Below are 144179 nucleotides of genomic sequence, written 5' to 3'. Positions count from 1 at the left end.
GTCCGAACTGACAGTTCGCACTGCGATATGCAAATTGATCTGGGGGTGTCGTTAACTTTGTATTGACACCCCCAGCAAATCGCATAGGGCAGTGTGAACTGCCTGCGAGTTGAATGCGATGCGGGAACCCACTGTGGATTTGCATATATGTGAACTGGGACTAAGCCCCGGTTCACACTTCTGCGTGCGAGTTTAGCCATACAGTTTGTATGGCTAAATTCGCATCGCACCCGCAGCAAACACGCACAGGAGGCATTTTTGCTGCCGCATCAGGATCGGATCGCACAGTGGTTCACACTTGTGCGATCCGATCCTGTGCGAACTGCACGATCGCACTGCGATATGCGATCAAACTGGGGGTGTCGTTAAGATTACAGTGACACCCCCAGCGTATCGCATATGGCAGTGTGAACTGCCGGGGGTGCGTGTGCGATGCGGGAACAGGCTGCGAATTCGCAGCCTTCCCGCATCGCATAAGTGTGAACCGGCACTAAAGCCTGGTACACACAGGGCTGAAAATTGGCCAGTTCAGCAGGAACCATGTGTGTACAGGCGTCTGTTTAAAGCAGTTGTATACTCAGTAAAAAAAAAAAAAACCTGCAGGACAAAGGCATAATGAGCTAGTATGCATCACATACTAGCTCATTATGAAATACCTTAGAACGAAGCCCCGACGCGGTCGCCTGGAAAACGCTAAGGGCGCTGTCATGTTGCCTCGTCGTCTCTTTCTGGTTCTGCGGCTCCGGCGCTGTGAGTGGCCGGAGCCGTGATGATGTCATGCACGGGAGTTTCACTTTCAGGCAAGGAGCTGAAGTCAGTGGCTGCTTGCAGGGCAAATATCTCCTAAACCATGCAGGTTTAGGAGATATTAATTGTACCTACCGGTAAGTCTTATTATAGTCTTACCTGTAGGTAAAAGTCAAATAGCGAAGTATACTACCGCTTTAACAGAAGCCAGTCTAACCAATTGCATGCTGGGAATCCAGCACTTACAGCCAATGGCTGTGAGCACTGATCAATGTATTCTGGGGGGGTGCAAGAGTGCAACAAGGGAGATCCCAACATTACATGTGTTAAAGGAGTTGTAAAGTCAGAAGGTTTTTGTATCCTAATGCATAGAATGCATTAGAATAAAAAGCCTCCCCAGCACCCCCTAATACTTACCAGAGCCCCCTCTTTATCCAGCAATGTCCACAAGTTCCTCAGCCGTCCCTCCTGATTGGCTGAGACACAGCAGTGGCTCTATTGGCTCCCGTTGCTGTCAGTTAGTCTGTTAGCCAATCAGCAAGGGGGGTGAACAGCTGCTCTGGGCCTGAATGGACACACAGAGATGCAGCTCGGCTCAGTTGACCCCATAGCAAGCTGCTTGCTGTGGGGGCACTCGTTAAGAGGGAGGAGCCAGGAGCAGCAAAGAGGGACCCAAGAAGAGGAGAACCTGGGCGGCTCTGTGCAAAAAAACACAAGACTTTACAATCACTTTAATATGGGGATCTATCTGTTTTAAGTGTTGCCAGTCAGTTTTTCAAAAGAACAAGCTCTCTTACAGATGTAGCAGTTGGAGGGATGAGACAAACCATTTACCACTGACAGGTGCTTACAATGATCAGCTTTGAAAAGTCCTTTATCTCATAAGGAAAAAAAAAAAAAGCTGCTTGCTGTAACTGCTTATAAAATATTTTCTGGAGTTTGTACTCCTGCACCGAAATTTCGGCTGCCAAAAATAGGATTTTCAGCGTTGGGCCAAAAGAAAAAAAAAGTGTAGATAATGGCTGCCAAAAACGCCAGCGATTTTTGCCTTGCTTGTGATGTTTTTAATAGGTCATGTGACTCAAATATTGCACCCGTGTTGTTGCTTTGTTTTCAATGGGGAGGTGCTTTTTTTTGGTGCGGGTTGCCTAGTATGCACCAGAAATGCAGCAAGCAGGATTTTTACTCTGCTTCAAAAGGTGCCAACAAATTCATAGTTATTTAAATTCTTTATATTAATTAAAAATATTAGAACAATTTTTTTTTTAACCGTTAATTGCAGTTTCAGCCAAGTGCATCCTGAATTTTCGGTTTCAGCACCAACATTTTCATTTCGGTGCACCACTTGGAGTTTGGCATCAGTTGAAGTGTGAATTGAAATCTGCTAGCACTCCCCACCCCCCTAGACTGACAACAGCTGTCCAAAGGTGTCCCCTGTGCTCCGTTATCCACTCTATTACAGAAGGTGTGTTACTGGCAGGATTTTTAGGGGAAATGAGGGAAAAAGCCTTAAAAGAATGCAGCCACCACATCTAATTATTGGCAAGCTGCAATATAATACATTTTTGGTTTGGGGTTTAATGCTGCTTTAGCCCCTGGTCACACAGGTGCGACTTGTCAGGTCAAATCGCATGACAAGTCGCACCCTATTGTCGGCAATAGAACTGTGGTGCCGCACCATTTTGAAATGAACTACTTCTGGCGATTTTAGGTGCGACTTGCAAAGACGTGTACATGAAGCCGCACAGAGGTCAGCCAAGTTGCACCTGAAGTCGCACTGACATGTGGCTTTGGAATCGTTCAGTGTGAACCTAGATCAAAGAATTCCAAATCTTCTCACCTGAACGTTGGGATGATTATCACCCATTGCTGGAAAAAGTACCTGAGTTTTCTTGGGGGAGAATAGACTTTAGTGGGAGTGGCTGCAAAGACGTGTATGTGTGTTTATCAGGACACTCCTATTTAAAGATGAATTCCTGGAATTTTTTTTTTTCTCCCATGCAGGGGGGGGGGGGGGTGTTAGAGCTTGCACTGCATGGGCTAATTGCTAGTTTTTGTATAGCAGTGAGGGGAACAGAGGTATACTTACCTAATCCACCAATCCTCCCAGCGCAAGACCGGTCCTTTCAGGTCCTGCCCCCCAGTCTTGTGCAGTGGACTGTTCCTGACCTCATCACACTCATAGGCCGGCTCTGGACGTGAGGATGGCAGGAACAGTCCACCGCTGGACATGGGGGAGAGCTGTTTTCTGGAAGATGGTCTTTCTGTGTGCCCCCTGGACAAAACAAGCAGTTAACCCATGCAGTGTGGGCACAGCCTCACTGCATGGGGAAAAAAAAAAACATTTCCAGAGTTCTCCTCTTCTCCTCCGTCTTTGCAGCCGCTCCCACTAATGTATTTTCTGCCCCTAAAAAAACTCAGGTACTTTTTCAAGCAACAGGTGATAATCATCCCAACGTTCAGGTGAGAATATTTGGAATTCTTAAGTCTAGGTTCACACTGAATGATTTCAAAGGCCACATGTAAGGGCTCTTTCACACGGGCGATCAGTTTTTTGGTTCCGCTCCGGTCCTTTTTTTTTTGTTTCACGGAGCGGATGACACTTGTGTCATCCACTCCGTAGGTCCGCATATCATCCCATCCGTTTGCGGATGATATACGGACATAATGTATGTCTATGGCATTCCGCATCTCAGCGGATGACACCGCTGACATCCGATTTTTTTTTTTTTTTTTTGCTTCCGTTCCGTTTTTTGAACGGAGGAAAAATAGGGTTCTGTTCCGTTCCAAAAAACGGAACAGAACTGAAAGGACGCAAATCGGATGTCAGCGGATGGTATTCCGCTGACATCCGCAATGCCATTGACTTACATTATGTCCGCATATCATCCGCAAAAAAATAGGATGATTTGCGGACATACGGAGTGCCAGTGTGAAAGGGCCCTTAGTGTGACTTCAGGTGTGACTTGGCAGACAACTGTGTGACTTCATGCACAGATGTCTATGCAAGTTGCACCTGAAATTGCCTAAATTAGTGCAGGAACTACTTTTTAAAATCGGTGTGGCACTGCAAAGTCCATGGGGCCACCAAGGCAGAATTCTGCAGTTGTACTACAAGGCAAATGTGCAAATAAAATGCCCTTACTTTTTTGCTTATGTTCACACTATTCACACCAGCCCCTGTTCTACAACATCAGCTGGTACATGTGCGGTTCGGCAGGAGGATCACTGTATTCCGTACGCGCTGAGCTTGGAACATCACGTCGTTCACTTTTTTTTTTTTTTTTAACAAACTTTGCGATCTCACACAGACATTTCGATAAAGTGGTTACAGTCCCTACAATCTGCTCTGTTAGGTTACAGTATCTGACCCACTGCATGACTTTTATATTTAAAAAAACCATAACAAAACTATATCTACTGTATTTCAGACGTCTCCCAGCGCTCGCGTGACCAGCCGCCTCTCTCGCCTTCCCGTCTGACAGCTGCAGTGGCATGGGCTAAAACCCCTGCTGACGTTAGCTGGGAAGAGAGAGGCAGCCGGTCATGTGAGCGCTGGGAGATGCTCTGAAATACGGTAGATATAGGCTTTATATATATATATATGGACATACAGTGGGGCAGATATTGTTTCCTTCAGAGCAGAGTGTAGGGACATTAAACTGTTATAAAAGCATTAGGAGGGAGGATAGGGGAAAGGGGGACAGAGGAGGGCTGCGGATGAAGGAGGCAAGTACACTGACCGTGGTGTCAGGGCTCAACAGCCGTGATAAACCGTGGTCAGATTAGAGGGGAGTGCGAAACCAGGCAGGATCAGCCATATTTTTCAGGTGATGGAAGGGACCAAATGACACAGCATATGCACTGGGCTGTATAACATGCTTTAAGGGGACAGGATCCATTTTTTATTTTTTGGGTTACAAATCTTTTAGGTTCAAATAGTTGTCAAGTGGTGCAAGGCAGACAATTGCCTCTCAGCTGCACTGAGAAAAAAAAAGTAGGGCATGCAGTACTTTTTTCAGCACACACCACTGCAACAATATGATTGTACAATCTCCTTTGGATCTAACAGAAACTATGTAGTACAAAGGCCTGCCTGATTGATTGGATAGTTTAAGCAGTTCCTTAAGGCCCCTTTTACCCCAACTTTCTTATCTGGTCCGCCCTTCCTTTTTTTTCAGGCGCACCTGATCGGATGCTCCATGCATTACTATGGAGCAGCGAGTGTCAGCAGAGACATCTCTGCTGACACCCGCTGCTATCCGATATGATCCTGTCTGTGAAATCCGGACGGATGGAAACCCTATTTTCCATCCATATCTGGAGGATCAGATTGGTTAAAAACGGACAGGCGGACTGTTTTCATCCGATCTCCCATAGAGGAGAGTGGGGCTCTGACAGCTCTGTCTCTGCACAGTGAGCGGAGACAGACCTGTTATCCGCCTGCTTAGCGGGGATTGGCGGATCGATCCCCGCTGAGCAAAACGGAATCCGCTGGGCACACTGCCCATGTGAAAGGGGCCTAAGCCTAGTACACACTATTTTTTATTTATTTTTTTAAATTCAACCCAGCAGGGCTAAACAAATAAAAATCTGACCGCTCACGAGGAGCCGCTGTACTAACTACTAGGGCTGCAACTAACGTTTATTTTCATAACCGATTAGTTGGCCGATTTATTGTTTAGATTGTTCAACTAATAAAAAAAAAGGTTGGTATATAATTTAGTTAACCACTTGCCGACCGCCGCAAGTACATATACTGCGGCGGTTAGCCCCTCACAGGCAAAGTGACGTATGGGTACGTCACTAGCCTGTGAGGCTCTAGGGAGCGAGCGATCGCCACCGGAGGCACGATCCCGCGCGGTCACGGACCCCCCCCCCCGCGCTTGTGACTGGCGGACCCGATGTCCGCCAGTCACTTGGCGATCGTCGGTGGAGAGGGAGAAAGGCAGGCGGCTGATGTAAACAAGCCGCCTGTCATTCTCCCTGTGTAGAAACAGTGATCATATGGTTCTACTATGTAGGACCGTTGATCACTGTTCCTACAGCTCAAGCCACAGCCAATCACAGTTAGAATCACGCCCCTAGAAACACACACCACCCCTCCCTCTCAAAAAAAGTTAACCCCTTCACTACCAGTGTCATTTTACAGTAACAGTGCATATGTATAGCACTGATTACTGTAGAAATGTCGCTGGTAACCTCAAAAATGTCAGTCAAGGGTCCGATCTGTCCGCCCCAATGTCGCAGTCCCGCAAAAAAAAATCGCAGAACGCCGCCATTACGCGTTAAAAAAAAAAACAACAAAAATGACAAAAATCTTTCCCTTTGTTAGTAAACGTGATAACTTTTGCGCAAACCAATCAAAATACGCTTTTTGCGATTTTACCAAACAAATGTAGCATAAAACAAATTGGCCGAAAATGTTAAAAAATTCTGATTTTTACATTTTTTTTGGGGGGGAATTTCATATAAAAAAAAAATGTGAAAAGTATTGTTATTTTTGCAAAATAGTCGCTCTTTTTTTGTTTATAGCGCATGATCAAAAATTCGTTTAGGTGCAATTGTCCGTTAAAGTCACGCAGTGCCGAATCGCAAAATACCCCCTGGTCAGGAAGGGGGTAAAGATCTTCCGAGGCTTAAGTAGTTAATCTTAAATATCTATATGCAGTGTTAATTATAAATATCCAGCTATATAGTTGGATCAGAGGTTTAAATGTGGTATATATCAGACTCCGAGATCAAAATTTTTAAAATTAGAAAAAAACCTAAAACACTGTTTTGCAAATTTTCAGACCGGATTGTTCTATAATATTCATGACAGACTCCCTTGTAATAGGCAGGTAGCTTAATACAAGCTCGCTGCGCCTGCTGTCACTTATGCTGGACATACACAAACTAACTTTTCTTTAGAAAATATTAGAAAACATTCATCTGATTTTCCAACCATTAGTTGGGTCCATTTGGTGTTCATTTTCAACCACAGTGACAGGAAAATTCAAAGGCGCAGAATGGAAAACTTCTCAATCAAACAAATCTTCAAATAGTGAATGTGGTTTTTGCTCAGAAGTTATTCATTTTAAAATTGAGTGTTAAAACAACACTCGTCCATTCAAAAAATATACAAATAACATTTTTATATTACAGTAGTACTAAAAGCTGATACTTTTTTTTTTTTTTCCTGGATATAATAATTTTAAGTATAATTTACAATACTGGTAAACTTTTACTTTAGGTACCTTTCACACTTGTGCGACTTTTTCTGCGATTTGGAACTGCAAAGTCACAGAACAAGTCGTACTCCATGATTTGCAATGAGTACCGTTCATATCTGTACGACTTCAAAGTAGTCCCTGAACTATGTTGGGCTGATTTTAATGCGTTTTGTGGTTCAAAGACATAGGCATTGCTTCGAGACCAGTCAAAATTGCAGTAAAATCATGACTTTTAGGTCGCACAAGTGTGAAAGGGGCCTTAAATGTCATTGTAATGCCTTACATTACCTCCAGTCTATCAGCCTCCAGCTTCCCTGGGTTCAGATGCTAATCTTCCCTGCACAGAGCCTTTAAAGTGATTGTAAATGTTGGATTTTTTTGTTATTTTTTTAAACAATTGTGTCATACTTATCTGCTCTATGTAATGGTTTTGCACAGAGCAGCACTGATTCTCCAGAGCAGCAAAGTATATTACTGTATAGAGTGTCCCTAAAGAAAGGTAAAAAAAAACCTCTGCCTTTGGAATCACTTGGTTCCTTCTCTTGCCCAGGACTAAAGGCTCGTACACACTTGACGGAAATCGGACAAAATCTCTCTCATGCTCAGCGGTCATAACCGTTTTGTAGACAGTGCATAAATGTTCACGCAATTTCTCCTCCTATTTTTTTTTTTGGGGACATTTGTTCCTAGACTTCCAGGTCGTCGGCAACTTCAAATCATGGGCGGTCTTTCGTATCCGATTTTTCGCAGACAGACTGCATACACATTAACCACTTAAGCCCCGGAGGATTTGGCTGCTAAACGACCAGGGGGTATTTTGCGATTCGGCACTGCGTGACTTTAACGGACAATTGCGCGGTCGTGCGACGCTGTACCTAAACAAATTTGGCGTCCTTTTTTTCCCACAAACAGAGCTTTATTTTGGTGGTATTTGATCACCTGTGCGATTTTTTTTTTTTTTTTTTTTTTTTTTTTTTTTTTTATCATGCGCTATAAACAAAAAAAGAGCGTAAATTTTGCAAAAATAACAATATTTTTCACATTTTTTTATATGAAATTCCCCCCAAAAAAAATGTAAAAATCAAAATTTTTTAACATTTTCGGCCAATTTGTTTTATGCTACATATGTTTGGTAAAAAAAATCGCAAAAAGCGTATTTTGATTGGTTTGCGCAAAAGTTATTGCGTTTACTAACAAAGGGAAAGATTTTTGTCATTTTTGTTGTTTTTTTTTTTTAACGCGTAATGGCGGCGATCTGCGATTTTTTTTTTTTTTTTTTTTTTTTTTTTTTTTTTTTTTTTTTTTTTTTTTTTTTTTGCGGTACTGCGACATTGCGGCGGACAGATCGGACCCTTAGCTGACATTTTTGACACTTTTGGGGTTACCAGTGACATTTCTACAGTAATCAGTGCTATATATATGCACTGTTACTGTAAAAATACACTGGTAGTGAAGGGGTTAACTTTATTTGGAAGGGAGGGGCTATGTGTGTCCCTAGGGGCGTGCTTTCTACTGTGATTGGTTGTGGCTTCAGCTGTATGAACGGTGATCAACGGTTCTACATAGTAGAACCGTATGATCATCTCTCATACACAGGGGAGAATGACAGGCAGCTTGTTTACACAAGCCGCCTGACTTTCTCCCTTTCCCCCCGCCGATCGCAGAGTGAGCGGCGGACATCGGGTCCGCCGGTCACACGCGCGGGGGGGTCCGTGACCACGCGGGAGCTGGAGCGCGCCTCCGGGGGCGCGCGCTCGCTCCCTAGACCCTCACAAGCAAGCAACGTAGACCTATGTCAGTTTGCCTGTGAGGGGCTGACCGCCGACGTAGATAGTCATGCGGCGGTCGGCAAGTGGTTAAATGAAAATTGGTCATCTGGGGACGGACGATAAAAATTTTGGTGTTTGTCCCTCCGTTTTTTTTTTTTTTTTTTTTTTTGAAAATGTCGGCATTGGCTGGTGAAAGTTGTGTACACACCAGCCGAAGTGTGTACTCCACTTAAGGCCCTGTTCACACCTGAGAGGTTTTCAGCTTGTAAAATGCTCATCTCTGAAATCTCAAAATGCCCAACAAGGAAAATCCTATTAATTTCTATGGCCCCTGTTTACATCTGAGCATTTTGTCACCTGAAGCAAAACACCTGAAGCTCAAAAAAGTACATGAACTTCTTTTTTGGCAGATTACAAGCGTTTTTGTTAGATGTCAATGCCTGCCTCCAAACACCTGCAAAAAATGCCTGAAAACGATACGCTTAGGTGTGAATTGAGCCTAAATTTCCCATGAGGCATTGCTTCTCACACATTCACAAGTTCTCTGCAATCTATTGACTTCCATTGATGGTGTACTGAGCTGTATGTGCATATTTTCTGATGTATAAACAAATAATGCATTCTGTATGCAGGCCAACTAATCGGCTGACCAACTAATCGATTATGAAAATAGGTGACTATTAGTTGTTTCAGCCCTACTAATTACCTGATGTTAGTACAGCCATCTCCCCTGCTGTGCTATGGTGTTCTGACAGATGGGCGCCCCCTACTAGAACACTCTGGTCAGCACTCTAAGCCATTGGGAGCCGATCATAAGCTGGCCATGGGCCGGTTTATATTGAACCAGCCAATGGCTTCGGACATTTGGCCCGTGTGTACTAGGCTTTATGGTGGTCAAACAGACTTCAATTTTATTATCTGGATCAAAACAAACGTATCAGAACAGAAGCTAACTGAATAGCCATAACCTCCCTTCCAATCAATTTATACTATATTAGATCATTTATAATATATTTTTAGTTTAGATCAGATTTTTTTAGCCAGAACAGAAAATACCGATTGTTTTGCATCAATCAGCAGTACGGAGATTATTCCATCATAGATCTGATCGTATTTTGATCAATTGGATTATGAAGTGCCATGGTGTAAATGGAAATACGATGAATATTTTACACTCATATCTTCCTACTATCAATCAAATTTGCTTTCCAGTGTGTGCGACATTACTTGATCTTGTGACCGACGATTGATTATTCCTATTGGGAGAGATCAGTCAGAGTAAAAAAATCAATGACTAGCCAGTAGCCACTCCTGTATGACTACCGTTTTACATTTAGTTTTAGGAGATCTAAAGTTGATTGGACAAAGATAGTATGGTCAGATTGTATTGTATTGTATTGTATATGGTGAGGCTAAGATCAAAACTAGAAAACATGTGGACCAACATCAACAAAAGGTAGAAAATTCAGTGGACCATTTTGTTCTGTATTTGAGGATAGATCTGAAGGAGAATGTACAGTCTGATTGCATAGTGCTTGGTGAGCTTAAAGTGGTTGTAAACCCCAGTCATGAAATTTGAACTAAGCCCAAATATATGTAGTGTTTACTTATCTCTCTCCAAAGCTCCAAGTGGTGTTTCTCTCTGGTGCTTCGTTCCTCTGTTATCAGCATGAGTCACTTCTGAGCTAAATTTGTGTCGGGGGTGGGAGGCTCAGAACAGTCTATTTAAAACACAGCTTTGCATGATCCTTCATTCCTCTGCCTATGTGGGGAGGGGCAACAAACTTTTCTCCAATCAGTTCTCCACAGTGTCTCAGGGCTTTAAAGAGATTGTAAAGTCTTGTTTTTTTGTTTTTCAATAAAAATAACAAACGTTTTACTTAGCCTCCTCTGTGCAGTTGGTTTTGCACAGGGCAGCCCATATCCTCTTCCTTTCAGGTCCCTCTTCGGCTCTCTTGGCCCATCCCTTTGAGTGCCCCCACAGCAAGCAGCTTACTATGGAGGCACCTGAGCTGAGTCACAGCTCAGTGTGTCCATTCAGACACGGAACTGCGGCTTGGCCCCAGCTCCTTCTCTCTCCTCATTGGCTAGTTGACCTTGACAGCAGCGGGAGCCGCTGCTGTGTCTTAGCCAATGAGTAGGCGAGTCCTGGACGGCTGAGACAGTGGTAGACATCGCTGGATCGAGAGGAGGCTCAGCTAAGCATTAGGGGGGCTGCTGCACACAGAAGGTTTTTTTTTTTATCTTAATGCATAGAATTGTCCTCCAATGATCAAAGAAGTACACTGCAGAAGACATTCATGGTTCTCTGTAGTCCAGTTATCATGTTACATTTACCCTGAGATGTTGGAAAAGTCATTCTAGCAGCATAGCACTAATCAAGATCAAGGAATGGTTTGATCACGTAACAGACCACAATAGTCATAAAAGAAAGCTCAATAAGGCATCATAGTTATCTATGCTTGAGTAATAGAAAAGCAGACTGCTCAGCCACCTGCTGTACCCCATTACCAGGGTAAACAATGCTAGCAAATACAAGTTTGGCAATTGGGAGTATCCAATAATATCATCTACTATGTGATTGGGTAAGCAAAGGAGAGAGAAGAAAAAGGAAGTAGAAGAGATGAAAGTGGACTCGACCTTGCACCCCACGTCCCCAAGACCCAGACAACTGGAGATCGCCTAAGTGCTACCATTTAGGTAGCGCAGCCATGGTTCCCACACTTTATCAAACATTTTCATTTAACATAGCTGACATACGTTCATATATCATAATCCATGAGAGTTTATGTCTGAGCTGCTTGAATGGTAGGACAGGGGACCTCCAAGACCTAGCAATCATGATTTTTGCAGCCATGAATATGAAGGTAATAAGTCTTCTCTGGGCTCCCCGTGGCCGTCTCCACCTTGAGACCTAACGAGGCCTGCTGTGGGGATTCAGGTTAATTTGGGTGTAGATAAAATTATATAGCCGTATCCAATATCGTCGTACCTTTTGGCATTGCCACCCGATATGGAACATCGTTCCTTCTTGACCACAGCCACGAAAGCACAATGGAGACGCCCCAGGTACATAATTTGCTATTCTCACCGGCACCATATACCACCGCAGCAGTACTTTATAGTTTGCCTCTATAATGGAAGTATTGATTAACGAACTAGAGGCATCCTGAGCCATAAGGTGCCAGTCAGCCAGCTCAATGCATATCTGCTTCCCACTGTACCATGTAGGTCAATTTCTCGGAAGAGTCAGACAGTATATTATATAATTCAGATATATAGCTTTTCAACTTGTCATACCCTGGAAGCCCCTTTTAAGAAAAAAAACCTATCCCGCCGCCTTTTTCTTTTACATATGCAGTGCAATCCAATGGGTTAGTGTACACAGATAATTGGAGTTTGAATGTACACAATTCAATGAGATCTAATTTCAGAATTCAAACACATTGTCAAAATAGTTTCACAAACTGGCGTCAGAAGCTAACCAGAAATGTCCAAGTGCACTAGCTTTAAATAAGCTTTGAGCTGCAATGGAATCTGCTGATCTTGGGGTATGTATGTATGTATGTATATGCATGCGTGCGTGCGTCCTGTACTGGGTAGTCTTCTATTTGTTGGACAAAGTGATGTCGCTTTAACCCAGGCATAGGCATAGATACCCCTTCTTCAAAAGATGGTTGAGTCAGCAAAAAAGTAATACTAAAGCCGAAGTGAAAGTTGAAACGCAAGGTGTAGTAGTTAGTCATACATTCCTTCTACGAGCCTCAACCCATCCGGCCTCTAAACTTTCACAGTCACTACAGTTAAGATATTAACTAGTAATGACTTCACTTAATTAGGCATTTTAATTGAACCCCCCCCCCCCTTTTCTTTACACCCAAGGAAGCTGCCATCTTGGCCTCTGTTTGATCTGCAGTTGCCATGGTGTTGCACATAAGCTTAGTTATGACACCAGCCATTTGATGGTTTAACAATTCAATTGCGAGAAGAAGCAACTGAGTTATCATTCACAGCATGCCTTGAATGTAAGAAGTTAAATCGATGAACTTGGCTCCATTTTAAGTGTTAGAGGCTACCTAAAGTCTAACTTCCATGGGGAAGATGTGAGGTCCTGGCATACGTCACCAGTGCCTCAATGGACCAGGAAAGGACAATACATTAAGGGCTTTGAACAATCTGTGGTGGATTTTTTTTTCCAGAGGGCCTTCAACAGGCAGCCAGGAGGTGTTCTGTCACCTAGTCACTGCCTGTTTTACCTGTAAGGCCCACACCACTACCCTGCAGCCACTTGAATGTGCCATGAATGGCAGTAGTACTGCCAGTTGAATATAAATATATTTGACGCAAATGTGAGCATCCCTGTCCGGCTTCATTTGCAGTTTAAAGAGATACTAAAGTCTCGTTTGTTATTGTTAACTAAAAAAAAAAAAAATGTTAGACCGCATTCACACTGCAGCGGCACGACGTGTGCACGACTTCGGGGGCGACCTTTGAAATCCTGTGCACCGCGACTTCGGCGCGACTTGCACGGACTTCATATAATGAATGTCTATGCAAGTCGCTCCGAGGTTGCCCTCGAAGTAGTACAGGACCCTTTTTCTAAGTCAGAGCGACTTGTGTCGCTCCTATTAGAACGGGTCCTGTAGCACTGCATGGACCGCGACTTGTCAGGCTGACAAGTCGCGGTAGTGTGAATAGAGCTTTTATACTTACCTCCTGTGCAGTTGGTTCTACACAGAGCAGCCCCGATTCTCCTCTTCTCAGGTCCCTCTTTGGCTCTCCTGCCCCCTCCTGTTGAGTGCCCCCACAGCAAGCAGCTTGCTATTGGTACACTCATACGGATTCGGGTGGGGCCATTGCCGGCAATAGGCTCCGATTTGACATATCAAATCGGCTCAATGTGAACGTGGGCTTAAAGAAAGAAAAGCAGAATTCTTTAATCCGAACAAAATAATGTAACACTATGTTTTATCAGCCTGCAGAACTGCATGCTGATGTGATATTTAGTGAAGGGGGGACCTATAAGGTCTCATGTAGATGGGCACCGTTGTCGGCCTTTTCATTTGATTGGAGCACACAGCAAAGACTGTGCCTGACCTGCCTTGCCTGCAATGTAAACATTTCCATGGCACGTGCGTCCAATGAAATGCGATAAAAAGCAGGTCAAATGCAGCCTTCAAACTGCCATCCATCACTGGAGTAAATGGCAACCTGCCACCCTGCGTCTGATGGCTGATTTAACGCCTGTCTACACAAGCCTTATTAGTGCACTTCTCCACAGTGCTGGGAGACTGAAAAGCTAAGAAGACAAATTCTCAGCTAGAAAACAGAAAATAATCAACCACGTACCACTGCCAATAACCTCCGCTAATAGGCCTCTTTCACACAGGCGGACCGTTCAGATCCGCCTGTCAGTTTTTTTGGCGGATCTGAACGGTCACCCCATGCATCTCTATGGGGGAATCGGATGTCAGCGGAGACATGTCCGCTGACATCCGATCCGTCAAATCTAGACGGATGGAAACCCTATTTTCCATCTGTCCAGCGGATCGGATGAGAACGAACAGATGGTCCTGATACTCCCACAGAGATGCATGGGGTCCTGACAGCTGTGTCTCCGCACACAGCGCGGAGACACAGCTGTCATCCTCCTGCTCAGCGGGGCATCAGTGGATCGATCCCCCGCCGCTGAGAAAAACTCACCTGAGTCCACCTGACGGACTCCGTGTGTGAAAGGGCCCTTAGGCTGCCTTCATCCGGGGGCACAATAATGCATATGTAATGTCTGGGTACACGAATTCCACCTAATCACTAGAGTGGGCTGCCTAGCTCACCAGAACGCACAAAGTGCATGCATTTTTTTAGCAATGCAGCACAGCACGTCACTGCATTTTTGTGTGCTGCACTACAACCCTGCGGCACTTGGTTCCATTCAGAATCAATAGCACTGCAGACCACCAGATGCCGCACATTACCATCCTGCAATAATGTAAATCCACTTGTTTTGGGATCAGTTTACACTACTTTACTACATGGCAATGCACGTTGCTTGCGTAGTGGTGCTGTTCATTCTGAATGGCACCTCAACGCAGCTTGCAATCACGAGTGTGTCACAGCACTGTGCAACTTGTGACAATGCTCTAACTAGAGGTGCACCGAATGGAAACTGAAAATGCAGGATGCACTTGGCTGAAAACCGAAAATGACAGTTTTAAAAAAAATACTGTAAATATTGTCAGCATTTATTGGCACCTTTAACGTTCGAAAAGCTCAAGAAAAATGTATCCCTTTAATTTCCATGTATGTCCTTAAACTGGTCCGTTGCGCTTTCCGTTGTGGTGTTAAAAAGCCTGCTTGCTGCATTTTTGGTCAGTTACAAAATAAATGCACCTCCCCGAAATGCATTGAAAAACGCAGCATTAACACACCTGTGTTACGTTTTTGAGTCACATGACCTATGAAAAATACACCATGAACGTAGTAAAAATCGGTGCAAAATTGCTGTAAAATCTCCGCCTTTTCTGTGTCATCGCCACCTTTTCCTCTTCTACACCATTTTAGGCCGATCTGTTTCGGAGGGGCGAAATTTCAGTGCATCCCTAGACCTAACTGCGACCAGAAAGAATGTCTGTTTTCCCTAAAACGTCTTTCAGGACAGCACCTTAGAGAGATGGCTCCTCCCTCTCCTCATCAGGAAACACCCCATCCACCAGATTTTAAAAGGAGGCTTCTCCCACCATTCATCAGTTTTTGTGTTTCCTCCGGCCGAGGAACACCTCTGTGGGGAGCTGGGCTCTTAAGGTGCTATCCTGAGAGACCGGGCTTCCTACGTCCACCTACCCTTTTTTGGAGACGATTGCTTCTCCCATTCACGCGACCGACTGCAGTGCATGGGCTCCTTCTTCCTCTTCAGTGCTCTAGGCTGAGTCAAGACCCCGCAGAGCACAGCCCTGGGAAGGCATCTTGGAGGAGCGGAACGTTTTTTTCTTAGGTCCGCCGCCTTTTTTTCAAATTTGCCGCCATTTCTCCGGATCGAGTGACGCTCGTCCGGACCGGAAGTGAGGTTCCGGAAAGGGCAGCGTTCTGCAGGGGGCGAATGGCGTCATTTCCGCCGGACGCAGAGGAAGAAGGGAGGAGCAAGCTGGTGCCTTATTCCGGATCCGGTCCAGTGCAGGTGCGCTTTGGTCTCCGGAACCGGTACCGAAGCCACGGGTGATACCGCTGCCAAGCGATGGAAGCTTCTTCAGCGAGTGGGACAGGCACAGGCACCAGTAAGGCCCAGGTAAGGGGTATCTTTATATGGCCTATCTTACTGTGGGGTCTCTCTCCATCCCTTTTATCTTTCCCCCCGGTGGCTGGGGGCCTGTCAGGGCACATGGGACTTCCCTTTAAATGTCTTTCTGTGCACCTTTGGTGGCCCTGAGAATCAGGCTGACTTTTAAGAAGCATGTGTATGTTTTCCCATTCATGTCTTCCAGGCTAAAAGCTCTGAAACTGTTTTCAAGAGAAAGTGTCCTTCATGCAAAGCAAAGTTGTCGGAAAGTTGGAAAAAGACACTTTGCCAGGGATGTATTGATGCACTAGTAAAGGAAGAAGCATCTACAGTTTGTGGCGATTTAGTCGCATCTGTGAGGAAGGAATTGGATGCTACCATCCAATCTTTTCGGTCATCCCTACAGGACCCTGCCCTGAGTCAGCCATCAGCCTCACTGTCCTCTCAGGGTTCACAATTGCTTCCTTCGGTGGGGACAGAAGGGGTTCCTTCCACCCAAGGAGATAATTCCCCCTCACATTCCAAGGAGGATTCAGAGGAAGAAGAGGAGGGAGGGGCACAAAGCAGGCCCACTAAATACAAACTATCCTTAGAGCAAGTGGATGGTCTCCTGAGGGCAGTTTACATCACCCTGGGTCTAGAGGAGGAAAAGAAGGAACTGTCCCTACATGACAAAATGTATGCAGGCTTGGAAGAGCCTAAGGGCCGTATCTTCCCAGTGCATCAGACCATCTCAGATGCAATTAAACATGAGTGGACTGATCCGGAAAAGAAAACCTTCTTCCCTAAAGCCTTTAAAAGGCGATTTCCTTTTGATGAGGACCCAGGAGCTCCCTGGAATAAGATGCCAAAGATTGATGCAGCCTTCTCCCAGGTTTCTAGGTCAACAGACCTAGCATTTGAAGACATGGGAATACTGAGGGATCCCATGGATAAGAAGATGGACCAGCAACTTAAGAGATCCTGGCAATCCATCATGGGGAGTCTGAAACCTGCCATGGCAGTAACCTGTGTGTCCAGGAATTTGGAATACTGGCTTAGCCAGCTAAAAGCACACATCACAGCAGACTCACCTAAACAGGAAATTTTGGATTCCTTTTCCACGCTCTCCACGGCCATAGCCTTCATTGCTGATGCTTCAGCAGAGTCAGTGAAGATGACAGCAAGATCTGCAGCTTTATCCAACTCAGCCAGAAGGGCTCTTTGGTTAAAGACATGGCCTGGAGATACAGCTTCTAAAAATAAGCTGTGTGGACTTCCTTTTCAAGGGGATCTACTATTCGGGCCTGGGCTAGACTCTGTTCTAGATAGAACAGCAGACAAAAAGAAGTCTTTTCCTGTGAAGAAGAAACAGGCAGCAAAGAAGCTTTTTCGACCTCAAAAAGCTCAGCAAAATAGCAGACCCCAGGAGAAGAGAAGAAACTGGTCGACACAAAAACCCAAAGGGAAAGGAGGTGTTCTCTTCCATCCTCCTGTGTCAACCAACAAAACACAATGACAAGACATTGCCGGTGGGAGGAAGATTGAGGGAATTCCTCCCCTATTGGGCAGCCATAACAGAAAATCAATACATTCTGGGTATGCTGTCCCAAGGCTACAACATAGAGTTTTCAGAGACGCCACCCGAAAGGTTCTTTGTCACAAACCTCCCAAGAGATGCAGAAAAAGCCCTGGCTATGATGGACCTGTTAAAGGACCTGAGGCGACAGGGAGTTGTCTGTCCAGTTCCAGTGGAGGAACAACATCAGGGATTTTATTCCCACATATTTTTGATAAAGAAACCATCGGGGGATTTTCGTCTTATACTGAATCTGAAACCATTAAACAGGTCAGTTCTGTACAAAAAGTTTCGAATGGACTCAATTCTTACAGTCAGAACCCTGTTAACAAAAGGATGCTTCATGGCATCAATCGACTTAAGGGATGCTTACCTACATATCCCTATTGCCCCTCACTCACAGAGATTCCTAAGGTTGGCAGTAAATCTGGGAAAGGAAATGCTCCATATCCAATTCAAAGCACTCCCTTTCGGGCTATCATCCTCCCCTCGTATTTTTACGAAGGTAATGGCAGAGTGTCTAGCTCCCCTCCGCCTTCAGGGAATCTCTGTGGTGCCTTACCTGGACGACCTGCTTTTCTTTGCCCCGTCAAAGGAAAAACTTCAAGAGGACCTGCACAAGGCAAGAGGTCATCTAGAAGCTCTGGGATGGATAGTGAACATCAAGAAATCGAATCTCACACCGGCTCAGCGGGTTCAGTTCCTAGGGTTTCAGTTATGCTCTGTGGAACAAAGAATCTTCCTACCAGAAGACAAACAGGTCAAAATACAGAATTTGGTAGCAAGGCTACAAACAAATCAGTGGTGGTCGATCAGAGAGATCATGTCAGTCCTTGGAAACCTGACTGCGTCAATTCCAGCTGTCCAATGGGCAAGGCTGCATTTTCGACCACTCCAATATTTCCTCCTCAGAATCTGGGATCACAATCCAGAGACTTTGGACTTAAAGGTAAAAATCCCCACCAAGGTCAAGAGGTCCCTTTGGTGGTGGAGAAATCGGATAACCTTGTCTCAGGGTTTGGCCTGGTCCTTCCCGGCAGACCAGAGGTTAACAACGGATGCCAGCAGGTGGGGGTGGGGAGCCCACTGGAACCAAAACCTGGCACAGGGGGTTTGGTCTCAGACCGAGACAAGAAAATCCTCAAATTGGAAGGAATTAAAGGCAGTCGGCCTAGCCCTAACTGCCTTCTCTCAAAATCTTCAGGGGACTCATGTTCAAGTCCTTTCAGACAACGCCACTACAGTGGCATATCTAAACAAGCAAGGGGGCACAAGAAGCAAAACCCTACAGCTTTTGGCAACGGAAATTCTGCAATGGGCGGAAAGGCAGTTACTTTCCTTGTCAGCAATCCACCTAAAAGGTACACTAAACAGTGTGGCGGATTATTTAAGCAGGCAGAAGATCCGAGAAGCAGAATGGAGCTTGAACCCAGAAGTCTTCATGTTGATAACCAAGACTTGGGGAAAGCCAGAGGTGGATCTGTTTGCAACGAAAGAAAATGCAAAACTTCCACTTTACTTCTCACTCCACAGAAACGACAACTCTCTGGGAGTAGATTCCCTGGCACATCCCTGGAGGTTCAGGTTGGGGTATGCCTTCCCCCCCTTCCAGCTCATTCCGTTGGTATTGAGAAAAATCCAAATGGAAAGAGCCTCAGTGATCCTGATCACACCTTATTGGCCCAAAAGGGTTTGGTTTTCGACTGTCCTTCAACTATCAGTCAAACCTGCTTTTCAGCTCCCTCTTCGTCAAGACCTACTGCTTCAAGGTCCAGTCTATCATCCAGAAGTGGAAAAGCTAAAGCTCACCGCCTGGTATCTGAGGAGCAACTGCTGAAAAGGAAAGGATTTTCAGACGCATTAATTGCTACTCTACTTTCCAGTAGGAAAAAAGTCACAAGGAATATATATTCAAAAGTTTGGAAGACATATAATACCTGGTGTGAATCGAAAGATCAAAAATTGAACAGTATTACTTCAATTTTGGAGTTCCTACAGGAGGGCGCAGGAAAAGGTTTGGCAGTAAGTACCCTCAAGGTACAAGTTACAGCCCTGGGGGTATTCTTGGAAAGGCCCATTTCTTCAGAATCTTTAATCATCAGATTCTTCAGGGCCCTTACCCGCTCCAGACCAGTGCCTGTCAGAAGCTTCCCCAAATGGGACTTGTCGGTGGTCCTTCAGGCCTTCACAAAGGAACCTTTTGAACCACTAGAAACGGTTACACTAAAAAACCTTACCCTCAAGACGGTCTTCTTGGTGGCAATAACATCAGCAAGAAGAATCAGTGAATTACATGCTTTATCAGCTATCGAACCTTTCTTGTCCATATATCCAGACAGGATAATTCTCAAGACGGATCCAGGGTTTCTCCCAAAAGTAGCTTCAACGAGAAACCGCTCACAAGAAATTGTGTTACCTACCTTCTGCCCTAATCCATCAGGAGATAAGGAAGAAAGCTTTCACTACCTAGATGTAAGAAGGGTTCTTATACACTACTTGGAGGTTACTAAAGAGTTTAGATCATCAAACTCTCTTTTTGTTCTTTTCTCTGGCAACAAAAAAGGTCGCCAGGCATCAAAAGGATCAATAGCCAGATGGCTCAGATCCGCTATTTCAGAGGCTTACTCCCAAATGAAATTGTCTCCCCCACAGGGGATCAGAGCTCACTCTACTAGAGCGTTAGCCACTACATGGGCAGAGAAAGCTGGTGCCACTCCAGATCAGATCTGCAAAGCGGCTACGTGGTCAAGCTACTTTACATTTGCAAGACACTATAGGTTGGACCTTTTGGCAGCTGAAGATCAGGCTTTTGGCAGAAAGGTCCTGCAAGCTGTGGTCCCTCCCTAAATTGAGTAAGTCTCGATAATCCTCTCTAAGGTGCTGTCCTGAAAGACGTTTTAGGGAAAATTCAAGTTAGACTTACCGGTAACTTGTTTTCCAATAGTCTTTCAGGACAGCAGGAGGATCCCGCCCTATTGTATAAAATGTATTGCTGTGATTAACCATATCTGTTTATGTGTTCCAGCATGGGCCGGAGGTACTCTTCTACAAACTGATGAATGGTGGGAGAAGCCTCCTTTTAAAATCTGGTGGATGGGGTGTTTCCTGATGAGGAGAGGGAGGAGCCATCTCTCTAAGGTGCTGTCCTGAAAGACTATTGGAAAACAAGTTACCGGTAAGTCTAACTTGAATTTTCAGGGACTCTGAGGTGTTTCACCAGACTGTACATTTACAATTGGCTGCCTAACATTAACCACTTCAACTCCAGGGACATACCCGTATGTTGCTGGGCTTGCGTGATTATACCGGAACGATGCCTGCAGTTGCAGGCATTGTCCTGGTATTTTATTTTTTTTTTTTTTTTTTTTTTTTTTTTTTAGAGTCGACGGTCAGCTTTCCTGTTAAAGCAATCCTAGCAGCTTAAGTAGTGGGAGGGGACTCCCCCTGTTCGCCACGGCTTTCGTGGGCTCTCCCACCCCACCAGGAGGCACAAGCCGACAACCAGCAAACGATAGAGGTAATCGTAGACCGGAACGGCTCCGATCATCTCTATGGTAAAGGCAAGTGGAAGCGATGAGCATACATCACTTCCAGTTTCCCCAGATGTAAACTCTGCCATATAAAAATAGGGAAAACATGGAATCAAACCAATCTTGGTGTGGTCAAATGCGTTAAGGGAAGAAGAGCAATATGGGCTCTAATAGACCCCAGATCTCTCCATAAAAAGTATCGGACACTGACTATTGCCATTACAGTGGATATTTGTATTCCCTCTGAGAACAATAAAAACAATCAAAAAAATATAGCAACAGTTTTTTATTTGACAGTGTCAAAATAATAAAAAATAAATAAAATGCTAAAAAGAAAAAATGTAAAGTGCCCCCAAGCTATCGCACGCAAAGGTGAACACACACACACACAAGTCCCAGATGCACACAAACAGCGATTGTCACACACGTGAGGTATCACTGCGAATGTCAGATCATGGGCAGAAATTCTAGAAACATGAAAAGCCCCTTTCATTTTTTTTTTTAAAAGCACCTCTGCCTCATAAAAAACACCAACCCTTCATATTTTCCACCAAGTAGGTTGGGACCCCGATTTAGTCCTTGGAGAAGTCTTTTTTAATAAAATTTCCACACCCCTGAAAGATTCTGCCCTCTGCCGACTCCCAAAACTGAGAACTGTGACCCACAGGAAAAGTAGGGCCAAAAGAGGGTTTATTTTATTTATTTAATTTTTTTTTTTTATAAATTTTGGCTAGAGTAAGGGAGGGTTATAACAGCCCTGGCAGTTTTTTTCCGCCATCTGTCCCATTGTTGAGATTTCCCTTAATTTCCTTTCCTATATAGCCAAAAAGGAAGTGCAAGGAAATCTCTGCAAATTAGGAGAATTCCTTAGGGGTAACCCTTGGGTCACCATTGTAAGATTTCCTCTCTTAATTTTCTGGGGACAACCCAAAATTAGGGGTTTTCTTTTGCTTTCAGTGATAACGGTAAATGGGACAAAAAGAGGGGGTGAGTCTCCCTAACGGTGGCAGAGACGGCAATAAAAAATGACAAGCGTTCTAATTCATCTCTACTCTATCCAAAACTCCCCAAAGATTATGCCTTTAGGACCAGTTCACACTACATGCAGTCCAGTGCATTTTTTTTTCTACATTAAAAACGCATGGAAAGTAGGTTAAATGGTTTCCAATGGCATAGTTCACAGCAGTGCGGTGAGTTCCAGGGTGTTCCAGTTCCAGCAAAAAAAGTAGAACATATTGCATTTTTCCTGCACTGGACTGTACTAGAACATGGTAAAACGCATCAAAAAGGTACTGTAATGCATCAAAAACTGCACCGTACCCCAGGAGAGAGAAAAGTATTTGGAATGCATGTGGAAACATATCTGGAACGGATGTAGAGTGCGTTTTGTGGTGTGAACCAGCCCTTAGTTGTACTTTAAAGACTGTATGCAATATATACTGGAGTAGGAATCTTGTCTGTAGCATGCCTTTGCATTTCTGTGCAAGGATCTTCTAGTTGCAATGCAGCGCTGCGCCTACCTATGTTTTATACAATGAATGGAACTAGAATGTGGATTTAAGTGCTGTCTCGCATAAAACAAATTTTTCACTGAGGCTTCTGGTTCCAGTGTGTTCATTTCAAGCCTTACAGGTGCATCTCATAAAGTTAGAATATTATCAAAAAGTTAATTTAATTCAAAAAGTGAAACTCCTATATTTTTATGCAGATGTGGTACACACAGCATGATATATTTCAACCATTTCTTTTAATTTTGATGATTATGGCTTACAACTAGTGAATACTCAAAATTCAGTATCTCAGAAAATTAGAATATTACATAAGAGCTATAAAAAACAAAAAAAATCTGTTTTTAATACAGAAATGTTTGCCTACTGAAAAGTATGTCCATGTACAGTATAGTATGCATACAATACTTGGTCGAGGCTCCTTTTGCATGAATTACTGCATCAATGTGGCGTGGCATGGAGGCGATCAGCCTGTGGCACTGCTGAGGTGTTATGGAAGCCCAGCTTGCTTTGATAGTGGCCTTCAACTCATCTGCATTGTTGGTTTTGGTGACTCTCATCTTCCTCTTGACAATACCCCAGAGATTCTCTATGGGGTTTAGGTCAGGCGAGTTTGCTGGCCAATCAAGCACAGTGAAACCATGGTCATTAAACCAGGTATTGGTAGTTTTGGCAGTGTGGGCAGGTGCAAAGCCCTGCTGAAAAATGAAATTGGCATCTCCATAAAGCAGGTCAGCAGAGGGAAGCATAAAGTGCTCTAGAATTTCCTGGTAGAGGGCTGCGCTCACTTTGGATTTGATAAAACACAGTGGACCAACACCAGCAGATGACCAAGGAGCCCCGACCAAATTATTGAGTGCATACTACATGGACACGCTTTTCAGTAAGCCAACATTTCTATATTAAAATTCCTTTTCTTTTTCGTTCATTGACGGACACAGCTCCTCATCTTCTTGACTACATGGGTTATAACTTATGCTTCCCCCTACAGGAGTAAAACACTAGGCAGGAAAGAACTTGACTACGCCTATGGGGCAGTCCCAGGGGGTATACTCCCACCCTTTTGCTATAGGTCCTCAGTTTTTTTTCTGTCTAGTCAGGAGTAAGGGCCTAGTTCCTTGCTGGGATCTCTGGTCCTGGCAATTTTTTTTTTGTGAATTGGTTTCCTCCTTTTTTATTATTTTGTTCCTGTGAGATCTACAATCAAGTGCTGGACTGGGCAACGAAATGGATAATCTAGATCCAGAGGGTCCCCCGGTCTGGCACATGAGCACATGCAAACCGCAGCTCCACGCTAAGTTGGCCGCGACATAGCCCCCACTGGACAGGGGTTGGCCTGCGAGTTAAACGTCTCGCGAGGGTGCATACGAACTGGCTTCGGCCTGTGTGGCAGCGTTTCCTCCTGGCCGACGGCACCCACATTGCGATGGAGCGGTGGTCTGTCCGGAGTGGTACCCACCCTGGTGTGGCAAGTAGCTGTCCTCCCTCTACCCATGGAGGATTTTGGGGTAAATGTGGGCCCCTCCTTGGGATGGTGGGACCCCTGGGCTCCCCCCCCCCTTTCTGGCTGGTCTTTTGCAGGCCTTTGCCCCCCATCTGCCCAGGACATACTTTTTTTTAGGTCGGTCTGGGGTGTTGAGCTGGCGATTGGGGGTGGGGGGGAGCCCTTTATGCTAGAGATTGGCGGCCATGTTTGTGTAGCCTCAATGGCCATTTTCTTGTTTCCCATTAAATATAGCAGCAGCCATGTTTTTGGAGCCGGATGGGCGGTGGGGGCCCCTCCTCGGCCTCTACTGCTGATCCCTGGATATTCCTCTTCCCGATCACTGCATGTGTGCAGTTCAGTACTGAGAGTACCTGACCGGTGGTGGTGAGTCGGTTTGTGGGGTTCTCTCTCCCTCACTCTGCTGTTGCAGCGGTAGTGCTCTGTGCTGGGCCTTGTGGTGCCGCCGGCGCGGTGGGGTGTCCCTTGCAGTGTTATACACTTTTTTTGTGTGGGTTACCCTCTCCATTCATGGAGTCCTTGGAGCATATTTAACCACCTGATCCCCTCTCAGAGGCTGTTAGGCCCTCCGGGTCCCAACAACTGACTGCGCTGACGGCGGTCCTGGAGTCTTTGGTATCCAAGGTAGATTTGGCAATTCAACTTCTGCTGTCCAGCAGATGGGCATCTTTTCGGGTTCTAGTTCTTGCATTTGGGTTCTAGTTTGCAAAAACCCAAACTATAGAGTTTGGGTTTTTTCATCTGACACTGCTTGTAACAAAACGGAGTACCTAGAGCAGAGAGTGGGAGTATACCCCCTGGGACTGCCCCATTGGCGTAGTCCAGTTTTTTCCTTCCTAGTGTCCTACTCCTGTAGGGGGCACCATAACCCATGTAGTCAAGAAGATGAGGAGCTGTGTTCGTCAATGAACATCAGAGAAATGGATTTTACATTTTTTATTCGTCTTATGTAATATTTTTATTTTCTGAGATGGTGAATTTTGGGTTTTCATTAGCTGTAATCCATAATCATCGAAATTAACAGAAAGAAATACAGTGCTTTTCTACAGTAGAAAGTGTGAGGGCTCCTCCATCACGTAAGCAATGCCTGTGTGTGGCCTTAGGATCAGAGGGCTCCAGCTGGTCAGTGTCTTCTCTAGAAACCTCTGCAAGCAGCCATGTCCCAGAATGGTGGATACAGCCTTTAGGACTAATCATAGGAACATTTCCATAGCAGCGTCTTAGCCTTGGGACAGATCTGTTAAAATGCAATTCAGTTTATTTTCTCATGATGTCAGTTGGGTGCCTGCAGTAACTCATTATAAAATATTAATTATAGGACCTTGATATTACAGTATGCTTTTTTGTTTGGAGTGCCCCTCAGGTTTGACAAAGAAAGGGAAACCAACTGTGAAGACCTTTTGTTATTTTAAATGCAAGTTCATCGAGAATGTGATAGCTTTCAAGGAGCTATAGAAAAATTCTAAACTCTGGAATGGTGTGAAACTATGGGAAATTTGGAAGTCATCTAAATGTCACATAGACAGAGGAAAACTCTTAATTTCTTACCGTTTTGTTTTTGGATGAACTTGCTTTATCATCCTGGACCTGATGCACTCTTAAAGGGGAAGTACAGACAAAGCTTGTTTGGTTGTACTTCTGTGGATAACAGGAGTACAGTTCGTGCTGCACTCCTGTGACCTGTTTCAGCAGACAGCGGGCTAAAGTACGCTGTCGGCTGACTTCACAGAGTTGATCCAGGCTCAGGAAAGATCGTGACCTTATGGTCAGGATCCACCCACATGCCTGACCTGCACCCAGCTCAGCCTCTCAGCGAGTCGCAGTGCTCCAGTGAGTGAGGAGAAGGCAGAGCAGAAAGCCTGTGAGTGATGAATGCTGCATCCACCAAAAGAAAATCCCATACTTCTTTTAAGCCTTGTACACATGAGCTGAATTATTGGCTGAAATCAGCTGGTTCTTTCAGCCTGTGTACAGCTTTCTGTTCTACAAAAGCCAATCTCGCAACCAGTTTCTGTTGAACACAAATGCTAGGAAACCAGCATCCAATCAGCGCTGGCAGCCAATGGTCTGATTAGTGCGGTCAGGCCAATGGTCTGGCTCATCAGTGCGGTCAGGCCAATGGTCTGGCTCATCAGTGCGGTCAGGCCTATGGTCTGGCTCATCAGTGTGGTCAGGCCTATGGTCTGGCTCATCAGTGTGGTCAGGCCAATGGTCTGGCTCATCAGTGTGGTCAGGCCAATGGTCTGGCTCATCAGTGTGGTCAGGCCAATGGTCTGGCTCATCAGTGTGGTCAGGCCAATTGATCAGTGTGTTCTAGTGGTGTGGTAGTCTTCCTGTCAGAACACAAAGGCACAGCAGGGGAGCACTAACATCTCTTGTGTTAGTACGGGGATTTCAGTGTTTTCTTTCTTCAGCCCCCTGGAATAAACAAAAAAAAAAAAACTTCTAGTGTGTACCAAGCTTTAGACACTTGCGTGACTAACTTGCCTTTATATTCCCCCAAACTTAAAGTGGAAGTAAAGGCTACATATAAATGTTTAAAACCACTGCTTCCCCCATCCTCCTACCTAGGCTGTGTAGTGCCGGTAAAATGATCTGTGTAAATGCCTTATTTCAGTGCACTGGTCACGTGATGCAGAAGCTCTGGCTTCCCTGTCTTGTTGGGCAGCTGCTGCAGTGGAGAGGAGTGAGCAATTGAAATCGGTGGGTGATGCCACGGCCCCTAGATTTCAGCCCTATTGTCGAGCGCTCCATGACACAGGAGCTGGAGCTTCTACATCACAAGACCCGGCCAGAGCAGATTGAAATAAGGTATTTACACAGATCTTTTTTATCAGCACTATAAAGCATGGGTAGGGAGGAGTGGGGAAGCAGTGGTTTTAAATGATAGGTTCACCTTTGTTAAAAAAAAAAAAAATGCGCAAACATCGGACGTTCAAACGTCTCCTACTTGCAAACGGAGGGAGACAACAGGTGAAGGAGCGAGGAGAAAATCCAGTTGTCATAGGGACAGAAAGGTGAGGTGAAATCTTCTGAACAGGCATACAGACAGCCAAACAAATTGTACAGGGGTGTTACCCTTCCCTATGCTATCCAAAAGACTTAAAAATTATTCTTTTGGCTGGAGCTAAATCTAAAAAATGTACCTGTTCCGACTTAAGAGCAAACCTACAGTCCCTATCTTGTTTGTAACCCGGGGGCTGCCTGTACCTGGAACGCTCAACAGCACCCTGGTAGTTCAATGAGAATTACAGGCCATCGGCCACTAAGGCTGTTGGTACTTGTAGTTCTCCCATTCACAGAACTCGTTTTTTTTTAAGAAATTGTGACCGTGGGTGCAGGGAGGGTATTTTTAGGCCGCTGTCTCAACCGGAAATAGTAAAGGGGTGCGGGGGCTGATGCAACAGTCACATGTTACACCCTGAATATGGGTGTAAGGGTCCTTTCACATGAGCGATCCGGTCAGATCCGCCTGTCTGTTTTTTTAGGTGGATCTGATCGGATCCCCCATGCATCCCTATGGGGCAGCGGATGTCAGCGGAGACATGTCCGCTGCCATCCGCATCCGATCCGGTCTGTGAAATACGGACGGATGGAAACCCTGTTTTCCATCCGTCCAGGGGATGGGATCGGATGAGAGCGGACAGGTGGTCCGCTCTCATCCAATTCCCCATAGAGAGCAGTGGGGCTCTGACACCTCCCTCTCCTCACACAGAGCGGAGAGGGAGCTGTCACCTGTCTGCTCAGCGGGGGATCTGTGTATCGATCCCCCGCTGCGCAGCACGGATCCGTCTACAGAGGCAGACCATGTGAAAGAAGCCTAACATGTTACAAAAGGTGAATGTATCCTTTAGGCCAAGTTTACATACATGTATGTGCAAATTGGATGCGTGTTTCCATGACATGCAAGTGTGACCGGCTCTCAATGAAGCCAGTTCACACAGGTCCGGGACGGCCGCAGTCTGAATTCCAAAAGGGTCCTGTGCGTGCTTGGTTTCGGTTCCGGTGCAAATTCAGGCAAAAATTCAGACCTATATCAGTGAACAGGGACACACCAGACCCCATGCTGGGAACCGCAGCTGCACATATGTGAACCCGGCCTAAAAGTGTTACTAAACCCAGGACCCTGCATTCATTATATCTGGTCTCCCACAGTACACAGAAAATTGAAATGCTTTTTAAGTTAATTTTAAACTTCTAAATGCCTTTTCTCATCTGCAGTATATTGCAGTCTTGTTTCCAGCCAAGCACTTGTGGAAAGAAGAAGTAAACCCAGTGTGTTTTTTTCCCCTGAAAAGTAAAAATATACTGTGTTGTATGCATCGCATACTAGCACATTATGTGACACTTTCCTCCAAACGAAGCCCTCGTCGTCCCCGCTGGAGGCTGCATCCATCTTCAGCCATCTTCCTTCCAGGTCTGTGGACTCCAGCTATGCTACTGGCCGGGAGCCACGTGACGTCACTCCCGCGCATGCACGCAGGAGTAACCGGTCACGGCACAGGGCTCTGAAGGAACGGCACTGGCGGCCGTTCCTTCAGAGCACATGCGCCGATGACGCCCTCAGCGCACTATACAGTAAATATCTCCTAAACAGTGCACGTTTAGGAGATATTTACAGACCCAATAGGTAAGCATTATTATAGGCTTACCTATAGGTACAACTTACAGAGGGGGGTTTACAACCACATTAAAGCTTGTTGGAGGAGTTTTCTGACTGACCTGAGACTGTAAGACCCCTGACACTCTGTCTGGACAGGGGTAATCACATGCACTCTCCCAAGAAAAAACCTTTCTAGCAATACACACCAAACTGAGCATGTGCAGCCTGACTCCATAGAGTCTGTGTTATCAGGAAATGAATAGGAGTCAGTAGAAGAAGGGGTGGATCAGAGAAGCCAGGATCAAACCGCCTTTTTACACAATGCAGAGGATTACCCCCTTAGATTCCACAGCTGGTCCTCCTTCCTGGCTCTGAACATCCAGTATACAGTACATGTGGTAAATAGCTTCAGGCTCTGGGCTGAAGCTAAGACCTGCACCCTCCATTGAGAAACCTTCCATTTCTTTTACTGCCTGTAAGGTGATCTGTGAATAGGGAGAGAATTCTCTGACTCATCACTCTCTTCCCCCATTTACAGATGGTGTCACAGGCAGTGAAAGCAATGAAAGGATGTTTCTCAATGGAGGAGGAAAGGGAGAGGTCCTCACCGGGAACTTTTTCAATTGAATTCAGCCTGGAGCCCAAAGCTATTCACCCCCTGCACACCACAAGTTCAGAACCAGGAAGTGGACCGGCATCTCTACAGCAAATCCAGCAGGATCCAGCTGTTTTCATTATCCTTCAGTCAGTTATGGACCCAATGGCTGCGGAGCTAAAAATATTCCTTAGCTAACGACTTCAGCTTTAAGTGCAGCACCCCGTAACAACCATTCATATTTATTTCCGGGTGGATAAAAATTGATTTTTCTTTTTTTACCTCCCTGACGGTCTGATCATGTCCAGATTTCTGTGCTAAAAGCGGTACATTGTTTTACATTTTAAAACTCCCCTTCCCCTGCGATCCCCCGCCGTCCTCCCCCGCCATCCTCCCGCTGTGTGCTCGGCCGATGCCGGCACCTGTCTTCCAGTTCCCGTCCTTGCAAGCATTGCGACGCAGGGGGGTGGAATCGGCGGCAAATTCAAAAGTGTAAAAACGCTAAATGACATGATACAAAGCTGTGATCCTAACGGATTACACCACTGTATGATTTAATTTCAGCACAGGATTTCACCTGGTGACTTTTCCAGTACCTTGCCTGTGCTTTGTGCCTGGAAATAGAGAACGACCATGGCGTCCAAAAAGCATTCTTTTTGCGCAAATTTAGACGAACTGGAAAACAGCGACAGAGAAACTGAGTTACTTGAAGAACTGAGCGATAGCGATTCATGGGAAAATTCGTCATCAGGTACGGAAAGTGATGACAGCGATGATTCGGATGTCTCTTTCTGGCACATTGCTCCGTTAGAAATTCTGAAGAATCGTTTGATATACTTCATAAATTCCACAAACTATGTGCCAGAAAGAGACGTCGTCACTTTCCGTACCTGATGATGAATTTCCCACTAATCGCTATCGCTCAGTTCTTCAAGTAACTTAGTTTTGCTGTTGCCGTTTTCCAGTTCCTCTAAAAGTGCTTTTGCAAAAAAAAAAAAAAAAACGCTTTTTGGACGCCATGGTCGTTCAATATTTTCCAGGCACTAAGCACTGGAAAAGTCACCAGGTGCAATCCTGTGGTGAAATGGCGTGATACAGTGTGATCCGTTAGGATCACAGCTTTGTATCATGTCATTTGTGTTTTTACACTTTTGAATTTGCTAATTTGCCGCCGGTTCCACCCTCCTGCGTCGCAATGCTCACAGGGGAGGGAGCTGGAAGGCGAGTGCAATTGGCCGTGCACAGAGCGGGGAAAGAGTGTCCGGATGCCGGGGAGGACGTCGAGGGAGCTCAGGGAAGGTGAGTAACATTGCGGGGTAATCCCGAGTGTGGCTCAGGGTCACTGCTTTTGGTACTAAAAGTTAACCCTGAGCCACACTTGGGAATACTGCCAGCGAGGTTAAATATATAAATGTATTATAGATAGAGAGAGATTATATATCGAATTTATCTAATTTGAGATACAATAATCAAGTTTTTTTTTTTTTTTTTTTTTCAGCATGCAATGGAGCTTGGTTATGTAGCGTGAGGCTGTATATTCTGCAATATTTACATTTTTGGTAAACTCATTCAATGAGTCCAAGCTGTGAAAGCTGAGATAACAATGCACTGCATTGATGCATTAACACAATTTCACATGAACTACCAGCAGGAATGAGTCCTTACATTTAAAGAGCACCTGTCATTTCAGATCCATCATTGCAGTGACTGTTAGCGGGCATCCGCTCACCTGCTGCCACCATGTCCCTCACCTTGTGTCACTGCCACATCACCAGCTTTCCCATGAAAGTGAATGGGACTGTTGGTGAGTCAACAGCGGGTCAGAGAAGGAGCCGCTGCAGGATAGATGACAGTTTAATATGATTTAAATCAAGCCTTTTTACTAGTGATTTTAAATCGACTTGATTTAAATCAAATCCACCCTGTTTATTTCTCACTTCTGTGACTGCAGCATTCTTTTCTTGCTGTCACTTAATACTTCCCATCAGCATTGTTCCTTGTACTAGCTTATTAAATATGCCTTATTTCTGAAAAGCCTTTTATATAGTGTCATTCCATGAATCGTGTTCCAAACATACTTCTTGTTGATTGATGGGGATGGTTTAAGATGCTAATTGTCTTTTGTTTTTTAGCCTGTTTTGTAGTGATTGATAATTGCAGTTCACCCTCTATTTACAGGGAGAAAACGTCCGAGTCAGTCGGGTGGCCACGAATATGGCTAAGCAGATACGAGGACAGTATGAACCTGTAGCTGAAATTGGTGTTGGCGCTTACGGCACGGTGTACAAGGCAAGAGATCTGCAAAGCGGAAAGTTTGTGGCCCTCAAAAATGTGCGAGTACAGACAAACGAGAATGGACTTCCCCTCTCTACTGTCAGAGAGGTAGCGCTGCTGAAACGCCTTGAGCACTTTGACCATCCAAACATTGTAAAGTGAGTAAATGCAGTTGATCCGTTTTTTATGGAGGGTAGACTGTGTCTTATTCTTCTGTCTGGTGAGCAACACTGTTTGCTCAAGGGTGTGCATCTCCTGTGGCATTTCACCATGGCTGTAATGATTTACGTTTCAAAGTAAAAAGAAATCGCATGACATCTAGAATGCATTTAAGGTCAGCTTCATACGAGACTGATTAATTAGCTTTGTGTGTTTGCTAACATTTTGAATCATCTTATATTTCTCAACTTCAATGGCAAGAGGTTTCTGTTAGCGTTCCCAGTTCCAGAAAAATGATGTGACTGCAGTCACTGCTACTGAGCAAATTTGCCCCTTCTGCCCTCTCCATCACAGAGCTTGTATTACTACGCTCCCACAATGCATTGCATTCTGTGAATGGGTGTTGGAGCAGTTGAATGACCAGGATCTCCACAGCCCATTCACAAAATGTGATGCATTGTGGGAGTGTAGTAATACAGGTTCTGTGAATAGGGGGGGGGGGGGGGGCAAAGCAACGTTTATCAGTAGCAGTGGTTGCAGTTAACTTTCTCAGCTGTGGAAGACAGCTGCTCAAGGCAGGATCACACACTGCAGGTAATGGGATACACCCCGCTACACACGTATGTATGGTGCTGTATCCCAAATAAAACCCTTAAACTTCACCTTTTTAAGGCCTTGGTCACATGGGTGTACTTAAGCGTACAAGCGTGCAAGGGCTGAGTTTGCCTGCATCGGAATCCACAGGTGTTTCATGCGTCTGCCTGCAGACAGTCCTATTCCTGTTTGTTGGGAAGCAAGGGTTGCTCGGACACAGCTGCTGCCCCCAAATCGATGGGTCCCCAAACTCAACGTTGTCTGTGCTCGGGGACCCACATGGATGTCGAATTGGGAGTAGTGGCTGTGTCCGTGCAGCCAAGTTGACACGAATGGGACTGCCTGCACATGGATGTGGGCAAACGTGGCCCTGGCAGAGGGGTAGGATTACATATGCCCATGTGAATGAGGCCATATGGTGTTGTAGCTGAAGTCCCAAGTTATTTACGCAGCACAAGAAACATGCTGGCAGCACACCATAGAGTCTTTCAAAATTAAAACTTGTTCCAAATCCAAGTCAATTCACAGGGGTTGATTTACTAAAACTGGAGAGTGCAAAATCTGGTGCAGCTCTGTATATAAACTATAGAAGGAGCTTGCAGGTTTTTTTTTTTTTTTTTTTTTTTTTGTCAAAGCCTAATTGAATAAGCTGAAGTTAGAAGCTGATTGGCTACCATGCAGAGCTGCACCATATTTTGCCCTCTCCTGTTTTAGTAAATAAACCCCACAGTACTGGATAGTCATTAGAAAACAGCATAGTAGTCCTTGGTCTGCTTGTCTTTTGTAGATTATTTTTTAACCACTTCCATACAGAGAAGTTACACCCCCTTCCTGCCCAGACCAATTTTCAGCTTTCAGCGCTCTCACATTTTGAATGATAATTACTCAGTCATGCAACGCTGTACCCAATCAAATTTTTTTAGCATCTTTTTTCACACAATTAGAGCTTTCTTTTGGTCGTATTTAATCACCACTGGGGTTTTTTTTGCGATATAAGTGAAAAAAGAGCAAAAATTTTGAAAAAAAAAAAAAACATTTTGGCTTTAGTTTCTATTATTAAATGATGCAAATAAGTAATTTTTTTTTTTCAGAAATTTGGGCCAAAATTTATACTTCTAAATATCTTTGGTAAAAATAACCCACATTAGTGGTTATTATTTAGTCTGTGTGAAAGTTATAGAGTCTACAAACTATGGTGCCAATCATTGAAAATTGATCACACCTAATCACACCTGATGTACCGACGGCCTATCTCACTTCTTGATGCCCTGAAATGTCAGGATAGTACAAATGCCCCCCTAATGACCCCTTTTTGGAAAGTAGACATTCCAGGGTATTTAGTAAGGGGCATGGTGATTTTTTTTAAGTTGTAATTTTTTTCCCACAATTCTTGGGAGAATGAATATATATATATATATATATATATATATATATATATATATATATATATATATATATATATATATTATTTTTTTTTTACACAAAACTGTCATAATAACAAGTTATTTCTCACATACAGTATATGCAAACTTGCAATTACACCCCAAAATACATTCTGCTGCTACTCCTGAGTATGGCAATACCACATGTGTGAGACTTTTACACAGCCTGGCCACATACAGAGGCCCAACATTCAAGGAGCATCGTCAGGTGTTCTAGGAGCATAAATTACACATATCATTTCTGAACGACCTATGGAGCACCAGGACAATGCATACCCCCATAAAATGACCCTATTTTGAAAAGCAAACACCCCGACACATAATCTAGGAGGCATGGGCTGCAGATAGGTACTCTGAAGGGCTTCAGAAAGGTACTCGGGTACTCTTAAGAGCTTCAGAGAGGTACTTGGGTATTCTGATGGGCTAGAGACAGTTACTGGGGCACTCTGGGCTGGAGACAGTTACTGGGGCACTCTGGGCTGGAGACAGTTACTGGGGCACTCTGGGCTGGAGACGGGTACTCGGGTAATCTGATGGGCTGGAGACGGGTACTTGGGTACTATTATGGGCTACAGAGAGGTATTCGGGTACTCGGATACTTTGATGGGCTGGAGACAGGTACTCGGGTACTCTGATGGGATACAGAGAGGTACTCGGGTACCCGAGTACCTGTCACCAGCTCATCAAAGTACCTGTCGCCAGCCCATCAAAGTACCTGTCACCAGCCCATCAGAGTACTCCATGGGCTAGTGACAGGTACTCTTTATTGGGGGGTGCAGTCAGTGTGCTTTGGGGTGCACTATGATCTGTAACTAGCTGTTACCGCAATCTCCTCCTCACCCCTGTTTACCTTGATCGGGGATGGGCTCAGTCCAAGGGACAAGCCTCATCCCTGATCGCTGCAAGGAGCACTTCCTGCCGGTGTCATTTGACTATGGCCCTGTATGGAAGTGGTTAAAGTCACATTTATATTTGTCAATTTTTGGGTTTAGGGGGCCCCTCTTAAAAAAAAAAAAAAAAAAAAAAAAGAGGACAAAAGTAAAACCCTCTTTAACCACTTTACCACCGGAGGATTTTGCTGTCTTCCGTCCAGGCCACTTTTTGCGATTCTGCGCTGTGCGACTTTAACTGACAATTGCGCGGTCGTGCGACGCCGTACCCAAACGAAATTTACGTCCTTTTTTCCCACAAACAGAGCTTTCTTTTGGTGGTATTTGATCACCTGTGCGATTTTTACTTTTTGTGCTATAAACAAAAAAAGAGCGTTTATTTTGAGAAAATAACAATATTTTTAACATTTTTTTTTATATGAAATTCGCCCCCAAAAAAATGTAAAAACCAATTTTTTTAAAAATGTTTGGCCAATTTGTTTTCTGCTACCTATGTTTGGTAAAAAAAATCACAATAAGCGTATTTTGATTGGTTTGCGCAAGAGTTATTGCGTTTACTAACTAAGGGAAAGATTTCTGTCATTTTTGGTGTTTTTTTTTTTTTTTTTTTAACGCGTAATGGCGGCGATCTGCGATTTTTTTTTTTTTTTTTGCGGGACTGCGACATTGCGGCGGACAGATCGGACCCTTGACTGACATTTTTGACACTTTTGGGGGTACCAGTGACATTACTGCAGTAATCAGTGCTATATATATGCACTGTTACTGTAAAAATGACACTGGCAGGGAAGGGGTTAATTTTATTGGAGAGGGAGGGGTTAATGTATGCCTGGTGCTTACTGACGTGTGGGGGGGGGGGGGGGGGGACTGAGTGAGTCATGGACAGATCGGATGTCCAGCTATGCTGAACAGTTCGATCTGTCACTCCCTGTCACTATGGAGATCCGCCCGCTTGTGTTTACACAGGCGGGCGGATCTCCACACTAGATCCCCGACGATCGGGGGAAGAGCGGCGGCGATCGCCGCTGCTCCTCCCCTGGCCCGACTCCCGCTGTGACTGAAAACAGCGGGAGCGAGCCTCCGGCGGCGCGCAAGCGTCGCCCAGAAGGGGGAGTGTCTGACGACGTAGTACTACGTCGTCAGACGATAACGAGCCACTCTGCCGCAGTAATATTACTGTGCGCGGTGGTAAAGTGGTTAAATAGATGCAATAAATACTGTCAGTGATACCATTATTTAAAGAGGTTGTATACCGCTGGATGTTTTTTTTTTTTTCACTTCTCCCTGCAAGGTAAAGTCATAATGTGCTAGTATGCTATGCATACTAGCACATTATGTTAAACGTACCTTAAAACGAAGTACTGCAGAGGCTCCCACCTTCAACCATCTCGCTCCTGGCTCTGTGACTGGCCAAAGCCATGATGTGCCCCGCACATATGCACGAGAGCTGCCGTTCACCGCACTGGGCTCTGAAGGACCGGCATTAGTGGCCGTTCCATCAGAGCGCATGCGCCAGTGATGTCAATGGCTGCATGTAATGTAAATATTTCCTAAACGGTGCACGTGTAGGAGATATTTACACTACCTATAGGTAAGCCTTTATAATAGGCTTATTTATAGGTAAAAGTCAGTAAAGAAAGTTTACTTTTTCAAATTCCCTCTTCTTAAGTGTGTGATTTACCTATTTTTATTCTATTTGCAAATATCTCTCTTTCCACAATGATCGCTTGCAGAACTGCATGTCCTTGCGCACTCGCGCATGCATTGGTAATCCTGAACTGATGGTCTGAACAATCATTCATAGCCGGGGGGGGGGGGGGGGGGGGATTACTGGCAGGTCCTTTTCATAGTTGCATATTTAGGTTAAAAGAACACTAGTCCATCTTCAGTTCAGCCCTCTGTGCCGTGTGTGTGTGTGTGTGTGTGTGTGTGTGTGTGTGTGTCGGCACACAACGGCCCAACAAGTCCATAGTGGGGAGTGTGTGCGCAGCTTTTGCACCAAACCTCCGCTTGTAATAGAAGTCACTGCAAAAAAAATTAAAGTGTTAGGGGAAAAAAAAGCACTCCAATTCTCTTTGGATTTAGTCTATCTCTTCCTTTGGGGTTAATAGCAGTTTTATAGGGAGAGGCTTTTTGTTATGCCATCCTATGGTGGGGGAAGGTGGTGTTTATTACCCTTCCTTCTCAATCTGTAAGACTCGAATTGAAGATTTGTCTTCCTTTAAGTACTTTCAAATGCTAATGTTTTGGATGTGCAAATGCCTCTCCCCTCCTTGTCTATTTGATTATGCCCAATTTTGGGTAAAACATGTCAGAGAACAATAAAGTTTTACTTGCAAAAGATTCTTTGGTTTCTTTCTCTTGGATTCATGCATAATTTGAGGCAACAATGAACCCCTGTCAGGCTTCAGCTCCAGGTGTAGCTAAGGAAGTGACCCAGCAAACAGGGCTTCAGAGTGCTGGGTAACTTTTAGTTCTTCAGGGGCATGTTAGGTCATTGGTTGTCCTAAGCCGGCCATAGATGGAGCAATTTTCTTTCCTGCAACCACGGGTTTCAGGAAAGAAAATTGCTAGATTACCCCATTAATACAGTCATTGTTGATGGGGGAATCCCTCCCGTGGCTGTCCTGGCCAGGAGAACACACAATGGTTATTAATAGTAGCTATAGCCACTGGCAATAATCGCATTAAAAATCTGACAGGCTGGTTGTAAAATCAGCTTTGCCAGTACATGGTTCGAATCTCAGCTGGTCCCTGCTGAAACTGGTCACGATTCGAACCGTCTATGGCCTGCTTTAGTAATGGTGTCTGCAGTATGGTAGGACTGGAATTTCACATCACTGGAGATCAAAAGAGATAAATAAGAATCCAGTATGCAAATCGGCTTGTCTGGATCCACATATATCGATTTTTTATTTTGGGTGGAGTTATACTTCTCTTTTTTTTTTTTGAGAGGGGCGGTAAGGGACTTTAAACTGTAGGTTTAATGTAACGACTGATTTATTTATTTCTTTTTTTAAATCTGGTAAAACTTGTCGACCTGGCTTTGACAGAAGTAATTGCCTGCCCAACAATACAGGTGAAATATGGCAGAAGCAATCGGCCTAGATCAAGTTGCAAGGCTGTAATCTGTGTTCTGCTTACTAAGGTGTTCCAGGCTACTCTGCAAACACAATCATTTCTCTTATGATGTGAATAGATCCTTGCACAAACTGAGTGCGCATTTTGCGTCACTTGATTTAATGTAATTGTATATTTAAACAGGTTGCTGATAACTACCATACATTGAGGATTTGTGCTGCATGCCTTTTTTATGAATGCTATTTTTAACACTGAGCATAGTGTACAAAAAATGTGTGTGTGTATGTATATATGTGTATATATACACATTTGGGCTAAAAAGTATTTAGTCAGCCACCAATTGTGCAACTTGTCCCACTTAAAAAGATTAGGCCTGTAATGTTCATCTTAGGTATACTTTAACTATGAAAGACAAAATGAGTAAACCAAGATTCAGAAAATCACATTGTCTGATTTTTTTTTTTTAAAGAATTTATTTGCAAATTATGGGGGGAAAATAAGCATTTGGTCAATACCAAAAGTTTATCTCAGTACTTTGTTATATACCCTTTGTTGGTAATGACAGAGGTCTAACGTTTTCTGTAAGTCTTCACAAGGTTTTCAAACACTGTTGCTGGTATTTTGGCCCATTCCTCCATGCAGATCTCCTCTAGAGCAGTGATGTTTTGGGGCTGTCCCTGGGCAACACGGACTTTCAGCTTCCTCCAAAGGTTTTCTATGGGGTTGAGATCTGGAGACTGCCTTGGCCACTCCACTCTTACGAAGCCACTCCATCGTTGCCCGGGCAGTGCGTTTTGGATCATTTGTCATGCTGAAAGACCCAGCCATGTTTCATCTTCAATGCCTTTACTGATGGAAGAAGGTTTTCACTCAAAATCTCACGATACATGGCCCCATTCATTCTGTCTTTTGCACGGATCAGTCGTCCTGGTCCCTTTACAGAAAAACAGCCCCAAAGCATGATGTTTCCACCCCCATGCTTCACAGTAGGTATGGTGTTCTTTGGATGCAACTCAGCATTCTTTCTCCTCCAAACACGACGAGTTAAGTTTTTACCAAAAAGTTCTACTTTTGGTTTCATCTGACCATATGACATTCTCCCAATCCTCTTCTGGATCATCCAAATGCTCTCTAGCAAACTTCAGACGGGCCCGGACATGTACTGGCTTAAGCAGGGGGAGACGTCTGGCACTGCAGGATTTGAGTCCCTGGCGGCGTAGTGTGTTACTGATGGTAGCCTTTGTTACTTTGGTCCCAGCTCTCTGCAGGTCATTCACTAGGTCCCTCTGTGTGGTTCTGGGATTTTTGCTCACCGTTCTTGTCATCATTTTGACCCCACGGGGTGAGATCTTGCGTGGAACCCCAGATTGAGGGAGATTATCAGTGGTCTTGTATGTCTTCCATTTTCTAATAATTGCTTCCGCAGTTGATTTCTTCACACCAAGCTGCTTTCCTATTGCAGATTCAGTCTTCCCAGCCTGGTGCAGGTCTACAATTTTCTTTCTGGTGTCCTTCGACAGCTCTTTGGTCTGGGCCATAGTGGAGTTTGGAGTGTGACTGTTTGAGGTTGTGGACAGGTGTCTTTTATACTGATAATAAGTTCAAATAGGTGCCATTAATACAAGCAACAAGTGGAGGACAGAGGAGCCTCTAAGGCCCCTTTCACACATACGGTCCATTCAGTTCATCAGTTCAGTCACGTCAAAATGTATCAGTTTTTCATCCGTTTTTCATACATCTTTCATCTGTTTTTTTATCCGTTTTTTTTTTTTTTTTTTTATATCCGCTACCAATGCAAAAACGGACCGTTTGTCCGTTTTTACGTCCATTTTTCGCCCGGTCGGTTTTTTTGGCGGATGAAAAATAGGGCATTCATCCATTCCAAAAAACGGACATTGACGGAAGCGGATAAAAACGGATGTTAACGGATGATCATCCGTTGTCATCCGTTTTTACATAGAGATGCATTGATGTCTGTTTTTCATCCGTCAAAGGATGGATGAAAAACGGACAAACGTAAAAAGGGGCCTTAAAGAAGAAGTTACAGGTCTTGTGAGAGCCAGAAATCTTGCTTGTTTGTAGGTGACCAAATACTTATTTTACTGAGGAATTTACCAAATAATTCATTAGAAATCCTACAATGTGATTTCCTGGATTCTTTCCCCCCATTCTGTCTCTAATAGTTGAAGTGTACCTATGATGGAAATTACAGGCCTCTCTCTCCTCTTTTAAGTGGGAGAACTTGTACAATTTGGTGGCTGACTAAATACTTTTTTGCCCAACTGTATATATTTGTGTGTGTGTGTATATTACTTTGTAGAGGGAGCATAAAGATTTTTAGGCATCATGAAGATCTGGGAGTTCCAGATTTTATGAAATATTACCAAGCTGCTCAAATCACCCGTCCTATATGCACCTAGCAAGCCTCCTCTATGGGTAGAATTGGAAGTAATTTCTTGTGCCCCTGTAAACCTCTAATCGTTTTCCATGTACACCTGCCACTCTACGACCATCTACAATGAGTCCTTTGATGAAACATACTTTAGAAGTCTGTGATGGTGTTATATATTCTAGTAACTTACTTTGTGCCCACCTTCCACTACTACAGGTAACCCTCTCTTCCTGCTGGGGATTCAGCCTTCCATTGATGTAATGCAAAAAGCCATCATTAAGGCTTACCTATAGGTGCTATAAATATCTCCTAAACTTGCATCGTTTAGGAGATATATTTACAGTGCATGCAGCCGATGACGTCATCGGCGCATTCGCTCTGAAGGAACGGCCACCCGTGCCGTTCCTTCAGATAGTGCCATGAACGGCGGGTCCGGCGCGAATGCGCGGAAGTGATGTAATCGCGCCCCTGGCCAATCAGATCTCCACAGGACTAGATCCAGGAAGCAGGAAGCCTGGACATGTCGGCCGTCCTGTCGGCACTGAGGGGGCTTCGTTTTTAGGTAAGTACTTCATAATGAGCTAGTATGCGATGCATACTAGCTCATTATGCCTTTTGTCTTTACAGGTTTTTTTTTTTTCACATTTTTTAAACGGGTTTACTTCCACTTTAATACTGCCTTCTCTCTCTTGGAGAAAGGCTCTATCCTCGGTGGTCCACCATCGTGGAGCGATAGAACACCCCCTTTCCAAACTCTTTAGATACACCCAAAGCAGACAACCAGATTACCTCTCTCATTCAAGACAAGAATCTCCTTACTGCCAGAACTACCTTTGAACACATTCACCATTTTACCCCACTCCCCTTCAAACTAATTTCTGTAGTGTGTTCCTACCTTAATTGCACATCCACAGCAACTGCTCACACCTATGTAACAAAATGGAATGGAAGAATGTAAAAGCTCACAAATCTGATAGACTGGCAAGACACCTGGACAGCCACTGCTTCCTGTGCCATCAGTGTCATTACCCTTGAATGGGCATATGAGGTTATGACCAGATGATATCTAGTATCTTCCAAACTAGCCCACATTTTTCCTGGACATGTTTTAGGGGATGACAAACCACTGGTGATGTTCTTCACACATGATGTATCTGCCCAATGCTTGGCTGTTTTTGGACTAGTGTCCTGCGAACAATATTCGGAGTTCAGAGCTCTAAAGACTCCCTGGTGGTCTCTTCTACATTTCAAACCTCTGAACAACACTAAAAATCAGTTTACTGTTGGCCACTAAGCTAAAAATCGCAAAAGTGTGGAAAAGGCAATTTGCTTGTTTCTCTGTAGTTGAATAGATGGGTTTTGTCAACCAATAAATTGAAACCCTGTTAACAGTTGTTCAAAATTAGAAACCCATGGCTTGCATATCGCCATCCGAGATTTTCCATGCATAGTTTAAATTGGAACTTTATGAAAAAGAAAACTTGGCCAAACGGGCAAGATTTTTAATGTAGAAGAGAAATGCTATGTCTCCAGAAGAGGTTTGGGGCAGCTCTGTGCACAGCCTTTGCACAGAGCAGATTAGTATGACATGTTTGTTTTTAAAAAAAAATCGCGTTAAAGGGGTAATTCACATCTGGGAACATGTTACATGTTCCACCCCTTTTTAGGATGAAACATGTAGCATGTTCCAGCTCCTGCAGCTGCTCCCCAATTTTATAGAAGAAAGGAAGTTCCCCTGGTATGGGACTTTTAAGGCACTAACAGTAGTCAAAAATAGAATACAATAGTATGATTTTATTTGAAAAAATTAATTAACAATAAAGAATATTAAAAAAGATGCATGCAAGTGTATTCCAATGAATGCACAAAGCACAAGGTGGTCAAGCTACAGCACAAAAGATACCCAATGCATTTTGAAGCAGATACGCTTCTTCAGGGGTGAAAATGTTGGCTATGACTATTCCTCTAAGATTGAATCAAAATAAAATAGCATTAGTACAGAAAATACTACAATTTTGCAAAATATATTGACATATTTGTAAACCTACACATATGCAAATATTACAACAATAGAGGATTAGATGAACACTTACATGAACTCTGTCACTGTACAAGATACACGGTTTGCGGGTTTAAAAAAAAAAAAAAAAAAATTATATTATAGCTTACCTGTAGGTAAAATACATTTTAGCGAGCAGCAGCTGGTTGCCTCACTGGCGCATACGCTCTGAAGGAACTTAACTGCATACCTGTGTGGTTACTTCAGAGCTGTGTGCCATGGCCAAGACTCCCAAGCACATGCGCGAGAATGCCGTCCTCGGGGCCGGGCCAGACGGCTAAAGTCCCTGAAACCGGGTGAAGATGAAAGCCTCTGCAGTGGTGACAGCACACCGCTGGAGGGCTTCATTTTAAGGTACGTTTTTCATAGTGTGCTGGTATGCAGTGCATGTACTAGCACATTATATTGCCTTGAAGGGGGAATTTTTTTTCTCTCTGTTCATTGACGGACACAGCACTTCATCTTCTTGACCGTAGGGTTATACTGCCCCCTTCAGGAGTAGGACACTAGGCAGAGAAAAAAGGATCCCTGATCTAGATCCTTAAAGTCCCCCCAGTCAGGCCAGCGAACGCGTGCAGACCGCAGCTCTGCTTTAGGTCAGCCACAACATAGCCCTACTATACAGGGGGACTGGCCTGCGGGTTAAATGTCTCGGGAGGGCACATGCAAACTGGCTTCGGCCTGAGTCGCAGCGTTTCCTCCTGGCGGTGCCCACCCTGTTCCTGGTATAGTAAGTAGCGGTCCCCCTCTACCCCTGGTGGGTTTTGGGGTTTACGTGGGCCCCTCCCTGGGATGGTCGGACCACTGGGCACCCCTCCCTCCCAGTTCACGTCCCCCTCCCCCAGTCTCTGTGGTCCATTGCGGCCTGTGTCCTCGGTGGACATACCTTTTTTTTTAGGTTACATGGGGCACGGCGATGGGGGCGGGGAGAGTGCACCGCCGGAGATCGAACGATCTTCCCTCGGGTGGGTGTGCCTGCCAGGGCTCCCCTTCCTGTAGGGGTTTTTTTTTGGTGCTCGGGGGTCCCCCCTGGGGCTGCCATTTTCTTTTAGCCTTATGTGTGACAGATCAGCTGCCATGTTTGTGTAGCCTCTGCGGCCATTTTCCTATGATTTCCCATTGCAAATAGCAGCGGCCATGTTTTTTGAGTCAGGTGGGCCGTGATTCAGTGGTCGGCCTCTAGTGCTGATACAATGATGTTACTCTTTCTGATCGCCGCATTGTGTGCAGATATGAGGCTGTGAGTACCTAACCGGTGTGGTGAGTGCCTTTTGGTGGGGCTTTTTCTCCCTCTTCCTACTATTATAGCAGTAGTGCTCTGTGCTGGGCCTTGTAGTGCCAAAGCGTGGTGGGGTGTCCCTTTTGCAGTGTTTTACACTTCTTTTTGTTGGTTTCCCTCTTCCTTCATGTAGTCCATGGAGCATGTTTAACCACCTGACCCTCCTGGGCCCAACAACTATCTGCACGGACGGTGATCCTGGAGACCTTGGTGTCCAAAGTAGATTTGGTTCTGGGCAAATGGGCTAACAAAGCGCCCCCCCCCCCCCCCCACCTTCACCTGCTTTTTCTGTCTCCTCAGATCTAGAGTCTAATTCGGCTGCCGCGGACGCATGTTATCTTTCCGGGCCTGCGTCCACGCACTCTGCGTGCTCTGATAGTGAAAGATGATTCCTCTGGTCCTCTAGCCGCACATGAAAAGGTGCTAGCGGATGCACTGATTGTATCAGTACGGGAAACTTTACATATGGCAGATGCATGACTAATATGGCTAACGCAGCATCAGAGGCGCAGCTCACTTTTGGCACCCGCAGGTCCTCAAAAGTGGCGGGTGTTCCCCTTTCTTGCCTTCTTTGACAATATTGTCTCAAAACTGTGGGGGTGACCAAAACGCACCTTTGCAATCACTAAGCGTTTTGCAATGCGGTACTCTTAAGGGGAGTCCCACCTTAAAAAATGAACAGTGTCTCCTGTGGTAGACTCCCTAGTTTCCAGGTTAAATAAAGCTACTGTAATTCCAGTTGAAGAGTCCCTGGTCTTCTCAGACCCAGCTGATAGGTGGTCGGAGTCCTTAACCCGCTATATGTTGGCTGTGGCTGGGTTGGCCTGAATGGGCTAAAATTCTATACCGGGACCTGGAGGAGAAACAGCTGCCTTTGTGCAGCTGACAGATCAGTTGGTCCAGCTACAGTTTGTCTGATGCCTCTTTGGATGCCACTCCCCTGCTTTCTAGACTGTCTCAGCAGTGGTTCTGCAGCTCATTATCTGGCTGAAATGCTGGCCTTCAGGACAGGCTTCTAAAAAGGCCTTGTCTGATCTTCCATTTGTGGGGGATCGCCTGTTTGGAGATTCCTTGGCAAAGGTCTCACAGGGAAAGAGTATTCTTCTTCCCCAGGCTTCCAAGGGTAAGGAAGTAATGGTTGGGCAAACCACGAGCAGGTTTTGCCAGACCTGCGGACAAACATTCCTCCGCTTTAAGGGGCGCCCTCACCCGTATCTGGGGTAGGGGGGCGTCTTTGCTGTTTTCCGGTTTCGTGGACCTCCTTGATCCAGGACAAGGGGCCTACCAAGTCATTCGCTCCGGCTACAAGATCGAGTTTTTGATCATATCCTCTGGAAAGCTTCTTCCCTTCCAACCTGCACCTGCCCCCAGATCACCTAAAGGATCTCTACAGTTGTGCACATACGTTTACATACCCTGGCAGAATTTGATTTCTTGGCCATTTTTCAGCAAATATGAATAACCTAAAAAAAACTTTTCTTTCACTCATGGTTGGTGTTTGTCTGAAGCCATTTATTATCAATCAACTGTGTTTTACTCCTTTTAAATCATAATGACAACAGAAACTACCCAAATGACCCTGATCAAAAGTTTACATACCCCCGTTCCTAATACTGTGTATTACCTCCTTTAACAACAATGACAGCTTGAAGTCTTTTGTGATATTTGTGGATGAGGCTCTTTATCATCTCAGATGGTAAAGCTGCCCATTGTTCCTGGCAAAAAGCCTCCAGTGCCTATAAATTCTTGGGCTGTCTTGCATGAACTGCACGTTTGAGATCTCCCCAGAGTGGTTCAATGATATTGAGATCAGGAGACTTAGATGGCCACTCCAGAACCTTCACTTTATTCTGCTGTAGCCAATGACAGGTCAACTTGGCCCTGTGTTTGGTCTCATTGCTGATGAATGTAAATTTTCCTCCAGTATTTTGTGATACCATCCTGCATTCATCTTGCCATCAATTCTGACCAAATTTCCTGTGCCTTTTTGTACCTCACACATCCCCAAAACATCAGCGATCCACCTCCGTGTTTCACAGTAGGGATGGTGTACCTTTCATCATAGGCCTTGTTGACTCCTCTCCAAATGTAGCGTTTATGGTTGTGGCAAAAAAAGCTCAATTGTGGTCTCATCACTCCAAAGGACTTTGTGCCAGAAGGTTTGAGGCCTGTCTCTGTGCTGTTTGGCGTATTGTAAGCGGGATACTTTGTGGCATTTGCCTAGTAATGGCTTTCTTTGGGCGACTCGACCATGCAGCCCATCTTTCTTTAAGTGCCTCCTTATTGTGCATCTTGAAACAGCCACACCATGTTTTTAGAGAGTCCTGTATTTCACCTGAAGGTATTTGTGGGGTTTTCTTTGCATCCCAAACAATTTTCCTGGCAGTTGTGGCTGAAATTTTAGTTGGTCTACCTGACCATGGTTTGGTTTCAACAGAACCCCTCATTTTCCACTTCTTAATTAGAGTTTAAACACTGCTGATTCTCAATTCCTTGGATATCTTTTTATATCCCTTTCCTGTTTTTTACAGTTCAACTACCTTTTCCCGCAGATCCTTTGACAATTCTTTTGCTTTCCCCATAACTCAGAATCAAGAAACGTCAGTGCAGCACTGGATGAAAGATGCAAGGGTCTGTCAGAAGTCCAGAAACTCATTGACCTTTTATATACACACACACTAATTACAAGATCACAGATGAGGATGGTTTCCTTTATTAGCCATTCAAACCCCTTTGTGTCAACTTGTGTGCATGTTATCAGGCCAAAATCACCAGGGTATGTAAACTTTTGATCAGGGTATTTTGGGTAGTTTCTGTTGTCATTCTGATTAAAAAATAGTAAACACAGTTGATTGATAATTAATGGCTTCAGCCAAACACGAACCATGAGTAAAAGAAAAAGTTTTTGTGTTTATTCATATTCTCCGAAAAATGGCCAAGAAATCATAAATTCTGCCAGGGTATGTAAACTTATGAGCACAACTGTATGGTGCGGTGCAAGACTTGTTAGTTCAAGGGGTGATTGTTCTGGTTCCAATGTCGGAACGTTTTCCTTTGAGATTCTTCGGGAGATTCCCTTGCTTATGTAGCAAGGTTTCCAGGCCTGTGGCCTGATGTGGGTCTGCCATTGTTACCGGTTACCTCTCCAGCCCATGTGAGCTGTGACCCTGGGTGTGAGAACTGAGACATTGACAACTCCAGCATCTTTGTTTTGTTGTTTTATTGGATTTAAGGGGATGGGAGAAGGGAACGAGTGGGATACTCCTTTAGGCTCAACTAATTACACTTGGGACTTAATCCTAGAAAAATGCCCGTTGGCGCTTCCCTGACACCAGCCAACGCTCTTTAACACCGAGAACACACTGTAGCTTGCTAGAAGTGCTAGATCCTCGACAAGAAGTCCAGAAGACCAAGACTGTGGATTGTAGAATTACTGAAACTGTTGCACTGCAAAGTCACTGAATACTCCCCTCCCGCCTTGCACTGGCTTGAGGTAGTACACTGTAGGTTTCTGTGAGACTGTAACTAACTGACACACACACACACTGTACACTTCAGGGCCCAACTGTAGGGTCCCCCTTTAACTTGAATTAGTCGGGGTTCACTGACTATGTACCCCCCTCTGTAACTTCAGGGTCCTCAACCTAGGTACCCCCTTTCAGCTAGCTGGCACTGGATCCCAGAACTTCTTCCGGAGTGGTCCCCTCTGACTCTGGCAGACCCCCAGGGGCAATCCACAGTACTCACAACCTGTGTAGGCTTTCCTGGGACTGGAACCCTCTCACTCTCCGCAGGCTCTCTGCACACCGGATCCCCTCAGCTCAGCTCAACACTCTCTGGATCCTCAGGCGACACCCCGAGACATCCGCTTCCTCAGACAGGAGGAGAGACAGCCGCACTCTCCCTCCTGTGACTCTGTTCTGCCAAAGACACCATGGCACGCACTTCCTCCAAACTTATTCCCACTCCCAGAATCCTTTGCAGCAAAATCTGCCTTCTGGGGTAGTTACAAGCTTGGATGTGTCCCCTGATTGGGCTTCCCACACTGCCCTATGAAAAGCCTCTCACAGGAGCCAGTGAGGATACTTCTCCCCTCAGCAGGCACATCTGGAAGCCCTGACACCCGGACCAAATAAATCGCAGACCTGCTGTTAGGCAGACAAGGCCCACTATACATTTGCCTAGCACCTACCTGTAGGGTGCTACACCCACCCCTCACCAAATTTTTTTTTCTACCTAGTTTCCTACTCCTGTAGGCGGCCATGTAACCCAATCGTTATGAAGATCAGGAGCTGTGTCCGTCAATTAATATCAGAGAAATGGGTTTTACGGTAAGTCAAAAATCCCATTTATAGCATTTGATTTGTGGGTTTTTTTTTTTTTCCCCTGGATTTTTGGTTGATATTCTGTCTCTGTCATTTAAAATACCCCTATGATAAAAATATTAGACCTTTCTTTTATTTGTAAGTGAACATACTTGCAAAATCTGCAGGGGATCAAATAATTATTTTCCCCACTGTATAAGGACTGGTAAACTGCAATATACCGTATATATAATCATCACCAAAGAAATTTTGTGTGGTTAGCATTAGTAATAGTTATTTCCATTTTATGTAAAATCTACAAATCACTCAAGTATGTAGCTAGACTTGAGACACCGTGTATGAGTCATTTTTATTTACAGAATTCTGGTGTGTTCTCTTTGCACAAATGAGTGTGCTGTTAATGCAAAGCGGATGACATTCACACACTTGTATGGTCTTGTGGTCTTTGCTGGTTGAGGGCTCCTGACTCTGCAGAATGGTCACTGATAAGTCGCAGAGTTTTGCATACTGACTCATGCAGCTGTGTAAAGGGCAATTCTTCATATGAACTAACAAGAGTTTCCATGAAGACTTCTAATGGGTTATAAAATTCTAAGCGGGTCACAGCGGAGTTGCACAGCTATAACTGGCTGACCAAAAGTATGTTTCTGTATTTTCCCACATTCACAATTGTGGTTCTAAATGCCAGAGATTCATGTCTTTGCAGTCTGATGATTAACTGTCACTTGACTGTGCAGTACACAAAAGCCTTGGGAGCTGACTTTCGAATGTTCTTGTAATTCATGTGTGCTGGAAAATATTTTCTGCAGAATAGTGGCTTTTTGTGTGGAAGGTTAGGAAGATTTCATACTTGCTACTTTTTACAGCATGGTTTTGTTATAACATTTTATTATATTGCCATCAATTTTACCACATTACACATTAGGACTAGCCTTAGGCATTAGAGCTATTGCACATGGGCACATTCTCCAGATTGGTGTATTTTGGTGCCCAGGAAGGAGCTCCTGGTGTGCCATATAATCACCCATAGACATTAATGGTTGCAGGCAGCTATAAGCAGCAATGCACCGCTGCTTTGTGCAAGTTAGTGTACAGCCGCCTACAACTTTTTAAATCTATGGGTGGCTGTATGGCACACCAGGAGCCACCTGGGCACCAAAATACACTTAGTTTTTAGACTATACTGGAGATTGCGCCTGTGTGCATGGACCTCTTACCCATTTTACGGTCAGGTCCGTTCACTCAACAGCACTGCTTCCAGGTTACTTTTTTAAAAAAAAATAAAAAAAGGACCTTTCAATTACTGTGTGCATTTTTTATTTTTTGACACTGTTTTGGTGAATGAGTAAGGGCCCAATGTACCCCAATGCATTCACATGGGGGGGAGGGGGCGTGATCTTGGGGCTTCCAGATTTTTGCTTGGTCGCACCCCCCAACCACTGCGCCAGGGCTTTGAGGAAGAGGTCCTTGTTCTCAGCAACATAGTGACAAGGCGCTTTGTGGGGGACATGTTGAGCCTGGTATGACTCTGGTCCCCCCCCCCCCCCCTCTTAACAACCAGCTTTTCACTGATTGTTAAGGACTCCATCGCTGCACGCTTCTCAACAAAAACGCTACCGCTCCTTAACACTTTTGCAATCGCTCCTAAACACTGCGAAAATATTAGCGTTTATTTAGCATTTTTTGAGCGTCTAGTGTGCAAGGAGCCTTCGAGTTTCATTTGTGTGTTTATGAAAGGAAACATCATAAAAAGACACAACTGTAAACTGTACTACACGCACTAGATCTCCCCACAGTTCCTCTTTCTAGACCATGGGTGTCCAACCTGCGGCTTTCCAGCTGTTGCAGAATTACAGAACCCATGAGGCATTAGATGGAAAGTCCCATGAGGCATTGCAAAGTTGACAGTTAAAAGCATGACTCCCAACGGCAGAGGCATGATGGGACTTGTTGTTCTGCAACAGCTGGAGGACCACAGTCTAGACAAAGGCAAACTCCCAGCTACAAGCATCATATACATTTTCATTAGAACAGGAAGTATAGCCATTAGCAAACAATAATACACGTGGATAGATGCCAGAAAAAAAACCTTCAGCTGTCATGCAGAAACCCAGGATCAGTTGCAGGTGGGGATCACAATGTTTTGGAGTAACTTTAATAAACTTTACATAGATGATACTGCTGAACAGAAACAAACCCACTTCTCTTTCATAGCAATAATTTAGTTTCATGTTGTGGTTTAAAAGGGTAAGTCCACTTTCATGGGGAAAAAAATAGCAAACTAAATAAATATTATAGCATATACAATTATGACATTGATTGAATTATATCATATTGCAATTGAATGTTATTAAAATTTTACCTTTTTCCTTTTCAATCTGCAGCTCTGTAATTTTCTGTAAAGTGCAATGCAATATGGCTACCTACCAAATTGTGTCCCTTGTACAGAAAAATCTGCACAAGGGATGTAACACAGGTCAGTTGAATGTGTCCCTTGTGTTGATTCCTCTTCTTTTAGTTGTCAATGATTGTGCACTGCATCCGGGCTTAGCCAGGCCCAAGTGCAAGAGGCCTTTAACCACTTAAGCCCCGGAAGATTTTACCCCCTTCCTGACCAGGGTTTTTTTTTTTTACTGCGTGACTTTAACGGACAATTGCGCGGTCATGCGAAGCTGTACCTAAACGAATTTCACGTCCTTTTTTTCCCACAAACAGAGCTTTCTTTTGGTGGTATTTGATCACCTGTGCGATTTTTTGATCATGCGCTATAAACAAAAAGAGCGTAATTTTTGCAAAAATAACAATATTTTTCACTTTTTTTTATATGAAATTCCCCCCCCCAAAAAAATGTAAAAATCAAAATTTTTTAACATTTTCAGCCAATTTGTTTTATGCTACATATGTTTGGTAAAAAAAATCGCAAAAAGCGTATTTTGATTGGTTTGCGCAAAAGTTATCGCGTTTACTAACAAAGGGAAAGATTTTTGTCATTTTTGGTGTTTTTTTTTTTTTAACGAGTAATGGCGGCGATCTGCGTTTTTTTTTTTTTTTTTTTTTTTTTTTTTTGGCGGTACTGCGACATTGCGGCGGACAGATCGGACCCTTGACTGACATTTTTGACACTTTTGGGGATACCAGTGACATTACTGCAGTAATCAGTGCTATACATATGCACTGTTACTGTAAAAATGACACTGGCAGGGAAGGGGTTAACTGTATTGGACAGGGAGGGGTTAAGTGTGTCCTAGGGGCGTGATTCTAACTGTAGTGGGACATGGCTACTAGTGTAAAAACAGAGATCAACAGTTCTACATAGTAGAACCGTCTGATCTCCATTTTTACACAGGGGAGAATGACAGGCGGCTTGTTTACATAAGCCGCTCTGCCTTTCTCCCGCTGTACCGGCGATCGTAGTGTGACCGGCGGACATCGGGTCCGCCGTTCACACGCCCGCACTCCTCCCTGAACGAGCCAAAGCGGGCGCGCGTTCACCCGCTATTGGCTCAAATCCCAGTGACAGGCGAGCGACGTAGACCTACGTCACTCTGCCTGGCCGGGGCTGACTGCCGCAGTAAATATACTGTGCGCAGTCGGCAACCGGTTAAGACCTCATGCACGCAGGACGTTTTTGCAGCTGCTCCCAGGGGCGTTTTTCCTGACTCGAAACATCCCTGCATGTTGCTTATGTGTCCATGCGCACACACACTTTTAGCAGCATTTAGAAGCAGGAGAAAAAAAAAAAACACTGCCAGTGCATACAGGAGCAGCAGAGTTTGTGCAGAAAAACACTTGACGTGTCAAAACTTGCCTAAACGCGTGTTAACACTTGGTGCTTTTAGCGCTTTAGCGTTCGTTCATTTTAAGGGCCAGAATAAATGATTTATTGTGGCCAATGAAACGAATTAACATTTAAGTGCTTGACGCCTGTAAACGTGCCTTGTAAAAGCGTTCTACACTTTTTAAAGCTTCAGGCTCTTTTTTCTGCAAAAACGCTGCTGCCTTCTAGGAGAGTTAAAATAAAAAAAAAGTCCTATGTGCATGAGGCCTAATAAGGACTTGGCAAACATTATTTTTTTTCTTTAGAGGGTAGTTGTGAAAATATAATTTTAGAGATTGTGACAGGATGAATGCCCAATTTTTAATGTGTACATTTTTAATCTGACAGTTTTTGAGTCTGTCTAATGTCAAGAATTAACCAAAAGCCTCATTAAAAACATAGGATCATTTTACTGGCGTACATGGCATTGCAATTGCACTGAGGGGAAGATAAACTCTGAATGTGTAGAAACGTGATCTGATCCTTACTGATGTATTATATTTGTATTCTCCTCATAGACTGCAGTGTCTTCTACAGCCTGCCCATTCTCCCTCTCCAGGAATGTACAACAGTATATCATTGCCTGTGGCATAAATGAACCTAATGATTAATAAATGTGATGGGATGTGTAAGCCAAGATTTTAAAGTGTTACTAAACCCACAACCGTAAAATCATTCTACATATGCAGTAATGCATGTTTTTTTATACTCGCTATGGAACCTAAGGGGTTAATCCTATCCCAATTCATCTCCTGCTAGTACAGAGCTCGGGGACAAGCTGCACATGCTCAGTTTGGTGTGTATTGCTAGAGAGATTTTTTTTTTTTTTTTGGGGGGAGAATGCATGTGATCAGCACTGTGCAGACAGAGGAAGAGGCACGGCCTCGAAATGCGTCAGCCCTCCGTCTCCACGAGACATTGGACTTTCATAAAGAGACTGCTCTATGGAATTGAAATGCTGGAACATTACGCATGTTTGTGAGTGGCTGATTTTAAAATTTATGTTATTAAAAAGCCCGCTGAGGATAATGCACTAGGCTGGTGCGCCCCTTTCTTTTTACTTGCTGTGCAGACAGAGGGTCTGGGTTCCTTTAGGAATAAACCCTCCTACAAGCTTTAACCAGAAATTGATAGAAGTCACAAGACTGATGTAACTGCGGATGGGAAAAGGTATTTAGCAGTTTATATTTACTATTAAACTATTGCATTTCCATGTTCTGTGTACTGTGGGAGACCAGATATAGTGAATGCAGGGTCCTGGGTTTAGAAACCCTTAAAAAAGCACAACTGAATGAAACAAATCTCTAGCTAAAATGTTTTTATTTTTATCGCAGCTAAATGTTGTACAGTGTTTTTTTTTTGTTTGCGTTTTTTCAGCACATCATGACATTGATGATGGTCGATATGACTATAAAACAAGCATCAACCGCTTTGGAAAATATGGTGCATGTGGTACAGTTTAATATGAGGATTATCTATAGATAGTTATACTGCCCAGATAAGATAAACTTTGCTTAAAGCGGTTGTATACTCACCTAAAAAAAAAAAAAAAAAAAAAAAAACCCTGCAGGAGAAAGGCATAATGAGCTAGTATGCATCGCATACTAGCTCATTATGAAATACTGACCTTAAAACGAACCCCCGACACGGTCACCTGATCACCGCTGAGGGAGCTGTCATGTTCCCTCTGCGTCTCTTCCTGGTTCGGCGGCCCCGGCGCTGAGTGGCCGGAGCCATGATGACCTTGCAGGTTTAGGAGATATTAATTATACCTACCGGTAAGTCTTATTATAGGCTTACCTGTAGGTAAAAGGTAAAAAGTGGAGTATACTACCACTTTTAAAGCGGTTGTATCTTAAAAAACAAACAAACCCTGCAGGACAAAGGCATAATGAGCTAGTATGCATCGTATACTAGCTCTTTATGAAATACTTACCTTAGAACGAAGCCCCGACACAGTCGCCCGGACACCGCTGAGGCAGCCGACATCTTCGCTCTGTGTCTCTTCCGGGTTCGGTGGCTCCGGCGCTGTGAGTGGCCAGAGTCGCGATGACGTCACTCCCGCACATGCACGCGGGAATTCACTTTCCAGCAAGGAGCTTATGTGCCGCTGGTGTCAGTGGCTGCTTGCAGGGCGAACATCTATCTCCTAAACCATGCAGATTTAGGAGATATTAATTTTACTTGCAGGTAAGCCTTATTATAGGCTTACCTGTAGGTAAAAGCTAAAAAGCGGAGTATACTACCGCTTTAACACTGGCAGTTGGACCAAATCTACCCTTGTCTTGGAGCCTCTGCACTGCAAGTGTTAAATGCTTATTTAGTCTAGGGGTGCAGGGATAAGTTGTATTACCCACCCTATCCCCTGGCCCAGCACACTTAGAACTATATAGTGCCATAGCCATGAAATTGCACTGATGTGGTTGTATGCCCTACCCTGACCCCGGTCCTGGTTGTGTTTTTATGAATAAAGGGCAATGACAGAACTGCTGTTGTGCTTTTACCACGGATCTCAGGCCAGGCCTTCTCACAGCTGCATGGCAGCCTGCCTGTAGAAAAAGGAGATGTCCTCTCAGAATACTTATCATTTTTGTTCTCAGCTGTGCTCATACAGAATAGCAAGTTACTTTAGTTTGCATTTTTTTTTTTGTTTTGTTTTTCCCAATTTCCAAAATCTTATATCGAACTGACATCACATGGTTTGCATTATACGTTTTTTACATGACTTTTAGATTGTACCTGGCTGGGGTGTGACACCAGGATTTCCTGTCATAGAATAGCAGACATGATGGAATTTGCTGAGTTCTGATAATTCCATTTTGTTTGCTCCTCGCCCTGTCACATATTTCAGGCCTTGTAATCTAATGGTATCAGAAAACTGAGAACTGTCCCCACTTGTCCCCTCTATGCTTGTTTATGGTGAGCTTTCATCTACATGATTGGAGAGGCTACTGCTGTCCCTGGTGATTGGCATGTCCCTCTCACAAACAGTATTTATCTGGCCTAACTAAGATTAGAATATTGCTCAACTGAGAAGCTTTTGAATAATAATCCACTAATGCAGGGCTTGACAAATTTGCTTTGAGTCTAGGAGCCAGATAAAAAAGTTGGGAGGCAGTTTTTTTTAGTGTTACTTTATTGCACTGTTTTACAGCAGTGATTTCTAACAGTCTAATGTAATGCTTCCAGTCAATTTACCACTGCAATATATCCTTAGTCTTCAACAACTCCCATAGCATGTTCACAGTCTCTGACCATCTCTTGTATCATGTCTGAAGTCTCTGGCCATCTCTTGTATCATGTCTGCAGTCTCTGACCATCTCTTGTATCATGTCTGTAGTCTCTGGCCATCTCTTGTATCATGTCTGTAGTCTCTGGCCATCTCTTGTATCATGTCTGTAGTCTCTGGCCATCTCTTGTATCATGTCTGCAGTCTCTGACCATCTCTTGTATCATGTCTGTAGTCTCTGGCCATCTCTTGTATCATGTCTGTAGTCTCTGGCCATCTCTTGTATCATGTCTGTAGTCTCTGGCCATCTCTTGTATCATGTCTACAGTCTCTGACCATCTCTTGTATCATGTCTGTAGTCTCTGGCCATCTCTTGTATCATGTCTGTAGTCTCTGGCCATCTCTTGTATCATGTCTGTAGTCTCTGGCCATCTCTTGTATCATGTCTGTAGTCTCTGGCCATCTCTTGTATCATGTCTGTAGTCTCTGGCCATCTCTTGTATCATGTCTGCAGTCTCTGACCATCTCTTGTATCATGTCTGTAGTCTCTGGCCATCTCTTGTATCATGTGCGCAGTTTCTGACCATCTCTTGTATCATGTGTGCAGTCTCTTACCATCTCTTGTATCATGTCTGCAGTCTCTTACCATCTCTTGTATCATGTCTGCAGTCTCTTACCATCTCCTGTATCATGTCTGCAGTCTCTGACCATCTCCTGTATCATGTCTGCAGTCTCTGGCCATCTCTTGTATCATGTCTACAGTCTCTGGCCATCTCTTGTATCATGTCTACAGTCTCTGACCATCTCTTGTATCATGTCTGCAGTCTCTGGCCATCTCTTGTATCATTTCTGCAGTCTGTGGCCATCTCTTGTATCATGTGCGCAGTTTCTGACCATCTCTTGTATCATGTGCGCAGTTTCATACCATCTCTTGTATCACGTCTGCAGTCTCTTACCATCTCTTGTATCATGTCTGCAGTCTCTGGCCATCTCTTGCATCATGTGCGCAGTTTCTGACCATCTCTTGCACCATGTCTGCAGTCTTTGACCATCTCTTGCACCATGTCTGCAGTCTTTGACCATCTCTTGCACCATGTCTGCAGTCTTTGACCATCTCTTGCACCATGTCTGCAGTCTTTGACTATATCCTGTTTTGTGTCTGTCGTCTCTGACAGTAAATATTCACTGAATTTTGTGTGGCTTTTTGGTGATGTCAAAGGATGCATTTGATGCCCCCCCATATCAAGAAAGTTGACCCCCCCCACTTCTCTATGGTATTAAAGTCTAGACAAATTCTTGTCGTCTTCTTCTTTTTTTAATCTACAAACAAACCTTTCCTTGTGTGTATGCTGCAATATTAAGAGTTTATGTGAAGTAATCAATGTATTTTTTTAAAGAGGTTGTAAACACACCTCACAAACTTTTACCTATAGGTAAGCCTATATTAAGGCTTACCTATAGGTGCTATAAATATCTCCCAAACTTGCACCGTTTAGGAGATATTTAGAGTGCATACTGCCGATGACGCCATCGGCGCAGGCGCTCTGAAGGAACGGCCACCCGTGCCGTTCCTTCAGAGCTCAGTGCCGTGAACGGCGGCTCCCGCGCGCAGGCGCGGGAGTGATGTAATTGCGCCTCCGGTCAATCAGATGGCCGGAGGACGCGAACCCGGAAGCAGGACGGCCGTCCTGTCGCTGAGGTGGCGGCACGGCGGGGGCTTCGTTTTCAGGTAAGTACTACATAATGAGCTAGTATGCGATGCATACTAGCTCATTATGGCTTTCTCTTTACAGGGCTTTTTTTTTCTCGTTTTTTTTGGGGGGCTTTACTTCCTCTTTAATTTTAAAAAGTCCTAAGCTAGACATTTGAGTTTTAAGGGATGCTGACGCTTAGAATAGGTCCAGCACAAGGTTAGTAACACTAGGAGAGCAGCCATTGTATTATGTCATCAGTAGAGGGGAGGGGTGGCTGCAACAAGCTGTCCATGGAAGCTCATTAATGGTATTTGCATAGTGCTTTCACAAGCTCTGTTAAGCCAGCCATAGTTGGTGCGATTTTTCTTTCCTGCAACCACTGATTGCTGGAAAGAAAATCGCTTGATTCCCATCACCTGTTTGTGGGTTTTTTTTTTTTTTTTTTTTTTCTGCTTGAACTTGCACCCTAACCAGTAGTGATCGACCAATATCAGTTTTTCGTTACCGATACCGATATTTTGGCCATCGTATATCTGTATTGGCTGATATTGGCCGATATTTTTGTACATTTAAAATTTTGCAAAATAAACAAAAATTTTGACACAAACCTGTTACTGAACATGTAAAACTTTATTAACATTTTAACATTAAGGGCTCGTTCTTCACACCTTAACTGCATGAGAACTCATGTGAAACTAAATGCCCCTGCAATTGAAGTTTTCCTATCATTCTGATTGTGCATTAATGCATAATAAACTGCTGCAGTAGTGCACTCACTCCTGCAATAATTTTAAATCACTACTGCAGTGCAGTCAGTGCAGAACTTCTAGAAAAAAAGCTAGGCAACTGGTTCCTTCAAATAGAGATGAAGTTCATCATCTAGGCTCATTATTGCAGATCCTGATGAATCCTCCGCATGAGGCCCCAATAAAACGCTGAACATAGCATCTATTTGACCACGATTCATTTTCTCCTCTGTCCGTTGTCTTTTTGGATATTTTTCTCCTGCATCCTGCTCTTCCACATCAGCGGCCGCACACAGTACCCGTACGGTTACATTGATCGCATCGATCCGCATTGGTATTCTTCTGGACCCCCGGGATTTTACAGTTCTACCCCCTCACCACCTTTGTGTTCGGGTCATCCTGCTCTCCCAGACATGGGACTCCCACAGCACCAGAGAGTGATACCAGAGACTCCAGGACTGGTTTGTTTTTAATTTCATCAATAAAACTTCCATGATACTCCTTTATTAACACAATTTACCAGTGTTTTGACTTCAAGATACATGGCTTATTCCCACACCGTAGTGCGCCATCCCTCTTTTGTACCAAATGGCTGGTACAGATGCCTGTGGGTGTGTGGGACTGGGTGGCTGGATGGCACCGGGCAGCTGTGGGAGATGGGTGGCCACCGCGGCTGTGTTACACAACATGTCTGTGACTGGTCACTGTACTGTGATTTTTGATAAGCACTAGATGATCACTCACTGTTCCGACTGACTGTGCACAGCATGCAGAATCCAGCGGGTGAAACGTACTGTAACGAGGCTGAGGGAGGCGGCCTAAGAAGGCCACAGAAGCTGCCCAGTGTGCGGAGGCGCATCAAACCCACCGTGGCCAATTCCGATTTTTTTTCTGGGAAAGTGCTAGGGCTGGGCGATATGGCTGAAAACTGTATCACGATATCAGTGTTTCATATCGGTCGATATCGATAATTATTGATATTTTTTATTACCCGTTTAAAATAAGGACCCTAGGGTGAGAATGCAGGGCTGCGGTCATGGTACAGGAGAATGCAGGGTACTGGCATGGTACAGGAGAATGCAGGGCACTGGCATGGTGCAGGAGAATGCAGGGCACTGGCATGGTGCAGGAGAATGCAGGGCACTGGCATGGTGCAGGAGAATGCAGGGCACTGGCATGGTGCAGGAGAATGCAGGGCACTGGCATGGTGCAGGAGAATGCAGGGTACTGGCATGGTGCAGGAGAATGCAGGGCACTGGCATGGTGCAGGAGAATGCAGGGCACTGGCATGGTACAGGAGAATGCAGGGTACTGGCATGGTACAAGAGGATCCGGGGTTGTGGGCATACTACAGGAGATGCAGTGCTGTGGGCATGGTACAGGTAGACCATGCCCGCAGCACTGCATCCCTTGTAGTGTGCCCGCAGCCCTGCATAATGGCAGGTAGTGAAGCTGTTTCACTTACCTGTTCCAGAGACGCCTTCATTTTAAAAATGGCGCCGCCACGTCATTGCGCACGCGCCGCCACCGATCGTGTAATTTCGGCTATTCCCGGCCTCTCCCGAGCGGCGGCGGCGCGTGCGCGGTGACGTGGCTGCGCCGGGCGGCGCCATTTTTAAAGCTTAAACCCGTCGGAGCGGACTTTTCGTTTTATCGTTCAAAGGCTTTTATTGCTATCGATCACGGGACTATCGCGATACATATCGGTATCGTTTTATCGCCCAGCCCTAGAAAGTGCACATAATAACCAGACCCAAAAACTCACAGGATTCTTTTCAAAACCACACCAAAGCCGCACCCGGACATGTGTGACTTAAAGTCTGAGGTCTAAAATACATTTTTTTGCCCAAAAAAGCCCTATTAAGGCAACGAGTGACATCACTCAGATGTGAAAAGGCCCGATAGAATAAAATAGAAAGCGGGTGTTGGGCATTCCCACAATGTGAGACAAATGAGTTTGTGTGGTGTTGCACCTAATGCCCTTAGTAGTGTCAATTAAAAGAATTGTGTTTAATTAGAAAGGGGGGGGGAAAGGGGGGGAATGACAGGGGTTATAATGCTCTCTTACTGTATCCAAAATAATAATAAAAAAAAAAGGTTTAGCCTTTAGTGACACTTTAAGTATTCATTCCTCAGAAAGATAGATTTGCTCTTATAGGATAGAATGTGAATGGGTGGCGCACACGCTATAGTGAAAAGTGACCTGGCAGTCAAGTCATGGGGTGGATTTTTATAGGGCTGTGCTGGAACCAGCTGCATATTTTGTCAATAGAAATGGAAGATGTGCCAGTTTTCTCACCCCAGCATAGGATGCTGTGCACGGCTTCTCTCTAATTTACTTGAGATTCAAATGGTAATGACTGGGTTCACTACAGTGTGTAAATGCAGTCTGTTACTAACCATAACTCTGTAAGGACACGATTGGCACCCAAGCATGAAAGCAGCCTCTTCTGAATGCAATGACTCGACCTTTCTGAAAAGGGAGAATAGAATTGGGAAACTGCCAGAGTTTGCAGGCCACAGTAAATTATAGGCTTTGTTTTACTCTTTGTTCTACAATCCTCATTAAGGAACACTGGCTGGTTGTAGCAGTAAAATGCTACCATATGTGACGTGAAAGGTCAAGATAGGTCCTACCCTGTAAGTATTAGCGGTCTACTGTTTTCAATACTTTGACCATAGGCATTATGTTACTGCAGTATATACTTGATAAAAGTCTAATACCTTATAGTACATACGTCAGGTTTTTGATCTCTGTATGAAGTGGAACCTACAACTTGGAGCGTGCACCTTTAGAAAGGAGACGTCCGTGTGCAGCTCCCATATTTTGTCATATAAAACATAGGTTTGTTTTAAACTATGCATTTTCAATATGCTCTGGGGAGGCCAGTGAATACAGGGACAGGCATTTTTACAGGTCCATCTTCAGAATTGTTGAGGATTCTATTAGCTATAGGGTTTATACAGCAGGACATCCAGAATGAGCTCAAGGAGTGTCAGTTGAGAAATTGGAGTCATTTAAGCAGGCTGGTTTTATCTCCTGAGCAAGTTGACCTGCAAGTTTGATTAGGGGTTATCTTTAAATATATTCAAATATAAGAATGTCTGTACTACAAGCAGACTGTCCATGTTCCTTTTTTTTTATTTTTTATTTATTTTTAATATTTTTTATTCTTTAAAAAATGAAAAAGCTGAATTCCAGGCAAACAGATACATATATAAGAACTGTTTTGCCTATCAAAGAACTTGGTTTTCTCTCCAGCCTTCTTTAAAGGATAAGTTCACCTTTTGGTCCCCATGACAGCAGGGGTTTCTCTCCCAGCACCCGCTGTCACAATTTGAAATAACAGTGTATACATCCCTAAGTGAAAGTGTCCAAATTGGGCCCAAAGTGTCATTATTTTCCAGCACTGCCTTAACCTTCTTGGGCATGGAGTTCACCAGAGCTTCACAGGTTGCCACTGGAGTCCTCCATGACATCACAGAGCTGGTGGACGTTGGGAGACCTTGCGCTACTCTACCTTCCGTTTGCGGATGCCCCACAGATGCTCAATAGGGTTTAGGTCTGGAGACATGCTTTGCCAGTCCATCACCTTTACCCTCCGCTTCTTTAGTAAGGCAGTGGGTGTCTTGAAAGTGTGTTTGGGGTCGTTATGTTGGAATACTGCCCTGCGGCCCAGTCTCCAAAGGCAGGGGATCATGCTCTGCTTTAGTATGTCACAGTACATGTTTGCATTCATGGTTCCCTCGATGAACTGTAGCTCCCCAGTGCCAGTAGCACTCATGCAGCCTCTAACCATAACTTCCACCACCATGCTTGACTGTAGTCAAGAAATACTTGTCTTTGTACTCCTCGCCTGGTTGCCACCACACACTCTTGATGCCATCTGAACCAAATAGGTTTACCTTTGTCTCATCAGACCACAGGACATGGTTCCAGTAATCCATGTCCTTAGCCTGCTTGTCTTCAGCAAACTGTTTGCAGGCTTTCTTGTGCATCATCTTTAGAAGAGGCTTCCTTCTGGGACGACAGCCATGCAGACCAATTTGATGCAGTGTGCGGCGTATGGTCACTGCCCCCCCCCCCCCACCCCTTCGACCTCCGCAGCAATGCTGGCATACGTCTATTTCCCAAGGACCACCTCTAGATATGACGCTGAGCATGTGCACTCAACTTCTTTGGTCGACCATGGTGAGGCCTGTCCTGAGTGGAACTTGTCCTGTGAAACCGCTGTATAGTCTTGGCCACCGTGCTGCAGCTCAGTTTCAGGATCTTGGCAATCTTAAAGCCTAGGCCATCTTAATGTAGAGCAACAATTTTATTTTTTTTTTTTTTTTCAGATCCTCAGAGAGTTCTTTGCCATGAGGTGCTATGTTGAACTTCCAGTGACCAGTATGAGAGAGTGAGAGCGATGACACCAAATTTAACACACATGCTCATTCATACCGGAGACCTTGTAACACTGAGTCACATGACACCGGAGAGGGAAAATCGCTAATTGGGCCTAATTTGGACATTTTCACTTGGGGGTGTACTTGTTGCCAGCAGTTTAGACAATAATGGCTGTGTGTTGAGTTATTTTGAGGACAGCAAATTGACACTGTTATGCAAGCTGTACACTCACCACTATATATTGTAGCAATGTATCATTTCTTCAGTGTTGTCACATGAAAAGATCTAATAAAATATATACACAAATGTGAGAGGTGTACTCACTTTTGTGAGATACTGTATATAATGAATGCACATTTTTTACCTGCAAAAAATGTGCGTTTATTATTTATCAAAAGATGAACTTGCCCTTTAAATGGGAACACCTCTAAGACTTATTGGTGGAGGAGGTTGAAGTCAATTAAGAATCTTTTTTATAATTTTATTCTGCCATTTTTAAAGTAATTCTGTATTAGCCCCTCTGATTCTGGTTTATATCGCCAATCCATACTACAGCTCCAAGGTAAAGGTTACTAGGGGTAGCGCCTAGATAGAGAATATGAAGACCACTGTTACAAAGTCACCAGCACTCAAAGAATGTGTATCCAGAATTTATTGCGAATGTATGATGTCACAAAGGTGAGACCGCTAACATTTAGGAGCCTTTCAAGATCCCATTGTTCAGGGTAATTCAGTGAATGGTGGCGACTTCATACTTTGCAACTTTGGTCATGCAAAGTGCTATCATGGTCATTACACGCAACTCCTGAATTCTTAATGTGTAAGCTCCTTGAGGGCAGGGACTGATGTGAATGTGCAATGTATATGTAAAGCGCTGCGTAAGAGCCCATTCACACTGCCGCGACTTGTCAGCCTGACAAGTCGCGGTCCATTGAGTAGTACAGGACCCGTTCTAATAGGAGCGACACAAGTCGCTCCGACTTAAAAAAAGGGTCCTGTACTACTTTGGGGCGACCTCGGAGCGACTTGCATAGACTTCCATTATGTGAAGTCCCTGCAAGTCGCGCCGAAGTCGCGGTGCACGCGACTTCACAGGTCGCCCCCCGAAGTCGCGTTGCCTCAGTGTGAACCGGCTCTAAATTGACAGCGCTATACAAGTACCCGAAATAAATTAAATACATAAATAAAGCAAACTCCCAGTCTACGTAGCCCTACTTGGGACGTTCAGTTGTGAAGACCTTTGCTCTCCAGGCCATTTAGTGTGCTATGTCCTAGCAGTTTTGTCTTTCTAAAATGAGAGCCTATGCTCAATTTTATATTTGGAGCATTGCCTTGAGATGAGATTATTGGTGCTTTGTATTTATTTTGGACAGATTTGTGACCAGTGACATTTACAAGCATTTTATAAGCCTGATTAATTCAGGCCCTGACACCATCATAGTGTGGCCTTTTATTCTGCTGCCCATCGGTGAATGCATATTGAGGACAGAATCGCCCACAGAATGTTTTGCTATCAGAGACCTTTCCAGACCTCTAGAATGCATATGCTTTTATTTTTCTCTGCTGACTGGCGCAGTGTAAAATCTTCACTGCATTGAAATCGTCAATATAATGGTAATAGGCTTGCCATATAAAGGATTATTTGGAGAGGTAGCAAGTACATTACAGTAAGGGTTAATAGGGAAAGTGCTGAATTAGGCCTGGGTGTTATTATTTGACAGTCTATTATCTTCTGTCATTTGTAGATACTGAGCTGGGGCTGGTGACCTACTGTATATATCATATCTCTTGTATTTGCAAAGCCTCATCTGTCAAAGATTCCTAAGAAGTCCTATTATGTTCACAGAGGATTTATCTCTGAAAACAGCCTGCGGGTTTCCCTTTATCTAAAGCAAGGAGAAGACACTGACAGTAATCGAACAATAGAGTCTAGTGGCCAAATGCTTATTATGGAGTAGCGTTTGCAAAAAATGCATTCATTGTTATGTGTCTTAAAGTGATTGTAAAGGTTTGTTTTCTTTTATGTTTAAAATAACAAACCTGGTATACTTACCTGCTCTGTGCAAGGGTTTTGCACAGAGCAGCCCCAATCCTCCTCTTCTGGGGTATCCCGGCGTCGCTTCTGGCTCCTCTTCATCAGGTGCCCCCATGAATAGCCGATTTCGATGGGGTCATCGGTGTGGGCTCGCTCACGAGTCCCGCTGCTGCGTCCATTGACACAGACCGCATAACTCGGCCCTGCCCCCCGCTTTCTTGTCACTGGATTTGATTGACCGCAGTGGGAGCCAATGGCTCCTGCTAGTATCAAGCTATCCAATGAGGGCCCAAGACAGCGGCTGGAGTTGCTGCGCTCGTGCTCGTCGCTGGAACGTTCGGGTCCTGGTAAGAATAATGGGGTGTCTGGGGGGCAGCTGCAACCAAGGTTTTTCACCTTAATGCAAAGAATGCATTGAGGTAAAAAACCTTGAGACTTTTAACTCCTGTAAGGCTGGCTATATATAGATGGATCACTTTTTTTTTTTTTTTTTTTTATCAGTCAGTGGTCTAATAAAAAAATAAAAAAATCATTAGATCGATTTTCTGATGAGCATGGATGGCTGCAGATGGATCGAAAACTGTTCAATTCCTGCTGAACCTGCCAAATTTTGATCCATCTATGGGCAGCTTAAATCTGCCCACAGATCGGTGGTTCTCAACTCCTGTCCTCAGGACCCACTAACAGTGCAGGTTTGCAAGATACCTGAAATAGGTCACAGGTTTTCTGCTCAGTGATTGCTGTATTCTAGTCTGCATCTCCCAAAGGTAATACTTAAAATCTGGTCTGTTAGTAGGTCCTGAGAACAGGAGTTGAGAACCACTGCCATAGATGGTTCGAATCTCGGCCAGTTCAGCAGGGACGGACTGAGATTCGTACCATCTGTGGGCAGACTGATTGTACCCAAATCGGTCCATTGATCAACATTAGTGCAGCCAGCATGCCAGATTTTTACATGCTGTAGCCGCTAGCAATAATCACTGTGTTCTCCCAGCAGGGACGGCTTCCTGCGCCAGCAACTCCCTTTTGCCGGTAGAACACAATAGCCCCACGAGAGGGTTTCCCTCATCAACAATCAGTGTCAACCCGTGGTTGCAGGAAAGCTCCGCCCACATGACCACTTCATTCATGCACACAGCTGTGTGTATTATTAAACTACAAGTACCGACATCCTTTGTGGCTGTCGGCTTGTAGTTCTCCATGAACTATTCCCATGCTGTGGAGTTCCGTGGTAGTTCATGGAATCTTCCTGTCAGTGAATCTGCTCACCCGTATGTGATGTACGAGCAGACAGATACACTGACAGGTTTGCAGGAGACCTTCAAGGAACCAGTGATCTGCTCAGCTGTCCAGATGAAATCAGCCATAGACAAGGGCTGATCTGGCCGATTATTGGCAGATAGGTAAATAATTGTATGTCTATCTGTCCTTTAAAAACTCCCTGTCTAATCCATGTTGGAGAACAGTCAATGGTCTAAAATGAATGTGCATGGTTTGTGATGATCTCCGTTAGGAACAATCCTGACTGTTGCATTTAAAATGAATGCACACATTTATATGATCACTTTATGGAACTTTAATTGCAGTTGGATCTTCTGACTTTTATTTCACATCTATGAGCCCTAAACTTGCTATAGACAGGTACGTGTCTTCCCAACAACAACCAATGGGGAGCAGTCTGCTTATCATGAAATAGTCCACAATAGGGATGCACCGAATATTCGGCCGAAAATAGAGAAAATAGCACTTTCGGCGTTCGGCCGAATAAGTCAAAAGGCCGAATAATTTTGAGCCGAACAATGTCAGCTTCCGCCCTGACCGCTCACCTTCCTCATTGCGGCTCGCGGCTCCCTTCTCACACCCCGCCGGTTTCCTGTCCGGCCGCGAGTAGGGGGTGTGACGTCACGCGCGCGTCCCGCCCCCTGCTCCTGACTGCGGCTCCTTCACACTAGGTCCACGCCCCGCCCCCCTGTTCGCGGCTTTTGGGTCTGGCTGCAGTTCAGGTATGTGATGTGGAACTGAGCACATTTGGGGGAGAATACGGTAGCTGGCAGCTGCACAAGCATTAGTGTGCAGACTGCCATATGTTGTTGCCACTTGCCATGCTCATTACATTAGAGTGCCCTATAAAGTGCCCCTTAAAAAAAAAAAAAAAGAAAAAAAAATGTGCCCAACAGAGTGCTCCCTTGACATAAAATGTGGCCATCAGCGTGCCCCTTATTTTATGCTAAGGGACATGCTGATGAGCATATTTTATGTTGGGGCACTCTGATGAGCATATTTTATGTTAAGGGGCACTCTGATGGGCATATTTTATTTTAAGGGGCACGCTAATGGGCATATTTTATGTTAAGAGCAACGCTGATTTAAATGTTTTGTTTTGCCCATCAGAGTGCCCCCTAACATAAAATGTGCCCATCAGCGTGCCCCCTAACATAAAATGTGCCCATCAGCGTGCCCCCTAAAAATTGGCAAAATAAATGGAAAAAATGCGAAACACCGCGTTCGGTATTCGGCCTTCGGCCAAGCATTTCATTATTATTCGGCTTCGGCCAAGAATTTCATTTCGGTGCATCCCTAGTTCACAACAGTAGTACATGAGCCCTCTGTTATGTCTGTACTTAGAGTGATGATGGGAGAATTGGTCCCATTGTGGAGTGGGTTGAAAAATCTGTGAGAAGTAACAAATGCATCTGACATGTAAAATGCTTATTTCTCTTTTGTTCGTTGATGAACACAGCTCCTGATCTTCATAACCATTGGGTTATACTGCCCCTTACAGGAGTAGGACACTGGGCAGAAAAATAATCTGTCTAAGGCTATGGGCAGTCCCAGGGGGTATACTCGCTCTCTCTGATATAGGTACTTTTTTTTTTTCTGCCTAGTCAGGATTAAGGACCTTGTTCCTTGCTGGGAACTCTGGTCCTGGCAAATTTTTTCTTTTTAGATAGAAATGTTTTTCGCCTGGATTTTTCCTGTGACTTATAAAATCAACTGCTGGACTGGGCGAGGGGCTGGATAATCTAGATCCAGTGGTCACCCTAGTCTGGCCAGTGAGCATGCGCAGACCTCAGCTCCGCGCTAGGTCCACCGTGACAGCCCCACCGGACGGGGGCTGGCCTGCGAGTTAAACACCTCGCGATCGGGTCTCGGGCCCGAGTCGCAGCGTTCCTCCTGACTGACAGCCTCCCCCCCCATTTTGATAGAGAGGGGTTCTGTCTGGAGCGGTGCCCATCCGATTCCTGGTACGGTAGGTAGCTGCCCCCCCCTTTCCTACTGGAGAGTTTTGGGGAAGACGTGGACCCCCTCCTTGGGATGGTCGGACCCCCAGGTCCCCCTTCTTCCCGTCAGGCATCCCTTTTTCTTCTGTCCCCCATCCTACCCCCCCTCCACTTATGCTGGGGCTGTTTGGGTAGTCTGGTCCACCTCCTGGGGTGGGGGCAGGGCTTTACTGGCGATGGGGGGTGCGTGACTGGGCGATCGGCTGGTGGGGGGGAGGGGGTTGTACCTGGTGGGGGATCCTTCCAGGGCCCCCGTCCTGTCTGGGTCTGTCCTTGAGGCCTAGGGATACCTCCTAGGTCCCTGGAAGCCTCATGGTGCCGCCATTTTGTTGTAGCCTGTGTGTTTCAATGCAGTGTCCATGTTTGTGTAGTCCAGCGGCCATTTTGCGGTGGTTTGCCATTGAAAATAGCGGCGGCCATGACAGTGGATTCCTTTGGGCGGCGATTTGGTCCCCCTCCTCATTCCTTCGTGCTGACTCCTGGATCTTTTTACTTCCTGATCGCTGCACGTGCAGTGCAGATTATCCTTGTGGCTGGAGGTGCCGGTTTCTGCTGGGTGGTGAGTCTGGTGGGGTTCTCTCCCTCTCTGCTGAGGACCGCAGAAGGGAGATTCTTGCCAAATGGGACAAGACTCTGCAGTCTCTGGTCACTCAGATCCTGCTGAGTTGGGGAACGAAGGAATCCCTGATATGGTGGCTTCGTTCTCCGACGCCTTGCCTGGGCAAATGCTTCCTCCCCTTGTATTGGACAGTGGTCACCATGGATTCTAGCCTGTCCGGCTGGGAAGGTGTCCTCGGCAAACATTCAGCAAAGGGTACCTGGATACTGGAAGTGTTCAGTCTACCATCAATGTCTTGGAACTCCGAGCGATCAGACTGTATCTGGACCATTGGACGGATCGTCTTTAGGGATACCCAGTGCGCATTCAATCAGACAATGCCACAGCCACGGCTTATGTCAATCACCAGGAGGGCACAAGAAGTGTCCTCAGCTCTGGAGGTAGCTGGCATTCTAAGGTGGGCAGAACTGTTCGTTCCAGCCCTCTCCGCCATACACATTCCTGGGGTGGAAAACTGGTAGGTGAATTACCTTAGTAGGGAGGCGTTGGACTAAGGGGAGTGGTCCCTTCATCCGGAGGTGTCTCATCAGTTGTGTCTCCGGTGGGGCATCCCCGAGTTAGATCTGTTGGTGTCTCGGCTTACCAGAAAGGTGCAGAGGTTTATGGCTCGGTCACAGGATCAGGCGATCTGGTGCGGCTGGTCACCGACCTTCCCTGGAAGCTTCCTCTCAGGGAGGATCTGCGGTCCAAGGACCAATCTTCTATCCTGCTTTACAGTTTCTGGCTTTGACGGCTTTGCTGTTGAATGCCAGGTGCTGAAGGATAGAGCTTTATCTGAGTCGGTGATTCCTATGCTGTTAAAAGCTAGGAAATCTACTTCTAGGAAAATCTATCATTGTACGTGGAAGATGTACATTGCGTGGTGTGAGTCTCTTGAGGTTTATCCTCGCTCCTTGGTGGCTTGGATCATGAATTTCCTTCAATGGGGGGGGTGGGGTTGAACAGAATTTGGCCTTGAGTACCATCAAGGGCCAGGTGTTGGCTTTGGTGGTTTTCTTCCAACGACACTGGGCCACACTCTCCCTGGTGCGTACCTTTCTTCAGGGTGTCCGACATTTGGCTCCTCCAGTGCGGTCTCCATTGCTGCTTGGGACCTCAATTTGGTGTTTTCGGTCCTCCATGAAGCCTCCCTTTTAGAATCTTTGGAAGATTCCCTTGCTTACTCTCTCAGAAGGTAGCTTTTTTAGTGGCTATTACCTCTGCGTGCAGTGGAACTGGCGGCGTTATTCGGTCGTTCTCCTGACCTGGTGATTCACAGGTAAGGAGATTCTTTGCCCCTGTCAATCATTCCTTCCAAAGGTTGTCTTGGTTTTTCATTTGAATGAAGACATTGTTTTGCCTTCCCTGTGTCCTAGGCCTGAACATCCGAAGGAAATTGCCTTGCATGCCTTGGTTGTGGTCTGGGCAATTAGGGTGTACCCAGCAGCAACGGAGTCTTTCAGGTAGTCGGACTCACTATTTGTGCTCATGGATTGGCCTTGGAAAGGGTTGTCTGCTTCCTCTGCAACCATTTCCAGATGGATTAGAAAGACTGTGATTCAGGCCTATTGCATCAAGGGTTAGGTTCCTCCTTTCCCTGTTAAGGCACACTTTACTCGGGCTCTTGATGCTTCCTGGGCCTTCTGTCATCAGGTGTCAGTGACGCAGGTTTGTAAGGCGACCACCTGGTCGTCTGTGCACACTTTAACAAAGTTTTATAAAGTGGATGTGTTGGCATCTGCGGATGCTTGTTTTGGCTGCAAGGTTTTGCAGGCTGCTGTTTTAGAGGACCTGATCCTCTTTGAGGGTGTATTGATTTTTTCAGGTGGACTCCAGTTGTTTTGGTTGAGCTCCTGTTGCCTGGTTGGCTACGGTTTTAGCCTTGGGAATTTTTTAACACTACTTTGGGACATCCCAATGGTTATGAAGATCGGGAGCTGTGTCCGAGAAGAAATGGGACTTTTGACTTGACTTACTGTAAAATCCATTTCTCTGATGTTCATTGACGGACACAGCACCCACCCCTCTGTGGAGTTGTAGTTCTTCTGACACTGCTTGTAACTAAACTGAGTACCTATAGCAGGGAGAGGGGGTATACCTCCTGGGACTGCTCATAGGCGTAGCCAGATTCTTTTTCTGCCTGGTGCCCTACTCCTGTAGGGGGCAATATAACCCAATGGTTGTGAAGATCAGAAGCTGTGTCCGTCAATGAACATCAAAAATCTTATTTTATCATAGGCTGATCCTCCCCCAAACATCTCATTGGGCTGTTCAATTATGGTCGATTTAGGGCTAATGCACACTGCAGCTCGGAAAACTGTTTTTGACAGGCATTTGAGCTTTTATTTCAGCTTGAAGAAGCTTGTGCTTTTTTGTGCTCTTGTGCAAGTTTTGATTGTGCTTCTTCAAGCTCCTTTGAGCACAAGGCCCCTTTCACATTGCTCCGTTCCGTCGACAGAGCCGTGCTGCTCAGCAGGGGATCGATCCACCGATCTGTCCGTTCTCATCCAAACCGATCCGCCAGATGGGTGGAAATTAGGGTTTCCATCCGTCCAGATTTGACAGACAGAATCGGAATAGATGTCAGTGGACATGTCTCCGCTGACATCCGTTGCCCCATAGAGATGCATGGGGCATCTGTTCAGATCCGCCTGAAAAACTGACAGGCGGATCTGAAACGGTCCACAAGTGTGAAAGGGGCCTAAGTGTTTTTTGCTTCACAAACCCTCCTAGATTGTATTTTCCTAACCACTGTATAAACAAAACAAAAATCTGGAACAAACGCTTCACACTTTTTCGAGCTTGTTTGAGCTCTTTGGGTCACTAGCTCCTCTCAAAAATGCAAGTTTGGAGGTTCTTATTTTTTTTTTTTTTTTCTGCCTGTAGGAGCATATGCCTGAAAAAGCCAAAGTGTGCATGGACACATTGGCTAACATGGAGGGGTGTTTATAGGCAGAATAAAATGAGATCTCAATAGTCTGTAGGAGCCGCTTTTTTTAGTTTCTTTGAGCTGGAGTGTGCATGAGCCCTAAAGTGTTACTAAACCCACAACAGTAAAATCAGTCTGTATATAATAAATAATGCAATAAATAATGCTTGTTATGTTCACTATGGAACCTAAGGGGTTAATCCTGTGCATTGTGTAAAAAGGCTGTCTGAGCCTGTCTACTCCGATCCTCCACGTCTTCCACTGTCCCCAATCTATCTGCTGATAGTACAGAGCCTTGGAGGCACTCTGCACATGCTCAGGTTGGGGTGTATTGCTAGAGAGTTTTTTTTTTTTTCTTTCTTGGGAGGGTGCATGTGATCAGCACAGGGCCAATCAGCACTGCCCAGGAAGAGAGTCAGGGGTCCTGCAGCCTCATAGGACAATCAGGGGAGAAAGAAAACTCCTCCTACAAGCTCAACCCAGACACTGATAGAAGACACAGGACTGCTCTAACTGCTGACGAGGAAAGGTATTTAGCAGTTTATATTTACTAAAATAATTGCATTTCCTTGTTCTGTGTACTGTGGGAGACCAGATATAGTGAATGCAGGGTCCTGGGTTTAGTAACATTTAAATGTCATCTAGATTTGCTTCTACCTTGTATGTGTAAAATGTGGTTATTCCTGACCTTTAGTATATGTAAAGACAAAAAGCCTTGAAAAACACATGTATTCTGATCAGTGGTGCATGGGAGAGGAGTTTTTTTTCTACAGGAACTGTGCAGTAAAAGCTGATCATTCCCTTCGTGTTTGTTGGCAGCTCCAGGCATTCCCATTCCTCCTCCTCCAATTTTATTTGCTCCTGAATTAAAAAAAAAAAAATCGGGCCCTATGTGCATAGACCCTTTCCAGCCACACGCTCTGCCAGAAGCCATGCGGAATGCTAACAAATAACATTCACAAATATGTAGATATTTCTTACTTGCATATAATAAAAGTGAAATTCTTGACATTGTATTCATATTTTATTCTGTGCATCTAAATTTAGCCTACCGTTCAGTCATTGCTATCAGCTATTTAAGTGAAAGCGGCTGCCAGTAATGTTGGTCACTAACAGGATGTCAGCTCCAGGCAAGGAAAATGTTATCCCCCTGGATAATAACTTCATCGATGGTGTTTTCCAGTTTAATAGTTGAAAAAAACGTGAAAAAATAGACCGGTTTATTTTGAAAAGCAAGATTGTAATTGTAAAATGCCTTATGACATTTGGCAGGAAGTAGCAAATTAATGCATTTAAGATGGGGAAAAAAATATTCAATGTGGCAACTACTTCCAATGTTCAGGAAATTGTAGATGTTTAGTAATGTTGCAAATTCCTGACATACTAAAAGTTAGGGCTCTTTCACACGGGCGTTCCGAACGTATTTCCGTATATCGCCCCATCCGTTTGCGGGTGATATACGGACATAATGCATGTCAATGGCATTGCGGATGTCAGCGGATGACCATCCACTGACATCCGATTTGTGTCCTTTCAGTTCTGTTCCGTTTTTTGGAACGGAACAGAACCCTATTTTTCTTCGGTTAAAAAAAAAACGGAACGGATGCAAAATCGGATGTCAGCGGTGTCATCCGCTGATCTGCAATCCCCATAGACATGCATTATGTCCGTATATCATCCGCAAACGGATGGGATGATAGGCGGACATACGGACCGGATGACACAAATGTCGTCCGTGAAAAAAAAAAAAAGTGCCGCAGCGTAGGAAAAAATCGGAGCGGCCGTGTGAAAAAGCCCTTATGGTCTTCTGGTATCCTTGATAAATAGATGTATTTTTATTTTTTTCTGTTTTGCATGTCAGGTTTTCTTAAAGAGGTTGTACACCGAGAAAAAAAATGTTTCTCTTCTTTACATCCTGAAAGAGAAACCCATAATGAGCTAGTATGCATCGCATAGTAGCTCATTATGAAATACTTACCTTAGAACGAGCCCCCGCCGTGCCGTCCGCTTACCTGTATGACGGGCGACATGTATAGTCGCCCGTCTTCCGGGATCGCGGGCGCCGACGGTCACGGCACGGGGCTCTGAAGGAACGGCACGATCTGCCGTTCCTTCAGAGCGCATGCGCCAGTGACGTCACTGGCTGCATGTAAGGTAAATATCTCCTAAACGGTACATGTTTAGGAGATATTTACAGTACCTATAGGTAAGCCTTAATATAGGCTTACCTATAGGTACAACTTCCTGAGGAGGGTTTACTTCCTCTTTAAGGCTATTTTGCTTTTTTTTTTTTATTTTTTTTTTTTTAATACCTGGAACTTGTATGCAGTCAGACAACAGTAACCTAACATTCAAATGTTCTTGCTGCCACAAGATTTCTGTTACTTGATGTCGCCCTCTGGTGTCCGTAGCTGGGAAAATTGTGTGCCAACCTTCGTCTTTTAATTTATTATTTTTTTTAATACTTATGTACACATCATTTGATTTCGGCGAACCCTGGTGTAGCAATCCAGAAATGAGGCACTCGCAGGAATATGCAGGATTGGCATTTACATTGCTTTAAGCTTATTTTTCACACGCTTCAACTTGTATAATAGCAGTGTGAGCAGCGAGCTTTTATGAAGCATTTGCAGAGCTTTCAGCAAGCTTTGTTGAAATATTTAAAGTACCATTCAGTTCCAGTTTGTAAAGCTTAAAATATAACTAAAGGCAAAGCTTAGTTCTGGATAGCGTGGAGAGGGATTAGGACCCCCGTCAGATTTTTATTGCGTTCTGTGCCCACTGTTAAGGAGAAAAACCCTCTACGTTGGTCCTGTTTACCATTCTCATTGAAAATTAAAGTAAAATAAGTTACCCAAATGTTGGGTTGCCCCCAGAAAAGTAATAGTGGGGAAATCTTCCAATGGGGATACTAGTTTTAGGGACCAGGGGGGTCTTCAAGAAATTCCCTTTAATTTGCAGGGATTTCCTCTCACTTCCTGTTTTGCTATGGGACAGGGAAATCTCCACAATGGGACATAGGTGGCGAAAAAAAAAAACTGACTGGGTATAATACTCCCTTTATCCAAAATGAAAGAAAAAAGTTTTGCCTGTAGTTCTACTTTAAACACAGATCCTAATGGGAGTGCTGATTGACACTTTAAACAAGCTGCCAGCAGGCTTCAGCACTAGTTTACAGCTTGTTGGAAGCTTTCTGAAGCCTGCTAGCAGCTTGTTTAAAGTGGCAATTGGCACTTGCATGATCTGTGTAAACCATTTCCAAATAAGAGCTGAAGGATGTGTTAAAGGCTTAGAGACAGCTGCTTGAAGCTTGCCGAAAGCTTTGCCAAAACCTGCTTAAAGTTTCATAAAAGCTTGCTACTGATACTTTTTTTTTCTTCTTCATTTTGGATAGAGCAAGGGAGGGTTATAACCCCTGTCGGGGGGGGGGGGGGGTTGACAAAGACAATCTCGCACCCGCTGTCACTTACGTAACAATGCCACTCTCAGCTGCACCCTGCACAAAGATTTTCCAGCTCGCGGCACCACAAACCAGGTGCCAACATACTGAGAGTGATTGTCACTGGGCTAATTAAGCAATTAACCTTTTCAATGCCACCACCTCTGTTTTTGTCCGAGCGAGAGGAAGCTCCTAATTCTAGCAACATCCATTATGATTTTAGAATAATTGTCTGTAACACACAGGGTCACCACAGACAGGTATGTTCATAGGATTTATTCTTTACAGTAGCACTCTTCAAGAGACAGGTTCTTTGTTAGCTTGCATTAAGAGCTTAGGGACAAAGTTAACACTTTTCAAAATAAGGTTTTAATAATGAAAAGGTCAAAGTTGGTGCAAATAAAATATTTACAGAAAAAAGGTGTTTAAAAGAAATAGAGACATAATTCAGCAATAGAAAAATAAGGTAGAATTGTTGAGAAAGAATACTTGCAATCAATGTCCTGGGTGTTATCAGAGTTCAGTCGATGAGCCAGGTGTGATCGGTTCTCAAACTTGATAGATGTTCCTGCTTTGATGTTACCGTGAGAACTGATCACTGGTAAGGGGTCACCCTTTTTCTCTGGAATCAAAGGGGTGTTGACAGATGCCCCTGACCAATAAAACTGAGTGTCCATGGGCTGTCCAGAGTTTATGCCAATATCAGGTCCCTCCTCGTTGGACAGTTTTAGGCTCCATGTACACGGGACGTTGTAAATGGCCGTTTAGGAGCAGTTGGGCGTTTTTTTTAGAAGCCCCTGAACCCATCTACATTTTATCTTATCTGTCCATGTACACAGGGTCGTTTACAGTCATTTGCAGGCAGTTGAGTTCAGGGACGTTTTTTGGAACGCAATTATTGTGTTTCCCGGGGTTTGAAACGCAGAAACGCGGCCGAACATGACCAAACGTGACCGAACGTGATGAACATACGTTCAGCCACGTTATACGTTTTTTTTTTTTTTTTTCTTCCATTCAAAATCAATGGTTCCCTATTGATTTGAATGGAAGTCGCACCGCAAGTCGGATGATCCGACTTGCGGCGCGACTTGCGCTGTGAGAATTTTAAGGGGGAACTCTACGCCAAAAATGGGGGAAAAAAAATGGCGTGAGGGTCCCCCCCCCCCAGGTTCCAACATCATCTGTGACATCAGGGGAGGGGCCTCCCGGTGACGTCACCAGGAGGCCATGCCCACAATGGCTATATAACAAGCTGCAGAGACCGGCATAATCACCGGAGACATCGTCAGAGGAGGACCGGAGGAAGAAGAAGAGAAGAGCCGAGGGCAAAAGAGCAGAAGATTGGACAGCAGAAGAGCGGACAGCAAAAGAGCAGAAGACCAGGAGAGGGAGAAGACCAGAGCAGGAGAAGACCGGATGAAGATTTTTAATAAACTTCCCAAAACGTCTCCTGTCCTTATTTACATACACTGTCTTTTATGGGGTGAATGGGTAGGGGTACAGTGTACCCCATACCCATTCACATAGGGAGGGGGTCCAAGATCTGGGGGGCCCCCTTGTTAAAGGGGGCTTCCAGATTCCGATGAGCCCCCTGCCCGCAGACCCCCACAACCACCGGCCAGGGTTGTGGGGATGAGGTCCTTGTCCTCATCAACATGGGGGCAAGGTGCTTTGAGGTGGGGGGTGCAGAGCTCCCCCTGCCCCAAAGCACCAACACCCCCCCATGTTGAGGTCATGTGGCCTGGTATGGTCCAGGGGGGGTGGGGCCGCTCGCTCGTCCCCTCCTCCTCCCCCTTCCTGCCCTACCGGGCTGCATGCTCGGATAAGGGTCTGGTATGGATTTTGGGGGGGACCCCACGCCGCGGGGCTACCCTCAAATTCCATACCGGACCCGAAGGGCCTGGTTTGGAACCTGGGGGGGACCCCCACGCCGTTTTTTTCCCATTTTTGGCGTGGAGTTCCCCCTTAAGATTCTCACAGCGCAAGTCGGATCATCCTGATCCGACTGGCGGTGCGACTTCCATTCAAATCAATAGGCTCCCATAGGGAACCATTGATTTTGAATGGAGGCAGAAAAAACGCAGCTAAAAGCAACGTGGCCAAACGTGCAATAACGCCAATGGAAAAAGCTACTAAAAGCACGTTTTAACAGCTGCTTTTTCCCGGCGTAAGAACATGCTTTACAGCACGTTTTTTCTAACGTCCCGTGTACATGGAACCTAATACCACTATTTATATCCTCCAATATGTACCGGTTACATTCTTTAAACTGACAGTTTATCGTTCAGCATGTAATTTCGCATCCAGGGATACTAGACACAGAATATCTCAGATAAACTTGTCACCCAGGGAATATCTGACAGCTCCAAAAAACAATAAGGTGTAACCACCCTTCTCCTGCGCTTGGTATCCAGACCCCTCGACCACACACTACGCGGGATTGACAACTGGCTTCTCAGATGGCTCAAGTCTTGCTGCCCTTAACGGACTGAGGTAGTCCACTGGTACTAAAAGCAAAAAAGAACAAAAAAGGGTGCACCGACCTAGCGCATTATCCTCAATATAAGGCTTTATTAAATAGCATAAAAATGGCTACTCACAGACGTAGATGTAAGTAAGGCGTATCAAGCTGAATTGCTCGAGAGTCCGTGTTTAGTCCATATAATTGTCCATGATGAGATGACTGACGCGTTTCGAGGCCTAGCCTCTTCCTCAGAGTCACCTTGACTCTGAGGAAGAGGCTAGGCCTCGAAACGCGTCAGTCATCTCATCATGGACAATTATATGGACTAAACACGGACTCTCGAGCAATTCAGCTTGATACGCCTTACTTACATCTACGTCTGTGAGTAGCCATTTTTATGCTATTTAATAAAGCCTTATATTGAGGATAATGCGCTAGGTCGGTGCGCCCTTTTTTGTTCTTTTTTGCTTTTAATATCTGACAGCTATCTTCCCTTCTATATGTGCTAGTGTGGTCATGTATGACCTTAATTCATTCAGTATGACATTTCTTATCCAAATATATACTTATTATTAACGTGACATGTCCCTGTCTGAGTTTATGAATTGTGTGTGTATTAGGTTTTGAATTGGGCAGGGCTGTATGGTTGCCTTTTTAGGATCCCCATTAGTTCTGGTTATGGATTTGGTTTTACGATAGGCCTGGACGGAAGAAACAAACATCCTGTCAGGACTCAATTAGCGGTTTACAGCTCTGCCCATGCTGAAGTGCTGGATTTTGATGTCTCGGAGTTGAGATAATGGCTCTTTTGAACTGTAAATCCTATGCATTCCATGAATTAAAGGAGATGGGGAGGGAGATATCGCTGTGTGTATAACTGTTCTGCAAGACTGTCATACTGTCATGGCTGACCTATAATGACTGAAAAACATGGCCTGTGGCTACTGCTTTTTGTGTGTCGAGTACTGGACATCATTACAAGCTATACCTGGAAAAAAATATTTAAGTAACAGAAAGCATGGATTCTAAAAAGACAGAAGTTGTCTGAAAAACCTGATTTCTTTTTATTAGGAGGTAAGTAAACCTTGGACAGAGGGGTGGCTGTGGGCGTAGTATACAGACCTTGATAAATCAGTTTGTACATGGTTAGAAAACTGGCTAAAAGACCGTATTCAGAGAGTAGTTGTTAATGATTCTTACTCTAAATGGTCTAAGGTTTTCTATGATGTACCCCAAGGTTCACTGTTGGGACCCTTGCCTTTTTAATTTCCTTATAAATGATATAGGGTCTTGGCTTAAAAGCACCATTTCAGTCTTTGCAGGTGACACCCAGCTATGCAGTGGAATAATGTCCTTACATGCCGACCTCAAAGCACTGTTTAATTGGGCGACTGTGGCAAATTAAGTTTAATGTTTATGAATGTAAAGTTATGCACTTGGGGGCTAAGAATATACAGGCATCATAAATACTAGGGGTACAACTGGGGAATAAATGGTGGAGAAGGATCTGGGTGATCTGGTAGATAGATCATAAGCTTAATAATAGCATGCAATGTCAAACTGCGGTTTCCAAAGCAAGCAAAGTCATTTCTTGTGTTAACAGAGGCATGGACTCCAGGGAGAGATATAATTTTGCCCCTGTACAAATCATTAGTAAGACCTCATCTGGAATATGCAGTTCAGTTTTGGGCACCAGTTCTCAATAAAGGATATCTGGGAACTGGAGAAAATTAGGTGAAGGGCAACCAAACTGATAAGAGGCATGGAGGAGCTCAGCTATGAGGAAAGATAGAGGAACTGAATTTATTCAAGCCCCCCTTTTTATTGTTTGAACTAAATGTGTCCCAGAAGTAAGATCATTTGCCTTGATGTATACACTAAACTACAAACTGGGTTGTAAATGTGCACTTTACCATCCAACTGTTGCCATTGCCACCCTCTATGGCTGTTTTTAGCTATGTGAATTAGATATTTATAGTATTGCCAGCCATCCCATTGAGGATGCCATTTTGTGAAATCCTCCATGCATTTCAGACTTTTATAGAGACTAATAATTGGCAGGGATGGGGAACATAACATTCTGTGATACATTTAACGCCGTAAAGAAACCATCTCAATGTTAGTGAAGGCTACTAGTATAAACGTTTCAAATGTAGAATATTTTTACTGCCAAGACTTTAATGTTTGCCCATCTGTTAGAGAAAATGTACATGCATAATCAAATGAATGAATAGATACAGTACTGGAAACTTAAAGTATAACTTCACTTTTGTAAAGAGAAAAAAATCTATGTACATTACAAGGATTTTAACAAACTTTGTTGCAGATTTCTGATTTTTGTTTTCCTGAAGAAATCCCTGTGTGTTTGTATCCATGTGGGAAAGGGAGTCTAATGGGAGTGGTTTCTTAACCACTTGCCGACTGCCGCCCGACTATTTACGGCGGCGGTCAGCCCCTCCCAGTCAAAGTGACGTACCGGTACATCACTAACCTGGGAGCCAATAGAGGGCGAGCGCGCGCCGCCGGAGGCGCGCTCCCGTCCCCGCTCGTTCACTAGGAAGCCCGTGTGTGTGATGGGCGGACCCGATGTCCGCCGGTCACTCGCGATCGTCGGCTGTGAAGGGAGAAAGGCAGGCGGCTAATGTAAACAAAGCCGCCTATCATTCTCGCCTGTGTAAAAGCACAGATCACTCGGTCCTGCTATGTAGGACCGTTGATCTGTGCTATTACACACACAGTCACATCCAATGACAGTTAGAAACACGCCCCTAGGGACACACTTAACCCCTCCCTCTCCAATAAAGTTAACCCCTTCCCTCCCAGTGTCGTTTTTACAGTAACAGTGCATATGTATAGCACTGATTACTGTAGTAATGTCACTGGTACCCCCAAAAGTGTCAAAAATGTCAGTCAAGGGTCCGATCTGTCCGCCGCAATGTCGCAGTCCCGCAAAAAAAATCGCAGATTGCCGCCATTACTCGTAAAAAAAAAAAAAAAAACAACAAAAATGACAATCTTTCCCTTAGTAAACGCAATAACTTTTGCGCAAACCAATCAAAATTCGCTTATTGTGATTTTTTTTTTTTTTTTTTTTTTTTTTTTTTTTTTACCAAACCTAGGTAGCAGATAACAAATTGGCCAAAAATGTTAAAAAATTTAGATTTTTAAAAAATTTTTTTGGGGGGGGGGGAGTTTCATATAAAAAAATGTGAAAAATATTGTTATTTTTGCAAAATTGTCACACTTTTTTTGATTCTAGCGCATGATCAAAAAATCGCACAGGTGATCGAATACCACCAAAAGAAAGCTCTATTTGTGGGAAAAAAAGGACGTCAAACTCGTTTTAGGTACAGCGTTGCATGACCGCGCAACAGCGTTGCACGTCCGCGCAATTGTCCGTTAAAGTCACGCAGTGCCGAATCGCAAAATACCCCCTGGTCAGGAAGGGGATAAAATCTTCCGGGGCTTAAGTGGTTAATTATCAATCAGCTGTAGGAAAGCTGCAGGGCCTGTATCCCTTTGGATGTGATTTCCTTGTATCTTAGTGCAGACTTCTGGGAAAATCAGTCAATCACACAAGCAGGAAATTATGTTTCTGGGGGATGTTTTGTACCCATCCAGGTAGCCATATTGCATTGCATTTTAGAAAATTACAGAGCTGCAGATTGAAAAGGAAAGGTCATTTTTTAATCAATTACAATACGACTTATTTTTTCTTGACTTGCTATTTTTTTCCTTCAAGGTTGTTGGTGATGAGTATACTGAAAAGATTGCATGTGTAAAAAAACACCTACATTGTGATCTGTTGTTATAATTGTAATATTTCTCTCTATCTTCCTATCCACAGGCTTATGGATGTTTGTGCCTCTGCCCGGACAGACCGTGAGACGAAGGTGACCCTAGTTTTCGAGCATGTTGATCAGGACCTGAAAACGTACTTGAATAAAGTTGTTCCGCCTGGATTACCTTTGGAGACCGTTAAGGTATCTGTTTTTGAATGATTAAAAATTTGGCATGGTTCACATTAGTAGAGACAGGATGACAGTAATATAATTATATTAATAGAGTTTATAGAGAACTTCATGGGTTAATGAGGAAGGATTCAAACTTTGGGGTGTTCAGCTTAGGGGTCTTCCAGTTTGACAGACTTGCACTATTTTAAAATGAGTGAAAACATGCCTAAGAATTAATATTGTAGTATTTTGCTGAAAATGGCTTTGTAAAGGATACGCAACTACCAAATACTTTCTAGCTTATCTCGTAACAAAGTATTTCAGTGTGAGGTGGAAAGAATTGCTTTTAATAAGACCTCCTTCAGGCAAAGATCTATTTTTTTATTTTTACATATGGTAATGCATGTCAGCACCACACAAAATTTACACTTCCTTTTAGAGGGGAATAATTGAAGCACTTGGAGCTACAAAGTTCTATGCTGTTTTATAATTGCTTTTCATAAAGAAAAAATTCCCCTAACTAGTTGGGACTTTAAAGCCACAAGTAAGAAAAAATTATATATTATTGGACATATTTGGTTAAAAATGTGTTTACATTATACAAACTCAACACAGCATACATGGAAATGTTTACACCACATAAAAAATGTGCAATATGCAATCAACTAGTGATGCACGGACTGTAAGATGAATGATGAAACAGAAACTTCCTCCACCCGACGCGTTTCGGAGAGTGGCACTCTCCATCAGGGGTGTGGGAGGCATCACTTAAAATCACATGGAATTGCATATGAACATTGCACGTATCCTCATAAAAACAAGATCAAGTGCTTCTGCCTGTCCCTCCCCCAATCAATGACACATCATATATCATCCACTTGTAAATGACGTCAAAGTTGTAGTAATTAATTTTAGATGTTTGAAGAGTTCTGAATTACACCTGGTCATAGGTCAAACTGATGGAATACAGGTAATGCCAAGACCCAGAAAGAGACTCCATCCATAAGAGTTGAAAACTCTAGTGAATCCGCTAGTATAGAATTCAATGGATGTCCAAATGTCATGTAATGAGATGAAGAATTTCTGAAGAGTTCTGAATTACACACTGCGGTTTACAACAAACATCTAACACGAATTACTACAACTTTTTCGCTGTCATTTACCAGTGGATGATATGTGACATGTCATTGATGGGGCGAACAGACAGAAGCACTTGATCTTGTTTTTATGAGGATACGTGCAGAAAGGCGGTCTGTTTCCATCCGACTGTCCCATAGGGAACAGCGGGCTGTGTCTATATTGCTCTTTGCATAGTGGAGTGGACACAGACCTGTCATCCACCTGATCAGCTGACAGATCCCTTGCTGAGCAGGCGGGTTCGCTTGGGGGAGTCCACCTTGTCTGCAAGGGGTCTTATACAGGGAGCTGCCTGTGGGACGCTGTAGGCTCCACACTCTAGCCTGCATTTTAACTGATTCCTGTATCATTGGGTCCCTAAACGCTCCACAATAAGGCTGGATTCACACTAATGCGTTTTTTTTTTCATGTTTTTTGCAGAAATGCATTTCCATTTTTTTAACATGGGTTCCTATGGAACACGTTCACATTAATGCATTTGTGCCTCTGCATTTTTGGAAAGGGTCAGGATCCTTTTTTCCTGCAAAATGCCGCATTTTGCATGTAATAGACTTCAATTGACCTGCATCCAAAAAACAGGTATTTTTACTGTGATTTTGCGGCGATTTTGGGTTTTTTAAATCTGCCTAACAACAAATTTTCCAAAAAAAACCCATAAATGTAAAATCACTGTAAAAAAATGTGGAAAGCACAGAAAAAGCACCACAGAAATGCTCAAAAGAAACATGCATAGGTGTGAATCGAGCCTAAAGTGAAGATCCTCTGGTGATCCTCTCTGCAGGAAGTAAGCAAAGATCCTAAATAGCAAAATTAATTTCTTTGGTGATCACCCCCCACTCTACAGAAATGGTGCCGATGTGTGTGGAGAAGGTCTGTAAACGGTTATGCTGCTGGAGTATGAAAGTCTATATACGTATCTGCCATAGCTGACCTATTTTTTTGTAAACTCTTAAAGCAGTTATTGGGATATATTGGGCAATCAGTTGAGTGGGTCTGTAAGCGTTAAACAGTAAGAATCCCTGTTTTAAAGAAGAAGTATAGCAAAAGCTATTTTGGCTATGCTTATCCTATGGTTTACAGGAGTGCAGTTCGTTCTGCAATCCTGTAACCTGTTTTCAGCAGTCTGAGGGCTGAATCTCGCTGCCAGCTGACGTCACTTCGCCAGTCCATGCTCAGAAAACAACTTTACAGTTGGGATCTACCTGGATGCACAGGCTGAAAGCTGGCCCAGACTCTCAGCGAGCCGCTGGAAGGTTGAGCCAGCTGCTCTTGTCCCCTCCACAGCCCAGCACTCCAGTGAGCACTGGAGGGGCAGAGCAGAGAGCCGGTGACCGTCGGTCACCGGCTCTCTGCTAGCTGAGGACCAAGAACTGAGTGATCAGCCTTGTCTTAGAGACGGCTAGAGACTGGTGCAGCTGGGATTGGTGCTGCAGCCATCTAGGTATAATTTCCTTTATTTTTAAAGCCTTACTTCTCTTTTAAGATTATGAAAATTGTCATACTATACTTCAAATGTATCCTATTCCCCTAAATGACCTGCAAAATGCAAACCTTTTCTGTATATAGAATATAGTATAAAAAGGTCTTTTCATTACACTTGAGCTTCCCTGTTAAAAGAAAAGAATCCTTTTTCAAAAATCATTATAGTAGCTCATGTAGAAAGGAAATCTGGAATAAGGAATTTGGCAGCATTTTCAATGACTCTTTGTATGTATGTATATGAAGGACTTGTGTGTATGTAGAATGCTACTGTGTGTGTATTGATGTATACATCCCTTGTATTGGGAGTCCTTAGATCTGCTTTGCTTTTATTTAAATGACGATGAAACTTTCGATAGATTTGGTGACCTAGAAGTTGCAGAATGTGTTCATTAAACATATCTGTCTCTTTCCCCTTGATTGAATTTTCATTAGAACAATGAGTGTGACTCATTAGCGGATGAATCGGAGCAGCTGCACATCAGCTGAATGGTGTTTGCTCAGCAGCTGAATTAATATTCCCAAATATTTATTACATTTGCGTCTTTGAAGAAGTAGGAATGGGGTAATTGGAATGTTCTATAAATTATAGCATAGCTATGCTAATCATGTTTATCACAGTTCTGCAGCATTTGATTTACACAGTTGTGTTGTTAAATTTTTCTTTGTGGTAAAAGCAAGAACCTATAAAAAGCTCTGATGTGCATTGAGAGCAATGGATATTTTGTTACATGCTGGGCCTCATTTGTAAGCGTGGCCATAGAGGATAATGAGCGCCTCTGGCTGCCGGAGGTACTTGGAAAATTCCCTGGGAGATGACAACAAAAATCTTCTTGCAGACTGCCACAATCATTCCTCTGCTATGCGGAAATATTAAAGTTGATTGGTTGCCATGGCCAAAATATATTTATTTGCTCTAGATTTTGTAATAGTTTTTTATTTAAAGAGAAAAAATTAACTTTTTAAGGACCAGGCCTATTTATAACACTTGTTTACACGTTCAAATAAGTATTTTTTGCTAGAAAATTATTTAGAACTAGGGATAGACCGATTATCGTCAAGGCCGATATGCACTTCCCCCGATCTATATCGATATCGGCCCCGGAACTGGCCGATATTTTTGTGACGTCATTCTGCCTTCTTAGGCCGCTTCCCTCACCTTGGACAGCCTCGTCTGGAGTTGGGACTAGTCTTGCGGGAGTGTATCACAGCCATATACCCACCCACAGAAGCCCGGTACCAGCCAGCCACCCACCACAGGGTGCCAGCCAGCCACCCACCACAGGGTGCCAGCCAGCCACCCACAGACAGGGTGCCAGACAGCCAGCCATCCATAGACCCTGTACCAGCCAGCCACAGGCACTGTACCAGCCAGCCCCCCACATGCCCTCTACCAGCCAGCCACCCACAGGCCCTGTGCCAGCCAGCCACCCACCACAGGGTGCCAGCCAGCCATTAAGCATTAAACAAAAATTAACATGTTCAGTACCAGATTTGTGTCAAAAATTTTGTCTTTATTTTTTAAAACTTTAAATGTACAAAATATCGGCCAATACGTTGTGACCAAAATATCGGTATCGGCCCTGAAAAAAAACATTGCAGGTCTATATCTACTTAGAACCCCCAAACATTATATATATATATATATATATATATATATATATATATTTATATATAATCTATGTATGTGTGTGGTTGTGTATATATAAATATTTTAATCAGAGACCCTAGGGAATAAAATGGAGATTGTTGCAATATTTTATATCACACCGTATTTGTGCAGAGGTCTTACAAACGCAAAATACACTTTTCTCTGTCGCTCATTGACAGACGCAGTCCTCTTGATTAATAACACATTGGGTTATACTGCCCTCTACAGGAGTAGGACACTAGACGGAAGGAAAACGTTCTGGCCACACCTTAGGGGCAGTCCCAGAGGGTATATCCTCTCACTTCCTGCTACAGGATGTCAGTTTTTTCTGTCTAGTTAGGAGTAAGGACCTAAGTTCCTTGCTGGGATCCTTGGTCCTGGCAAGATTTTTTTTTTTTTTTAGAAAGACTTTTTTAATAGACAGCTTTTTTTCTCCAGTTGTTCCTGTGAGATCTTCAAGCAAGTACGCTGAACTGGGCGACGGGCTTGATGTTGAGATCCAGTGGTCAGCGAGCGCGTGCAGGCCCTAGCTCCGCGCTGGGTCGGCCGCGACATAGTCCCACTGGACAGGGACTGACCCTGCGAGTTAAACGTCTCGCCTGGACGCCGACGACCAGTTGGAAACTGAGTCACGGCATCCGTATTGGTCGACAGCCCCCCCACTTCGGTGGAGAGGGGTTCTGTCAAGAGTTGGCGCCCGCCTGGTTCCGGTATGGTGAGTAGAATGTTCCCCCTCTCCCCCTGACGGGTTTGTTGGTGGACGCGGGCCCCTCCCTGGGATGGTCAGACGCTCAGGATCCTGGGTCTCCCCTCTATCCTATAAACAGGTCACAGATCCCCCAATTGAGTGTGATTGTGTGGAAAAAAAAAAAAAGACCAGGAGGCTTGGTTTGGGAGCTGACTATCTAAAGTCACTGTATAGTGGGCACTGTTAAGGAACTATGACTAAAGGTCTGTGGCAATACTGTGATGATGGCCATATACAAAGAGCATCCTACCTGATAAGATTGCAGGTCAGGCCGATGCCTGTGCCTGGACTACCGCCATCCTCCCGCAGGCCGCATAGGCCGATAGATCTTTCGCAGGCCGCAGCCATCTTCCACAGGCCGCCGCCATTTTCCCGCAGTTCGCCATCTTGGCATAGCCTCGTGTTTCCAGCATGGGGGCGGCCATTTCGGAGAGATGACCAGCCACCTCGTGGAGAAACATGGGAGGCGCCGGAAGGCGTGTAAAGGGGCGGAGCAGCCTCCTTTTCCAGGGAAAAAGGGCCAAAGACTTCCTGTCTGTAACAGGACAGCGCTGAAGCAGGTTGATAGAAAACTTTTGTGCATCAGGTGGTGAGCCTTGGGGTCTCTCTCTCTCTCTGTGGGGTCCGAAAAAGCAGGTAACACTGAGGGGCGCTGTTGCGCTGGGGGATTACGAAAAAAAAAAAAGTTTTTTTTTTTTTTACTTTGCAATTTTTTTGTCGCTGGCAAGTGTCTTGTATAATCATGGACCCTGCCACACATGTATCCCCACCTGATCCCCTCGAGGTGGCCGCAGGACCCTCCAGTGCCTCACTTGTAATTGATGCATTATCAGCAGTTTTGGAGTCTTTTGGTATCCCGGGTGGAGGTGGCCGGTCAGGGACGGGGGTCAAGAAAGCGACCACCGCCTACCCCTATTTTCATCTGATATTTCAGATACTGATTCTGAGCTTGTCACTGCAGCTGCAGGTCCCTCTTCTGGGGCTGCTGTCTCAGGTACGGTCTCCTCAGACAGTGAGGAGGACGTTTTTGCCTCCACCATAGCACAAGAAGAAGCGTTGGTGGATGCACTAGTTGTGCCTGTCCGGGAAACCTTAAGTCTTGAGGCTATACCGGCAGAGGTAGCTAAGACTAAAATTCCTTTTTGGTACTAGTTAGCTACCAAAATGGCGAAGGATTTTCCTTTTCCCAAATAGGGTCGTCTGAAACGTACCCCTGCTATTTCCAAACTCATGGCTAGGCGCTATCCGTTTTGAGGAATCCCTCCTTAAAAGATGGACGGTACCACCAGTGGTGAACTCACCGATTTCCAGATAAAGCCACTGTTATCCCGTTGGAGGACGCTCCGTCCTTTAGGGATCCGGTGGATCGAAGAGTAAAAGCGGAATCCCGCTTCATTTTTTCCCTAATAGGGTCCACCTTTAGGCCAGTGGTTGCCATTGGTTTAGTTTCAAGATGGGTTGGCTAATCTCCCCTTTCAAGGGGATCGCCTGTTTGGGTGAGATTATAAGGATCTCACTGGGGGGCAAGAGCACTCTCTTGATAAGACAGCCTGATGCTCCCCCACCCATCTCTGGGGTGGGGGGACGTCTTCACCGGTTTCCAGATCCATGGTTTTCCTGAATCCCGGACAAAGGGGTTCAAGAGGCACAAGATCGAGTATTCGATCACTTCTACCGGTGCGATTCTTCCCTCCCAACATTCGTATGCTACAGGGAGCGGTAGTTCCCGTTCCTTGGATAGAACGTTTTCAGGGGTTCTATTTGAACCTGTTCACAATGCCCAGGAAGGAGGGCAAGGTGCGTCCAAATTCTGGACTTGGGAAAGAGGGAGTCCATCCGAACAGTGGTGGCCTCCCTGCATCAGGGGGATTTCCTGGCGTCCATAGACATTTAGGATGCTTTTCTTTATATCCCCATCTTCGCAGGACATCAGCGTTTTCTTCGCTTTTCCCAAATATCATTCCTGGTTCCCACCAGGAGACTGCACTATATGGGAGATCCTTGGCAAGAGTGTTTCTCCTTGCGGAGACACTCCAGAAGGTTCAGTCAACGATTCGGATGTTGCTGTCTGTCAACTGGCTGGGACTGATTGTGGCCTCCTTAGAGGCAGTACCGTTCGTCCAGTCTCATACCCGAATTCTCCAAGAGGAGATTCTTCTCAAATAGAATCAGAATCTCGATTCTCTGGACAATCGGATCCGGTTGAGCGAGCGGACCAGGGAGTCTCTGGTCTGGTGGCTTCGGTCTCCGATGCTCAACCTGGGGAAGTCATTCCTTCCGATAGTATCCAGGTTACCAATAAAGGTATCCGAACTGAGAGCGATCAGACTTTGTCTGATTTACTGGACCGAGCAGCTCTAGGGCAGCCCGGTCCAGATCCAACCGTGGCTTATGTCAATCACCAAAGGGGCACCTAGAGTGTCCTGGTGGCCATCGAAAGGACCAGCATCTTTCGGTGGACGGAACGGTTTGTTCCGGCTCTCTCCGCAGTATTCACTCCGGGGGTGGGAAATCGGCAAACGGATTCACTTTTTGTGATCACGGATAGCCCTAGAAAGGGGTTGCCTGTTTCTGCCGCGACCATCTCTAGATGGATCAGATAGACGGTTGTACAGGCTTATTCTATTAAGGGTCGGAATCCCCCGTTCCCTGTTAAGGCGCACTCTATTCGGGCGCTTAGTGTTTCCTGGGCCTTCCGCCATCAGGCGTCAGTGGTCCAGGTTTTCAAGGCGACTACTTGGTCGTCGGTTCATACCTTTACAAAATTATATAAGGTTGATGTGATGGCATCGTCGGATGCCTCTTTTTGGCCGCAAGGTTCCTGCAGGCCGCTGTGTGAGGAGACTGTTGGTCTACCTCGAGGGTTTGTGAGGTTTTTTCACTTAGGTCTCATCCTTTTGCTCGATGAGTCCTTGATGCTTCTGGTTGGCTCCGGTTGGGCCTTCTGGATTTTGATTTCTGTTATCCCACCCCTCATTTGTGGCACTGCTTTGGGACGTCCCAATGTGTTATTAATCAAGAGGACTGCGTCTGTCAATGAGCGACAGAGAAAAATGGATTTTTGTAAAATCTTACCGTAAAATCCTTTTCTCTTAAGCTCATTGACAGACGCAGTACCCGCCCCTCGGTTTTTTTGAGTGGGGTTTGGTTAAATTCTCTGACACTGCTTTGTGACATAACTGACATCCTGTAGCAGGAAGTGAGAGGATATACCCTCTGGGACTGCCCCTAAGGTGTGGCCAGAACGTTTTCCTTCCGTCTAGTGTCCTACTCCTGTAGAGGGCAGTATAACCCAATGTGTTATTAATCAAGAGGACTGCGTCTGTCAATGAGCTTAAGAGAAAAGGCTTTTACGGTAAGATTTTACAAAAATCAATTTTTTTTAAATTTAAAAATAAGAAAAGTAAAGTTAGCCCAAATTCTTTCTATAATGTGAAAGAAAATGTTATGCCGAGTAAATAGATACCCAACATGTCCTGCTTCAAAATTGCACACGCTTGTGGAATGGCGACAAACATTGGTACTTCAAAATCTCCACAAGCGACACTTCTAAAAATTTCTACAGGTTACCAGTTTAGTTTTAGAGGAGGTATAGGGCTAGAATTATTGCTCTCGCTCTTAACGATGGCAGCGATACCTCACATATTTGGTTTGAACACCGTTTACGTATGTGGGCGTGACTTGCGTGTGCGGTCGCTTGTTTTTATTGCTTTTTATACTGCTTTTATTTTTTTTACACTGTCACTTTAAAAAAAAAAAAAACATTTTTTGATCACTTTTATTTGTTTTACAAGGTTGCCGCTGATAAGTGATCCCGCCACAAATCTGCCACTGCGACCACTTTTATGTGAAAGAGGACCGCCCGCTGTTTAAAAAATTACCGGGGTTATGGCAGCTATCTGCTGCCATATCCCTGGTATTTAACGTCAAATTAGCGACGTAAATACACAGTGGGCGGTCCGTAAGTGGTTAGAGACATTTGCTGTTTTTCAGACAGAACTAAAATATATTATGTATGACAGACTCCCTTGTCATAGGCAGGTGGCTTGATAAAAGCTCCTTGCACCTGCTGTCACTTATGCTGGCCATACAAAAACAATGTAGTCTTTCAAAAAACGTTTTAAGAACGTTAGTTAAATTTTCTGATTGTTAGTGGGGTCAAATCGACATTCGTTTTTGACCACAGTGACGGGACAATTCAAAGGAGCAGAATAGAAAACTTCTTGGTCAACGCAATTTTCAGACTGTATGTGGTTTTCGTTCAGAAATTTAGATTCATTTTAAAACTGAATATTAAAAGCAAGTGAAATTTTCAAACGACATTCTTTCATTCAGCGAATGCACAGCTTTTTCATATAAATATTATTTTCCAAAATCGATGTGTATGGCCAGCATAAGGCTCGGTCCACACCTATGTAGTTTGGTTTTGAACCATTTCTGCAGTGCTTTTTGCGGGGTTTTTTTTTTTTTTTTTGCACATGCGATTTGCTTTATTTTATGCTGCTTTTTTTTTTTTGCCCAATTTTGTTGTTGGCCAGATTAAAAAACTCAAATTGCTGCAAAAACGCACTACATTCTTTTCTCCAGCTTCACTGTTGAAGTCTATTGAACCAAAAAAAGCACAGTTTTGCATTGAAAAAGTCCTTGACCCTTTCCAAATAGGCAGCGGCTGAAAAAAGCATAGATGTGAACATGACCTATAGGAAACCATATTAAATGAACTGCAGTGCTTTTCTGCAAAAAATGCATAGGTGTGAACCAGGCCTAAGACGTTTAGTAGCAGAAGTTCACTGTCCCTCAGACCATTAAAGGGTCGGACTATAGTTTAAAATAAACTATTCCAAATTGCTATTAGTAAAATACCTCTATCTATCTATCTATCTATCTATCATACATAGCGCTACAAAACAATATACCATCAATAACTTTGCCCACACAGAGACATACAGACTGCCCTGCCCATCAATGCAGTCTGATCAGTGTCCATCAATGTAGCCTTACCAGTCCACATCATTTCAGCCTCACCAGTGCCCATGTTGGTGGAACTCCGCTTTTACCCCAGGCTCACACTGTTGCGGTGTGGGAACCGGCTCTGTAATCATGCCGGTTCCCGCATCATATTTCCAGTTCACACTGCCCTGTGTAAACTCGCCCAAGAATCTGATCGCATGGGTGAGAAGACCAATGCGATCCAATTCCACTGCAGGAAGAAAGAAGGCACGTGTGCCTTTTTTCTTCCGAATCAAATGCAAGTTCAGCCATACAAGCATATGGCTGAACTCGCACTGCTCAGAGATCGCAACAGTGTGAACCGGGGCTTACACAGCACCCAACATACAACTGAATAGCAATCAGAATATAAATACACTTACTGTCAATTAAATTGGGTTTTCTACTCCTCGGCTGTCTGTTACTGACCAGCACGGGAGAACAGCAGGCAGCCCCTCCAGAGATCACTCTGTTACCACTCCTCTATCATTTACTCAGTGGTGCATGTGCTGGGGATCTACATCCCCAGCACACAGGAATATCACTGGGGGTGGAGCCGAGGGGCAGGTGAGGGAACTGAGGGAGAGGGAGCCAGTCAAGCGCGGCCAGGGGAGGTCCAGTCAAGTGGCCTATTGAACCATTCACCAGCGCAGCCCAATCAGTGCCTGCCAGCGCAGCCCAATCCGTGCCTGCCAGCGCAGCCCAATCAGTGCCCATGGGATGTAGGGGTCATCTGGTGTGTCAGGATCTGTCTCACCTCAGTCATGATTGAACAACCTCTTTGGGGGGGGGGGGGGGGGGGGCTGATGCCAACTTCCTCCAAGCTGCCTCTGCTCTGTGCTGTGATGCTCTGTCACATCTCCCGCTCTCTCTATCCCCCGAGCCAGCGCCTGACGTTCACTGCCCATAAGTCACCACGCAAGTCACGTCCAGCCGGCCCCTCCCACATGCCCTGGCTGCCTCTGAGTCCTGGGAGGTGGGAGTTGTAGTCCGGCTGCGCTGTTTGGTTCCTCTCACTGCCAGGAGCTTGATTGCGGCCGGACTACAATTCCCATGATCCAGCGCTTCATCTGGCCAGCCAATCAGTATCCGCCACCCCCTCTCCTCTTCCACCAATGATAGGCCGGCTGCCGGACCGTCCGTCTCTTATGTTGAAAAAATAAAGTAACGGGCGGACGGCAGCAGCAAAAACACCCGGCGGGCAGGATAAATGTCCTTGGCGGGCCACACGTGGCCCGCGGGCCTTAGTTTGAGGACCCCTGGCTTAGATCCCCTGTTCACACCTGATCTTTTTTTCAGTTCGTAAAACGCTCATCTCTGAAGTCTCAAAACACCCAACAAGCAAAATCACATTCATTTCAATGCCCCCTGTTCACATATGAGCGTTTTGTCGCCTGAAGCTCAAAAAAGTAGGTGAGCCTCTTTTTTTGGCAGATTACAAGTGTTTTTGTTAGATGTCAATGCCTGCCTCTAAACGCCTGAAAAAACGCCCAGAAAACAGCCTGAAAACAATACGCTCAGGTGTGAATGGAGCATAAGGGTATACTGCTTCCCGTGTCTCTGCTGTAGAGATGGTAGTACCGGGGGGGAGAAAGTAAAGTTATTTCTTCCCAACAACAGGGACACAGCCCGAGAACAATGACTGACAGAGGTTTTAACTATTCCCCTTCTATCTAAAGCAAGAAAAAAAGGAACTAACTAGTTATATGGTCTTTACTGGAAGTCTGATATAGTTTTGCATCCCTTCTCTCGGTTTTCAGTTTTCACAATATTAGTATGAGTCTTTTTCACAGACCTGGATAGTGGCCTCTGTTTGGCTGTGTACTGTACATGGCAGATGTGCATTTCCATAGGGTTTAATAACATTTTCTGGCGGCATGAGGAACTTTTACTACTTGGGCTGAAGAAGCTCTGCTGGGCTGTAAATACTTAAGACAGGCTGATCTCATGTGATTGGGGAAAAAAAGCTACAGCTAAACAATAATAAGTGAAAAGAAAAACTTCAAAACTTAAAATTGATCTTCTGCTGAGCCTTACCAATGGAAAGGAGCGGTGTAGAAAAAAAAAAAAAATGTTCTCTTTCGTTCACCGACAGACAGCGCCATGTCTTCAGACCATTGGGCTTTATGCTGCTCTCCAGGAGTAGGACTAGGCATAAACCTTTTGGTTAGGCCCCTGGGGCAGTCCCAGAGGGTGCACCATCACTTCCTGCTTTAGGACTTCAGTTTTTTTCTGCCTAGCCAGGAGTAAGGACCTGGCTCTCTGCTGGCATCTACGGTCCTGGCATTTTTTCCTTTTTTTAAATGGAATTTTTTACTTTTTCTTTTATTATTTTGTTCCTGCGTGAACTACAATCAACTGTTCCTAAAATCAACAGCCAGACTGGGTGACGCACTGGATATTCTAGATCCTTATGGTCTTCCCAGTCTGGCCTGCGAATGTGACCCAACTCTGTGCTAGGTTGGCCGTGACCTAGCCCCACTGGACGGTGGCTGACCAGCGAGTGAAACACCTCGCAAGGTCGCATAGCCCTGGTCACGACAGCAGTCACAATCAGAGTCACAGTGTACCTCAGGCCACAGCAACCCCATTCCAAAATGGTGCAGTGGACTGCTGGAAGTAGCGCTGCCTGGTGCCGTGGTATGGTGAGTAGTGTCCCCCCTCCTTTCTTACGGAATTGCTGAGGTGGTTGCGGGCCCTCCCTGGGCATGGTAGGCCCTCTCCTTTGTCCTTCCTCCCCCTTGTGTTTTTCCCCTTCTCGATAGCGGGGTTCCCTCTGCGTAGGTCCCCCCCACCCCCTCGGCCCCTTTTGGGGGGCATGGGTGCACTTGGGTAGGGGGGCTTGTCCCGTTTTGGGCCGTGGCAGTAGTGGGTAGGTGCCGCTGTCAGCCCCCCTTTGAGGGTGTCCATAACTGGATGGGGGGGGTCCCCCTGGGGTCTGTGTTTTTCCCTGGGTCCAAGGTCCCGTGCAGCGCCGCGTGGTGCCACCATTTTGCCGTGGATTCTGTATTCCTGGCTTCGGCGGCCATGTTTGTGTGGTCCAGCGGCCCTGTTTTTGGTTTCCCCATAGAGATCATCCTCTTTGCATCGCAGTGTGGCAGACTGTTTGGCGCTCTCCCGCTCGTGTGGTGAGTCTCTGGGGGTACACTTCCTCTTCTGTATTCTGCGCGGGGGTGCGCTGATTCTTGTGGTTTCCCAGCAGTGTGCGGGGGGGGGGGGTCACGTTTTTTTGCAAAAATAAAAAATAAAAAATTTCTACTTTGTGCATGGCTCCGAATAACCCTTTATTGGCCATGGAGCCTCTGGAGCGCGTATCACCACCTGATCCTCTCCTGGAAACTGCGGGACCCTCTGGGTCTCAAGTCTGCCCTAGTGGTCATGACGGCAGCCCTGCACTCACTAGTATCCAAAGTAGATATGACCCTGCAAAGGAGACCTGGCAAGAAGCGCCAACCCCCACATTCACCTGTATCCTCTGCTTCCTCAGATTCTGAGGTGGCTCTGGCGGTCTCGAATGAGAGTTAGCCCACTGGGTCTGCGTCCATGCACGCTGAGTGCTCGAATAGTGAGGATGATTCCTCCGCAGCCGCGCATATAAAAAGCGCTGGTGGAGGCCCAAATTGTGTCAGTGCGGGAAACTTTAAAGTTGGAGGACTCAGCTAATGCAGTTTGGCACCTACAAATCTTCCAAGGTGACTAAGGTGTTTCCCTTTCCTGCCTATTCTGACGAGATTGTCACTAGTCAGTGGGGTTCCCCGAAACTGTATGGTTGGAATACCTAAGCGTTTCGCTAGGCGTTATTCCTTTGAGGAGTCTCTGTTCTGTAGAAACTAACTGTTCCACCGACAGTGGACTCTCAGGTTTCCAGGCTAAATAAGGGCACACTTTTACCGGTGGTGGATTTCCTGTCCTTTAGGGACCCCGTGGACAAGAGAGCTGAGGCTCTGGTCCGGTACCTCTTCACCGTGGCTGGTTCAATTTTGAGACCAGTGTTTGCTATCACCTTGGTATCTCAGGCCTTAACGGAATGGGCAAAGATTTTACGCCAGGATCTGGAAGAGAGTAGAGCTGCACGATTCTGGCCGATTTTTTAGCTTGGAATACAGATCACGATTCTCTCACGATTCTCTGTGTAACAAAAAAAAATTGGGATAACTTTACTGTTACGTTTTTTTTTTTTTTTATTCATTAAAGTCTATTAATTGCGTTTGAAAGACTGCTGCGCAAATACAGTGTGACATAAAATATTACAACAATCGCCATTTTATTCTGTAGGGTCTCTGCTAAAAAAATATATAAAATGTTTGGGGGTTCTAAGTACTTTTCTAGCAAAAAAAAAAAATGATTTTAACTTGCAAGCAACAAGTGTCAGAGAAAGGTCTAGTCTTTAAGAGGTTAAACTTCCTTTCTCCCTGGCAGAGGGAAGGAAAAGAAACAATGTAATCATTTTTGTTTATAGTTACTGGGAGACTTTGCTGATAGGCGTTTGCCAGGAGGCTTTTTTTTTTTTTCCCACAGCTGTTCTCTCTGCTATGCAGCTATGCAAAGAATCGAGCATATTTCAGGTTTAGATCTTCAGGGAGGGTGAATCGAGATCGTGATTTTCATACGATTAATCGTGCAGCTCTAGAAGAGAGTCAACACCCTCTGAAGCTGGCGGATCAGTTGATTCAGGGGTTACAGTATATTTGTGATGCATCCAAGGATGCGGCCCCTTTGGCCAGCAGGGTTTCTGTGACGGCGGTGATCCTTTGCCGCATGATTTGATTGAAGTACTGGCCGGCCGACCAGGCTTCTAAAAAGGTGCTGACTGATCTTTCTTTTGTAGGTGACTGTTTGTTCGGTGCCTCTATGGAAGAGATCATTAAGGGTTTTATGGGAGGTAAGAGGACATTACTTCCACAGGTTGCTAGGGGCAAGGAACCTTGTCGTAAACGTGGTTCTTTCTTCTCAGATCCTGGAATGGCAAGTCCAAAGTGGGCACTTCTGGTTCCGCGGGCAAGTCTTCACCAGCCTGAAGGGGTGCCCTCATCCGCATCTGGGGTGGGGGGACATCTTCGTCTTTTTCCAGATCAGTGGAAATTGCTCATTCAGGACGAATTGGTCCATGAGCTGATTCGGTGCAGTTAAAAGATCGGGTTTCGGTCCTTGCCTCTGGCAAGGTTCTTTCCTTTCAACTTACGCCTGTCTTACAAGTGGCTACAGGGCCTCTACTGGGCAGTGCAGGACCTGTTAGCACAAGGAGTTATTGTGCCGGTTCCAGGAGCGGAACTGTTTCACGGTTTTTATTCAAACTGTTTACAGTTCCCAGGAAGGAAGACAAGTTTCGTCCGATCTTGGATCTCAAGGCTCTGAACCGCTTTGTGTGGGTTCAGAAATTTTGGATGGAGGCCATCTGCACGGTAGTAGCTTTCCTTCATCAAGGATATCTTCTGGCTCCCATTGATTTCAAGGATGCTTACGTTCATATTCCAATTTATATCAGGCATCAGCGTTTTCTTCCTCAACAGGAAGGTGCAGAGATTTAAGCCTTTCCTCCAGTACAACTTCAGTCGGGACTGCTATGCAGAATCGAGGTAAAAGAGATTCCAGTCATTCTGGTCGCACCAGACTGGCCTCTCCGGTCTTCGTACACAGGCCTGCTAAGGCTGGTAGCAGACATCCCTAGGAAACTTCCTCTCAGGGAAGAGTTTCTGTCTCCGGGACCAATCTTCCATCCTGCTTTACAGTCGCTGGCTTTAACGGCCTGGCTATCGAAAACCAGGTGCTGAAGGACAGAGGGCTGTCGGATTTGGTGATTCCTTCATTGCTAAAAGCTAGGAAATCCACTTCTAGGATGGTTTATCATAGAGTTTGGAAGGCGTACATTACTTGGTGTGAGTCTCGGGAGGGTTTCTCTCCGCTCGTTTTCTGTGTCTCGCCTGTTGGAGTTTCTACAATTAGGTGTAGATTAACATTTGGCTCTGAGAACCAACAAGGGCCAGATTTCCGCCTTTGCTATATTTTTCCAAAGGCCAGTGGCTGCGAAGTCCTTGGTTCACACTTTTGTGCAGGGAGTTCACCATCTGGCTTCTCTGGTGCGATCCCTGGTGCCTCTGTGGAATCTCATTTTGATACTGTGGGTGCTTCAAAAGCCTCCCTTTGAAAATGTTCCAGAACTTCCTCTGCTCGCAGAAGGTGGCTTTGTTAGTAGCTATTCCACACGTCTGGTGTCAGAGTTGGCTGCATTGTCCTGTCGGTCACCTTTCCTGGTGATTTATAGGGACAAAGTGGTGTTGTGACCCTGTCGGGCGTTCCTTCTTAAGGTTGTCTCAAGGTTTCATTTGAATGAGGATATTGTGTTACCATCCCTTTGTCCTAAGCTGAAACATCCTAAAAAAATTGTCTTACATTCCTTGGATGTGGGAAGGGCAATTCGAGTGTACCTGGCGGGGACTGAACCAATTTGGAAATCCGATTCTTTTTGTTCCTATGGATGGACCTCGTAAGGGACAGGCCGTGTCTGCTGCGACCATTTCCAAGTGGATCAGGCAGTTGGTGGTGCAGGCCTATTCCATTAAGGGTCAGGTTCCTCCTTTCCCTGCCAAGACGCATTCTACGAGGGAGCTTAGGGCCTCCTGGGCCTTCCGTCATTGGGCGTCAGTGGTTCAGGTGTGCAAGGCGGCTATGTGGTCACCTGTACACACATTCCGTTTTATAAGGTGGATGTACTTGTATCTTCATATGCAGCGTTTGACCGCAAAGTTTTGCAGGCTGCGATTGCAGAAGCTTCAGCTTCTTGAGGGTGTAATTTTTTTCCTGGTAGTGAGCTCCTGTTATTAGTTGAGCTCCTGTTTTTACCTGGTTGGTTATGTTTAGCCTTGTTGGGAACTCTGCGTATTGCTGTTTTTTTTTTTTTTTTTTTCCCACTCCTCATATTGACACTGCTTTGGGACATCCCAATGGTCTGAAGATATGAAGCTGTATCCATCAGTGAACGAAAGAGAGAACTGGATTTTCGTCTTACTGTAAAATCCTTTTCTCTGAGGCTCACTGATGGACACAGCACCCCGCCCCTCTGTTGGGTTGTGTTATATGTTCTTCTGACACTGCTTGTTACAAACTGAAGTCCTACAGCAGGAAGTGATGGTATACCCTCTGGGACTACCCAGGAGGCGTAACCAAAAAAGGTTTCCGCCTAGTCCTACTCCTGAAGAGAGTGCAGCATAAAGCCCAATGGTCTGAAGACATGGAGCTGTGTCCGTCAGTGAACCTCAGAGAAAAGGATTTTAGGGTAAGACGAAAATCCCGTTTTTTTTTTTTTTTTTCAACTTTATTGAAAGTGACAGAGAATCCAAACTTCATTAAACTTTTATCTTGAGAAAAAATGCAGCATTCTTATGGAATGCATACAACCGTACATGTAGGACACATAGAGAACAGTTGTCTTCTATGTGCCCTTGCGTTGAGACTGCATTGATCAATGCAGCTAAATGCACAAGATTTGATCAAAAAAAAACTTTAAACTGTCTGCTGGCTGCGGCAGCATTGATGTTCGCTGCCTCTCCTACCTAAGTTTAGTATCTCACAAAAGTATAACCCTAAATTCTGTTTATACACAAAATTGCCGTGCAATATAGGCCCTTACCCCTGTTAAGGACTAATGAAAAAACATTGGGATAGAAAAGGCGGGGCTTTGCGGGCCAGTGGGAGTAGAAGGATCAGAGACCAAACTGATTATAAAACCAAAAATACATTTTATTGATATATAAAGAAAATAAAAAACACGCATGGGCTACCATGCATGTATGATTGCAACAAACTAACATACAAATAAAATCAAAACATATAAAGTCACTGTTGGTATAGAAACATATCCCGTAAAGGGATTTAAGCCAAAAGACAAAGCCTGTATAAGGTGGAAGATGGGTCTCAAGCTGGATTCGGTCACGGTAGGTCCCCAGCAAGCCGACGCGTTTCGCTCAAGGCTTCCTCAGGGCCTGAGAGACCATAACAGACCGATGTTTCCTTCTTAGCAGTGACCCGTGTTAAGCGACAGGGCTGCAGCGATACATATGCCGTTGGGAAGGTATTGCTTCCATATTCACCATACAAAATCTAAAATAGACCTCAAAGATATATTTTTCTTGCACCGAGTCCGATATACTGGGTCCCGACTGAGTCATCAAAGTCAAGGCTTCTGGGGATAGTTCCACTGTAGCCTCTTGGGGTAGAGTCACCCCTCAGCAGGTGGATGTCCTCTTCCTGATTTATTCGTCCTTATATGCACCTTCACTCCCAGATACAATAAATCTAGTATTTATATTACAATAATTACGATAATTATAATCCGGGAGCCAGGCACCTTTCTCTGTGCACTTGGTAAGAAGTATATCCTCAGGATACGGGTCAAATATGACGACCGCGTTGACCTCTCCTCAGACTGAAAAAGTATTACAGGCAGGAAACAAGGACTTATACAAACATATATTCCAGTTATATGGACCCAAGGTCCTGGGCTATCCAAGCCCTCTGTATCGTGTGCACTGCATCACCTGCCTAAATTCTGTTGAGAAGAGGGACATCGCCTTATCTGTACTCAAATATTCAGCCAACTCCCACAAGCTTGCCTGAAGTAGGACATTTATCAAAATTGCTATTCGAAATAGAGAAGCCTGATTTAGGGAAATTCACAATTGCAAATTCACCTGCTTGATGATTACATGTGAGAACCCCAGCGCAGGTTCCCGTGATTAGCTATGGGAGGCTGCTTGCACCCGCTGCTAATCGAATCCTCTTCCATATAATCACTCATGCAGCAATCGCATGTCAGTAACTTGCAACTAAACACCCTGGGGTTCTCACATGTAATCACCGAGCAGGGATATTCGCCAGTGTGAATGCACCCTAATGCTCTTCGCAATATACATTTGTTATAGTGTGTATTATACTGAAGCTGCATATTACTAATTGTACTCTTTGTACTGGCAGGATCTAATGAGACAGTTCCTCTCGGGCCTTGAATTCCTACATTTGAACTGTATTGTGCATCGTGATCTTAAGCCAGAAAACATTCTAGTGACCAGCTGTGGACAACTCAAACTAGCGGATTTTGGCCTTGCACGAATCTACAGCTGTCAGATGGCCCTCACCCCTGTGGTAAGCATTTACTGTAAATGTACCATAGCACTTTGTTTAGTAGATGAGGTAATGCAGCTGCACAGAAAACTTGCAGCCATAGTTGTCAGGATTGTCAAACCGAATTTGGAGATAATTTAAGGTTTGTATAAATTACATGGTTCTGGCACCTCCAGCACTAAATGTATATGCCAAGGGGTGCTGGGATGTGCTGTGGGTTGATGCTGGCTACTGGGGACTCTATTGTCACTGGGGTGATCTAATGTTGCTTGGGTCTCTACTGCTGCTAGTGGGGGGATCTATTGTTTCTGAGGGGTCCATTGTTGATGGGATAGATTTACTGTCGATGAAGGGGTCTATTGTTGCTGGCTGCTGGGGAGTCTATTGATGCTGGATACTGTAGGATCTAATGTTGCTTCGGGTATTTTCTTGTGGGCGGAATGTATTTCTTCTGGAAGGGATCTATTGTTGCTGAGGAGTACTGTTGTTGCTGGGAGAGGATCTATTCTTGCTGGGCTGGGATCTATTCTTGCTGGCTGCAGGGGACCTATTTTACTGCCTTTCAATAGCAAACCCCATACTATTTAGCACCAAATAATGATACTTCTCTGTATTTTTTACGTAAAGTTGGGGACCATGGGAAGGTGCTCAGAGGTGGGTAGGGGACTGAGACATGGGGTCACTCAGCACAGGGGAGTACCTGCACCTATCCTGAGAAAAAGACATGCCTTTTAATGCCTAAAATCATAAAGTGATCATTTCTATATAGAGCAACATCTGAAAGCATTTGTGCACAAGATAAAAGCGCAGAGGAATTTCTAAAAGGTATCTCCAGAGATACTTTACTTGAGAACATCTCATGTGGCTTCTGCAAGTGACATATGAACTGGGTTTTAAAGTGTGCATATTTCAACTACTTTTGGATTGGAAGGTTTTACCCCCATAATGACCAGGCCATTTTTTGCGAAACGGCACTGCGTTACTTTAACTGACAATTGTGCCGTCGTGCAACACTGTACCCAAATAAAATTGATCTCCTTTTTTCCCCACAAATAGCTTTCTTTTGGCGGTATTTGATCACCTCTGCGATTTTTTATTTATTTTTAATTTTTTGCGCTATAATCAAAGAGCGACAATTCTGAAAAAAAACAATATTTTCTCTATCGTTCATCGACAGACGCAGTTCTTCCTATTCATAAACTCATTGGATTATGCTCCTCCTTCTAGGGATAGACACTAGGCGGAAAAAAAATTGTCCATACCTATGAGGGCTGTCCCATCAGGCATAACATCTCAGGCTCTGCTATTCTCAAACAGTTTGTTCTGCCTAGTGTCAGGGATAGGACCTAGCTCCCTGCTGGGACTTCGGTCTTAGCTCTAACAGGGAAAGTTTGTGATTTTTTTTTTTTTTTTTTTTTTAACTGGTTAGTTCCTGAGGACCAAGATCTAGAGGAACTACAAGCAACAGCCAGCTGGTATTCACACTGGATAATCTAGATCTTTAAGGTCTCCCAGCCTGGCCATCGAGCATGAGCAGGTTATAGTCCAGAACTAGGCCTCACCACGACAGGATGGGGACGAGCCTGCAAGTGGATCGCCTCCCCGGGACGCAAACGACCTGGAACACCTTGAGTCGCAGCTTCCCCTTGGCCAACAGAACCCCCATCCTGGGTGGGAGGTGATCTGTTTCGGAGTGGCGCCCACCTTGTACCGTGGTATGGTGAGTAATATGTCCCCCAAAACTCCCTGGAATGGTCGAACCTTAGGGGCTCCCTCGGTTCCCTGGCACCCTTTTGGGATATACCCCTCCTCCCCTAGCAGGTTTTTACCGTGGGGGGCAGTAATAATGCGGGCGCTTATTTGAGGGGGGTGAATCCCTGATTAGGGACCCTTTTAATGCCTTCTATTCCGGGACCCTCCCTGGGGGCCGCCATTTTTGCTTTTGTTCATGATCTTTGTGTTCCCATTCATTTTCATGGGCAGCCATTTTATGTATTTCCCCATTGAGAATGTATTGCGGCCATTTTCTTGAGGTCCATGGGCTGGACAGACATGCAGCAGGCTTTTTTCATGATCGAGGCAGAGCTTCTTCCTCTTCCTGTGCAGCTCAGTGTTACTTTCATTTTCTACACTGATCAGAATGGACGTTATTCTCTGGTAAAATTTTCTGGGGGCTCCCTGTAGGTTTTGCCTCCCTCCTGTTCTGCTATTATTCTATATATAATATACTAATCAGGGTTGGGGGTCCGCAGTATTAGCGTTGGGACCACGTTTTTTGCGTTCTTAAAGGGACATACACAAAAAATTATTTTTTTGCAAAATGGAGTCCCAGGATAAAATTTCACCTGCAGACCCCCTGAAAACTACTGCGGGACCCTCTGGTTCACAGTTGCAGCCAGAAATAGCAGTTTTTTTTGCAAAGCCTGATGTCAAAAGTGGAATTTATCTGTTCTGGTGTTGCCAGCCGCAAACGTCCTCCGCTCCCTCATCTCCATCTGCAGGGTCCTCGGACTCTGAGATAGATATGGTCCCCGCAGACACAGACAACCTTGAGGAGTCAGTGTCTACGCATTCTGACGGTGAAGAGGACCTCATCAGCCGCCACACGAGAACGCGCATTGGTGGAAGCCCTGATAGTTTCCGTGCGGGAAACTTTAAAAATGGCTGATGAACCCACAATGCCGAGTACGCAAGTGTCTTTTGGCTCCCGCAAATCCCAGAAGTCAAGCAAGGTGTTCCCTTGTCCAGAATTTTGGATTTTCCGGTGGCCAGGTTGAATAAAGCAACTCTGGTACCGGTGGAAGAGTCTCGAACGTTTGCGGATCTCGTGGATAGACTGGTGGAATCCTTGTCCCACCATTTACACGTGGTAGCAGGTCACATGTTGAAGTCTACCTTTGTGAACGTTCTGGTAGTGCAGACTGCTACTGAATGGGTGAAGTTACTCAAAGTAACTTGGAAGCTTAACTGCTCCCCCCCTGCAGTGCTGAAATTGAAGGACCAGTTCTCTCAAGCCCTGGTGTTCATGTGATACATCCCTGGATGTAGCCTCATTAGTGGCCAGGGCAGTGGGGATTGCTATTAGGCGCGTGGTGTGGCTAAAGAGCTGGTCTGCTTACCAAGTTTCCAAAAAGCCCTTGACTGATCTTCCTTTCACAGGTGAGAGGCTGTTTGGATCCTATCTGGATGAGTTGATCAAAGGCCTCACTGGGGGCAAGAGTACTCTTCTTCCTCAATCCTCTAAGGTCAAGGCACCACATGTTATACGGGGGTCTTCTTTTGCTGCTCGTAGGTGGCCAGTTCCTCCGGGTTGCAAGTGACGGTACTGCAGTTCGGGTCTTCTGGGGGTTTCCGAGAAGACTTGCTCACGTAAATTGGAGACAGACCAGGCTGGATTTGCAGATGAATCTTCGTCTGCGTGATGGGACGCCCTCACCTTTTTTCTGGGGTGGGGGGACATTCTTTCTGGAGCCGGGTTCCTCTCAATTACGCTTTATAGGGGATTCCGCTTTGGTGAGGGTCTTCCCTCGCTCGGACAAGCTGCTTAAGTTACAGGGCACTATCCAGTTTCTGTTGGCAGTCTGTCTTTTCTGCAAAATTGCAGAGGCTCAGGGCAATACGGTTTGGTATGAGCCATTGGGCAACTCATCTGCAAGATTGTCCTGTCCGGATTCAATTGGCCTATGCCACGACTGTGGCTTATTGTGTTTACCAAGGGGGCACCAAGTGTGTCTTTGCGCCCCGGGAGTAGTTCCCTCACCGGAGGCTTTTTCATCTCCTGTTTGTCCGGAGGGGGACAACCGAGTTCAATTTATTTGTTTCTTGCCTCACGTAGACGGTTCAGAGGTTCGTAGCCAGGTCTCAGGATCCTCTGACTGACGCCAAAGATGCGCTGAGTTACGCATTCCATACTTTGAATCTCCTGCCGAGACTTTTACGCAGGATAAGGGGGATGGAGTTAAGGTCATTCTGGTGGAGCCAGACTGGCCTCGCCGGTCTTGGTACGCAGATCTGGTAAGGTCTCGCATCTCGCCGATGCTCCTTGGAGACTTTCTCTGTGGGAAGATCTGCTGTCTCAATGCCTAATCTTTCATCCTGCCTTACAGTCGCTGGCTTTAATGGCATGGCTGTTGAAAGCCAGGTGTTAAGAAATAGAGGTCTTCCTGTCTTTGTGATTTTGACGCAATTGAAGGCCAGGAAGTCGTCCCCCAGGAAGATCTATCATCGTACGTGGAAAGCGTACATTTCATGGTGTTATCTATTCTTCATGCCTCCTTTTGAAAGACTTCGGGGGCTTTCACTGCGGTCCTTGTCTCAGAAGGTTGCCTTCTTGGTGGCTATCATGGCGTCGCCTTGTCGATCACATTATCTGGTGGTACATAGAGATAAGGTGGTACATTAACCTAATCAGTCGTTCCTTCCTAAGGTGGTTTCTGAATGAAGACATTGTATTGCCTTCACTTTGTCCTAAACCTCAGCAAATCTGGCGCTCCTTTTGTCCTTTTTGATGGACCTCGTAAGGATATGGCTGCGTCTACTGTGACCATTTCCAGATGGATCAGGCAGACGGTGGTACAAGCCTATTCACTGAAGGGTCAGGTTCCTCCTTTCCCTGTGAAGGCTCACTCTACGAGAGCGCAGATTTGTCTCTTAGGCTTTTCGCTATCCGATGTCGGTGTTACAAGTTTGCAAGGTGGCAACTTGTTCGTCTGTGCATATGTTCACTATATTCTACAAGGTAGATGTGTTGGCATCCGTGGATGCTTCTTTTGGCCGCAAGTTTTGCAGGCTGCAGTTTAAAAGAGAATTCCGTTTGTTTCTCTTTGAGGGTTCCATTGTTTCCGGGTGAGCTCCAGTTGTTCCTGATTGATCTGTATTTTACTTGGTTGGCTACTTTAGCCATTGGGAAATTCAGTTTTTTGTTTCTGTATTGTTCCCATCCCTCATGATATACTGTTTTGGGACATCCCTATGATTCTATGAATAGGAAGAGCTGCGTCTGTTGATGGACGATGGAGAACTGGATTTTTATTGTAAAATCCTTTTCTCTAAAGTTCGACAGATGCAGCACCCGCCCCTCTTTCTGAGTAATGTTTTTTTTTTCTGACACTGCTTGCAAACAAACTGTTTGAGAATAGTAGAGCCTGAGGGGTTATGCCTGCTGGGACAGCCCCCATAGGCGTGGACAAGTTTTTTTCCGCCTAGTGTCTATCCCTAGGAGGAGCATAACCCTATGTGTGTGAATACGAAGAGCTGCGTCTGTCGATAAACTTCAGAGAAAAGGATTCTACGGTAAGCTCTTACAAAAATCCAGTTTTTTTACTTTCTACTTTAAAACATTCCCAATAAAAAAAAATTAAAAATCAAATGTTTTCATCATTTTAGCCCAGTATGTATTCTGCTACATATTTTTGGTAAAAAAAAAAGTGTATACTGATTGGTTTGCACAAAAGTTATCTTGAAAAGAAGAAAGATCCGCGCTTAGGATAAACTATCTATAAAATAGTGCGTAAAATTTCTATAAATAAAACACTAATGGCTGCTGCCCACTCCAAAAGATGCACCCCCAATGGGGGAGCGTCAGGTGTAAATGTCAAAAAGGGGAGTGATTGGCGCTGCCAGGAAGTTAGGTTAATGGGAAATCTGGGTTAGGCTCCTATAGTTCAAGACCAAGTTCAACACATGCAAATGCACATAGAATGTATGTGGGAATGAGAACTATATAAGTAATAGGATATAAAAACACAATGGGTGTGTAATATGTGTGTAAAATTAACACTATGTGCTGATCCCAAATCAATAAATAAATAAATGTGTTCAATACCTAAAAGGCTAATTGAGACTCAACATAAATATGCAAATATATGTAAATGTAGGTATAAAAATATAAAAGCATATAAAGATAGTATTAATAAATTATGGTGATATAGAGAGTTAGTGTGCAAAGGTGCTAAAAAATAAATATTGTAGTGCACTAATCAAACTAAATAAGGTGCATTCCGAATAGTCATAACCGTCTATTCAATAAAGTGCAACTGCATACTCATAAGCAATGAAAATAAATAAGTGGGTGAACTATGTGCATCCCACACTGGTGACAATATAAACACTAGTAAATAAATAAGTGCAGCCGTGCAAATAACTATATAAATTATGAAAGTGAGAACCATATAAATTCAAAGGCTCAAAAAGCAGGCTCTGTGTATTTTAAAATTGTCCAAAAATAGTGCAATCAGAGTTGGTACAGAAATCATAAAGTTCTATAGTCCATATAAGGATGGAGTAAGGTGCTCTTTTTTTCTATGAAGCCGGGAGTGCAGTGAGTGATTGGAAGATAGGGTGCTCCCCCTCTCCTGGGGTCCTGTGCTTACCGGATGTCCGTACCCCTACAGGGGTAAATGGCGGGTCGATAACAGGGATCGCTCCCATACACCGGCAATCTGGTTCCGTCCTATCCTTCCTATTACCACTCGTATCCACTCCTTGCTCCGGTACACATAGGGGTTAAAGCATCAGGGAGAGAGCTCCAGTACAATTCCCGGGTATATGAAAAAGGGGAAAAACAGAAGCCTCCGATAGTGCAGGATTGCCTTTAAAACTTTTATTTAGATTCCAAAAAAGACATGTACTCACATAAAATCCAGATGACGTCAGTGTGACGAAACGCGTCGAGAACGTGACCACATCACTTCCGTCTGAACAATCCCGAGGCTAGGAACGCACGCTGATCCCAGGCGAGCACCGCGAACGAGGTAGTTGCGGACCCTATGCCATACGGATGCGCTGCATGTTGATTTTATGTGAGTACATGTCTTTTTTGGAATCTAAATAAAAGTTTTAAAGGCAATCCTGCACTATCGGAGGCTTCTGTTTTTCCCCTTTTTCATATACCCGGGAATTGTACTGGAGCTCTCTCCCTGATGCTTTAACCCCTATGTGTACCGGAGCAAGGAGTGGATACGAGTGGTAATAGGAAGGATAGGACGGAACCAGATTGCCGGTGTATGGGAGCGATCCCTGTTATCGACCCGCCATTTACCCCTGTAGGGGTACGGACATCCGGTAAGCACAGGACCCCAGGAGAGGGGGAGCACCCTATCTTCCAATCACTCACTGCACTCCCGGCTTCATAGAAAAAAAGAGCACCTTACTCCATCCTTATATGGACTATAGAACTTTATGATTTCTGTACCAACTCTGATTGCACTATTTTTGGACAATTTTAAAATACACAGAGCCTGCTTTTTGAGCCTTTGAATTTATATGGTTCTCACTTTCATAATTTATATAGTTATTTGCACGGCTGCACTTATTTATTTACTAGTGTTTATATTGTCACCAGTGTGGGATGCACATAGTTCACCCACTTATTTATTTTCATTGCTTATGAGTATGCAGTTGCACTTTATTGAATAGACTGTTATGACTATTCGGAATGCACCTTATTTAGTTTGATTAGTGCACTATATTTATTTTTTAGCACCTTTGCACACTAACTCTCTATCACCATAATTTATTAATACTATCTTTATATGCTTTTATATTTTTATACCTACATTTACATATATTTGCATATTTATGTTGAGTCTCAATAAGCCTTTTAGGTATTGAACACATTTATTTATTTATTGATTTGGGATCAGCACATAGTGTTAATTTTACACACATATTACACACCCATTGTGTTTTTATATCCTATTACTTATATAGTTCTCATTCCCACATACATTCTATGTGCATTTGCATGTGTTGAACTTGGTCTTGAACTATAGGAGCCTAACCCAGATTTCCCATTAACCTAACTTCCTGGCAGCGCCAATCACTCCCCTTTTTGACATTTACAAAAGTTATCTTGTCTACGAACTAGGGGAAAGATTTATGTCCTTTTTTATTTATTTATTTTTATCTAGTAATGACAGCGATCATTGATTTTTAGGGGGATTGCAGCAGACAGATCAGACATTTTTGACACTTTTGGGGAACCAGTGACATTACTACAGTAATCAGTGCTAAAATAATGCACTGTTACTGTACTAATGACTTTGGCAGGGAAGGGGTTAACAGCAGGGGTGATCAAAGGGTTAAATGTCTCCCTAGGAGGTGCTTTCTAACTTTGTGGGGGGTGGGCTTGCTGGATGAACACAGAGACCTTTGTTCCTAAATAGGAGGAACACAGGATCCCTGTGTTCATTACTGACAGAACAGCGGTCTGCCGTGTTTTCATCGGCAGGCCGCCATTCTGTCTCCACGGGGAGCCATTGCGGCTGCTGGACCCACTGATTGGCTCCCCCTGTGGCCAATCGGCATTTACGTGCCCCCTCTAGCTGTCCTGCGAAACGACGTACAGGTACGCCGTTTCACGGGACAGAGCTGACCTGCTGCAGTATAAGTACGGCGGCTGGTTGGTAAGTGGTTAAAGAAGAACTATAGGCACTCATTTTTTATTTTTTTTTTCCATTTTGGATAGAGGGAGGGTTTTTAACCCATGTCAGATTTTTTTTTTTTTTTTTTTTTTTGTGGAGAGGGATTAGGACCCCTGTCGGGTTTTTATTGTGGTCTGTGGCCCCAGACTAACCCTCTCCAATACCATTATTGGATTTAAATGCTTTACATGTATAAATATATTGTATAGGTACTGGAAAATAATTTTTTAAGCATAATTTGTACATGCACAATTTGCTCAATTTTTATAAATGTTATTTATTTATATATATGAATTTATCACTGCACAGGGTCTTATTTGTCAGGTATAAGACCATACACTATCTTTTGATATTTGCATGTATTTATTATATTATATTCAAGCAGCGCCAACACCCACTTTCTTTTAGTACACTTCACCTTATTGAATAACCTCCTTTGTGCATACTAATGTCCTGTCAAGTCACTAAATCGCTCCTCTGCAAAAAATTTCTGGGGATTTTTACACTGAAAAAAAAAATGTAAATTTTGATTAGAAGCTTTCAAAATGAATTTGTTTGGTTTTCACCCACCCACATTATTTTCTCAAGCATAGTTTTTGTTGAGGTTTTTTGGGAGTTTTTTTCGGTTTTATGTCTGCTGATTTATAATGCTTTATAAATGGGTGGCATTTGTTATAAAGTTGTAGCTTTTCCAGTCAAAAATCCCCAACATTCTTCTCAAAGAATAGGGTGTTGGTGCCTGTTTATCATTTTCTATATTTATTAGGCTCCATAGCAACATATTACACAATACTGCTGATTGAATCGGCTTTGGGCCAGTGTCAATGGGCAAATGTACTTTCTGCTTAAAGTGGCACTTCACTGCCTAAGTTTTGATAGGTAGTCACTCCTAGGCGATCCAAGCGCAAGTTTGGCTTCCCCTTTCATTTCCCACAGCCTTCTGGCATGCTACACAGGTCTCTGGAGGCTATGGGACCATTCACAAAGTGAGAAGTGGGAAGCCAGTTGTGAAGCTGCAAGGAATCACAGCCGGCTTCCCAAAGTAAGCATGCTGGGGACCCGAAGAATGGAGAAGAACCGGCTCCGGTGTGGACGAAGCTGGATCCCTTGATGGGTAAATGTCTAACAGGTACAGCTGTGCTCATAAGTTTACATACCCTGGCAAAATGTATGATTTCTTGGCCATTTTTCAGAGAAAATGAATGAGAACGCAAAAACGTTTCTTTTACTCATGATTAGTATTTGGCTAAAACCATTTATTATCAATCAATGGTGTTTACTCTTTTTAAATAATATTGACAATGACAACAGAAACTACCCAAATTACCCTGATCAAAAGTTTACACACCCTGATGATTTTTACCTGATAACATGCACACAAGTTGCGACAAAGGGGTTTGAATGGCTTTTAAAGGTAACCATCCTCACCTGTGATCTGCTTGTAATTAGTGTGTGTATGAAAGGTCAATGAGTTTCTGGACTCCTGACAGACCCTTGCATCTTTCATCCAGTGCTGCACTGACGTTTCTGGATTCTGAGTCATGGGGAAAGCAAAAGAATTGTCAAAGGATCTGCGGGAAAAGGTATTTGAACTGTATAAAACAGGAAAGGGATATAAAAAGATATCCAAGTTATCAGGCCAAAATCACCAGGGTAAACTTTTGACCAGGGTCATTCGGGTAGTTTCTGCTGTCATTATGATTTAACCACTTAAGCCCCAGCCCTATTTCGGACACTTTTTGTTTACAAGTTAAAATCAGTATTTTTTCCTAGAAAACTACTTAGAACCCCCAAACATTATATGTATTTTTTTAGCAAAGACTCTGGAGAATAAAATGTCGGTCATTGCAATATTTTTTGTCACACGGTATTTGCGCAGCGGTCTTTAAAACGCCATTTTTTTGGAAAATTTTTGAAAAATCACATTTCACTGCATTTAAAGAATACTAAACAGTAAAGTTAGCCCATTTTTTTTTTGTATATTGTGAAAGATGATGTCACGCCGAGTAAATAGATACCAAACATGTTACGGTTTAAAATTGCGCACACCCGTGGGATGGCGACAAACTATGGTCAATAGAGATCTCAATAGGCGACGCTTTAACTTTTTTTAACGGTTACCAGTTTAGAGTTAGAGTGTAGATCTTTTTTTGAAAGTATTGCTCACGCTCTGGCAATCGCGGCGATACCTCACGTGTGGTTTGAACATCGATCTCATTCGCGGCTCCACTTCCGTATAAGTTTTTTTCCGTGCGCGAGCTAATGGTGATGGTGGCTGCTAACATTTTTATTTTTTTTTGTCCTATTTATTTTATTTTATTTTTTTAAACTTTATTACAGGTTTAAAAAAAAAAAAAAAAGAAATCTGATCACTTTTATTGCTGTCACAAGCAATGTAAACATCCCTTGTGACACCAATATGCAGTGACAGGTACTCTTTATGGAGGGATCGAGGGTCTAAAAGACCCTCGACCCCTCCACTACACTTCCATGTATGCAAAACGCCGAAAACGGCATTTTTGCATACAGCCATTTTTTTAAAATCTGCCGCCTTTTGCAGCAGAGTAACCCGGAAGTGACGTCATGGACGCCGCCTCCGGGTTACGTTATCGGAGACCCGATCAAAGCCATTTCCGGGGTCGCTGGTTTGAATTCCAACCACAACACTACCTGCCTGGAGTTTGCCTGTTCTGCCTGTTCTCCCTGTGCCTGCATGGGTTTCCTCCGGGTACTCCGGTTTCTTCCCACACACCAAAGACATGCTGGTAGGTTAATTGGATCCGGTCTAAAATTGTCCCTACTATGTATGTATGAATGGGAGTTAGGGACCTTATATTGTACGCCCCTTGAGGGCATGGACTTATGTGAATGTACAATGTATATGTAAAAGCGCTGCGTAAATTGACAGCGCTATAGAAGTACCTGAAATAAATAAAAATAAAATATTGCATTGAAACATGGTGGATTAGAGCTGGACTCTGGGATAAGAAAATATTTTCTAAATACAGGATGCATTTATAGCATTATTGAATCTTGGTGTGCTTTGTGTATTTTTTCCAGATCTATGCAGCATTCCAACTTTTCCTTCCTGTAACATAGACTGATCACTGCTGCCCTGTCCTTGTGCCGGGTGACTCGTCTTGTAACCAGGCTAGCAGCCTGTAATGGGACTGTTGGGTCCCATCCACAGCTTTGCTCTCTGCACAGCAAAGGGATGATGTCACTGCTTTGTTTACAAATTTATATCCTGGCTTTTGAGGAATCCATTTTAAAAGACATTTTTTTGTGCCAGGAGTTAAGCTTCAAAGAACAACTGCAGGAATTGCAACACTGGATGTGCTGGCTTAAGGGGTTAAGTCCAATGAGGTGTGTGTCACCTTGACTCATCATTTTATTTTTATTTTATTTTTTTACATTTTTGCTGTGTTGGGAGTTTAACTATTGCTTCACTTCTGGCACTCAGACATTGGAACTTTTGGTCTCTGACCCTGTACCTGCCGCTCTGCCTGCCCCTCCTGTGCTTTTGCTCAATCACGGAAGGCTTTGTTTTGTGAACCTATTTAGAAAATACTATGTTTTCTGTGAATGGATGGCAGACAAGGTAGCTGCTGTGTAACAGAATGCATCTCTACTGTTGGAGCACACAGAATATAGCCATAGCTGCACTCTCGCTTTAAAAAAAGATAAAATTAGAACTGGTAAGCCTTATTATACGTATAGGTAAACGTAATGTGCGAGCCTGAGCCGAGCCACGACTCTGTGTCCATTCAGACACGGAGCTGACGCTGCCCCACCCTCCCTCTCTCATCATTGGCTCACTGACTTTGATAGGAGCAGGGCCAATGGCGCCTGCTTCTATCTCAGCCAATGAGGAGGGAGAGTCCCGGACAGCTGAGCCTCTTGTGCAACATCGCTGGACCGACATGGGGCTCAGGTATTGGGGGGGGGGGGGGGTTAAGGGGGGCTGCTGCCAGTGTTGCCAACCTACCAGATTGAAATTTATTGACATGTCTCTCACAATTTACTGGCACTTCGAAAAGTTACGAAATTAGTTTTAAGTGCAAATTTCAGTATTTAGTCTATAAACAAGTACAGTATGCAATTAGCAATGCGATTTCAGGTAAATATTAAGGAAAAAAACATGTTCCCTATTTTATTTTCGATTCAGTAAGTAAGTAGCTCAGGGACAGGACTCAGGAGGGCAAGAAATTAGAACGGCAGGCACACACATATGAAACTGACTCTTAGTGACACTGACAGCAGTGTGCAGTAGTACAGATGGTGACACCTCACCGACATGACATGTCCCTTCCTGAGTCACAGTGACAGTCTCTCTCCACTCCAGGTGGTTCCTTCATTCCACTCCAGTCCAAACAACACTGGCAGTCCCACTTCTGGCTTGCCTTGCCCGTTCAGCTCGACTCCCTTGCACCGTGACATCACATGACACACTCAGGCACCACCTCCGCCAGACCTGCCGTCTGCTGACATCGCCCAAACACATTCTAGCAGGCGCTCGGATGGTTTTGGCTGGTCCCGGACCGGAACTACATATAAGCTGTTCCGAGCTGAGCGTCAAAGTGCCCATTTCTCTTACGTCCTCCGACAGTCGCCGCCTCCTCTAAGTCCTCACTGTTGGGTATTGTCTTCCTATCCGTAGGAATAGCTAGGCATATAGACTTAGTCCAAAGACAAAAGGCATTAGCATATACACACCCACGGGGGCTGTCCCATCCGGTCAATACCCCCCCTGCATCACCACTCCCAACTCAGTTTTAATTTGCCTAGCATCAGGAATAGTCAGGCTTACCTTGTGCTGGGGCTTCAGTCTCAGCCTTCCTAAATCTTTTCTTTGATTTTCTTTGAAAATGTCAGTTTTTTTTCTCTCACTTTACTAGCTGTTTATTTTGTCAGCTTTAGTGTTAGTTTGCTCTTCGGATGAAGATGGATCATGTGGTGCTGGGATTCGGACTGGCCGCCCTGGTTCTCCAGGGCACAGCGGGTCAGATGGACCCCCAGCCCGCCATCGAGCATTCAGCTATGGTTCGCCTTGGCATTACGTACGACCCATCCCTGTTCACTACAGGGATGCAGCCGTGAGGTGGCTACCTCACAGGACTAGTCTGCGGTGCTGCAGCGTCATGTCCCTGGCTCACGGCACTCCCTGTCAGATGAGGACAGAGGTTTATCCGTGCATAGAGGCTCCCCCACGCCATCTGGTACAGGTAAGTACTTTTCTGTGTGGGGCCTCTGTCTGGGGTGGCAGTCTGTGTTGCTGTGTGTCCCCATGTCTGTGCCTGTGTGACTCCCTGTGCGATCCCTGCGGGGTTCGTTTGTGCAGATCTGTATGTTTGCCGGGGGTCCCTGTCCCTGTGTCACCTTAGGTGCATGTTGGGGGTGCAGACGTTGTGCTTGTGCGGCGACCGCAGCGGTGCATTTTCGCGCGGTCCGCCATCTTTACTGTGGGCACACATGTATAGCTCCTCTGGGGCGATCATGCTTGTCATTTTGGCGCCATCCGCCGCCATTTTGTGGGCGGTGGAACGATCGGTTCGGCTGCATGTCGGCGACCATTTTGGCGTAGCCTCCAATGCATCCCTATGGGGCAGCCATTTTCCCTGGGGTCTGGCTTATAGTCCAGCCCTCTCCAGCAGCACTTCCTTTTCCATCAGCAGCAAGGACACTGGTAGCAACGCTCTGCGGGCTCTGCAGGTTATCTCTCTCAATCTCCTTCTGTATATTGCTTCTGGCTCAGTTTCTTTTCTCCTTTTTGGGGGTCTTTCATAGCTGTGACAGTAGCGGTGGGCTGCTCACTCCGCAGCGCTATTTAAGGGGACAGTACACTGTTTTTTGCACTGTAGTTTGTTTTTTGATAACTTGAGCCATGGATTCTCAGGAAAGCAAGTTTCCTCCAGCTTTAGTGGGGGGCCCCAGTTCTGTGGCCCCGCTGCGACCTGATCTGGCTGCTGTAGTTGCGACTTTGGTGGCAAATATGGAAATGCTGATGTCTGAACGGGCTGCGAGAATGAGGCCCAGGGTGTCTCTCTCTTCTGATTCAGATGGGGATATGGCTGCTGCTGCTGCGAGCGTGCCCTTTTCAGGGTCCCGCTCATCCTTAGACCCCCCGGGGTCTGAGGGGGAGGCTGAAATGGAGGGTTTTGATACATCCTCCCCAGGGTCACCTGAAGAACGGGCGACCATGGATGAGTTTATTGTTTCTGTTAAAGAAACCTTGCATTTAGAGGATGAGCCCTGTCCTCCGGGCGTTGTGTCCTCATTTGGGACGCACAGGACCCGCAAGTCTGCGCAGGTTTTTCCCTGCCCAGCTGAATTTCATTACACTGTTAATGAAATGTGGCGCACGTTAAAAATGTCCATTCCTGGTACCTAGTCGGTTCAAATTGCTTTATCCTTTTGCGCCGGCTACGGAATCGCGATGGTGTGTGCCTCCACAGATGGACCACACTGTGGCCGTTTTGAACAAGGCTACCTTGGTTCCTACTGAGGATACCCCGGTTTTCCGGGATCCCACGGACCGGCGGTTGGAGTCTCTAGCCCGCCATTCCTATACGGTGGCGAGTTCGTTGCTCAAACCCGTTTTCGCGTCCGTTCTGGTGGCTCAGGCGGTGGCTGATTGGACTAAGATGCTTAGAAGCAATCTCGTGTCTGATGACGTGCCGCCTGCCCGACTGGAAATGGTGGATCAGATCCACCAAGGAGTCATGTATTTGTGTGATGCAGCCTTAAATGAGGCCCCCTTGGTGGCTCGCCTCTCTAGTGTCGCGGTACTTAACCGGCGACTGATATGGCTGAAGAGCTGGTCGGCCGACCAGTCCTCACGAACAACAGTTGCTGATTTTCCCTATGCTGGCTCTCGCCTTTTTGGCGAAGCGTTGGATACCCTGGTAAAAGGCATCACGGGGGGCAAGAGCACTATGCTGCCCCAGAACCCGAAGAACAAGTCTTTCCGAGGCAAGCGAGGTTCTGCGCCTAGATCCAATCAGGGGTCCTTTCGTGCCTTTCGGAATCAATCCAAGGGCAAGCCCTTCAAGGCCCAGGGCAACCAGAAGAAACCCTGGGCGGGTAAGCAGAAGGCCGGCAATGCCGGCTCGGCGGCTCACTCCGCCTCTGCCGGAAGGGGCGCCCTCACCCATTTCAGGGGTGGGGGGACGTTTGCGCGGTTTCCTCCAGCCTTGGCTGCTCCGGATTTCGGACAAGTGGGTCCAGGAAATCGTTCGATCAGGTTACAAGATCAAATTCCTTTCCAGGCCGGCGGACAGATTCTTTCCCTCCAATCTCCATCTGCTTCCGGGGCGTCTGCAGGACTTGCATCTAGCGGTGCAGGACCTGCTTGCTCAGGGGGTGATTGTCCCGGTGCCTCATCGGGACAGGTTTCGGGGGTTTTATTCGAATCTGTTCACTGTGCCCAGGAAGGAGGGCAAAGTGCGTCCTATTCTGGACCTGAAGGCGCTGAACCGCTTTGTGTGTGTTCGGAAGTTTCAAATGGAGTCTCTCCGTTCGGTGGTGGCCTCCTTGAGTCCAGGAGAATTCCTGGCTTCGATAGATCTGAAGGAAGGTACCTGCACATCCCCATTTTCGAGGGTCATCAGCGGTACCTTCGGTTCGCTATCGCAGAGGACCACTACCAGTTTGTGGCGTTACCGTTCGGTCTCGTTTCGGCACCCAGGGTGTTTACCAAGGTGTTGGCACCGGTCCTGGGCCTGCTGCGGGCCCAGGGCATTGCGGTCCTGGGGTACCTGGACGATCTGCTTCTGAGATCGCGTGCCAGTCAGGACCTTGTGCGCGATCTGTCCATCACGGTATAGACGCTCCAGGAGTTCGGATGGACCATCAACGTTCAAAAATCAGCGTTGTCTCCGTCGCTTCGCCTTCCCTATCTGGGAATGGTTCTGGACTCTGCTCAGGCAAAGGTATTCTTGCCGGAGGACAAGCTCCGGACTTTGCGGGACGACCTCAGGTCCCTCAGGGACAATCCATCCTCATCACTAAGGACCTGCATGCGGCGTCTGGGGTTGATGGTGTCAGCCTTCGAGGCGATTCCCTTTGCCCAGTTCCACACGCGGGCTCTCCAGACGGAGATCCTGGCCAGGTGGGACAGACTTCCTCAGTCCTTGGATCTGGATGTCTCCTTGAGTCGCCAGACCAGATTGGCTCTTCTGTGGAGGATCCAGTCCCCGTCGGTGGCGGAAGGCAAGTCCTTCCACCCGTTGGTGTGGACAGTGGTTACCACGGACGCCAGCCTGTCGGGCTGGGGTGGAGTCCTGGGCAACCTGTCTGCCCAGGGCACTTGGTCGGAGGAGGAATCCTCCCTCCCGATAAATGTGCTGGAACTACGAGCGATAAAACTCTGTCTCTTCCAGTGGTCGGACCGTCTCCAGGGCCTGCCTGTTCGCGTACAGACGGACAATGCTACCGCGGTGGTTTACATCAACCACCAGGGGGGCACCAGGAGTGCTAGAGCAGCCGGGAGGTGACCGATATTCTGTCTTGGGACGAGACTCATGTCCCGGCGATCTCGGCAGTTCACATTCCGGGTGTGGAGAATTGGCAGGCCGACTATCTGAGCCGCCAGACCCTCGACCAGGGGGAATGGTCCCTACACCCGGAGGTCTTTCAGATGCTGTGTGCGAAGTGGGGATCCCCAGACGTGGATCTGTTTGCATCCCAGGTAAATCGAAAGGTGGGAAGGTTCGTGGCAAGAACGCGCGAACTGTTGGCGGACGCCTCGGATGCGTTGGTGGCCCCTTGGCATCAGTATCGTCTGATGTACGCCTTTCCTCCGATTCAGTTGCTATCCCGGTTCCTTCGCAGATTGGTCTCGGAACCGCACATGGTGATTCTGGTGGCGCCGGACTGGCCTCACCGGTCCTGGTACGCCGACGTTGTTCACCTGGCAGTGGCGCCTCCGTGGCGTCTGCCTCTGCGGGAAGATCTCCTGTCTCAAGGTCCGATCTTCCATCCTGCTTCACAGTCGCTGGCTTTAATGGCCTGGCTGTTGAGACCCAGGTCTTGAAGGACAAGGGTCTATCTCCTGAGGTTATCCCTACCCTGATCAAGGCTAGGAAATCCTCTGGTAAGATCTATTACCGTACCTGGAAAGCCTATTTTGCCTGGTGTGAGTCCAGGGGGTTCTTACTCGGTGTCAAAAATTTTGGCTTTCCTCCAGTCTGGAGTGGATCAGCGCCTGGCGCTGGCCACGATAAAGGGCCAGGTGTCTGCACTGGCTGTTCTTTTCCAACGCCCTGTGGCGTCTCGTTCCTTGGTGCGCACCTTCATTCAAGGTGTGCGACATCTGGCTCCTCCCAGGAAGGAGCCTTTACCTCCATGGGACTTGAACTTGGTTCTGTCCGTGTTACAGCGTGCTCCCTTTGAAGACATCAGGGAGATATCGTTGCCTCTGCTGTCGAAGAAGGTTGCTTTTCTAGTGGCGATCACTTCGGCTCGCAGGGTGTCGGAGCTGGCGGCGTTGTCTTGCCGCTCCCCTTACTTGATCATTCACAAGGATAAGGTGGTTTTGAGACCACCCCCATCCTTCCTTCCCAAGGCGATCTCTGAATTTCACCTTAATGAGGACATTGTCCTGCCTTCGCTTTGTACAAAGCCAAAACATCCAAAGGAGATTGCGTTGCATTCCTTGGACGTTGTCAGGGCGATCAGGGTTTACCTGTCGTCTACGGAATCCTTTCGGAAGGCGGGCTCTCTCTTTGTCCTTCCTAAGGGGCCTCGGAAGGGCATGGCTGCGTCCGCAGCAACTATTGCCAAATGGATCAGACAGACCATTGAGCAGGCTTACGCCTTGAAGGAACGAGTTCCGCCCTTCCCTGTTAAGGCGCACTCTACCAGGTCTTTGAATGCATCCTGGGCCTATTGGCATCTGGCCTCGGTGGCCCAGGTGTGCAAGGCGGCGACTTGGTCGTCGGTGCACACTTTTTCCAAGTTCTTCAAAGTAGACGTTCTGGCATCAGTTGATGCTTCTTTTGGCCGCAAAGTTCTCAGTGCGGCAGTGCCATGATGGACCCTTGAATTTTTCTCTGGGTCCCTGGCTGTTGGCATTTGCTTTCCTGGGCTGTTGCTCCTGTTGAGCATTGTTGTTTTCTGTTGCCCAGTTGGTTTTCTTACGATGCATGCAAGATTCCTTTCTCTGATGTGGGTACTGCGTTGCCTTTTCTACGGTTGCGTCTCCCACCCCTCATGTCTATACTGCTTTGGGACATCCCAACAGTGAGGACTTAAAGGGGGCGGCGACTGTCGGAGGACGTAAGAGAAAACTGAATTTTTGTAAAATTCCTTTCTCTGAGTCCTCCGACAGTCGCCCCCCCCCCGCCCCTCTTTTGGGGTTCTTGTTACCTACTGCTATGCTACCAAACTGAGTTGGGAGTGGTGATGCAGGGGGGGTATTGACCGGATGGGACAGCCCCCGTGGGTGTGTATATGCTAATGCCTTTTGTCTTTGGACTAAGTCTATATGCCTAGCTATTCCTACGGATAGGAAGACAATACCCAACAGTGAGGACTTAGAGGAGGCAGCGACTGTCGGAGGACTCAGAGAAAGGAATTTTACAGGTAAGATTTTACAAAAATTCAGTTTTTTTACTGGCAGCCAGTAAAAATACTAACAGCAACACTGGCTGTTGCACACAGTTTTTTATCTTGATGCATAGAATGCGTTAAGAATTAAAACCTTCTCCCTTTAGAACCACTTTAAACTGTCATGTTTGTGTTTTTAGGTACTTTTCAAAGGCCTAGTAATGAGGAAGCTGTATTCCTGGTCATAGTGTGTGTTTCTTTTGGAAGGGTTGAAATCTCATTCACACACGGACTACTGCTTTCCCAGCGTGTGCCTCTGTCTGCTCTGTTACCTCTCCCTGCGTGTGCCTCAGTGTATGAATACCAGACACGCCATTCTCTTTTAAAGGTGTTTGATGATGCATTAAAGGAAATCTAGGTTCCTTTTTAGGGTGTTTTATCAGTGTACACGCAGATGTGATCAGAGCAGTATACTGTATGTCCTTTTGTAAATGTGTGTAAATGTTCCAAAGCATTGCTGTGTGTAAAATATAATTGTACATGTTCATTGGACAGCCATATCTGTTCATGTCAAACTTCTGCTTGATAGCTGTACATTTACATAGAAGGTCAGTATTGTCTATTATTTGAACATACCAGGCTAATCAGACATTCAAAAACAATGTGTGACTAATTGATTTATTGTAGCAGTACTTTGAGAATACAGAAAAGAATTCCAGCTATACAAATAGAGTGAGATTCTGCCAATCTGAACATGAACTACATTCAGAACAAATGGGAGTAATAAGAAAGTAAAGAGAGACTCCAGTAAAAAAATAAAAATGTATTGTGAATAGCATGAGAAGGGTTTGGAAACTTCACTAAATACTTTTTTCTATTGTTCATTGACAGACGCAGCTCCATATTTTTCTTAACCATTGGATTATGCTGCCCCCTACAGGAGTAGGACACTAGACAGGAAAAAACTTTACCACTCCTATGGGGCAGTCCCTGAAGGCATACACCCACTCACTCTGCTATAATAGGATTCAGTTTGTTTCTGCTTAGTTTAGGAGTAGGACCCAGTTCCTGGCTGGGACTTCGGTCTTAGCTTGTTTTTTATTTTAAAGGGAACCTTTTGTTAAAATTAAATTGTTTTAGCTAGTTATAATCCTGAGAGAACTGCAATCAACAGCCAGACTGGGTTTCAAACTGGATATCCTATATCCTTAAGGTCTCCCAGTCCGGCATTGAGCGTGTGCAGGTTATAGCCCTGCGCTAGGCCTCGCCACGACAGAGCCCCAATGGACGGGGGCTGGCCCCCCGAGTGAAACACCTCGCCAGGACGCACACGGCCTGGTTCGGCTGGAGTCGCAGCATGCCCCTTGGCCGTCACCACCCCCACCCCGAGTGGAGAGGTAGTCTGCCCCCTCGGGGTTCGCAGATCCTCTAAAAGTGGCAAAGGTACTCCCTTTTCCTGCCTACTGTGACAAAATTGTTGCGAGTCAGTAGAGTTGTTCTAAACGCAATAATGGTAACCACGCATGGTGTGACTAAAATGCTGGTCTGCGGACCAGGCTTCTAAAAAGGCTCTATCAGATCTCCCCCTTACGGGGGGACCGCCTATTTGGGTCTTTGTTGAATGAACCGATCAAAGGACTCAAAGGTGGGAAGAGGACTCTTTTTCCTCTATCCGCTAAGGGCAAGTCACTGCGTAATAGATGGAAGGAGAAAGGATCTAAGCCATTTAGGTCATCTGGGGGTTCCAAGAAGACGTGGTCGAGTACAGGCTCCTCCAGATCTGCGGACAAATCTGGGTCTGCATGAAGGGATGCCCTCAACCACATCTGGGGTGGGGGGACGTCTTTGTTTTCTGTCCGGAACCAGGGACCTCCTTGAGTCAAGACAAATGGGCCCACAAGCTGCTCTAAACAGGTTACAAGATCAAATTCAGGTCCCGACCGTCAGACAGATTCTTCCCGTCCAATCTACACCTATCTTCAGATTGGTTAAGGGATCTACGAGAGGCGATACAAGATCTACTGTCGCAAAGGGTGATTGTGGCAGTTCCCTCTCGGGAACGCTTTCAAAGGTTTTATTAAAACCTGTTTACTGTTCCCAGAAAGGAAGGGAAAGTGCGTCCAATTCTGGACCTCAAGGCTCAGTTCTGGGATGCGATCTGTCAGTCACTGTACGGACTCTGCAAGAGTTCAGTTGGACCATCAATTTCAGAAAATCTGCTCTGGTACCAGCCTCCAAAATGGTTTATCTGGGACTGACTCTGGGCTCTGCAAGGGTGTTTCTTCCCTCCGAAAAGCTGCAGAGGGCGATTTGGTTGCTGTTATCCAGAACTCTGTCCACATTGCGGATTTGCATGCAAGCTCTAGGCCTGATGGTGTCTACCTTTGGGGCAGTTTCCGTTTGCTCAGTTCCACACGAGACTTCTGCAAAGGGGTATTCTTGTCAAGTGGAACAAGGATCCAAAATCTTGGGACAATCTGATTCGGTTGAAAAAAAGGCACAGCGCAAGAAGTGGTGGCTCCGTTCCTTGGCCCTGCGTCAGGGCAAGCCCTTCCATTGTATTGGACCATGGTATCCACGGATGCCAGCCTGTCTTGGAGCTCTGCAAAGGGGGAGAACTGTACAATCAGCAGTGTCTGACTGCTCTGTTCTCACTGCTGGGGGGGAGACAGATGCAGCATCTGATCGTTGCTGCATTCACCTAGGGGAGTATAAATGTTTGTTTTTTGGAAAGCCATACTTCTCTTTCAAAGTGAGCCTTTCTGTAAGCACCAGTGACTTCACTTGGCCTTCTACCAGAATCCTGGGAGAACCAGGGATCCCAAATCCTGTAAGAATAAGTCTTTTCTCTTATAGTATGGGATCCTGAAGTTTCCCAGGTTCTAGCAGTGAGGTTCCATGCCCTCGGTAGTGTTTACAAGAATTAGTCATTCTTCCATTCCATCCATCCTTTGGCACTAGAGGGTCTTACAAGTGGAAGGTCGTCATTCTACATTTAAACGCTGCAGCTTTCAGTCCAGTCAAATATATATTAAAACAAAAACACAAATATACAGAAAAATGAATAAATAAAATGTATAATTTATTTTATTGATGTTTCAGGTTTTCTCTTTTATGTATGTTTTCTGGTAACCATATTATCATCTGCTTTATTCATCTTGTTACAGGTGGTGACCTTGTGGTATCGCGCCCCAGAAGTATTACTTCAGTCTACATATGCTACACCGGTAGACATTTGGAGTGTAGGATGCATATTTGCAGAAATGTTCAGGAGGAAGTGAGTATATGTTCTGTTACATTTTCAGCCAGGTTTATTCGTGTGTTTCCAGTAAAATGTGTCGTATAATAAGCTTTAAACAGCTGACACATAGTAACTAACTGGTAGTGGAACTTTTGATTTGCATGTAATATTTTCAGTTCAGTGAGTCTGAGATCACAGCCACATTAGTTAGAATTCTCATACACTTCTGTTTACTTCTCGTTTTTATGCCTCCCAACCTTTCAGAATTTAATATCAGGATCTGACAGACCTTTCAAGCCTGTGCAGACTCTGCCACCATTTGATCTTATGGCCACACACCTTGTTGGATATGTATATAGGCCTCTGCCCCATTGTGTAGATTTCCCTTTCTAACTATAGATTCATTGGGATAGAAGACCTTTTCAACTTTAATTTTACTTTACATAGTGGGGACTGGTTACAACCAGTTAAATTTTCACTTTCTTTCACTTTTTTATTTCAATTCCTGTCCCCTGGAGCACACAGCAAATTAGGGAACACCCAATCCAACTGGGATACAGTAGAACATACAGAAGTTCTAATCCTCCTGCATGCTATAGAAAATATAAAGCTGAACTCCATATGGAAAAGAAAATGGGGGGGGGGGGGGTAGAAGAGACTTAATATGTCTCTTCTGCCTCAAAATACATATAGTTTCATAGTTGGAGAGGTTGAAAAAAGACACCAGTCCATCCAGTTCAACCTATGATATATGTGTGTGTTTATATACCCCTGTATGTTTTAGTAGTTAAGGTGCCCAACTAATCGTTATCGATGCTGATACCACTGGTTGTGGAAGAGAATTCCACATCCTTGCTGCTCTAGGAATCTCTAGGAACCAGTTTGGTAAACCATATGAAGAAAAGGAGCATCAGGAGGAGAGAGCAGAGTGAGTGAAAATTGAGCTTATTACAATACTGGTGCTCCTGCACTGTTCCATTCCAGTTTAGAGGCAGGTGAACTTCTGTTTTAGCCGTAGTCTAAACTACATCAGTGTGTTTGGGCTTGAAACATCCATAACCCACTTGAAAGTTTTTTTCCCCCTTTCATGACCAGGACATTTTTTCATTGCGGCATTGCGTTACTTTAACTGACAATTGTGCAGTCATGCGACGCAGGACCCAAATAAAAGTTATCCCCCCCCCCCACAAATAGAGCTTTCATTTGGTGGTATTTGATCACCACTGCGGTTTTTTTATTTTTTGCGCTATTAAACAAAAAGACCGACAATTTTAAAAGAAAAAAAAATATATATATATTTTTTACTTTCTGCTATTAAACATAATCCAATAAAAGAATTAAAAAAAAAATCTAATTTCTTCATACTTTTAGGCCAATATGTATTCTGTTGCATGTTTTTGTTTACGCAAACTATATACCATCTACAAACTTAGGTATATATTTATGGAATTGTGTTTTTTATACTAGTAATGGCGGCGATCAGCGACTTATAGCGGGACTGTGATATTGTGGGGACATTCAGACACTGACACTTTTTGGGGACCAGTCGCTCTATTTCAGTGATCAGTGCTAAAAAAATATGCACTGTCACTGTACTAATGACACTTGCTGGAAAAGGGTTATAAACATCAGGGGCGATCAAAGGGTTTATTTGTGTGCATAGCCAGTGTTTTTGTGTACTGTATGAGCTGCTTTTACTAGGGGAAGTAATGGATTTTATTCTCTGCTTTGCGAAACAAAATCCATCCCTTCTCTCCGGTCAGAACAGGGATCTGCCCTTTTACATAGGCAGAGCTCCGTTCTGAGTCTCACCCAGTGCCTCGGCACCCGTAGATCAGCTTCTGCTGTGATAAATCAGCAGAAGCGGCCCAGTTGCGCACGTATATATATATATACACACACACACACACACAGTGGGTACGGAAAGTATTCAGACCCCCTTAAATTTTTCACTCTTTGTTATATTGCAGCCATTTGCTAAAATCCTTTAAGTTCATTCTTCTTCCTCATGAATGTACACATAGCACTCCATACTGACAGAAAAACACAGAATTGTTGACATTGTTGCAGATTTATTAAAAAAAAAAAAAAACTGAAATATCACATGGTCCTAAGTATTCAGACCCTTTGCTGTGACACTCATATATTTAACTCAGGTGCTTTCCATTTCTTCTGATCATCCTTGAGATGGTTCTACACCTTCATTTGAGTCCAGCTGTGTTTGATTATACTGATTGGACTTGATTAGGAAAGCCACACACCTGTCTATATAAGACCTTCCAGATCACAATGCATGTCAGAGCAAATGAGATTCATGAGGTCAAAGGAACTGTCTGAAGAGCTCAGAGACAGAATTGTGGCAAGGCACAGATCTGGCCAAGGTTACAAAAAGATTTCTGCTGCACTTAAGGATCCTAAGAGCACAGTGGCCTCCATAATCCTCAAATGGAAGACGTTTGGGACGACCAGAACCCTTCCTAGAGCCTGCCGTCCGGCCAAACTGAGCTATCGGGGGAGAAGAGCCTTGGTGAGAGAGGTAAAGAATAACCCAAAGATCACTGTGGCTGAGCTCCAGAGATGCAGTCAGGAGATGGGAGAAAGTTGTAGAAAGTCAACCATCACTGCAGCCCTCCACCAGTCGGTGCTTTATGGCAGAGTGGCCCGACGGAAGCCTGTCCTCAGTGTAAGACACATGAAAGCCCCCATGGAGTTTTCTAAAAAAAACACCTGAAGGACTCCAAGATGGTGAGAAATAAGATTCTCTGGTCTGATGAGACCAAAATAGAACTTTTTGGCCTTAATTCTGAACGGTATGTGTGGAGAAAACCAGGCACTGCTCATCACCTGTCCAATACAGTCCCAACAGTGAAGCATGGTGGTGGCAGCATCATGCTGTGGGGGTGTTTTTCAGCTGCAGGGACAGGACGATTAGTTGCAATCGAGGGAAAGATGAATGCGGCCAAGTACAGGGATATCCTGGACAAAAACCTTCTCCAGAGTGCTCTGGACCTCAGACTGGGCCGAAGGTTTACCTTCCAACAAGACAATGACCCTAAGCACACAGCTAAAATAACGAAGGAGTGGCTTCACAACAACTCCGTGACTATTCTTGAATGGCCCAGCCAGAGCCCTGACTTAAACCCAATTGAGCATCTCTGGAGAGACCTAAAAATGGCTGTCCACCAACGTTTACCATCCAACCTGACAGAACTGGAGAGGATCTGCAAGGAGGAATGGCAGAGGATCCCCAAATCCAGGTGTGAAAGACTTGTTGCATCTTTCCCAAAAAGACTCCTGGCTGTATTAGATCAAAGGGGGCTTCTACTAAATACTAAGCAAAGGGTCTGAATACTTAGGACCATGTGATATTTCAGTTTTTCTTTTTTAATAAATCTGCAACAATGTCAACAATTCTGTGTTTTTCTGTCAGTATGGGGTGCTATGTGTACATTCATGAGGAAGAAGAATGAACTTAAATGATTTTAGCAAATGGCTGCAATATAACAAAGAGTGAAAAATTTAAGGGGGTCTGAATACTTTCCGTACCCACTGTGTGTATATATATATATATATATATATATATATATATATATATATATATATATATATATATATATATATATATATATATATATATATATATATATATATATGTATGTGTGTGTGTGTACAGTGCCTTGCAAAAGTATTCTGCCCCCTTGAACTTTGCAACCTTTTGTTGTCACATTTCAGGCTTCTATGTAACTATGAAACATAAGGATATAAAACTTTAATTTTTTGTGAAGAATCAACAAGTGGGACACAATCATTAAGTGGAACGAAATTTATTGGATAGTTCAAACTTTCTTAACAAATAAAAAACTGAAAAATTGGGCGTGCAAAATTATTCAGCCCCCTTAAGTTAATACTTTGTAGCGCCACCTTTTGCTGCGATTACAGCTTTAAGACGCTTGGGGTATGTCTCTATCAGTTTTGCACATTGAGAGACTGAAATTTTTGCCCATTCCTCCTAGCAAAACAGCTCAAGCTCAGTGAGGTTGGATTGAGAGCGTTTGTGAACAGCAGTTTTCAGTTCTTTCCACAGATTCTCGATTGGATTTAGGTCTGGACTTTGGCTTGGCCATTCTAACACCTGGATATGTTTTTGTGAACCATTCCATTGTAGATTTTGCTTTATGTTTTGGATCATTGTCTTGTTGGAAGACAAATCTCCGTCCCAGTCTCAGGTCTTTTGCAGACTCCATCAGGTTTTCTTCCAGAATGGTCCTGTATTTGGCTCCATCCGTCCTCCCATCAATTTTAACCATCTTTCCTGTCCCTGCTGAAGAAAAGCAGGCCCAAACCATGATGCTGCCACCACCATGTTTGACAGTGGGGGATGGTGTGTTCAGGGTGATGAGCTGTGTTGCTTTTACGCCAAACATAACGTTTTGCATTGTTGCCAAAAAGTTCAATTTTGGTTTCATCTGACCAGAGCACCTTCTTCCACATGTTTGGTGTGTCTCCCAGGTGGCTTGTGGCAAACTTTAAACTACACTTTTTATGGATATCTTTAAGAAATGGCTTTCTTCTTGCCACCTCAGCTGTAGATCTCTGCAGTTCATCCAGAGTGATCATGGGCCTCTTGGCTGCATCTCTGATCAGTCTTCTCCTTGTATGAGCTGAAAGTTTAGAGGGATGGCCGGGTCTTCGTAGATTTGCAGTGGTCTGATACTCCCATTTCAATATTATCGCTTGCACAGTGCTCCTTGGGATGTTTAAAGCTTGGGAAATCTTTTAGTATCCAAATCCGGCTTTAAACTTCTCCACAACAGTATCTCGGACCTGCCTGATGTGTTCCTTGTTCTTCATGATGCTCTCTGCGCTTTAAACAGACCTCTGAGACGATCACAGTGCAGGTGCATTTATACGGAGACTTGATTACACACAGGTGGATTCTATTTATCATCATTTGTCATTTAGGTCAACATTGGATCATTCGGAGATCCTCACTGAACTTCTGGAGAGAGTTTGCTGCACTGAAAGTAAAGGGGCTGAATAATTTTGCACGCCCAATTTTTCAGTTTTTTATTTGTTAAAGTTTGAAATATCCAATAAATTTCGTTCCACTTCATGATTGTGTCCCACTTGTTGTTGATTCTTCCCAAAAAAAATTACAGTTTTATATCTTTATGTTTGAAGCCTGAAATGTGGCAAAAGGTCGCAAAGTTCAAGGGGGCCGAATACTTTTGCAAGGCATCCGTATGTATGTGATTCTGCACTGGAGTTCCTCCCTGTAGCAGTAAATCTGCTATGGGATGTTCTGGTAAGGGTTAAAACTTGCCCACATCCAGATGAATGGAGTTCAGATGTTTGTGCCCTTAGCTGCATTGTAGAAGGACCAAAACCTTCTCTGTGTCTGTTGAATTCCACCTTTTAAAGTGGCTGTAAACCTCTGAAATGAACAAAGCACATCCTTTTTATTTAAAAATGTTTTTGTAATCCAGTACTGCATATCCTTTTGTAGTGTGTACTTGCCTCAATCCAAAGCACCTAGTGGGAGTCTTGCCTGCTTTTTCCTTTCTCTGCATGAGTCACTAATGACAGTTAATCTGGACATAAGGCAATATGGAGAAATTGCCCCACACCCTCTCCAACACACAGCAGGTGATTTGACAGCCCCAACTGTGTATGTTTCCCTGTGAGCCTGTGTAGGGAGGGAGATGTCCATTCCCTCCACTCAAGCCTCAGATTACACTCTACTCTGCTATGCAATGTGTGCTGTCAGGTCCCTGCCCCTTGCCTTCTGAAGCTCAGAAATGCTGTGTAAACTGTGTGATTTAGGAAGCTGTAGAGAATAGAGGGTTGCAGGTAAACATGTACAACTTATGTAGGTTTGGTTTCATCTGAGGCTAGTCCATTTTGTGGGTATACAGAAGGGTTTACACCACTTTAACCACTTCATGACCATGCTATAGACGAACGACAGCTACAGCGCAGCTCTCATTCTGGGAGGGCATCCATGGACATCCTCCCACGAGTACGCCCCCTGTGCGGTGTTTGGCGCACATATCCGACACACTCTGTGATCACTGTGTCCTATGTATACAGCTGATCGCAGTAAAGGGGTAATCACAGCGGCCCTTTACCATGTGATCAGCTGTGTCTATTCACAGCTGATCACACGTGAACAAACTTGCTGGTTATCAGTATTCCTTTCCTCACTCGGTGTCACAATGTGAGGAGAGCCAGGTAACCAGCAATTCAGACAGCACACATTTACACTGATAATAAGGGCACTGATAATCAATGAAGCCCCATCAGTGCCGCCTTATCAGCATTGCCCATCAGTGCCGCCCCATCAGCGCACATCAGTGAAGGAGAACATTTTTTTCAGTCTTTTTTTGTTTGTTTAACATAAAAATTAAAGAAAAGGTGGTGATTGAATGCCATCAAAAGAAAGCTCCATCTCGTTTAAAAAAAATGATACAAATTTCAGATGAGTACATTGAAGTTGTGACAGCGCTGACTGCTTAAAATTGGCCTGGTCTGGAAGGGGGTAAAAGTGTCTTGAAACGGTAAAGGGAAGAAATATGGAAGCTGTCAATGCTAACTTTTTTTCCAAATGCTTGTTCCCTTGCTCTCATGCTAATTCAGTGGTTACAGTACCTTCTAAATCTTGCAGCAAGAATGCAGTTTTGGAGTTCTGACTTTCCTGATCTGACGCAATCCTTTTGAGTCAGTGTCTCAAAGTATTGAAGCCAGAGAAAGCCAGGTAAATAGCATTTCAGCAGTGTGCGCTTCTCTCAGTACAGTTTTTTTCCCCACACATTGTAGAAAGTCTAGACGGGGAGAGACTAGGAAGTGCCCAGGCAGGATTTTGACAACACCACAGAAGATGTCCAGATCTATGGGCGAGTCACACCGAACCCCCCACTGAAGTCTGAGAAATAAAGAGAAACCATTCACTTCCTCCACAAAGTGAAACATCAATTTTGGGTGGATTTTGACCTTTTTAAAGTTTGCTTTCTTCTCGTGCTGAATAAACAGGTTCTTTGTTTTGTTCTTTTCTTATTTTTTTAGACCTCTGTTTTGTGGAAACTCAGAAGCTGACCAACTTTGCAAGATTTTTGAGTAAGTTGTGTTTTGTAACATCTGGAAAACAGGAAGAATGCTGTGTGCCTGATCATCACAAATTAAAAGGGTTTGTGAAAAGTTCATCCAGTGATTTATTTTAGTATGTAAAAACCTTCTTAAAATGAACCTCTGAAGACCTTATGTATCAACGTGTTCTTACAGAACTGGCATGTTTTTCCTACAGTCTCCAGACTTTATTGGCAAGTCTAATGCTGAGGAGAAGCAGCGACATTTCTAGTAAGAATCCATTGATACATAACGCCTTCAAGCTGGACATATACTGATGGCTTCCTAACCGATTCCTCCATCCATGCTATACAGATGGGGAATGGACAGATTTTCCAACATGCCGACTGTATTTTGACAGCTTAGTTTTCAGTCGGTAGAAGGCAGCTGACTGGGCCACTCGCTAAGTGAAGTTCAAAGGGTTCAACCATTTATGGTCAGATCAGGGAATGTTAAAGCCTAATTGAGCCTTTGGTTTAAATCTGCAAAATAAATTTCAGGTTCTTCAAAATAAAGGGTGAATTTTACCTCTGTTCACTTTCTTTCTAAAGCAGCTAGTCTGCATAGAAAAGCAAGTCACTTGGCAGCAGCTGTAGAGCGTTTGGCTGGCCATACACTATACTACTTTCCTTTAGAGTTTCCAAAACCATATAAACACTTTCAATTTGTGAAATAAGGCAGGTCCTTGCACTACATAGTTGAAGGTAAATCTAAAGGAAATTGAATAGGAAAATCATGTAGTGTATGGCCAGCCTTACCCTTTCTGTCTGTAGGAAAGCAGTGGTCTCATTGCAGAGGTCCTACCAACACTTCCCTACCGATTCAGGCCTATAGCTTTGCAATCAGCAAAACTCATGCTTTCCGCTGATTAGAGGGGCTTGGCTCTGACTCAGTAGGGGTTTTTGTTGGTCAGATTACTTACTCCACACATAAGGCATGGGTCCCACTTGCATTTGCTAGAAGGGGACTTGCTTTACTACCCAGGCTGTTGCTGATTTTATGTCTCAGTTCACATTATGGGATTCCGGATCGTGGCTGAAAATGCTACGATTCCAAATCCCTGCAAATCACAGGACACCCTTGTGATCCCCGTTATTTTCAATGGCATTCAAAATGTTGCACAAATTTTGCAGCAATTGTCACCTGATGAATCACTAGAAAATCGCGCAAATGGAATCACGAGACACCTGCCGCCGAGATGAAGTTCCGGAACTTCTAGCTTTAATTATTGCGCCGCAATTTGAGTGCCATTGAAAAGGACGGGGATCTCAAGGGCGTCCCACGGTTTGTGGCGATTTAGGCTGCGATCTGGAATGTCATAGTGTGAACGGAGCCTAAAAGAAAATATGCATTTTTTCATGCATCAGTGGAAATAAAAATAGGTTGATCCAAATTAAACCTACCATTAAATGTTATACCTGTAATTAAATTCTACCATTAAAGCGGAGTTCCACCCTGGATTTATTTTTTTTTTTTTTAATACCCCCGGGACAGTCAGGGCTAGTGCATTCCACAATGGCTAGCCTCTGATCTGTCCCGGGTTGCACTTACCTGCAAGACGAAATACTTACCTTGCAAACGTCTTGTCCAGCGCTGCCATCTCAGATGTGGGCAGCTTGAAGCCAGCGCGTCCTCTTCGGCGTCTTCTTCCGCCTTCTGTGGTCCCACGATGCTCTGCGCCGGCCCCAACGTCACTTCCGGGTCGCGCGCGTCACCCCTCCACAGCTTCTGGGCATGCCCAGAAGCGGTTTAGAAGGGGATGACGCGCGCGACCCGGAACTGACGTCGGGGCCGGTGCAGGCGCAATGATTCCTGGGAGCTATGACGTCCAGCTCCCAGGAATCATTGCAGAGCCAGGAAGTGACGACGGGCCGCGGCCGAGGAAGAAGGAAGTAAGGTAAGTATATTTTCTTCGCTACGAGGTAAGTAAAAAAAAAAAAAAATATGCGATTATCCATTTCTTTTTCAGGTGACCCGGAGCGAGAAGATGGAGGTAAGTATAAAAATAGGGTGGAACTCCACTTTAATAAACCAATTTATTTAATATGTTGGGGTGAGCTACAAAAGCTACAATGTACGAGGTGTAGAAATTGGACATCAGGAAATGTGGTAATTTAAAGACCATCTCTGGGTAAAGGAAAAATGCTCTCCTTCAGTAGGATTGTCCTCACACTGCAAAGGTTTAATGCTCCTTTAGGTCTAGGGGACCACAGAGGTCTGTTTTACTTTCCTGATCCACTGCTCCACTGGCAGCTAGAGCTGTTCTCTACTCCCCTATGCTCTAGCAATGGATTGTCCTTCAGTGTCTTTGCGTCCATCGTAGGTTTATAGTCTCATCATTGGACTTCATAAAGCCATAGGACATGTGAATGCCAGAGCATAGGGGGAGAGGCTGTATTGCCAAAAAAGACAATTTCCAGCTTACTTGCCAGCTTTCAACAAACCGAATTGTCCTGTCTAACAGTTCATGTTAAAACGAGGTGTTTAGTTTGCACACATTTGCAAATACATGCATGAGCTGCAGCGGCTATGTCAGAGAACCCCAGTGTACTGTAGTCCTAACTCTATCATTTTGAAAGTCTCCGGAGTTGGAGCACATATATAATAATAGATTAAGGGCAGGTATGCCTGGAGGAAGCCCATCCCTCAAAAGTATATGTATATACCAATTTCCAAATCCCAAATTATTTGCAAATGTGTGCAAACTAAACCCACTAAAGGTCAATTTGGTTTGTTGCAGGCTGGCTGGTAAATGAGCTGAGAATTTTCATTTGTTTGTTTTTTTGACATGCATTGCCCTCCCTTGTGCTTCTTGCTGCAAAGGCCAGTTATAGGTCAAGGTGGTTGCCATTTGTTTGTATGAGAGGCTGCATTGACTCGTCTGATAGCCTGGAAGGGGCCTCAGGGAGCAGAGGATAGGCCAAGTAAAAACCCCCTAGACTTAACCTTCGCTAGCGCTAAGAAGATCGCTGGATGCTGGAGGAGGTTTTACTTACCTTTTCTCCGGGATCCAGCGAAGACTGCGAGCGGTGTGCGGCGGCGGAGCTCTCTCCCGATCGTCTGCGAGCCCCGGCTTCCGTCTCCGGCGACGTGACGTCCGCCGGGGGGTGGAACCGGCGGCAAATTCGAATGTAAAATGCACCAAACACACTGATACCGTTCAAAATAAAATAAAATCACATTACATTGCCCCCCAGTGCCCTTTCCTGCAGTTTTACTGTACTTTTTATGTAAATATATGTGTATATATATGTGTGTATATATATATATATATATACAATATATATATATATATATATATATATATATATATATATATATACATATATATATATATATATATATATATATATACACACACATATTATATATATATATATATATATATATATATATATATATATACACACACATATTATATATATATATATATATATATATATATATATATATATATATATATATATACACGTAATTCTTGTGAATGAGCAGCCCAAACCAACTGTATACATTATATATATATATATATATATATATATATATATATATATATATATATATATATATATATATATATATAATATATGTATACATAATATATGTATACATACACTATATATATATATATATATATATATATATATATATATATATATATATATATATAATATGTATAATAAATGTATACAGTTGGTTTGGGCTGCTCATTCACAAGAATTAAATGCTTTCAGCACCTAAAATAATGGTACCGCTTTCAGCACCTAAAATCCAAAAGAATCATACCGCCAGGGAGGTTAAATGAGCATTTAACCCTTTTCGGTTTGGAAGCAGTCACACTGCAAAGGAGCATTTTGCCTTTTCCCAGGGTTGACAACCCTATACTATGGGGTTTTTTTACATGTAGTCCTTTAAAGCGGTAGTATCCTCTGAGTACAAAAAAAATAAAAACCCTGCAAGACAATGGCATAATGTGCTAGTATGCATCACATAATAGCACATTCTGAAATATTTACCTTAGAACGAAGCCCCCACACGGTCGCCTGGACACCGCTAAGGGAGCTGTCATGTTCCCTTGGCGTCTCTTCCGGGTTCAGCAGCTCCAGCGCTGTGAGTGGCAAGAGCCGTGATTACGTCACTGCCGCGCATGCGCGTGGGAGTTCACTTTCCGGCTAGGAGCCAGCATTCATCACGGGGAGAAAAAAAAAGCAGGAAAATACTTTTGCCGCTTTGGATTTCATCATCTTACCCAAACCCGTGTTGACCTGCAGCTGTGAGAACTGTATCCACTGATCCTGCCTGCTGTTAGCTGCTGACACTGCTCTGTAGGTTTACCACTAATACATAGTGCTAGGAGAAGGCCATGAGGCTTTGCCACATGGTTGCCTGGTATGGTTGGCTTGGCTTTGCCACAACAATTTAGGGTAATTTCACACAAAGTAAAGCACAATTTTTTCTTTTGAGAAAAAAAAGTAAAAAACAAAAAAGTATATCTGTTAAAGCTGGTAACCTTGTTAAGTAAGGTAATGGAAAGTGCGGTTGTCTATAGCAAAGAGAGATCCAACTTTTGGGTTTCTGCACTTTCTTTCTTACCAATGAATAAGCCTGCATGTGTGTCACTTACCATATGTCTTCTCTCTGCAGTATGATTGGTCTACCTTCAGAGGAGGAGTGGCCAGAGGATGTTACATTGCCACGTTCTGCTTTTTCACCTCGGAGCCAGCAGCCAGTGGAGAAGTTTATCCCTGAAATTGATGCACCTGGTGCTCAGCTTCTGCTGGTATGCATCTAATAGTTCATAGTAGAGATCGTCCAAACCAATTTAAATAATGGGACTAGTGCAAAGTATTGGCTCATTCCAAGCAAAATAATGTTTGTTATATGTGGAGGCTGATGTGCCAAACCCAGCTGGCTTCTTATCTCTAGGGAACTCCATCACTGATTTCTAGCACAGGTCCCAACAACTTTTACACCTACCTCCTAAATCTTGCCCCTCCTTCTTCTACAATAGGGGAGTTCCCAGTTCTCTAGTTTGAGTCTCCATAATGCAAATGTATGATAAATCTCCAGCAGGAATTCCCCTTGGGATTGCTGCAGGAAAACTTAAAGTGGAAGTAAAAAATGCTATTTAATTTTTAATATGCAAAGCAAACTCCCCCATCCATCCATGTCTCTTTTCTTTATTTTGCTGAGAAATCAATTATCCTAGCATTTCTGCTTATGGCTATCTTAAGTAAGGGTAGATGATTCATGCAGCATTTACTTCCTGGATTCCATTTGCCCTTAACTCAGGCATGCAGGCAGGAGGGTGTGCTTTGTTGAGAAAACACCCCATCCCCTCCTGAAGACTTCAGGGGTTATGTGACCTCATTTGCCTTGGCCTGGAAACCAGGAAATAACTGAAGAAGCCTAAAAAAAAAAAAGTTAAAAACAAGTAAATATGATATACTTTCAATTAACTAAGACAAACAGAATAAGGTATAAAAATAGTTAATGTTGAATTGATAGGGTAAAGTTCTGCTTTAACCACTTGCCGACCGCCGCACGACTATCTACGGCGGCGGTCAGCCCCTCACAGGCAAAGTGACGTAGGTCTACGTCGCTCGCCTGTGAGGGTTTAGGGAGCGAGCGCGCGCCGCCGGAGGCGCGCTCCCGCTCCCGCGTGGTCACGGACCCCCCCGCGCGTGTGACCGGCGGACCCGATCGCCGCCGGCCACTCTGCGATCGGCGGGGGAGAGGGAGAAAGTCAGGCAGCTTGTGTAAACAAGCTGCCTGTCATTCTCCTCTCTGTATGAGAGCTGATCACATGGATCTACTATGTAGATCCATTGATCACTCTGCATACAGTTAAAGCCACAGCCAATCACAGTTAGAATCACGCCCCAAGGGACACACACAGCCCCTCCCTCTCAAATAAAGTTAACCCCTTCACTACCCGTGTATTTTTACAGTAACAGTGCATATATATAGCACTGATTACTGTAGAAATGTCACTGGTAACCCCAAAAGTGTCAAAAATGTCAGTCAAGGGTCCGATCTTTCCGCCGCAATGTCGCAGTACCGCAAAAAAAATCGCAGATCGCCGCCATTACGCGTTAAAAAAAAAAACAACAAAAATGACAAAAATCTTTCCCTTTGTTAGTAAACGCAATAACTTTTGCGCAAACCAATCAAAATACGCTTTTTGCGATTTTTTTTTACCAAACATAGGTAGCATAAAACAAATTGGCCGAAAATATTAAAAAATTTTGATTTTTACATTTTTTTGGGGGGGAATTTCATATAAAAAAAAGGGAAAAATATTGCTATTTTTGCAAAATTTACGCTCTTTTTTTGTTTATAGCGCGTGATCAAAAAATCGCACAGGTGATCAAATACCGCCAAAAGAAAGCTCTGTTTGTGGGAAAAAAAGGACGCCAAATTCGTTTAGGTACAGCGTCGCACGACCGCGCAATTGTCCGTTAAAGTCACGCAGTGCCGAATCGCAAAATACCCTCTGGTCGTTTAGCAGCCAAATCCTCCGGGGCTTAAGTGGTTAAATGCAGAGACTTCACTGCTACAGTAAAGAGACCTAGAAGAAAAAGCTCAGATGGGGCACAGCTTGCCCTTTAATGGAGGGCCATTATTTTTCAAACTGTTATGGGACACTTTGGTTTCTCTACAACTTGGAAGTATAAAAATCTGACAGTCCTGCTGTACCGGGTTACACCTCGGCTCACTTTCTACTAACAGCTCTGTAGGTCCTTATAGCATGCATACTGAGGGTGCCGACGTCTGCAGCCTGAGATTATGTTGCCCTTTGCTCTTAGTCTGGTCCATCCTTGGAGTCCACTTTAGCACAGTTGGGTGTGTCCCTATCAGATGAGGTCTTTACTACAGGCATTCAAGACTTTATGGCCTGAGTCACACAGTTATTTACTGACAAATTGCAGAGACCACAAGCACTTTCCCACACTCTGTCCTGCAGATTCTATATCTGATTTTCTTCTGAGCCATCAGACATAGAGACTCTTTCTTCCTTGACTGACAAGCTTAACCCTGATGAGTCTCCGTCTACTGGTAGTAATTAAAATAGGAGACCATTTTGGTTCTTATTGATGCAGTGTGCCCCTTGGAATAAGAGGTTGCTTCTACCAGTGCTGTCTCTAGGCTTGGGACGTTTAAAACCTTTCCTGTGTACCCACTATTCCAAGCACTCGCTTATGGAGATTGGAAACACCTTGATAAGTGATTTACTTCCCGAAGTGCTTTTTAGCTTTGTATCCTTGTGGTGGTTCTTTTAAATTAAAAGTGCACTGGTGGGCGAACCTGTCTTCAAGGACCCAACCTATAAGCAGTTTAGAAGCCCTTTCTAGAGCCCTCTGTTCTCTGGCGGGTCTTGCCTTTCAACATTTACTGTGTCGATCTTGTGTATATTTTGAACCCCTTAAAGCTTATCTGTGGTCAAAATTTTAAATCAAATATTCAGTTCCATGTTGTGTTTTAGTTATTTCTATCCTACTCACATTAATCTGAATAATCTTGAAGTTTGTAAACTTTATGAAGATCCCTACACATTTACTTTCTTGAATTCTGTGAAATGTTCACTATGCCCTGTGAGTAGGCACGGTCATGTCACATTTAAAAGCTGGTTGTCTAAACTACAGAAGTGATAAGAGGAGGAGTTTCAGGAGGCACTATATGAACGCATTTAAAATGGATCTAACCACTGCTACAGTTGATCCCTTGCTTAAAAACGCATGGAGCAGGAGGCTGTTGGATTAAAGTACAGTTGTGATGGTTTGCTGGAAGCGTCTCATCTCATTTTTTATGTATGAACATAGGGCACTTTGGCTGCAGTGCTAGACTGCTAAACTTGTGTGTACAAAGCATTTGATTTGCACAGCCTTTGAGGGATGACTCTTCATTCTGGCTCTCGAAAATATCCAAGGGTCAGGTTTTGTCCCTTTCTGTTCTCAAATTTTAGAGGCCAGTGTCCTCCCACTCTTTGATTAAAAACCACTCCCGTGTAGCTCCCACTAGGAATCAGCCGACTTCGTCTACAGCTGTCTGTTCAACAGAAGCCAGTTTAATGACTGGCTTCTATTGAACGGTCATGCTGGAAAACCAACATTTACTCAGCGCTAGCTGCCAATGGCTGCAAGTGCTAAGCAGTGTATTCTGGTGGGTAGGGGGAATGCAAAAAATATCAATGTCTAAGCAGGAGAGATCCCTGCACCAACATTGCTTGTGTTGATGTAGACATTTTTTTTGTTTGAACAAACAAAAAAAACTGTGTGTGCACCCAGCTTTAGTTTTCCACCTTCCAGCTCAATCAGGGCATTGTTCTTCTGTAAATGTTCCCTCTGTTGCTAGTTGTGATTAGGACTGTGAGTTTCTCAGCCACTGCTTCTCTGAAAACCAACTCCCAACTTGTCCTTCTGGATGGACCCCATAAAGAGAAGCCAATCTTCTTACAGCCTAGGCCATCTTTATGTAGAGCAACAATTCTTTTTTTCACATCCTCGGAGAGTTCTTTGCCATAAGGTGCCATGTTGAACTTCCAGTGACCAGTATGAGAGAGTGAGAGCGATAACACCAAATTTAACACACCTGCTCCCCATTCACAACTGAGACCTTGTAACACTAATGGGTCACATGACCCCCGGTGAGGGAAAATGGCTAATTGGGCCCAATTTGGACATTTTCACTTAGGGGTGTACTCACTTTTGTTGCCAGCGGTTTAGACATTAATGGCTGTGTTGAGTTATTTTGAGGAGGCAGCAAATTTACACTGTTATACAAGCTGTACACTCACTACTTTACATTGTAGCAAGTGTCATTTCTTCAGTGTTGTCACATGAAATGATATAATAAAATATTTACAAAAATGTAAGGGGTGTACTCACTTTTGTGAGATACTGTGTGTGTGTGTATATATAGAGATACTATATGTGTGTGTGTATGTATGTATGGATGTATGTGTGTATATATATGTATGTGTGTGTGTACAGGGGACGTAAAGCTGTTAAAGCAGCTGCTGGAAGGGCTTTAAAAACCCGGAGGGGTTAATATCACTTTGGTTTCTTTCACACGGTCCGCCTCCATAGGCGGATCCGTGCTGCTCAGCAGGGGATCGATATACACTGATCCCCGCTGAGCAGGAAGGTGACAGCTCCCTCTCTGCTCTGTGAGCGGAGACGGAGTTGTCAGATCCCCGCTGCTTTCTGTGGGGGAATCGGATGAGAGCGTACCGCCTGTCCGCTCTCATCCGATCCGCGGGACGGATGGAAAACAGGGTTTCCATCCGTCCGGATTTCATGGACAGGATCGGATGCGGGTGGCAGTGGGTGTCAGGGGACATGTCTCCGCTGACACCCACTGCCCCATAGGAATGCATGGAGGATCCGATCAGATCCGCCTAAAAACTGACAGATCTGATCGGATCGTTCGTGTAAAAGAGGCCTTTAAGTTGTATTAAAAAAAAAGGGTTACCTTGTTTATCTATACAGGATAGGCTTCATGAAAAAGTAATTTTTCTGGGTACCAAGTGGAAAATGAAATCTCTACAATGTCTTTCTTTCTTTCTAGGAAATGCTAAGATTTAACCCTCAGAGGCGCATTTCTGCATCACATGCTCTGCTTCACCCCTTCTTCTCTGAAGACAGTGAAGCCAGCCCCAAACCAGATGCCTTCCCACGTGTACATTCCACAGATGAATGAAAACCATTACCCATCCTGTGAATATTAGATTACATCTATTTTTTTTTTTCTTACCTGGAATATACGTTTTACAAAAAAAAAAAACAATTTGTGGATACCACCTTCAGTTTCTATTTCATTGGAACTCAACGTTCTCCTCAGATTTTGAAAAATCTTCTCTTCTGACTTTGACGGATGAAAACACCCTGCCATTTACTTCTACCACTGCCAAAATTGACAGGAAACATTTCTGCCTTTGTCACAACTATACTTGTCCTGACACTACACAACCTAATGCTGAGTTACATTGTCTTTGGGCATAAGCTAAAGTCTCTAATTTTTCAAAAAAAAAAAAACTTTTAAAGATTCTATTGTCAAAATACAACTGCCTATGAAATATTTTTGCACAGATTGAAATTTCATTTTGATCCTGATAATTGTATTTGTAATCACTGTTTTTTGACAAAAGCACATTTTGTTGGATCTCAAGTTTATGGAGTTTTGAAGCCTTAGGTTTCTGAATGCTGGACTGGAAGGAGATGAATTACTTGGTTTGATCTGAACTGTTCTGCCATATGCCTTATACATGACATGGAGTCCTATAAAAATCCTGTCCTCTTGTTCCAGGTCCTAATTCTGTCTGGAAGCAAAACATGTCAGCCCAGACTTTGCTATGCTGTAGGCCCAAACACTCCTTTGGAGATTACAAGTCGTTTCTAGAAAGATAGTCTTTTAACCTGGTCTGAATTTTTCACAAGGCCTCTTTCTATTATTATGGGCCTAGAGAACCTCTAACGGGGTTTTTATTTTTACTTATGTTTGTCTTCTACTAATCATAGATTATGACCATTTGTCATTTTTATCTATATTTAATGTACTGTTTTATACTATGTTTTGAATCAGACATTGGATTTGCCTTATCACCATAATGAATTTGTTATATCCACGTCATCATATGGAGTATGTTCTTTTCAACAGAGTTACTATTCTTTACAAATGAACGTTGCTATACCTACACCACCCTCCTTTAGAAATATGTATTAGTATTTATTCCAAGATCCTGTTTAGCTTTATGAAAATGAACTTTAAGGTTTTATACAAGCATCCTCTTAAGAATGTGCCAATATATGACTTTTATGGATTTTGACTGTGTTGGTTTAATTGTGTTTTATTTATCACCCTGTTGACATCAGAAAATTGTGGCATTACTGTGAGAGAATAGTTTATACAATGTATTCAGATGGCAGGAGTTAAGGGAAAATTGGTGCCCCTATCTATTAAATGGGACAGATTCATACAAATCGGATATTGCAAATATACTTGTGTGCAACAACACTGCGCTACCCATATATATATATATATATATATATATATATATATATATATATATATATATATATATATATATAATAAAGTATGTGGGATTAATAGACCTATGCTACTTAAGAAAAGCTGCTTTTTTAAATGAAATAAAAAGGGAACTTTCAAAATAATAGTATAAAAGAAACAGCGCTGCTCACTCACTATAATAAAAAATAGGTGCATCCAGCAATATAGCAATGTTAAAAAAACAATTATGTTTGAATCATTATATAAACATACAGTGCCTTGAAAAAGTACTCAAACACCTTGAAATTACCTACATTTTGTCATGTTACAATCAAAAACGTGAATGTATTTTATTGGGATTTTGTGTGACAGACCAACACAAAGTGGCACGTAATTGTGAAGTCGAAAGAAAATGATAAATGGTTCTCACAATTTTTTTACAAATATGTGAAAAGTGTGGCTGCATTTGTATTCAGCCCCCCTGAGTCATTACTTTGTAGAACCACCTTTCCCTGCAATTACAGCTGCAAGTCTTTTTGGGTATGTCTCTACCAGCTTTGCACATCTAGAGAGTGACATTTTTGCCCATTTTTCTTTGCACACTAGCTCAAGCTCTGTCAGATAGATGGATAGAGTTCATCTGTGAACAGCAATTTTCAAGATTTGCCACAGATTCTCAATTGGATTTAAGTTTGGACTTTTAACTGGGCCATTCTAACACATGAATATGCTTTGATCTAAACCATTCCATTGAAGCTTTGGCTGTATGTTGAGGGTCGTTGTCCTGCTGGAAGGTAAACCCTCTGCTAAAGTCTTTTTCAGACTCTTAACAGGTTTTCTTCTAAGATTGCCCTGTATTTGGTTCCATCCATCTTCCCATCAACTCTGACCAACTTCCCTGTCCCTGCTGAAGAAAAGCATCCCCACAACATGATGCTGCCACCACCAAGTTTCACTGGGGATTGTGTGTTCAGGGTGACGTGCAGTTTTTGTTTTCCGCCACACATAGCTTTTTGCTTTTAGGCCAAAAAGTTAAATTTTGGTCACATCTGACCGCACCTTCTTCCACATTTATGTCCCCCGCATGGCTTCTCACAAACTGTAAACAGGATTTCTTATGGCTTTCTTTTAACAATGGCTTTCTTCTTGCCACTATTCCATAAAGGCCAAATTTGTGGAGTGCACGACTAATAGTAATCCTGTGGACGGATTATTCCACCTGAGCTGTGGATCTCTGCAGCTCCTCCAGAATTACCATGGGCCTCTTGGCTGCTTCTCTGATTAATGCTCTCCTTGCCCAGCCTGTCAGTTGAAGTGGACGGCCATGTCTTGGTGGGTTTGCAGTTGTGCCAGACTCCTATCCTTTTTTGGATGATTAATTGAATAGTGCTCCCTGAGATGTTCAAAGCTTAGGATTTTTGTTATACGCTAACCCTGCTTTAAACTTCTCCACTACTGTTCCTTGACCTTGATGATATTTGTTCACTAAGGTTCTCTAACAAACCTCTGAGGGCTTCACAGAACAGCTATATTTATACTGAGATTTAATTACACACACTTCTGAAGGCATATGGTTACATCCGATTTTACATAGGGGTATCAGAGTAAAGGGGGCTGAATACAAATGCACTCCACACTTTGCAGTTTCGTATGGGGATTGTGACCTTCAAATATGTGGATTTCCTAAGAATCTTTCAGCTTTAATAGTGCTCTTCCCAATATGATTCACCCTTCAAAATCATATTGTATACATCATTTTTGTTACACAAGGGCATATTACAGTATGATTTTTGATCCAGTAATGCATTTTTTGTAATTAGTTAGAGTGAGGAAATGTTAATTTTTTTTTTGTCATCTGACCTTGGGGATATTTCACCACATTTCCTGTTCAGATGACCCCACTGAATTTGAGGTTGTGAGATCTCTGGAGTGGGGACACAGGTGAAAAAAATATATAAAATCATTAATGGGGTTCTCGACCACCGTGCTCATTTTTTATTTCTGTCTGTGCCTCTATTGGAGAGATTTTGGGCATTTCTTGTCTTGGTAACTATTCATGAAGTCAGTATAAAATCTCTCTAAAAGGTAAAGAAATGGCAATAAATACCAACAGTTTGTAACATGTCTGAAATTTTGCGTTTTATCCAGCAGTATAACCACTTAAAGACCAAGCTTTCTGCCACTTTCTCTTTCGTTTACTGACGGACACAGCTCCATGTCTTCCTAGACCCTTGGGCTTATACCGCTCTATCTTCAGGAGTAGGATTAGGTGGAAACAATTTTGGCTAAGCCCCTAGGCAGTCCCAGATCTGCGGTCCTGGCATTTTTTCCTTTTTAAATGGAATTTTTTATTTTCCTTTATTTTCTGTTCCTGTGTAAACTACAATCAACAGCCGAACTGGGCGACGCACTGGATATCATAGATCCTTACGGCCTTCCCAGTCTGACCTGCGAGCACGACCACACTATTAACTCCACTCTAGGTTGGCCGTGACATAGCCCCACTGGACGGGGTCTGTCCGGTGAGTGAAACACCTTGTGAGGTCGCATAGCCTTGGTCACAACAACAGTCACGACCAGAGTTGCAGCATGCCTCTGGCCGCAGCATCCCCATCCAAGATGGTGCGGTGGACTGCTGGAAGTGGTACTCACTTACTTCCAAGGTTGTGGTGAGTAGCATCCCCCCTCTTTTCTCTGTGAAATGCTGTGGTGGACGTGGGCCCTTTCTGGGGATGGCATTCCCCCCCCCATGTCCTTCCTCCCCTCACGGTTCTTCCTCCCCCCTTCCCTATCGGGGTTTTTCCCTGTAATGTACATACATATTCGCCAGCACACCATGACTCTTGCAAAAGCAGTCCAAAAGCTTTATTGCAAAAAGGATCACATTAGAAACAGTGCAATGTTTCGGAGCCACGCCTGACAAAGGGGTCCTGTGTGGCTCTGAAACGTTGCACTGTTTCTGATGTGATCCTTTTTGCAATAAAGCTTTTGGACTGCTTTTGCAAGATCCACGGTGTGCTGGCAAATATGTATGTACCTGTGATAGTTCCAATGTCCAGCTTATGATTGCTTCAGCACCCAATATATATATGTGCCTATATCCAGGAAGGTGTGCGATGGGAATATGAACTTTACATTTTCCCTGTAATGGTCACCCTCACCTGCCTTCATTTCTCTCCCTTAGTCCCCCTTTGGGTTGCATGGGTTTTTCTGGGTGGGTGGGGGGTTAGGTGCTAGGGTGGTGGGAGTGTTCCGCTGGCGGCTCCCTGGGGGGCTCCCTGCCGGGGGACTACAAACTCCCTGGGGTCCCGCGCGACGCCGCTTTTTTGTAGTGGATGGCTGTATTCAGTCTCAGCAGTCTTTTTTGTTTAGTCCAGCTGCCTTGTTTTTGGGTTTTTCCCATTGTAGTCTATGGGGTGGCCATTTTCTTGAAGTCCAGTGCGGCCACTTCTGCAACCGTGTATGAACAGGCGCTGGTGGATGTACTAATTCTAGCTGTGCGTGAGACCTTAAAGATGGAGGATGCAGCTGCGGTGGAGGCGCAGATTCCCTTTGGCATTCACTACCCATCCAGAGTGGAAAGTTTTCCCTTTCACCTCCTATTTTGATAGGATTGTCACTGAATAGTGGGGACGACCAAAGTGTTCCCTTGGGGTCCCTAAGCGATTTTTGCTAGGTGATACTATGAGGAGTCCCTTCTTAAGAAGTGGACTGTTCCACTGGTGGTGGACCCTCCAGTTTCCAGATTAAACAAGGCAACCATGATTCCGTTTGAAGAGTCCCCAGCCTTTAAGACACAGCTGACAGGAAGACGGTGGCTGTGATGTACATCCTGGCTGCTTTGGCAATGAGGCCAGTATTAACCATTGCCCTGGTGTGACAGTCTCTGGGCCAGGGGCTGCAGTTTATCTGTGATGTCTCTTTGGGTGCGGCTCCCCTAGTGGCTGAGCTCTCTATTTCAGTGTGTCTTTTGGCTCAAATTCTGGTCTGCGGACCAGACTTCTAAAAAGGCCTTTACTCATCTTCCCTTTGAAGGAGATCGCCTGTTTGGTGCTTCCCCTGGATGACATCATTAAAGGTCTCATGGGGGAAGGGGGGGGGGGGAGATTACCTTTTATTCCGCAGTCTAAGGAGGGCAAGGACGCTTGTCGTAGACGTGGCCCCCTCCTCTGCTCATACGTTTTTTCATCCCTCGGGTCAACTGACAAGGGATCGGAGCCCTTCAGTGCCTCCGCTGGAGGATCCAAGGGAACTTGGTCATTGTAGCAAAGTATCATTACTTCAGTGTTGTCACATGAAAAGATATAATAAAATATTTACAAAAATGTTAGGGGTGTACTCA

General features: G+C 44.6%; 1 protein-coding gene and 1 pseudogene across 2 annotated transcripts; one reads left to right on the top strand and one right to left on the bottom strand.

Annotated features, from left to right (window-relative positions):
- Window positions 1-31483: 31483 nt before the first annotated feature.
- On the top strand, window positions 31484-139655 carry CDK4 (cyclin dependent kinase 4). Its single transcript, XM_082244608.1, has 7 exons — window positions 31484-31734; window positions 80270-80405; window positions 99350-99517; window positions 121635-121744; window positions 128771-128821; window positions 133472-133607; window positions 138398-139655. The coding sequence occupies exons 1-7, from the start codon at window positions 31517-31519 to the stop codon at window positions 138527-138529; spliced, it is 951 nt and encodes a 316-aa protein (XP_082100734.1). The 5' UTR covers window positions 31484-31516; the 3' UTR covers window positions 138530-139655.
- LOC309546721 lies at window positions 38578-42320 on the bottom strand (annotated as a pseudogene). Its single transcript has 2 exons — window positions 42304-42320; window positions 38578-39331 (listed from the first exon to the last, which is right to left on the bottom strand). The product of its transcript is annotated as an uncharacterized misc_RNA (transcript).
- Window positions 139656-144179: the final 4524 nt, after the last annotated feature.

This window comes from Pelophylax lessonae (assembly GCF_965119305.1).
Source record: "Pelophylax lessonae genome assembly, chromosome: 2".
Taxonomy (NCBI): Eukaryota; Metazoa; Chordata; class Amphibia; order Anura; family Ranidae; genus Pelophylax; species Pelophylax lessonae.
This window is presented reverse-complemented; position numbering and strand designations above follow the sequence as displayed.

Bases quoted from the DNA above. Each gene is read 5' to 3' on its own strand.
- CDK4 (XM_082244608.1), top strand. From the start codon at position 31,517: ATGGCTAAGCAGATACGAGGACAGTATGAACCTGTAGCTGAAATTGGT. The intron at 121,745-128,770 runs GTGAGTATATGT...TTATTTTTTTAG, and splicing joins GCAGAAATGTTCAGGAGGAA to ACCTCTGTTTTGTGGAAACT. The intron at 133,608-138,397 runs GTATGCATCTAA...CTTTCTTTCTAG, and splicing joins CTGGTGCTCAGCTTCTGCTG to GAAATGCTAAGATTTAACCC.